Source organism: Cnephaeus nilssonii (genome assembly GCF_951640355.1).
Source record: "Cnephaeus nilssonii genome assembly, chromosome: 6".
NCBI classification, from domain to species: Eukaryota; Metazoa; Chordata; class Mammalia; order Chiroptera; family Vespertilionidae; genus Cnephaeus; species Cnephaeus nilssonii.
Window position 1 is genome coordinate 87,844,835 of NC_137077.1, and position 131,443 is coordinate 87,976,277.

Genomic DNA, 131,443 nt, shown 5'->3' on the forward strand with positions numbered 1-131,443 from the left:
AGTAATGGCCCCCAAATGCAGAGATGCAAAGAACATGGGGCAGGCTTGGAGGAAAAAGGGTGGCAGGCCTAAAAGCAGTGGCTGAGTCTCTGCTGCTCCTTTTGTTTCCCTTCTGGCGACTGTGGAGGGGGGACATCTTACTGTAGCATTAGTCCTGTGCTCAGGGAGAGGGTGATAGGAGCCAGGGGAAGATGACTTACTGAGGTGGTGAGCAGCTAGGACACCAAGAGAAAGACCCATTTCCCCTAGTTAACTGCAAAGTAAACCATTCTTTTGTCACAAATACCTTTTGTTCTAAAATATAGATATAATAATGGTTACTTGGTAGCTTAATGCCTATAGAGAAAGGGTAAATAATTGGTAGAAATGCTGTCCCTGGATCTCTTTTGGCCACTTTGTACCTTCTTCATTCAGAGCACAACTCTACAAATAAAGAACTCACTGCAAGTTGAAAAAATAACTCACATAAGCATATGGAGTCTAGTTAAAGTGGTAATATATGTAAAAGGAAGGTAGCATCTTAGAGGGCTCTCATGCCACTGGCATACACCTACTCTGTTGGCAGGCCACTGTGAAACTCCAGTCTCCTGGAAGTCCCTTTTAGCCCCTAAGACTAGAAAGAATCAAGGGAATTAATCTTTTGCACTCGGATGTCGAGTGTGACGGTTATTGAATGTATCAATAATTTGAAATATAAAAAAATCCAAATAAGTTTGTATGAAAAGAAACTCCCGTTTTTTATTCTACTGCCGCGCTTTGTAAAATATGGGGTATTTAAAAAATTAAATCCTGAGTAGAATAAAGGAATCGAGAAAAAAAGCAAGCAAGTGCAAAGGGTTAAGAATACACGAAATAGGGACAGAACAGGAATCAATGCAAATGCTATCACAGCTTCTGCAAACCATTCTATTAGTTCTTGCAGACACTATAATACATAGTGACAGAATCACAATTTTGAAGTTATTCAGAGAACTGAAGACATCACAGCAACACTGAGCATACAGTAATGTCAACAAATAAAAAGTTACTTGTCTATATATGAGAAGTTTAAAAATATGGCACATATGTATTATGGTATATGAGATAGTCATTTTTAAAATGAGGTAAATCTTTATGTCTGTCCATAATATATTGAGTAAAGACAGAAAAATATGGATAATATTCTATCTCTATATAATAAAAGGGTAATATGCAAATTGACTGTCACTCCAACACACAAGATGGCCGCCCCCATGTGGTCAAAGATGGCTGCCCCCATGTGGACACAAGATGGCCACCACAAGATGGCCAGCAGGGGAGGGCAGTTGGGAAGGACCAGGCCTGAAAGGGAGGGCAGTTGGGGGGCGATCAGGCTGGCAGGGGAGGGCAGTTAGGAGTGACTGGGCCGGCAGAGGAAGGCAGTTGCGGGCAACCAGGCCTGCAGAAGAGGGTAATTGAGGGTAACAAGGCCTGCAGGAGAGGGCAGTTGGAGGTGGGGGACCAGGTCTGCAGGGGAGGGAAGTTGGTGGGGGAACCAGGCCTGCAGGGGAGGGCAGTTGGCAGGGACCAGGCCTACAGGGGAGGGCAGTTGGGGGTGACCAGGCCTGAATGGGAGGGCAGTTAGGGGCGACCAGGCTGGCAAGGGAGGGAAGTTAGGGGTGACAGGGTCAGCAGGGGAGGACAGTTGGGATCGACCAGGCCTGCAGGGGAGGACAGTTAGGGGCAATCGGGCCGGCAGGGGAGAAATTAGGCGTCGATCAGGCTGGCTGGGGAGTGGTTAGGGGGTGATCAGGCAGGCAGGCAGGCAGGCAGGCGAGTGGTTGGAAGCCAGTAGTCCTGGATTGTGAGAGGGATGTCTGACTGCCTGTTTAGGCCCGATCCCGGTGGGACATCCCTCAAGGGGTCCCAGATTGAAGAGGGTACAGGCTGGACTGAGGGAAACACACCCCTGCCCCCATGCACAAATTTCATGCACCGGGCCTCTAGTGATTCCATATTTACTTAAGAAAAAACAAGATATTTGCATGTCTTTATCATGTATATTGAAGGATCTAGAAAAAAATAACTGTAAAACATTTAGTGAGGAGTGGGGTTGGGGGAGGTAAGTTGGAACATTAATTTTAACACACACACACAAACACACTAACAGAATTTTCAAGAGAACATGCAAAAGTCCTATGCAGAGACAAGCAAAAGTAATAGTTGATTCTCTGCAAATGATCATGGTTTTACCTCTCCCTCCCCTTCGTTCCTTTCTACAAACATTTGCTGAAACAATTCTCCTGGTACACCTGACATGGCCTCTGCCCTTAAGGAGAGCTCATTCTCCAGGAGGTAGACACCTGGAGACAGGCCGTTAGGGTGCTGGAGACCAATGCACTAACAGAGGTCTGGGCAAAGAGCTAACAACGCACTTCAGGGTGGTGACAACTCTGTTGGGAATGTTGAGTAAGTCTTCACACCTGACTGCATAGAGTAGAACTGTCCTTGAAGAATAAACAGGACAGGCACAAAGTCAAGGGCAGATGGATGAGACTGTGCAAAGCACAAAAGTATAAAAGAGCATTGCCTTTTCCAGAAACTTTGAGTCGCTGGACATTGCTGGTGGAGGGCCAGAGAAGGGATTAGATTGTAAAACATCGTATAGTCCATGTAGGGCATTGGGGCCTGTGTGGCTATTCTAAGGGTGACAATACCAGCTTTGTATTTTAGGTCCATCTCCCTGACAATCCCACGGAGCATGGTTGGGAGAGCTCAGGTAGAAAGCCACCTCGAGCGTCTAGGCAAGAGATGATGAGGGCCTCCAAGGGGCAATGGCAGTGAGGACAGAGTGGAGGAATGAACCTGGGAATAATTTTGGAGACAGAACTGGTAGAAGTTTGGCTATCAATTTAGGGTGGCATTTGTGAAATCCCAACACTGGGAAAGAATGAATACAATTTCTCCTGCCAGGGCTCTCTATCAGATGCTCCCTCCATCTACTTCCCAGGGAAGTAGTAGAAAATAAATGCCGACGTGTCTCTTTCCAAGCAAGTGGAGCTCTTTCTTCTGTTCAGTTTTGGGAGCTCCGAAGGTGAAGAAAACCTGAAACCCAAAGAAAATGTGAGGAATTGGAGTCTAGTCTCAGTGCTGCCCCAGATAGATTTTGAGCAAGTCACTTGTCTTTATATTGTGTCCCCATCGATAAAATGACGGAGCTAGACTAGATGACCTCTAATTTCCCTTCCAGTTCTAAGCTTCTTTGATTTTAACTCTATGAAATACTTCCAGATTGGAGGTGGAGGGGGATGAGTTCTGCTGTGACTTATTCCATGACTTCCCTCCTTTGGATAATTCTTTGGTTATCAAAGAATTCTGTACCTTTCTTAATACATTCAATCTAGCTTCCACTTAACCCATTACACTTAACCCACACTCAAAGCTTCACAAATGTCACTTTTATTCTCAAAATACATGCTGAGTTGTGCAGAAAAGGAATTAAAATATGTTTTATATCTTGTTTATGTGTTCTTTGAAAGATTAAAGATAACGAATAAATTCAGCTCAGAGCTAGAGTGAATATGACTTTGAGAACGGAAACTAAAATTTAAAAAGTCCTCCTATTGTTTTACACAAAGACCAGAGTTTCCCTACCAATCTGTACAGCCTATACCAATCTCCTCTCCAGATTTCAACACTTGCATTTGTCACTTGGTCAGCAGCTTTAGTGTTAATTATCTTACATGTATATATTTTCATCTCATGAGTGTCTTGGGAATAAGGAGGATGACCTTGTATTTTATTTTCATATTTTTCATAGAGTTGAGGACAATAGCTAATTTATTGAAAGCTCTTGGTACAAATTTGCTGAAGAGAGAGAAATCTAAAATAGTTTATATCAATTCATCAAAAAAAATTTCAGACCATCAAATACATGCCAGATACTGTGCTAAGCATGGGGGATTCAATGATAAATAAAACAGAATTATTGCTTTCAGTTCAAAGTCTGGTGAGAAAAACAGACCCATAAACAGTGGTGCCAGTATTACTACTAGTATGTGCACACTATTTTATACGTAATGAATTACCTTTGAATATCAAGTGCCAAAGCTCCGGAAGGAAATATCTTTTTTGAGATTTATCTGCTATGATTTCAGTATTTCTATTGCAGTTGTCAGTAGCTGATCTTTATGCTGGGGGTGGAGAGAGGGCTTCCTTTGGGTCAGAAATTGTGGCCACTTAGGACATGCAGGATTCCCTTTGCATTTTTATGAACAGGAGATAATGTACTAAATCTATTTATGTTACTCTCACTTGTGCCTAAGAGAACTCCTTGGCCCCTCTGCATTTCTCCTGGAAACTCTTCATGGTCCACGGACTCACTGACTTTATTTTATTTTTAAAAAAATATATTTTATTGATTTTTTTACAGAGAGGAAGGGAGAGAGATAGAGAGCTAGAAACATCGATGAGAGAGAAACATCGATCAGCTGCCTCCCGCACACCCGCCACTGGGGATGTGCCTGCAACCAAGGTACATGCCCTTGACCGGAATCGAACCCAGGACCCCTCAGTCCACAGGCCGACGCTCCATCCACTGAGCCAAACCGGTTTTGGCAACTCACTGACTTTAAAAGTTGGAAGAGGTTTTAGAGGCCATCTCGCTCATTATCCCACTCTGGGCAGGAATCCTCTTTAGATTAGAGTATCCATTTAGATTAGAGTATCCATGGCAATCAGTGGGTCTCCACTTAAATATTTCTGTGACAGATCTCACTGTTTTTCAGGCACCCCATTTGCACCCAGCTGTTAAGTGACACATGGCTGGTGCTCAGTAAATGTTGGTCGGAAGACATGATATGGAACAACACATCCTCCACTGACACTTGTTATCCTCTGCAGAACAACAAAAAAAAAACACTACCCACTCTTCTACTCAAGGGTAATTGAATACTCAAAACTGGCTTTTTGTCTCCCCATGCACCTACTCATCTCCAGGCATTCTGTGGTTTCATTTCAAACCTCTCCTCATGATTGCATATGCAAGCATAATAGAGAGAACCTGTATTGTGACTGTCCCTCTCTGTTTTCTAATTTTTTATGACCTCTCTAAAGTTTTCTAGTCTAGATTATGCTCTAATCACTGCTAAGTCAGGCAGTGAGCCTTTTACATCTCTTATCTGGTCACTGTTTCTACTAATGCACCTAGACCAATATTTGCTCTTTTGAGCTATCACAGCATATTCATGTTAGGTTGGTGCTCAGCCAATACCACTGACTCCCAGCACTGGGCCCCCCAGTTTGAGAAGCAGGTATTCTAGCCACGTTGCTGACAATATGGAGATGAGAGGGGAATGTTAGGGAAGATTGGCTGTCACATTGCTGGAAATTCCCTTCAAGTTGTCATTACCCTTTTGAAAAGGACTAAAACAAGGAAGGGGAATTACAGACTCAAGTCATTGTGAAGAATTCCTTGATTTTATGTATTTACCACATATAGATGATTAAATCCCACAAGCAAGACTGACTAGTCAAGAGTAAGAATGACAACAAATAAGTACCTATCAATAATAACCTTAATTGTAAATGGTTTAAATGCTCCAATCAAAATATATAGGGTAGCTGAATGGATAAGAAAATATGACCCATATATATGTTATCTATAAAGAACTTCACCTCAGAACAAAAGACTCACACAGAATGAAAGTGAAGGGATGAAAAAAATTTTCTAGGGTGGGTTGGGGGGTTAATGGAGGGATGAGGAAACATATGTAATACCTTAATCAATAAAGAAATTAATAAAACAAAATTTCCAGGCAAATAGAAATGAAAAAAAAAAAAAGCTGGGGTAGCAATACTCATATCTGACAAAATAGACTTCAAAGTGAAAACCATAATAAGAAACAATGAAGGCCACATCATAATACTAAAGGGATCGATACAACAAGAGGATATAACTCTGGTTAACATATATGCACCCAATGCAGGAGCATCCAAATATGTAAAACAAAAACAAAAACAAATAAACAAAAAACTTCTGGCCCTGGCCGGTTTGGCTCAGTGGATAGAGCGTTGGCCTGTGGACTCAGGGGTTCCAGGTTCGATTCCGGTCAGGGGCATGTGCCTTGGTTGCGGGCACATCCCCAGTGGGGGGTGTGCAGGAGGCAGCTGATTGATGTTTCTCTCTCATTGATGTTTCTAACTCTCTCTCCCTCTCCCTTCTTCTCTGTAAAAAAATCAATAAAATATATTTAAAAACAAAACAAAACAAAAAAAGCTTCTGGAGGACTTTAAGGGAGAGATGGACAGGAATATAATCATAGTGGGGGACTTTAATACCCCACTGACATCAATGGATTTTTCTAGACAAAAAATCAACAAGGAAGCAGTGATCCTAAACAACACACTAGATCAGATGGAATTAATTGACATTTACAGAACATTTCACCCCAAAGCTACATAATATACATTCTCCTCAAGTGCACATGGGACATTTTTAAAGACAGACCACATGTTAGGACACAAAACAAGTCTCTTACAAGTTCAAGAAGATTGAAATCATATCAAGCATCTTCTAGGATCACAATGGCATGAAATTAGAAATCAACTACAATTAAAACATTCAAACACATGGAGGCTAAATAGCATGTTATTAAACAATGAATAGGTTTCCAAAGAGATTAAGAAAGAAATAAAAAAGCTTCCTGGAAACAAATGAAAATGAACACACAACAACTCCAAATCTCTGGGACACAGTGAAAGCAGTCCTGAGAGGGAAGTTCATAGCACTACAGGCCTACCTAAAAAAAAAACAAAAAAGAAAGAAAAACTTCTAATACACTATCTAGCCCTACAACTTAAAGAATTAAGAAGAAAACAATAAGAAAATCCCAGAGCAAGTAGAAGGAAGGAAATAATAAAGATCAGAGCAGAAATAAATTACATAGAGACTAAAAAAAAAAAAATAAAAAAAATAGATCAATAAAACCAAGAGCTGATTCTGTGAAAAGATAAACAAGATCAATGAACCCTCAGCCAGACTCATCAAGAAACAAAGAGAGAGGACCCAAATAAACAAAATCAGAAACAAAAGGCAAAGTAATACTGACTCCACAGAAACACAAAGGGCCATAAAAAAATACTATGAACAACTATATTCCAACAAGCTGGGCAATCTGGATGAAATTGACATATCCCTAGAAAAATACAATCTTTCAAAACTCAATCAGGAAGATTCAGAAAACCTGAATAGGCCCATAACAACTGATGAAATGGAAACAGTGATCAAAAAACTCCCACCAAACAAAAGCCCTGGCCTGGAAGGATTCACAGGGGAGGTATATCAAACATTCAAAGAAGAACTAACACCGATACTCCTCAACTATTCCAAAATATCCAAGAGGAAGGAGCACTTGCAAGCTCTTTTTATAAGGCTACCATTAGCCTAATTCCAAAACCATATTAAGGCACTACAAAGAAAGATAATTACAGGCCAATATCCCTAATGAACATAGATGCTAAAATCCTCAACAAAATATTAGCAAATCGAATCCAGCAATACCTTAAAAAGATCATAGCCCTGGCTGGTTCGGCTCAGTGGATAGAGCATCGGCCTATGGACTGTAGGGTCCCAGGTTCAATTCCAGTCAAGGGCACATGCCCAGGTTGTGGGCTTGATCTCCAATGGGTGGCATGCAGGAGGCAGCCAATCAATGATTCTCTCTCATCATTGATGTTTCCATCGCCCTCTCCCTTCCTCTCTGAAATCAATAAAATATATATTAAAAATAAAAAAGATCATACACCATGACCAAGTGGAATTTATTCTGGAGATGCAAGGCTGGTACAGTATTCACAAATCAATAAATGTGATACATCATGTAAACAAATTGGAAGACAAAAATTACAAGAGCATATAAATTGATGCAGAAAAAGCATTCAATAAAATCGAACACACATTTTCTATAAAAACTCTCAGAAAAGTGGAAATAGAGGGATCATACCTCAACATAATAAAGGCCATATATGACAAACCTAGAGCCAACATCATACTCAATGGGCAAAAACTAAAACCATTTCCTCTAAGATCAGGAACAAGACAGGAATGTCCGCTTTCACTACCCTTATTCAACATAGTGCTGGAAGTCCTGGCCACAGTGATCAGACAAGAAGAAAAAATTAAAAAGCATCCAAAATGGAAAGGAGGAAGTAAAACTGTCATTATTTGCAGATGATTTGATATTGTACATAGAAAACCCTAAAGACTCCACCAAAAAACTACTAAATTTAATAAGTGAATTTGACAATGTAGCAGGATACAAAATCAACACCCCATAAATCTATGGCATTTTTATACACCAATAATGAACTTTCAGAAAGAGAAAATAAAAAAGCAATCCCATTTACCATTGAAACAAAAAATTAAGATACTTAGGAATAAACTAAACCAAGGAGGTAAAAGACCTGTACTTGGAAAACTATAGGATGTTGAAAAAAGAGATAGAGGAAGATATAAACAAGTGGCAGAATATATGGTATTCATGGATTGGTAGAATCAACATCATTAAAATATCCATACTACCCAAAACAATCTATGGATTCAATGCAATCCTCATTAAAATACCAATGGTATACTTCACAGATCTAGAACAAACACTCCAAAATTTATATGGAACCAAAATAACCCCAAATAACCACAGCAATCTTGAGAAAGAAGAACAAAGTTGGAGGAATCACAATACCAGATATAAAATTATACTACAAAGCCACTCTACTCAGAACAGCCTGCCACTGGCACAAGAACAAGGATATAGATCAATGGAACAGAACAGAAAACCCAGAAATTGACCCAAGCCATTATGCTCAATTAATATTTGACAAAGGAGGCAAAAGCATACAATGTAGTCAAGATAGTCTCTTCAATAAATGGTGTTTGGTAAATTGGACAGATACACGCATAAAATGAAACTAGACCACCAACTTACACCATATACAAGAATAAATGCAAGATGGATAAAAGACCTAAGTGTAAATCGTGAAACCATAAAAATCTTAGATGAATCCATAGGCAGCAAAATCTCAGACATCTCTTGTAGCAATATGGATACATCTCCTAAGGAAAATTAAACTAAGAAGAAAATAAAGGGGACCACATAAAATTAAAAGCTTCTGCACAGCAAAAGAAATCATCAACAAAGTAAAAAGAGCCCACTGCATGGGAGAACATATTTGCCAATGATATATCTGATAAGGGATTAATTTCCAAAATGTATAAGGAACTCATACAACTTAACAAAAGGAAGACAAACAATCCAATTTAAAAATGGGCAAAGGACCTAAATAGACACTTCTCCAAAGTTTACATACAGAAGGGCAAAAAAACAGAAAAAAATGGTCAAAGTCATTAATAGTCTGAGAGATGCAAGTTAAAATGACAATGAGGTATCACCTCACACCTGTCAGAATGGCTACCATCAACAAATCAACAAATGACAAGTGCTGGTGAAGAAGTGGAGAAAAGGGAACCCTTGTACACTGCTGATGGGAATGCAGACTGGTGCAGCCACTGTTGAAAACAATATGGAGTTTCATAAAAAAATTAAAATGGAACTCTCATTTGTTCCAGTGATCCCACTTCTAGGAATATATCCTAAGAAATCAGAAACACCAATCAGAAAGAAGATATGCACTCCTATGGTCATAGCAGTGCAATTTATAATAGCTAAGAGTTGGAAACAGCCTAAGTGTCCATCAGCAGATGAGTGGATAAAAAAAGCTATGGTTCATTTACACCATGGAAATTATTTGGCAGTAAAAAAGAAGGGACTCTTACCATTTACAACAGTATGAATGGACCTGGAGAGTATTATGCTAAGCGAAATAAGCCAGTCAGAGAAAGATAAGTATTACATGATCTCACGCATGTGGACTCTGATGAACAAAATAAATAAACTGATGAGCAAAATAGTTCCAGAGACATAAAACCTGGAACAGACTACCAAATTTCAGAGGAAAGGCAGGGGTCGGTGAGTGGGGGGAGAAATTAACCAGGAACTTATATGCATACTAGAGGCCTGGTGCACGGATTCATGCACTGGTGGGGTCACTTGGCCTGGCCTGCATCCTCTCGCAATCTAGGACCCCTCAAGAGATGTCGAAGAGCCAGTTTCACCCCAATTCCCACAGGCCAGGCCGAGGGACCCCATCAATACATGAATCCATGCACCGGGCCAGTTTCGGCCTGATCCCCATAGGCCAGGATGAGAGACCCCCAACAGTGAATGAATTGGTGCACTGGGCCTCTAGTATGCATATAAGATCTCTGGTTAATCTCTCTCCCCCCTCCCTCTGAGATTCATCAGTCTGTTCCATGTTTCCATGCCTGTGCGTTGAGCGTCTGCCCCCTGGTGGTCAGTGTGCATCATAGCTACTGGTCAAACAGTCAAGTGGTTGCTTAGGCTTTTATATATAGAGAGATATGTATAGCCCATGGACACAGACAATAATGTGGTGAAGGATTGGGAGGGTTGGGTGCGGGGTAGAGGAGTTAATGGGGTGGGGGGTGGGAACACCAAAGGGGACATCTGTAATACTTTCAACCATAAAGATAAATAATTAGAAAAGAGACTGACTAGTCACAAGGGACACTTACTAGTATATTTGTCATTTCTTAGTTTGAACTTTTCATTTAAATGGCCTCACACTTTTGCCAAGTTCCCCTTTAAACCTGAAGAGGGAAACGTGAATTAAGATTCTGGACTGTCAGTCATTTAAAAATTGTCCAAAGGGTCACAAGTTACTTAAGCCCTGAAATGGCTGATGGACATTTCAAACGTAGCAAATATCACACATTAACTACACTTAAAAAAGAAAAATCCCAAATTTTGCATCCCCTTTTTAAGGAAAAAAACACATACACACACAAAACAAAACACCTGTAATTAGTACAGGTAATTACCCCAGAGGAGTGGCAAGTAGCACCTGAAGGAATAAACCTTAAAGTGTTCTTGTGTCGAGGATTTGGCTCTGGTTGACCTGGGAGGTGCGGGACTGTGGGCTGGGTAGGAATAGGCTAGCAGCAGCCAGACCCTCATCCACAAATGGTCAGGGACTCACTTTGGACATACAGTGAACATAAAGAGAGGGGGTAGGAATTTTGTGTCCCGAGTTGTTGGGGTCAGGGTTGGAAAGTTTTAGGGTAGGTCTTGATTTCCCTAAAATCCATCTCTCCCCACCCACATTCAGCCGAAGTCAGCAACGCAATGTTCCATTAGCAGAAACATTGTCAGTGTTGGGTTGTGAGGTTGCAGCTACTCAGAGCAAGATTTAAAATTCTATTTGCCTTCTCTCTGCACTCAGAGCTGCCCCTCTCTCCTCCGACCCACATGCCCCCTTCTACTTTTTTGCATTCTGTAGGCCTTTCATTCTCCCCGCTTACCCAACCTCCTTCCCTCATTGCCTTGGGTGCTTCTTTCCTGGAAGGACTGATCAGACCTAGCAGATCGTGGTCTCTCTTGCCCTTTGTTCAGGTGGGGGTAAGAGGTGGGAGGAACGGCACCTTGCTGGCGCCTGGGAGTGCAGCTGGAGGACCACACCCTCCTCCCGTCACTATAGAAACTGTGTCAGCCCTTTTTGTGACTCCGGAGCTGAAAGGACTTAAGGCTCTGGTCCAGTCCTGAACCACCTTTTACATCAACCTGAAAAAGACATCTCTTTTCATCCTGCTCCAATTCTCTTGCCCCACTTCTTTAAAGTTTGGGATAATAACTGGAGGACTTCCCAAGGACAGATTATAGTTGACCAAAACAGAGCAGACTCAAAATTATTCCTACCCTCTTCCTCTTCAAAGTTTGTGGTTACCAGAATTCATAGAACAAGTTTTGAATACAGTATGTTCATCAGATGAACACTTTTAGAGCACTTGCTTCTGCACCAGGTTTTAAAAACAGGAAAAAAAACTAAGGAAAGTTATAGTTAAACTAGAGGCCCAGTGCACAAAATTCATACATGGGTAGGGTCCCTAGGCCTGGCCAACAATCAGAGCCAATCTGTGGGGCAACTGGCAAGGTGATAGGAGGGCCCCTGCTGGCACCCGCCTTGGCTGGCCTGTGGCCTGCAGGCTGGGGACATCTCCTGCATTGAATGTCTGCCCCCTGGTGGTCAGTGTGCATCATAGTGACCCTGTTCTGCTGTTTAGTCGATTTGCATCTTGTTTTTATTATATAGGATGATGGCAGGGTGGCCAGAGGGAATACAGTCTGGTCCACGGAGGAAACAGACATCCAAATAAATCTTTCTGAAAAGCTGAGTTGAATTTGAGTTTTCAAGACAAGCAGGAACTCACAATGTAAAGAAGGCAAATAAGAGCCAACCTGAAGGCCCAGAGTTCCGAGGGCACAATACCATGGGTGTCAGGCAGGGGCCAGACTAATTCAAAATATCTTGTGAGCTAAACAGGCTAAGGCGTATGTGTGTGGATTTTAAGCAGGGGTGTGTTCATGCTCAAACTTTATTTTAGAAACCTCCCTCTGGCAATAATGGTATGGAAGGTAGGCCAAAGTAGGTTAAGAATCAAGGTAAGGATGCCTGTAAAAGTAGTTAAGTGATGATGTTTGGAGCAAGGGACAAGTCAAAGGAGAGAAGTTTTGAGCAATTGAGGAAATTAAAGCTAGGTGATTGGATGTAAAGGGTGACAATGCCTTAGGCACCTGAGTTTGTGGTGATGCCATTTACTAATAAAATATAGGAGGGAAGATTTTGGGGGCAGGAGGAGATGTTATTGATGACTTAATACATCAAATTATCAATGGACAAGGCAACAGGTCTTGTGCAAAGTGAGATCTGGACTAAAGATCCTGACATGGCAGTCACTGTCACATAGGTGACCACTAGAGCTTGAAATCACCTAAGCTTTTGTTTTTTCTTTTTAAAGGGCAGAAAAGAATAAAATCACAGAATATGACACCATGAAGGGAAAAATGGGTGTGACAGATTAGAAAACTGAAAAATAATGAAGAGTAGGTAGGGAGGTGGGGTGAAATTATGAAAGAATAGTGTTACCCACACTCAGAGTATGATGAATAGGTTTCTACAAGATTAGGTGAGAAAAAGGTATACTGGATTTGGCAACATTAATGAGCTCATTAATGCTTTCTGCAAGGCCAGTTTAACAAATTTTAGGGTAATTTTCAATAGAAACTATGAATTACACAGAGAAAACAGGTTCATAGAGCTTGTGCCAGATGATTAAACAATGACATCAGTAACTAATACAGGGTGGGCTCTTAATAAATGTTTACTGTTGAACTGCAACATATAGGGTATCTCAATACTGTATAACTAGAAAATATAGTTTAAAAATGGGGTAGGGTTGGTGAGGTGGTATATGACAATGTAAAAATATACACTGGATAATAAAAATGGAAAATAGCAATAAGCAAATGCTTACTTTAATCATAATTCTAAATTACATATTTTTACATGGTTTCATAAACCAAAAAGAACTGAGCTACATATTACACATTTTTATTTATAGAGATGTTAAGGTCACTGAAGGAGAAATGCACGAGGCCAAAGTGGTGAGGGATTAAAAATTTACTAGAGGCTCGGTGCACAAAATTTGTGCACAGAGCGGGGAGTCCCCTCAGCCCAGCCTGCATCCTCTCCAATCCAGGACCCCTCAGGGGGTGTCCGACTGCCAGTTTAGGCCCAATCCGGGATGGGGCCTAAACCGGCAGTTGGACATCCCTCTCACAATCTGGGACTGCTGGCTCCTAACTGCTCACCTGCCTGCCTGCCTGATTGCTCCTAACTGCCCCCCCCCCCCCCGCTGCCTGCCTGATCACCCCTAACCGCTTCTGCTTGCTGGCCTGATCGCCCCTAACTATCCACCCTGCCGGCCTGGTCACCCCCAACTGCTCCCCCCGCTGGCCTGGTCACCCCCAACTGCCCCTCTCTGCCAGCTTGGTTTCCCCAACCGCCCCCTCCGCTGGCCTGATTGCCCCCAACTGCTTCCCCCGCCAACCTGGTCACCCCTAACTGACCCCTGCTGGCTTGGTGGCCCTCGACTGCCCCCCCTGCTGGCCTGGTCGCCCCGAATGCCCCCCCTTTCAGTCTGATCACCCCTAACCGCCTCTGCCTGCCAGCCTGATTACCCCTAACTGCCACCCCCACTGGCCTGGTCCCCCCCTACTGCCCCCCCTCCTAACAGCCTGGTCGCCCCCAATTGCCCCCTGCCAGCCTGGTCACCCGCAACTGCCCCCCTGCCAGCATGGTTGTCCTCAACTGCCCCTCCCCCCCACCGGCCTGGTTGCCCTCAACTGCCACCCCTGCCGGCCTGCTGTTCAGTCATTTGGTCATCCCTCACTAAGCCCCCTGCCAGCCTGGTCACCCCACACAGCCTGCTGTTCAGTTGTTTCGTCGTCCCTCACTAACTCCCTGCCAGCCTAATCGCCCCACACAGCTTGCTGTTTGGTCATTACTGTTACTGTGACGGCATCCCAGACAATTTGCATATTCCTCTATTATTAGTATAGATTAGGTCATCTGGATACCAGATAGGCTGAGCCCCTAAATGGCACCAGCCCCTAGGAACAGGGAGTCAGAGATTTTAAAGGACTCTAGACAGGCTTTTTCTGGGTGGAGAATTCTCTGGGTGAGTCCAGATCCTAGGAAGGCCTGTAGGGGAGAGATAATAATCTTAGCAAGTGGAATGTGGTCTAAGCAAGAGGGAATGTTCGTTGTGAAGTGGCCTAAAGGTCAGTCCCCAGGGGAGGAGGTATCAATTCAATTATTTGATCAGACCTAACAAGAGAGAAACATTGATGTGAAAGAAACACATTGATTAGTTGCCTCCTACACACACCTTGACCAGGGCCTGGGCCAGGGAGAAGCCTGCAGCCAAGGTACATGCCCTTGACAGGAATCAAAACTGGGACCCTTGGGTCAGCAGGCTGACAGTCTATCCACTGAGCCAAATCGGCTAGGGCCACATTACACATTTTAAAAATGGTTATTGTAATTTGGAGAATTTTTATTAAAAGTGACCAGGAGTTGGATGAAATTTTCACAATATAAAATATTTATTACTATTTTATTCACAAATTCAGATCTGTTTCCTGAAAAGCTAAATTAACTAATAGGAATAATTAGGTACTTAACAGCCACCCTCAAAAGTACTGACTTAACATAAAGTGATTACTTTAAACAGTCCCCTTTTATATTTACAACAAAAGGCTAATGTTTTTGGCCAAGCACTCATTTTATCATGAAACTAGAGGCCCAGTGCATGAAAATTCATGCACTGGATGGGGGGGAGGAGGTGTCCTTCAGCCCGGCCTGCCCCCTCACAGTCCGGGAGCTCTCAGGGGCAGGAGGCGACCCAGCAATCAGGGGAAGGCGATGCCCCCATCACACCGCTGCTGCTGCCACTGCCAGCAGCGCAAGCCTTGGCTGACCCTGGTTACCTGAGCCTCGGGCTGGCCCTGGGTGGCTGGGCAGCCACCATCAGAGGCTTGCCTGCACCTCGGGCTGGCCTTGGGCTGCTGGGGGGCTGAGGGGACTGGGTGCCTCCATCTTGTGGCTGTGGGTGCCACCATCTTTGTGAGGGTGTGATGGTCAATTAGCATATCACATCTTTATTAGCTAGGATGCAGACAGAGAAGAGACAGATGCAATGGAATCAAGAAAAAGATCATATCAAACTTTTTCATATTTATTACAGGTTTTGACAATGAGTACTTCACAAAATGTCATAAAATTCTATCTGCTATATAATAACCATCTATTGCTAAGTAGAAAACATATGTCACATTATAGCAACTGTTTTAATGTGGAAATTCATTCTGAATTCTTTCTATAAAAATATTTGACTAAAATAATAAGCATCTTGGCAATAAAACTGACAATGTAGCTTAAATAACACATTCCAGAAATATCTCCTGGAAAAAATTGGAATGTTTTCTTTTGCCAGATAAACTCTGAACAAAAATGCCATAAACTAGTCAAAGCTAGAAAGAATCCTCATGTTACTAGAAAATAAAATAGCAAATAATGTGGACTTCCTCCATGTCAAATAGACAAACACTAATGACAGTGATGCATTATACATAAGGATGTAGAATATTCTCTTCAGAAGGAAATTATATTACAAGATAATTCTTATAAACAAATCTCTTATTGAAGTCTTGAGTAGCTTTTCAGAGAACATAATCACAAAATGGGTAGAAATAATTTATGATGCTAAAGGATTCCTTTATATTACAATATAAACACACTTGTCAAACTGTGATTCTCTTAAAGAAACATTTCTTTACTACCACACTCAGCTACTAGCAGTGTTTGGATGCAAAGGTTTAACACGTGCTAATCTAGACAAGCCAAGGCGGAGACTCTGATTTGGAGACTTAACAAACTCCCCTGCCAGTGGGCTGCTGCTGGTGCTGCTCCTTCCGGATACCGCTGAAAGAAAACACATCACCTGATGCTGATGATGTTAGAAACCTCTTTAAAAAAATTAACTTATAAAACAAAAGCAAAAAATATAGTTAAGCACTATTCTGCTATACAGGTTCTATCAAGTTATAAACAAGATCACAATAACAAAAGTACTAAAGACCAGAAAAAAATATAGTATTGTCCATTTTCAAACATCCCCAGAAGGCAAGGTCATGATTCCAAAACTTTAAGGGTAAAAGCTGAAATACATAAGTTAAAAGTAAATAACATTGGTTGTAGATGCATAAAAAGATGAATGTAATAACTTCTAAAACAGAAAAAAATTTAATGCATTTTTTTAAATCCTGCAATTTTTACAAATACTCTTTTGAAAGAATCTATTTTTTCAATTACTAAATCACTTTAAACATGACAAATGCTATTTTAATTTATTTATACAGGCTTCATTTATGCTACCATTCTAATGTAGCAATTATTTCCAGCAAGTATTAAATTTCAAATTTTAACCACTTAAATGTCCATAATTGATCATGATTGTAGTCATAAGTACAACTGTGTGTACTTTTCTTCAAGTAAAGATTTATAAACATTTCCATGTTTCTAACTATCTGATTTATCATTCTTAAGTGCATGTATGTGTCATATATCAAATTCTTTTAACAAACTTTTTTTTAAAAAAATGTATTTTATTGATTTCTTACAGAGAGGAAGAGAGAGGGATAGAGAGTTGGAAACATCGACAAGAGAGAAACATCTATCAGCTGCCTCCTGCACACTCCCTACTGGGGATGTGCCCACAACCAAGGTACATGCCCTTGACCGGAATCGAACCTGGAACCTTTCAGTCCGCAGGCCGACGCTCTATCCACTGAGCCAAACCAGTCAGGGCTCTTTTAACAAATTTTTGAAGTGTTTACCATTTTCATATAAAGTTATAAAAATCTGGCCACTTATTACTTTTTCTACTTTTGAATTCTTTTTAAGGAATTGATTCCTAAGACTAGCTCCTAGGCCAAAGGACAGATTTATTTTTATGGCTCCTGTCAAGCTGTTCTACCAATAAAGGATTTATAGTAAACTAGAGGCCCGGTGCATGACATTCATGCACTGGGGTTGGGGCCCTCAGCCCAGCCTGCACTCTCTCACAGTCTGGGACACCTTGGGGGATGTCTGCCTGCTGGCTTAGGCCCGCTCCTTAATGCTGCCTCGGAGGCGGGAGAGGCTCCTGCAACCGCTGCTGCACTCAGCCAGAGGCAGCATTCCCCCTGTGGGAGCACACTGACCACCAGGGGGCAGCTCCTGTGTTGAGCGTCTGCCCCCTGGGGGTCAGTGCATATCATAGCGACCAGTCGTTCCGCCGTTTGGTCGATTTGCATATTAGGGTTTTATTATATAGGATAATTATACCTGCTACCCCATAACCCAGAGTGGCCTAGATTATAATGCTTTATTACTTTCTAGTTTGAGGTATAAAATAGTATTTTATTACTTTCATTTATATTTCCTTAATTACCAGTGAGATCGAAATTCTTTTCATATTTATTTCTAGTTGTATTTCTTGGGACTATTAATATGTTCATGTCTTTGGTTCATTTTCCCATTGGGATCTTGGTGGTCTTCTCATATTTGAATAAAATAGTAACTAACGGGCAACCTGAGGTCAAATCTAACTCTCAGATATATTGTTTGGTCCACATGGTGTTAAAAAAAAAAATCATTTTGAAAACTAGGATATTTCACATTAAAATCTAGATCTCTGGTTTCTCTTGAAAAAAAAAAAAAAAAAACAGGTCTGGAAATAATCCTGCATGTAAACAATTAGATGGAGTTGAATAACAGCTGCTTCTTACCAAAGGGGTGTGAGCTCTCAAGTCCAACAATCCCTTCTCACTCAAGTTTATGACTCAGGCCCAATTCTCTCACATTACTTGCCCTACCCTTTCACACAATGAATCTATGAGCACTTTGTGCTTTATGATATTAACTCTTTATCCATCCATGCCATAGCATTCCATTATTTCCTTTCTATCTTTTTTTATTATGCTACCTTTAAATTTCTTGTCATTATATCATTTTTTTAAAAATTCCTTTTGTTGGGGAATCACTAATTATTCTCAGGAGAAATACACTGAGGATTATCCTTCTAATGACACTGCATCATTAATTCTTCCTCCTTTCCTTCTCCAAAATTTTTTTGGAGTGACTAATCTTCCTCCTTTCCTTCTCCAAAAAAATTTTAAATCCTCATTAAAATCTTAGATGTTTAAACTGGAAAAGACATTAAAGATTATATAGTGCCTAATATTTCAGATGATAGAATGAAGACTCAGAAATTAAATAATCATGTCTCGGGCCTAAATCTGTCTATTAATACCTAGTTATGACTAGAGGAGTGACCACTGTGGGCCAACCAAGAATATCACTGAAAAGAAGTAAAATAAACCTGAGTAGACTTGGAATGACTCAGAGGACAGGGGACAAATGAGGAAAGACTTACTAGAAAGAGAAAATTGCATAATACAAACACTGTGTTTAAGGGGCAAAAAAATGTATCCATTTCACTGGAATAGAGGAGTCAACTGGTTGGACAAAGGCAAGTGGAGACAGAACTATTAGGAAGGCACTAATAGTTAGGATATAAAATGAACAAGGCTGAGTTAGGGTTTTAGTAATGTCAAAAGGGTGAAGGTCAAAGAAATTTTGAAGCATCAGTGAGACTTGGCTGTGGAACAAAGAAAACAAACCAAAAAAAAGGTCAAGTTTGTACGAGACGGAGGTTGAGTTTGCTAGGGCATTTGCTAAATGCTGGAATGCCCACATATGAGCCCTGATGCTTCTTCAGTCGGACTGTGGAGGTCAGCAAGTCTTGAGCAAACAGATTTGTTGCCAAAAACATGTATAGGAATCTTAACTGTTAATACTCTTTAACACTGTAATTTTTTTACTAGGAATTTATCCTAAGAAAATAATCAGGATTTGCCCACAGACTTATAAAATAAGGATGTTTGTGCTTATTGCAACCTTATTTATAACATTAAAAACTAGTAAATAATCTCAATGCTCAATATGAGGGAATGATAAAATGATGAATAAGTGCAAAACCTCGGTTTTGAAGAAAATGTAATAATACATATACCGTTTACAATGAGGAAAACAATCTACCAGTGGTAACTTTCCAAGCCCCTGCCCTTGATTGATAAATATACCATACCTGGTGGGACCCACTTAGGTCTCTTGCTTTCAGTTGAAGGACTGCGTATTTGTAATGGTTTCCTAGTTGCCTCTGAAGAAAGAGAAACCTTTTTTGATGAGGGCTGAGATTCTGATTTGACAGCAGCTGGAGCAGAGTCTACTGAAGTCATTTATTAGAAAAACACACATAAAATAGATTTTAAATCCAGCATGTATGTGTAAAAATTATAGTTATATAAATTTAAAAGGCAGTATCGTTTTGAAAAACTTATTAATCAATAAACATTTACTGAAAGCCTAAGAATAAGCATCTTTTATGAGCATTTATATGATAGGCAGTGTAGTAAGCACATCATAAACATTATATTTAACCCTTACAGCAACTCTGATACAGATATTACTATCCCCAATGACAGCAGCTAGGGGAACAGAGGTTGAGCAAACTGCCTATGGCTTGATCACTAGTAAACAAAACAATACGATTAGGAAGCAGGTGTGACTCCAAAGTTCATACTTCTAAACACTGCATAAAGTGTCTCATCAGTATGTGTCACTGAGTCAATATATTAGGATCTAGGGTCTCAAACAGTGAAACTCATCGGTCCTGCTCCCAAGGAATTTCTATGGTCTAGTCACTGGACTCTAGTAGAAAGGGCAGCAAAATAAAGAGATGTGTATGCTGCAGTGTGATAAAGAGATACGACAGACTCCAGAGATATGCACAGTAGCGTGGAACCTACAGTCTGTGTATATATCTGCATAGGTTTAAAAGTCCCAGGGAGGTATGTGAGGTTAATTTGAACCAAATCAAGGCTGAAAGGTAAAGATGAGTTAGAGGAAGTTTTCCAGGCAGAGGGAGTAAGAGCAAAGCTGGAGGATGCAGCAAGTTCCAGGGCAGCTACTGGTTCAGTATGGCTGGAGCCAGATGGCAAAGGTTGGAAAATTGAGAGAAATAGACAGGGTACAGATCACTGATTGAGAGCTTTGCATACCAGTGAAGGAGTCATGCATTAATTTCTCTCAGGAGTACTTGCACTCTGAAAACATCTTTCTGATGGTAGTGTATGGCAAGTAGACTACTGAGAAGGCTCTTATGGTAATCCGAACTAAGGGCCTGAACTAAGAGGGAGAATGGAGCGGGGAAACAGCAGATCAGATATCTTTTAGTAATCAAGTGGGGGAGGTGGTGATGGAGATGAAGTAATAATGACTTGCAAGTTCCTGTCATGGGCACACTGCTTGATGATGCCATTAACCCCGAGAATAAACACAAGAAAGAGAGTCAGTTTAGATTTTTTTTTTGGGGGGGGAGGGGAGGAAATGAAGGAAGGTGGAATATAAATTGACTTTCAGATAATGCTTGCTTTGAGATACTTAGAGGGGAATCTAAATGCATATAAATATGAAAATTCTTGCTCTATATCTTTTTAATATTAACATCTACATTCCCTCAATCAGCACTGTTCAACAGAAGCTTTTCTACAATGATGGAAATGTTTTATATTTTGTTCTGTGCAATTAATTGAGTAGCCACTAGCCACATATTATTGAGCACATGAAATGTGGCTAGCAAAATTAAAGAACTGACTTTTAAATGTATTTAATTTTAGCTCAGACAGAGTGGCTCAGTTGGTTGTATTGTCCTATGCAGGGACCTGGGTTGCTGGTTCCATCTCCAACCAGGGCCCTGGTCGGGGCATATACGGAAGGCAACCAATCTCTCTCCCCCCCCGCCCCCTTTCACCCTCCCTCCCTTCCTCTCCCTAAGCATGTTATCAGGTGAGGATTAAAAATGTGTTCTTTTTAAATTTAATTTTATTTAACTTAAATGTAATATAGCTACAAGTGGTTAGTGGCTACCACATTGGACAGTACAGATCTTAGAATTTGCTTCACCAAGAAAAAAATTATAACATATGCCAGATGAAAGACTTTCAAAGTGGAACTAAAAATATAATCCATCTTTTCTAATTCTTTTTTTGTTTGTTTTATTTTAATCCTCACCCAAGGACATGTTTCCATTGATTTGAGAGAAGAGGAAGAGAAAGAGGAAGAGAGAGAGAGAAACATTCATTGATTGGTTGCCTCCAGTGCACATTCCGACCAGGGATCAACCCCCCCAACCTGGGTATGTGCCCTGACCGGAAACTGAACCCAAAACCTTTTGGTGTACAGATGATGAGCCACCTGGCCAGGGCCATTTTTTCTAATTCGTAATCCCATTATTTAGGAGTTAAATTATATTTACTATATATTAAAATTCCTTGTGAAGCAACTTGCTCCAAGGCATAAAGAAGACTTTATATGGTAAAGTCCAATTTGGGAACTAAAATTATATTTTTAATTTTTAGTGCATCTCTTGGGAAGCAGCACAAACAAATAACTAAAGAAAATATAAACTATATTCATATTGTTATTGGCTTTTTCATATCAGTTTGTGGTAGGCAGAATAATGGCCTATCAAAAATGTCTATATCCTAATTCTTTACACAGCTAAGGGGCTTAGCATGTGCCATTAAGTGAAGAATCTTGAGGTGGGGAGATCTTTCAGAATTATCCAGATGGGCCCAATGTTCTCACAGGGTCCTTATAAGTGAAAGTGAGAAGCAGGGCAGTGAGAGTGGGAGCACTGTGATGTGAGATAATCCCTGCCGTTGCTGGCTCTGAAGATGGAAATGGGCATCTAGTCACAGAACACAGGCGGGCTCTACAAGCTGGAAAATGCAGAAATGGATTCTCCCCTAGAGCCTCCACAAAGGACACAGCCCTGCTGATAGCTAGACTTTAGCCCAGTGAGAGTCATTTTTAACTTGTGATCTGCAGACTTGTAATAAAATACATTGTGGTATTTTAAGCCACTAAGTTTGTGGTAATTTTTTACAGCACAAATTGAAAACTAATACACAGCTTTATCTCTAAAAACCCCTACATTTAAAATGTAATTTCTGGAAACCAGATCAATCTGTCAAAGAAAATAATTAAAACCTCATTAATTTAGTATACAGTAGAGAGAGGAATATGACTCAATCAGTATTTAATTCTATTTATTAGCAAGTACTCAACACCATGCTATTTAAGGCAAGAGCAACTCTTACCATTAATAAATGGAGTCTGAATAATGGAAATTTTAGTTTCAAAAAAGCATTTATATTAAGCAAATAAGACATAAAAATATATATCAACAAGTGAAACAAATCAGTTTAATTAAAGTTATCTATAATAATAAAAGCATAATATGCTAATTAGACCAGATGTCCTTCTGGTCGGAGCTGCAAGGGCCGAGGCAAGCTGCCGCAAGGGCCGAGGCAAGCTGCCGCGAGAGCCGACACCGTTGCATGAGTTTCGTGCATCGGGCCTCTAGTATTATAATAATCTACCATATATTATGAATTAAAAATATCCTAACTTCTTTTACAAAAGAAACAAGTATTTCATGTTGAAATTGTCACAAATTGCAAAAGTTTTATTGTAGAAATGATTTCTAATGGAATTAGTTTTGAAAAAAACAAAAAGGCCCTAAACATGTGGCAAAGGGTTCTCAAGTAAAAGATTAAACAAGCATGAAAGCAAGAAGTTAGAATCATGCAAAGTTGCCTGTTTAAATTGCCTGGAGAAAATGTGGTCCAGTGGATAGAGTTTACACCAAGAACGGACAAATCTGGGTGCAAATCCAAGCCTCTCACTTATTAGTTGTAAGAATTTCAACTAATTATTTAACCTCTTTGAGCCTCAATTTTCTCACTGCAAAATGCAGGTGATAACTGCTATCTCAGAGGGTGGCTGTGCTAAAGGGAGGTGACACACAGGAAGTGCCAGATAGGTAGTGGAGCTCAGTACTCTCGTCTGCTGTTCTCCCTTCCCCGCCCCACCCCGCTTTCCTCTATGTATTTTAACCAGAAATGAACACTGGCAAACTGTAAGGAGACCAAAGGCAAAGATAAGAGAAACTCATTAAATAAATTAAATACATTTTCTTTATAAATGTATTTTAAACTAAGCTTACCTAATGAATTACATTTGGATTTAGCTTTCTTCTCTTTCTTTACAACTGGAGATTTAACCTTCATTTTTTTCTTTTTAATTTCTTTACTTTTTCTCATAGTGAAGTCTTTATCATTATCTTCACTCTCACTAAAATCAGAATCATCTTCAGAATCTTCACCTAAAACAAAAGATTACATGCTTCAGTTTTGTTATAAAAAGTAAGGCTTCTATGGCCTTGACTTTACAGCCTTTGCACCAGATTCTTGTGTGAATTTGTGCTAAGCCATTTCCTGTGTGAAACACTGCAATTATGGAGAGCATGGTTCCCTGGGTTTGAATCCTGGCCCCTCCACCTACATGTTGTGTAACCTCAGACAGGTTGCTTGCTAACTGCACTGTGCCCCAATTTCCCATGTATAAGGTGGGGATAACCATAAAACCTACATTACAGGGTTGTTGTGTGGACTGAATGGGTTAATATAGGTAAAGCATGTACAATAACATCTAGCTTAAAGCAAGCAAATTAGAATTGTTTCCTATTACTATCTTCTATATACACTGAGTGGCCATATTATTATGATCTCTGAACGCATAATAATCTGGCCACTCAGTGTATTTGTATCTCAAATGGGTACCAAAAGTATTCTAGACTTTTGCTGGAGATCAACCACCTATTTGCCCTGAGTTTTCTATCAGCCAGTGCAAAGGGGAAAACTGATCAGGTGCACTACTTATAGTATCTTTGATATCAATAAATGAGGTACTTCAAGAGAAGTACACTGAGTGGCCAGATTATTATGCATTCAGAGATCATAATAATCTGTCCACTCAGTGTATATAAAAGCCAAGTGCCCGGAATGACTGGTCTCTATGACTGGCCCGATATGGGCCCCAATTGGCCTCCTGAACCTTCCTCCGCCCCTTTCCCCTGCCAGCCCACCCCTGATTGGCCCCCCCATCCCGACTGGGGGCAGGGCCAGCTAGCCAAAGGCCTGCGGCCCCTCACCCTGCCGGCCTAGCCCCGATCAGCCCTCAACAGGGTGGGATGGCCAGACCCCACCCGTGCACGAATTCATGCACTAGGCCTCTGGTTATCATTATAATTTCCCATTAGTAATCTTTACTTTTGATTTTACCAGTTTAGCTCAGTAACTTTTGAAAACAATGGTAGGATATAACATTGGCTACTCTTTCAAAATGATAACCTTGGTGGTATTAATAACAGTACACCTTCCCTTAATCACATAAACTTAGCATTCTAGAACAAAAACACATTGGGAATTGAGGAGACTAACCACACAACAACAAGCTTAATAGATCCTATATAATAAAAGCCTAATATGCAAATAGACTGAACGGCCGAAAGACTGGTTGGTCACTATGATGTGCAGTGACAACTAGGGGGCAGATGCTCAATGCAGGAGCTGCCCCCAGCCCATAGGCCCCAGGCCAGCCAAGCCGAGTGCCAGTGGGAGTCCCCCAACCCCTCCACCAGTCACTCCTCAGAGGGAGGTGACCGGTGGCTGTGGTGGGGGGTGGGGCTGGCAAGTGGGTGTCACCAGGCCAGCTAAGGTGGGTGCCAGCTGAGGAGCCCCCCCAGTCGCACCACCAGTCACCCCACAGATTGGCCCTGACGCTGGCTAGGCCTAGGGACCCTACCTGTGCATTAATTTCATGCACTGGGCCTCTAGTAATGCCATATGATTTCATTTGGGACATACCTTTAATTTCCCACAAAGTCTTATCTGGGATGATACAAACCAGTGATACAATGTTAAGTAAGAACAGCTGTTCTGGGAAAATGTATGGAGAATACTTAATAGTTAAGCACTACATGCTTACTGCAGAAGATATAGACCATATACAAAAAAGTATTAAAGAAAAATAAGGTCCACTCTCTAATCTCACCATTTAGAGATAACCACTATTATGCCTACCATATATAATCTCTACCTATCTATATGAAATATATTGCATATAAAAAACACATGAGAAATTTCAAACATATACAACAGTAGATAATAAACTGTTCAACAATCCTCAATATTTTGATGCATTTGTTTCATCTATCTACCTTTTCTTCTTCTTTTCTCATCCCTTTCCTCTTGGAGTTTATTAAATCTGAAGTATCATATCATTACACTCCTACATACTTCAAAATGCATCTCTAAAAAACATGGGCTTAAAAAAAACACAATGTCATTATCATATCTATCAATTTAATAATAGCTTCTTGGTATTACCTTCTATCCAGTTTATATTAATCACTTTTTATATACAGCACTATCTCCTCTCTTTTAGGACCCTCATATCTTTGACTTGTTGCAGTAACCAAGTCAGTTGTCCTAGAAAATACACATTCTGGATTTGTCTGTTTTTCCTTCCTCATGGTGTCATTTAATTTGTTCTTGCATTTTCTGTGAGCTGGAGTTTCCTCAGGACTGAATTAGAATCAGGCTCACCTTGTTATTTTTTGGTAAGAATACACTTCATAGGTGATGCTCTGTACTTCATGTTATATCATATCAGAAAGCACATAATGTGGTTGTCCCACTCTTTGTTGGTCCAGTTGACACCAGCCTGAATTCTCCACTGTAAAGATCCTCATCAACCTCCTGAAGATCTTTGCCTAAATTAACGATGGTCATTATGGCCTTCAAATTAGATTTCCCTATTCTAACATTCTTTCCACACAAGGAAAATATTTTAAAAGAGCAATCAACCCACATATTTACATGATGATTATTGTTATATGGAATTAACCATATAAGGCCAGCAGATGTCATAAAGGCTGTCATAAGTAGTATCTTGCAAAATCAAGTTTTTCCCAGAGTCCCAAAAAGATCTAGGTTCAGGGGGGCAGCAAGTAGTGTAAAGTTTCTCCAGAAGTTTAGAATATAAAATCTAGGAGGACAAAACTTCCTGTATATCCAACAGTTCTGGTATTGCATGTGTTCTTTTCTTGGCTGGAGAGAATAAATAGTAGGAACTGAGTTTCTCTATTGATCAAGCTTATTAAAAGACTAGTAGCCCTGCACACAAATCCGTACGCCAGTAGCTCTCTACGGGGCCTGGCCACTCAGCGCCCGCTGCCCAGAGGCCCTCCGCGGCTGGGGTGGAACACTTGCCTCATCGCCGCAGCGATGAAGCAAGCATTCCGCCAGGTCGCTCATGCTGCCCACTCTCAGTGGCCACCCCCCTGGGACTAGGGAACTCCGGCGGGGCTGAGAGGACTGGGCGTTGCCCTCTTGTGGCTACTGGTGCCGCCATCTTTGTGACAGAGTGATGGTTAATTTGCATATTGCCATTTTATTAGACAGGATGGCATCCCACTGATCTTCATCAGTCAACTGAGAAAGCAGTTAAATAATCTGGAGCTCCCAGAATCCAAAGTTATTAGCATACCGGATTAGAAAATCTGGAAGGCCCAAACACTGAGCTTATAGATTCTGGGGATCATTAGATTTTTCTTAAGAAAAGTCTTATGTTCCCTCTAATTTTCACTTTTCTTTTCCAACTGAAGTTCACAGATGACCCTTTCTCTTCTCATCTAGGGTAAGCCAACGCAGGGGGGAAGCTGACAGGTCACCTAAAGAAAAGAACCCTGCTAAACAAACCAAACAAACAAAAAGCCCCTACAAGGTTGTCGGAACTGAACTGATACCAGTTGTACATTCTAGTATAATAAAAATCAACTCTGAGGTGTTTGGAGAGTTGTTAATCATTCTGGGTTTAGGGTGAATGAAAATAAACTGACTGTATTGCAACTTAAAGTACAATAAGCAAGAAGAAATATGTTTGTATTTCAATTTAAGGTAAAGCAGGCTTGGCTGGAGTAGATTAGAAGGTTTACAAGACAGCGTAAAGCTTTTGCATTCTTGGGTTGGAGGACAGAAGAGGAGTCAAAAAATTAGAGAGGCAATGAAAAAATTTTGCTTGAAGCTTAGTTTGTATATCCACAGCACAGGTTAGAGGGCAGTTATCACTTCTCAACTAATGAGCTAGCTCCCTGTAAGGGTTGAAGGACTGCTTCTCAGGGCTGGACCACATGTCTTTTTATAGGGAGAATAGCCATACTTATAGTTTGGTGGAAGCAATAAAAATGAAACAGAGAGAACAAAACAAAACAAATTAGCTCTCAAAGATCTAAAGAAGCAGTCATTTTAGTCTATAAGTGATGCAAGAAGATCAAGAACTTTTGTATCTTGCAAAAAAGAACTTAAGAATTTTTAAAAAGATTTTTAAATTGATTTTTAGAGAGAGAGGAAGGAAAAGGGAGAAAAACATCAATATGAGGCAACATCAATCAGCTGCCTCCTGCACACCCCCTACTAGGGATTGAACCCAAAACCTGGACATGTGCCCTGACTGGGAAGCGAACTGGCAACCTTTCAGTGTATGGGATTATGCCTAACCAACTGAGTGGGCTACACCAGCCAGGAAACAGAACCCAAGAATTTTTAAGCGTCTATTACTGCATAAACTACTAGCATCATTTTCTCCCAATGTCTCAACCAGACTAACATCCAATAACTCAAACAATCCATTAATTGACAAATAATTTTTATCACAATGTTTTCCCATTGTAATTATTCTCCTATTACAGTTATAACAACCCTCATTATCAGAATTTCAGTAAAATTACCATTTGACAACCATGTTTTCCCCAAACAACTACAGGTCTTGAATCTGTCTAAGAAAAAATAATTTTCAGTTAGAAATATTTTTTTCCGTTCTCATATCCAGCATAACTTCGGAAGCACACATATTTCAACAAATGTTTTCTTTCCTGTTTTTCATGTTTTCTATATCCCAAATTACTGTTCAACTGTACAGAACTCAAAATAAAAATATATTCTCTCAAAACTATGACTCATACTTCATCTAAAAAATATTTGCTTATGCAAAATTGAGTAAGAAAAAAACCTAGAACCAAGCTATTCACTTTTTAAACTCATTATTTCCTTTAAAATGTTTTAAATTGTGGTAAAAAAAGAAAAAAAACCATAACATAAAATTTACTAACCTAAGCATTTTTAAGCATACAGATCAGTAGTGTTAAGTACATATATTCACATTTTTGTGCAACAATTCTCCAGAACTTTTACATCTTGCAAAACAGAGATTCAGTACCCATTAACTCCCCATTCCTTATCCCCCCTGTCTCTACTAATCACCATTCTACTTCTGTTTCTATGAATTTGACATTTTAGATTCTTCATGTAAGTGGAATCACAGTGATTGGCTTATTTTACTTAACATGTCCTCAAGGTTTATCCAAGGTATAGCATGTGACAGGATTTCTTTCCTTTTTAAGGTTGAATAAAATTCATTGTATGTATATACAACATTTTGTTTATGCATTTATCATCAATGGATATTTGGATTGCTTCCATTTCTGGGCTTTTGTTAATAATGCTGCTATGGGTGTGCAAATATCTGAGACCCTGCTTTCAATTCTTTTAGATATATACCCAGATGTGGAAATGCTAGATCATATGGTAATGCTGCTTTTTAAATCCTCACCTGAGGATATTTTTTCCATTGACTTTTTTAGAGAGAATGGAAGGGAGGGAGGAACCGGGGTAGGGGGTGGGGGAGTGGGGGCGGGGTAAGAGAGAGAGGGGTGGGAGAGAAGAGAGAAACATCAATGTGAGAGACACTTGGATTGGTTGCCTCCTACATGTGCCTCAATTGGAGCTGGTGATTGAACCTGCAACCCAGGTATGTGCCCTTGACTGGGAATCAAATCCAAGACCCATCGGCACAGGCCGTTTGCTCTAACCACTGAGAAACACCAGCTAGGGCAGGCAGTTCTATTTATTATTTTTTGAGTAACTGCTATACTGTTTTCCATAGTGGTTGCTTCATTTTACATTTCCACCAACAGTGCACAAGAATTCTAATTCCTCCACATCCTCACCAACACTTGTTATTTTCTGTTTTTAATATCCTAATAAGTTGTCATGTGAAATCTCATTGTGGTTTTGATTTGTTTATGTCTACAATATAGTGCACATAATACTCAAATATCGACACAGATTAGTAATGTTAAGCCTCTTTTCATATGCTTTTTGGCCATTTGTGTATAATCTTTACAGAAATGTCTATTCAAGTCCTTAACTATTTACTTTTAAGAATTTTATTAGGGTTTAGGGTGAATGAAAATAAACTGAGCAGTTTTATGTTTTAAATTTTTTATTTTGTTTTGTTAATACTAACCCAAGGATATTTTTCCATTGATTTTTAGAGATAGTGGAAGCGGGGGCGGGGGGGGGGGGGGGAAAGGGGAGGGGGGGGAAGAAAGAGAAAGAGAAACATCAATGTGAGAGAGATACATCGATTGGTTGCCTCCTGCACATGCTCCAACTGGGTCATGCTCCCAGGAACTTGCAACCCTGGTATGTGCCCTTGACCGGGAATCAAACCATTCGGTGCTCAGGCCAACACTCTAACCACTAAGCACACTGGCCAGGGCCAGGGGCAATTTTAAAGTCACTATTCAAATCAGGATTTCCATAAAAACTTATTACTATAAATGGTTCAAGAGAGATTATCTGAAGTTGGAATGAAAATAACACAATGGTAATCTTTTTAAATATCTATCACCCACTAGAAACATAACTCACAAATTCCAAAAACTCAACGAGCAAAGCAAATGATTTCACATCTAAAAACATAGCCAACGTTTTGGTACTTTATTAATTTTGTTAGTGTGCTAAGTAGTCTTGCAATTTATAACTTCAGAACTGTTTACTGCTTTTTCTGATAGGCATGCATCAAATAATGATAATAATATTCTGGGGTGTTACAATTATTATCCCTGGAAAAGACATTGAAATTGCCAAGGAGGTATTTTGATTATATTGGAGGTTTTTTATATTAAGTAACCTTAAGTTGGGAAGCATTTAGTCCATGCTCTACTATGCTCTGGTATTTTCTTTCACTGGCTCCTACTTTTTGGCAGTCCACTTATATTAGTGGTTCTCAAAGTAAGATCCATAGACCACCTGCTCCGGGATTACCTGTCATGTAGAAGGGCAGGAATTGGTTAAAAAGGCAGATTTCTTGGCTCTACCCTGCCTTTCTCTTCTTCATGGCTCTGCTATGGTGGCACTGGACACATTATGTACAGCAGGTCTCGAATCACATTGTTTTGTTCAACGTCGTTTTGTTATAATGTTGAGATGCTACAGAAACTTAACTCTTGTTTATATCAGTTAGCCTATGGTAAAATTGGTTTTATTTTACATCATTTCGCTTTAAGTAAGAACTTACCATATTTGATTATTGTCCATCCCCCTCACTCAAATTTAAGCTCCTAAAGGGATTTTTTTTTCACTGCTGTATCTCTGATGTCTACAATATAGTGCACATAATAGGCACTGAAATATTTGTGGAATAACTGTTGATTAGCAAATCTGTTATTGTTTGTCATTTATTATTTGCCAACAGCATGTTAAAATCTATCAAACCATAGCATCTGATTTAGAATAAATTGATGGAATTATTCATTTTAATCTTTAGTTAATGTCATGATGTACTATGAAGGTCACTCTGCCTTCCAATTTACCCTACTTTCTGAATGAGTCTGAAAACAACTGTCATAATAAAATATAGATTTCATATCACTTCTATCCAAAATATTTCATTAATTCCTATTACTTACAGAAAGGAGTCTACACTTCTTGGAATGGGTCTGAGATGTTCTGTAATTTAGTGCCTGCCTGCCTCTCGAGCCTCTTCTATGACATTCTCCCCTGCAGGCCTCACTGAACTCTGGTACGTGCACTTGTCTATCCTATTATTTATGCCTATCAGTCAGAAATGCTATTTTCCCTCTTTAGTCTGCCTAAATGCTACTCCATTTTTAAGGCATGGCTTACAGGTCATCTCCAGGTAAAGCTTTTCCCCCAAATACCAAAGCTGAATTCAGCTGTCCTGTGTGTTCCTCAAGTTTGTATTTAGCACAGCACTTTACATACATTAATGGTCTCTAAGAACATTTTACTGAATTTCCATGGAATTTGGAGGTAGGATGTAACTTACCAGTTGCAAAGTCTGGTTCGGAGTCATTCGCACTGTCGCCATCACTGCCTTCCAAAAGAATCTTCCTCTGCTGTACCACAGCTTTAGATGCTGCTTTTCTTCTCCCTTGAGCACCATGAACATCATCTTCCTCAGTAATCTTATCCAAATCTTCAGGCAGGCATAAAAATCAATGGAAAACTTTTTGTGACAGGCAATATTTACAGAAGCGAGAATAGACTCCAATTACATCTGCTGTTTTAATTTTCTCAGCTTCATCCTTTCCCTGCTTCTCGTAATATACCACAGAGCCCAAACTGAGCCAATCATAACACATCTGTCTCCTGACAACAGAGTATGGTTTAAGAATAAGTCAAGAACCCAAAATGAGAGAGTCTTTCCCCAAGAATTTCCAAACTGAAGCTGGGAAGATACAGCCTCTTTCTTCAGTGGTCAACTGCTGTTTATTAGAAGCTATGAGTAGGTACTCCTGACCCTTCACCAGGGAACAAACTGGATCTACAGTAAGAGAGAAGAAAACCAAAACAGAAAGAAACAAAGAGAGATGAAGAGAACCTTGACAAAATTAAAGACCTTGGTTCTAGCTATAGCTTCAGGCATTAAAATACAAGGTAGAAAAATAGCATTGTTGTAATAAACAAATATTATCACTGTAAAAAAAACTTACCTAAATAATCACTGGCTACACTGCAATTGGAGATATGGGGAGACTTATCCATTGTTTCTCTTTCACTATTGTCATGTTTTTCACTGCCTAAATATAAGGAATAGATAAGAAAAAAACAGATGTACCTTAATCAACCAATGTCTAGAAGTAGGAAGATTAGAGCTAAATGTAATAGCATCCAGATACATATAAGTGATCCAAACTCAGACTAGCACTTTACTTGGAGAGGCAGGCATAGTGTTAGGAGTTTGGCCTCTGAAATTAGAGTTAATCAGACTTAAGTTCAAAGTCAGGCTCTACCAATTAAACTGGCTATATGACCAGGGGAAAGTTACTTATCCTCTCTAAGACTTAATTTCCTCATCTATAATATGGAGATAAAAATAGTGTGGCAATTGCCCTGGCCAGTTTGGCTCAGTAGATAAAGCATCAGCCTGTGGTCCAAAGGGTCCCGGGTTTGTTTCCGATCAAGGGCATGTACCTCGGTTGCAGCGTTCTACCCAGCCCAGGCCCTGATCAGGGCCCGTGCAGGAGGCAACCAGTTGATGTGTTTCTCTCACATAGATGTTTTTCTGTCTTTCCTTCTCTCTTCCACTTTCTCTAAAAATCAATGGAGAAAGTGTCTTCAAGTGAGGATTAAAAAAATTTTTTTTAAATAGTGTGGGAATTAAATGAGGTTATTGTGTGGGATTAAGTGTCAATCACATATGAAAATTGCTTGTGTAATGCCCAGTACATAGGAAACAGTCAATAAATCCTAATCTATAAAAAGCCAGGGGCTGTCATGACCGAAACAACTGATGGACGGCCAAACACAGGCTGCGTGGGGTGACAAGGCTGGCAGAGGGGTTAGTGAGGGATGACCGAACGACTGAACAGCAGGCTGCGTGGGGCAACCAGGCCAGCAAGGGGGGCAGCTGGGGGTGACCACGCCAGTGGTGGGGGGGGGGCAGTTATGGGTGACCAGGATGGCAGGAGGGGGCAGTTAGGGGCGATCAGGCAGGCAGGCAGTTGAGCAATTATGGGCGACCAGGCCTGCAGAGAGGGGCAGTTAGGGATGATCAGTCTGGCAGTCAGAGGCAGTTAGAGATGATCAGGCTGGCAGGGGGGCAGTTAGGGGCGAGCAGGCAGGCAGGCAGGTGAGCAGTTAGGAGCCAGCAGTCCCGGATTGTGAGAGGGATATTCTACTGCAGGTAGACATCCCCTGAGGGGTCCCAGAATTGAGAGGGTTCAGGCTGGGCTGAGGCGACTTCCTTCCCCCTCCTCCCCCCCGTGCACGAATTTCGTGCACTGAGCCTCTAGTATTAACTATATTAACAATTATATCTGTGTAGGCATATCCATGTTTTCACTAGCATAAAGACTCTTCAATCATTATAATAACCTTAAATGATCTAAAGTATTTTAAGAGAACTTTAAGTCATGATAATTGGTACTGTTAAATTGCAGTGTTATAACGTATGTCATTCTATGAGAAGTGGTACTTCCAAGGAATACCTGCTATACATTCTACAATCTCTTATAGGAGATTAATTTCACTTTTTCAATTTCAGATATATGACAACGTTTTAAGTTTCTTTGACTCCTGATTACTAAAAGGCCCACTAGTCAACACTGTCTCATTTATTTTCAAATAGAAAGTGATAGTGATTAAAAATCTATACCCTTACATAAACTAATAGGCTAAAAAATATCCTCCAACATAAAGGAAGTTAAGCCAAAACAATGTAATCCAAAATCATTTTTAAAATAAATTTTTATTGATTTCAGAGAGGAAGGGAGAGGGAGAGAGAGATAGAAACATCAATGATGAGAGAGAATCATTGACTGGCTGCCTCCTGCACGCTCCCTACTGGGGATCAAGCCTGCAATCGGGGCATGTGCCCTTTACTGGATTGAATCCGGGACCCTTCGGTCTGCAGGCTGATGCTCTATCCACTGAGCCAAACCAAGTAGGGCAATCCAAAATTATTGTAGAAGTCTGAATGTCTCAAACAGTAATAATGATTTCTGATTCTCCAAAATATCAATATTGCCACCTGCTGCAGTTGCCAGAAAAATCAAAGGAGAAAACTCCAGAGAAATCCAGAAACCATAGATCCTTTAAGTCTACTGAGCTTGCTAAACAAATTAATACTGTTAACCTTTTTAAATAATAAAAATTACTATCATTAGGTCATGTTTAACTAATTTGAGTTTTGAGAGAAAGGAGGTAGATTGTTAGGATTGTATAGATCAATTCATTTGATCAAAAAATGAAATTTTCACTGTATGTCATTTGAACATCTGAGTGCATAGTCCATGTCATCAAGTTTATTTTGGGTGTTAAGCAGAGATGTATGTATGAATGAGATGTATGCAACAGAATAAACAATTGAACCCAATTATACCCTCTGCAAATTGCACTATTTATAGTCCAAAGTATTGAAATTTATTTTCTCTGTGAAGGCTCATCCAAAGAAATTATTACAAAAGCAATACGAACCTTATGGAAATAAATATATAGAAAATAAAGGTACTTTCACCTTGAGAACCCTCCACATCAATGGTGACTGTTGGAAGTTCCTTTGCTGATAATGCCAGTGCGACTTGTAAGTCTCTCTGGTAGAGTTTGTCATCTAAAGCCATCCTAGAGTAGACACACAAATAATATTGAGTTTTTAAAATTATTGATCTCAAACAGAAAAATTTGAGGTTTTCCTGAATGACTATTTAAGAGTGGCTAACCTTACAAAAATGTTTTTAAGCAATAATTATGACCATAATCGACCTTTAAGGATGACTTCTAAAATGTCCCAATGTCATTTTATATCTATCAGAAGAGATTTGAAATAGGAGCAGCATGTGCTGTGCACTTACTGTTTCCTTTTACTGTCTGTCCTTTCCACTAGTTCCACTCAGGTGGGAAGCACCTGCTCAACACAGAATAAAGACTTGGCTCAAACATAATTTCCACTTAAAAATCTTTGGTGACCTCACCCACACTTCCTTAGACAGCTTTTTTAGGTCTTATATTTAGTGTAAAAATATTTAATTTGTTCCTCCCAATCTAGACTTTAACAAATATTTCACCAAGTACTTACAAGTACTGTGTATGAGGCACTTCACTAGATAGGATACAAAAGTACAGTAACACCTCGATATAACAGACTAATTCGGGTGAGGGGGTATCCATTAAAACTGAAAGTCCATTATACAATAAAGTAGGTTTTCTGAATGGGTATGTTAAAAAATTGACTAATTTGTTTACCTGTTTTTACTTAGGTAGATGTGTTTGTGTAATTAAAATTAAGTATGTATGAAAAGTTTAATTTCACAGAAAAGTATTTTGTATGTTTACTGTAAGTTTAAATTTATACTGGATAGGTCTAGTAAATGTGTGCACTCACCAGTCACTGCGAGTAAACAAATGTACACGGCTGGGGTGTGGCTCAGCACATATGGGAACATCAGCCTGCACACATTAAAACTACTGCAGAAAGTCACACCCTGGGACAATAGAGCCAATCTCCTCGAGAAATACCATGTGATCACGGGCTAATCATTCCCTGAACACTGTTTACAAGTGGTGACTCTTAGATTTAAATATATAGACTAAAGATGTACATATGTAGTATTTATTTATGTCCGTGAAATTGCTACAGTTTTGTCTAACATATGGCCTATTCACTAAAATTTGTTAAAAATAACAGTGAATTAATAATAAAAATTAACCTGTTATTTTAATTATGAGCAAATCTTGGTTAAAAGCATTTTAAAACTAACAAAGTGTTCATTTGCACATATGACATACACAGATCAGAAATTTTGTCTGTTAAATCTGAAGTTTGTTAAATCGAGGTCTGAAAAATCAAGGGTTTGCTGTACCATCAAGGAGTCTGCAATTAATGAGGGTGAGGAAATAAGACATATTTATAAATTATTCCACATAAGCAGATTATTATGTTTCCTTTTCAAGATGGCGAAAAGTGCTATGATGTGCAAGAGGAAAAGAAATAAAAAACAGATAAGGAAAGATTGCATGAAGGAGGAAATACTGGAGTATATCTTGAAGAAATTTTTTTTAAATAGCAATTTTATTGAGATGTAATTCACATAGCATAAAATTCATCCTTTTACAGTGTACAATTCAGCAGTTTTTAGTGTATTTACAGTTGTGAAACCATCATAACTTTTTTATCACCTCAAAAAAGAAACCCTGTATACATTAGTATCTACTCCCCATTTACCTCTACCCAGCACCTGACAAACACTAATTTACTTTCTGTTCTTATGGACTTGTCTATTCTGCACACTTTGTGTTAATGGAATCATAAAATATGTGGCCTTTTGTATCTGGTTTATTTTCATCAGCATAATGTTGTCAAGGTTCATCCATGAATAGTATATATCACTACTTCATTTTTGTTGTTGTGAAATATAGTATTCCACTGTATGAATATATCACATTATCTTTTCATCAGTTGATAAACATTTGAATTGCTTCTGTTTTTTGGCTATTCTGAATAATGCTGCTACATTCACGTACAGGTTTTTGTGTAGTCATAGGTTTTTATTTCTCTTGGGTATATGCCTAGGCTGGGTCATGTAGTAACTTTGTGTTTAACATTTTGAGAAACTGTTACTCTCTCTTCCAGTGTAGGTGTACCATTTTATATTCTCAGCAACAATGTACGAGAGTTCTAATTTCTCTGCATTCTCCTTAACACTTGTTATTGTCTGTCTTTTTTATTATGGCCATTCTAGTGGGTGTGAAGTATTATCTCACTGTCATTTTGATTTGCATTTCTCTGATGACTAAGGATGTTGAGCATCTTTTCATGTGCTTATTGGTCATTTCTGTATCTTTTTTTGAAAAATGTCTACTCAATTCTTTTGCCCACTTTTTAAATTATATTATTAGTCTTTTTATTGTTGAGTTGTAAGAGCTCTTTAAATATTCTGGGTACAAGTCCCTCATCAATTATATGATTTTATCTCCCATATAAAATCATATACATTTCCACTATATTTAAAATGTAGTCCAAGAAGCTCAAAAATAGAAACAAAACAAAAATAAGAGAGAGAAAAAGGTAAAGAGAATGACATGGGCTACATTTCTCTTTGATAATTAACTTTTCTCATACTTGTAGCAATAAACCATCACATGCCTCATTTTCCATGTGTTAATATTCCTCTTCTGGCCTTCTACTCTCCATACAACAGGTTTTGAGCCCCTCAGGACTTCCCTCACTCTCTCTTGGTACTAACTAATGGAATTCCAGAAATAGTACAGAAACTGTAGGATTTTCTCACTGTTGAACAATTCTTAACAATGTAAAAAGAAAATACCTTTTATCTGCTGAAAACTGTTTTTAAATTTTATAAAACTGTCCTTACAAATATAATTTTAAACAAAGTAGTCTTGTAAGACTTGAGGGCTTCAGAGACAGGTACAAGGTCCTATAAAAGTAAGCTATAACCGAAAACAGAGGAAGAATCAAGATGGCGATCGGCAGGAAGGTAGGGAGGGAGAGAGTGTGAGAGAGTGAGGAACCCATAGAGGAGAGTGTAGACGTGTGTGGTGTGTGTGTGTATGAGCTAGGGACAGTTAAATTCTGCAGGTCCTCCAAGGGGCTGCCAAACTGGGCAGTCTTAGACAGTGGAGCCCCACGCACAAAGCAGACACTTTGGGGCAGCCGGTGCGGGCACGGAGATCATGCCATCTTGAGAAATAGCTGCTTGAGACTAGGATCCTGACCTCAGACACAAACCAGGACCCTGCAGCCACTGGGGACAGAGAACTGCGACCACAGCTTCAGACTAACAGACAACAAGAATCCAGACTTCCCTGCAGCAGATTTCTGTGAGTCAAAGAGCCTATCCCCCTCCCCACAGGCTCGCGGGTAGCGCCATAATAACTGATAGACCCGCCCCTCGCTCAAGCTACAATGCCCCTATGGGGAATTTGAACTTGAGAGCCCGCGCAGGACGCAGCTCTCCTTTGGGGAATTTGAGATTGAGAGAGCATGCCGTGGACCTCAGCGCTGCTACTGGAATTTGAGAGACTGGAATCTGCTCCCCGCAACACAATCGGGCGACCAAACCCGGAGCCAATGCAGGGCGGCAGTGCCATCTGACTTTGATTCTGGGCAAGCGCACACGGAAGTCAGGTTTCCGCAGTGCAGGCGGAGAAGCATCGGTCAGACTGCCAGACCTCAAGGGAAGCTAGGGGAGGGTGGGCCAAAGGAGGAGAGATCAACCAAAGGACTTGTATGCATGCATATAAGCCTAACCAATGGACATGAACACCAGGGGGGTGAGGACATTAGTGGGGGGGTTCGTTGGGGAGGTTAATGGATGGATGAGGACACATAAGTAATACTTTAAACAATAAAGAAATTTTAAAAAAAGTAAGCTATAACCACCAAACTTTGTAAGTATGATTATCTTAATATTTAAATGGATATTTGCTTACATACTTGTGAATTACTTTTTAAAAAGTTTTTTTGTTTTTTAAATCCTCACCTGAGGATATGCTTTATTGATTTTTAGAGAGAGAGAGAAACATTGATGTAAATGGGAAACATCAACTGGTTGCCTCCCTTATGTGCCCTGACCAGGGATGAAACCCACGAGCTAGGTATGTGCCCTGATGGGGAATTGGGAATTGAACCTGCAACCTTTTGGTGTATTGGATGACATTTCAACCAAAATGAGTCACCGAGCCAGGGCTATGAATTTCTTTTTTAAGTCAGAAAGCGAGTAACAGTACAACCCTGTTCTCCTACAGGCACTAAACAAAATCATACCTATGACTCTGTTCAAGCTCTCATTTAAACCAAGAGTTCAAATTTGTTTCTCTCTCTCTTTTTAATTTAAATTCTTTATTATGGTACTTAAAGTATTACATGAGTCTCCTTTTTCCCCCATTGACCTCTTCCAGGCCGCTCCCACCCTCCAGCACATGCCCTCACCCCCCTACTGTCTGGGTCCATTGGTTATGCTCATATGCACGCATACAAGTCTTTTGGTTGTTCTCTTACCTCCTCACCCCCGCCCCTCCTTCCCTCATAGGTTGGACAGTCTCTTTGATGCTTCTATGTCTGTGATTCTATTTTTGTTCATTATATTCCAAAAATGAGTAAGATCATGTGACATTTATCTTTCTCTGACTGGCTTATTTCATCTGTTTCTCTTTTAAATTAATGTCATATATTTACTGCATGTCTTACCTCTCACCTTTTTTTAGGAGTTTTCTCTTGTAATGGGATGTCTTCCTTCTGGAGATTCTTCAATTTGGGTTTTGGTTTTTCTAGTTTTAACTCGTTTGGTGTTCTGGATTTCTTATTTAAAGGTCCAGTTGCAGAAACAAAATCATCATCATCTACTATGTGTGAATTAAAAATAAAAGAATATATAAAATCGCTTTTTCTAAGTAAGAAATAAATAAAATTATTTTCTTAGCAGTTGAAATTCATTATCGTGTTTGTTCAAATTATAAGGTTAAGCAAATTATTTAATTTCCGCAATTTAAAAAATATTGTTGGCATATTATTTGTCTTTATTCTCACTCATGTTTAATTTTGTTTTAGTGAACTTTATTTATCAAAATGTCAATCTACCAAAAACCAATCCACTAAAAAGCTGGTCTATCTCTGTTGCACTCAACATAAAACTGCTGCTGTAGCTTTTAAACTTACACATGACACATGCATGCATACGTTCAGGGTACATGTAGTCTTAATAATATACCTTAGTATTTATTAATATACTAGAGGCCCGGTGCACAAAATTCGTGCATGGGTGTGTATGTTCCTCAGCACAGTCTGCACCCTCTCTAATCTGGGACCCCTCAAGGGATGTCCTACCGGGATCGGGCCTAAACGGGTAGTCGGACATCCCTCTCACAATCTAAGACTGCTGGCTCCCAACTGCTCACCTGCCTGCCTTCCTGATTGCCCCTAACTGCTTCTGCCTGACAGCCTGATCACCCCCTAACACTCCCCTGCCAGCCTGATTGATGCCTAACTGCTCCCCTGCCAGCCCTATTGCCCCTAACTGCCCTCCCCTGCTGGCCTGGTCACCCAACTGCCCTCCCCTGCAGGCCTGGTCACCCCTAACTGCCCTCCCCTGCCGGCCTGGTCCCTCCCAACTTCCCTCCCCTGCAGGCCTGGTTCCACCCAACTGCCCGCCCCTGCCGACCCAGTCACCCCTAACTGCCCTCCCCTGCCAGCCTCATCGCCCCTAACTGCTCTCCGCTGCTGCTCTGGTCCCCCCCAACTTCCCTCCCCTGCAGGCCTGGTCTCCCCCAACTTCCCTCCCCTGCAGGCCTGGTCCCCCCCAACTGCCCTCCCCTGCAGGCCTGGTTCCCCCCAACGGCTCTCCCGTGCAGACCTGGGTTTCCCCCAACTGCCCTTCCCTGCAGGCCTGGTCACCCCCAACTTCCCTCCTCTGCCGACCCCTAACTGCTCTCCCTGCAGGCTTGATCACCCCCAACTGCCCTCCCTTGCAGGCCTGGTCCCTCCCAACTGCCCTGCCCTGCTGGCCATCTTGTGGCGGCTATCTTGTGTCCACATGGGGGCAGCCATCTTTGACTACATGGGGGCAGCCATCTTGTGTGTTGGAGTGACAGTCAATTTGCATATTAGTCTTTTATTAGATAGGATGCTGTATATATTATGCTTCCTCAGGCAGGAATATAATACTTGTGACTTGTCCCCATACGTACCCTATAATGTCTGGAACACAAGCAGCAATTTATAAATATTTGGAGTGAGATAGATGAGAGTGATAAAAACCTACAAATTATCTATATACGAGGCGCAGTGCACGAATTTGTGCATGGGTGGGGTCCAGCTGGCCGGTCTGATGGGGGCCTATCGGGCAGGGATGGGCAGGGGGAGGGGCCACGGGCAGTTGGCTGGCCGGCCCCAACCCCGATTGGGGTGGGAAGTAATCGGGGGCAGGGCCAGCTGGGGGGAGGGGCCATGAGAGGTTGGGGGCTGATCAGGGCCCCCATCGAGCCGGTTGGCCACTGCAGTGTGAGTCATAGCGACTGGTTGTTCCGCCATTCCAGGTTGCTTGGATTTTATATATATACTAAAGGCCCGGTGCAAGAAAATTCATGCACTGGAGGGGGAGTCCCCCAGCCCAGCCTGCCCCCTCTCATAGTCCGGGAGCCCTCAGGGGCGGGAGGCGACCCGGCAATCAGGGGAAGGCAACGCCCCCATCACACCTCTGCTGCTGCCACTGCCTGCAGCACAAGCCTCGGCCAGCCTTGGTTACCTGAGCCTTGGGTGGTCCTGGCCAGCTGGGCAGTGCCATTGGTGGCTTGCCTGCACCTCAGGCCAGCCCTGGGCAGCTGGGGGGCTGAGGGGACTAGGGGACTCCGGAGGCACGCATGCGGAGTGGCCAGACATGCCTGGGGGCGGGCCCGGCCATGCCACGCACCTGCCGCCCTGGTGGGACTGAGGGGACTGGGCGCCACCATCTTGTGGCTGTGGGTGCCGCCATCTTTGAGGGCATGGCAGTCAATTAGCAAATTCCCTCCTTACTGTCTGTGGGAGCGCCATCTTTGTGAGGGCATGATGGTTAATTAGCATATCCCCTCTTTATTAGATAGGATCTTATCTAATAAAAGAGTAATATGCAAATTAACCATCACTTTGCGATAAAGATGGTGGCACCCACAGCCAATAAGGAGGGAATATGCAAATTGACATGACAAAGATGGTGGCACCGGCCAGAGCCATGGAGCTGGCCGCAGAGCCAGTGGGAAGGCTTGGCGTCCTGGGTCGCCCCAGCAATGGGAGCGGGATGGGGATGCTACATCCAATCTGGGCGCCGCAGTGGGGCGCTGTGTGCGGATGGAATGCCCAGCCCACGTAGGGGCGCAGGTGGTGGGGAATGGGGAGTCCCTATTTGGGGAACGGACGTGCAAAGAGGAGAAGCGCGGCCACACACAGCTCGCCTGCCTCCTCTGGAGGAATTCCATGGAGAGAGAGGCAGGGAATGGCAGGCTTCAGCTGCGCCTGCCACCTGTGGGCGAAGCCGCTTTCACTCACTCGTTCATGCGCCACAGGCTCACTCCTTCCAGGATGCAGATCATCGGCGCTGGTAGAGCGCGGCCGTCAGTTCCAGGTTAGAGGGCCGCTGCCTCCCACCCCAGGACAGGCAGGACGATTCGCATAGGGAACTAGGGTGACGCCCCCTTAAAGGGCCTGACTCCCTGAAAACCAGACTTGCCCAAAAAGGATAAGCTCTTTGCTATTGTACGGATCCGTCACCTTTAAGCATCATTCACACATTAGACACTTTATCCCTATCGTTAAAACGTTATAAAATAGATGTGTGCTTTTTTTAAACTTTATTTTCCAGATAAAGAGAGGTAGACTCAGGGTCTGAATCCACAATTGTCTGGGTGGAAAGCTTCTCTTCAGCTCTGAAAGCTGGGCGTGTGGTAGTGGACGACCATCCCCAAAATACTAGCTGGTGGAAGAAGGAGCTGGAAATGAGACAAAATGGTATGTGTGCATCTTCAAAGGAAAGTGGATGCCGCTCCAGTCTAGGCACTTTCTAGGAGACCTTGACAATTATCTGCAAGCTGCAAGCAAAGGTGAGGAAGGAGTACAGCTAATGCAGAATGGAAACTACAGTTTGGGCAGATCAAGGACTTCAACCTAGCAATGTAATGCCATCAAAGTTGGGACATTCTGGGATTCTCAGAGCTTTGCAATTGACTTCTATTGTTTGCTTCAAGAAATTTCAAGCAAATGCCCTGAGATTTTATCTACACTAATAAAAGATTAAGAAGCAAATCGACAGTACCTAGTGACACCCATCAGCCAATCAGGAGTGAGTATGCAAATTAACCCAACAAATATGGTGGGTTAATTTGCATACGCAGGTGCCGAGTGGCTGGGGGCGTTCCGCACTTCCCCAGCCTCTCCGGGCCTCTGGGCAGCGTGGGAAGGCGGAAAAGCAGCTCTGGGACAGAGCAAAGGCGGTGTTGGCAGCCAGGCTAAGGAAAGCCCATTCTTGCACGAATCTTCGTGCATTGGGCCTTCAGTATATCTATAATAATAAAAGAGTAATATGCTCATTAGACCAGACATCCTTCCGGACGAAGCCAGGGCTGCAAGGGGAGCCCCTCCTGGGTGCCAGAGGGAAGCCGGTGTTGGCAGCCGGGGGAAGAAAGGCCTACTCTTGCATGATAGGCCTTCCCTGCTGGCCTGATACATCTTTACATTTGAATGTGTATATTATCTACACTAATAAAAGCCTTAGGGGTGATCAGGCCAGCAGGGGAGGGCAGTTGGAGGCAATCAGACCAGCAAGGGAGCAGTTAGGTGTCAATCAGGCAGGCAGGCGAGTGGTTAGGAGTCAGCAGTCCTGGATTGTGAGAAGAATGTCCAACTGCTAGTTTAGGCCCGATCCCGCAGGAATCCACCGAGGGGTCCCAGATTGGAGAGGGTGAAGACCAGGCTGAGGGACACCCCCTGCCCATGCACGAATTTCATGCACTGGGCCTCTAGTATACATATAAAAGGCTAATATACAAAGAATCCCCTCGGGAGTTTGACCGGGAGACTGATCCCTCACTATGATGTGCACTGACCACCAGAGGGCGGTGCGGAACAAAGGAAGGCCCTGGTCAGCAGCCAGCAGCTGGGGAAGGGAGGCCCCAGCAGGCAGCTGGGGAAGAGAGGCCCCGGCCAGCAGCTGAAAGGCCCCAATCAGCCCTGATCGCCTGCCAGGCCTAAGGACCCTACCCGTGCATGAATTTTGTGCACCGGGGCTCCAGTATTCTATATTATTTTCTCCTAAGTCTTAGACCCAGTTAAGGTTATGCCCAAGACAAAAAAAAAAAAAAAATCCCAAAATAAAGATTCCTTCAAACCTCAGAGTTACTAAGTATTTGATTCACAAAAATCTCTTATGGTCTGAGAAGTATAAAACCTGCTTCAAAGTATAATGTAGTCTAACCCCATATTTATCAAACACTTTTTATTAATTAAATTTATTGGGATGACACTGGTTCGCAAAATCATACAGGTTTTAAATGTACAGCTCAATAAAACATAATCTGCACACTGCATCATGAGCCCATCGCCCCAAGCAGTCTCTTCCCATCCCCATTTCCCCCCACCTTACCCACTTCTACCTAGCCCCCACCTCTCTTCCCCTCTGCTTATCACCACACTGTTCACTGTGGTCTGTGTCTGTGTTTTGACTAAAATTCCCTTAACAGGAGAGATAAGTAAATAGGGCATAGCTTAAGCCTAACCTTTCTTCAAGGTCTTGTTTTATTATACAATTAATGGGAATTTCCCATCATATTCTGTAACACATTTGTGTCTAAAAAAAAAACAGTGTCTCAAAAAAAAACACCAACAAAAAACACACCAATCTATCCTCCAAAGTGAGGAGTCAAACCTCACTTTGAGAAACAGGGACTTGTAGTAGTTTTGACCTAAGGAACTACTTTACCTAGCCCTCTCATACCTAATTCTCATCAATGTATTATCAGCATAATTATCCCAAATGCTTAGAAAATTACATTTCCAGACCTACCTCATATGCAATTGGGTAATATACATATACTAGTATATACACACATATATATACATTTATACATTTCTGAGGAAATAAATTTCCAAAAACTTTAAACAAAATAAGAATCTCTACATACCATCGCTTTCGGAGTTCTCAAACTGTGAATAATTGACTGGCTTCTTATTCCTATAACCAACACAGAAATTTTTCATTTACACAAATGTGAAAAAAATAATTTCCTTCCTCTAGGCACTAAATGAAATGGTCTTCTGCCAAATTCCCAAGTGTGAATGACCTAGTATGTCAGTTGCTCTTTTAAGTAAAAACAGTTTTCTTTGAAAAAGAGACTAGTTCATCTCACAACTCAATCTTACAAACGGTTTTCCTTAAGACAATTGTAGAAGTGTTCTGTGCGTGCTTCTAATTTCCTTATACAGAATATTAAAATGAAGAGTATTCTTGTTACTCTCCTACTCTTTGGAATTAAAGAATTTGAGAGCTAAATATAGAAATTCTGAGATTGAATAATAGTAAAATAAAATCAACACTTAAAAAAAGTATGCTCAGCCTTACTGGTATGGCTCAGTGGTTGGGCTTAGACGTATGAACCAGGAGGTTGCAGTTAGATTCCCTGACAGGGCACATGCCCAGGCTGTGGGCTCGATCCCCTGTGTGGGGTGTGCAGGAGGCAGCCAATCAATGATTTTCTCTCATCATTGATGTTTCTATCTTTCTCCCTCTCCCTTCCTCTCTGAAATCAATAAAAAAATATTTTTAAAAAGTATGCTCAACGGTTGAACTACCTATATATATAAAAGCCTAAGCGACTGGTTGACCATTCGACCAGTTGCTATGATGTGCACTGACCACCAGGGGGCAGACGTTCAACACAGGAGCTGCCCCGGGGTGATCAGTGGGCTCCCACAGTGGAAGCACTGCTACACTGGTGAGTGCCACTGCGGTGGTGTGAGCCTCTCCCAATAGGGACTAACTGGGCACAAGCTAGCGGCAGGCGCAGCTGGGCCGGGATAAGCAAGAGTGGCGTGGCACCAGGCCCGGGCTCAGGATCCTCCCCAGCCACCTGCTGTGGCCTGATCCCCGCAGGCCACGCCGAGGAACCCCACCGTTGCACAAATACGTGCACCAGGCCCCTAGTAATAATATAATTCTTACTGATTCATCAAACACACTCTTAGTGAAACTGGCATTTTCTATTTTTTATTTATTTTTTACTCTGAATGTGTAGCAGTAAGGAATACAATGACTACTCCCACAGTTTGGTGCCATTGCCTTGATTTGTGCTAAGGCACTAGCCCTTTGACCACCATTGCAGTGCAAATGACAGAGCAATTAAAAATAGCAAGTGCCCTGACCGGGTTAGCTCAGTGGATGGAGCGGTGGCCTGCGGACTGAAGGGTCCCAGGTTCAATTCTGGTCAAGGACATGTACCTTGGTTGTGGGCACATACCCAGTGGGGAGTGTGCAGGAGGCAACTGATCAATGTTTCTCTCTCATCGATGTTTCTAACGCTCTATCCCTCTCCCTTCCTCTCTGTAAAAAATCAATAAAATATATTTAAAAAGATAAAATAAAAACAGCAAGTAATGGCTTAGTATTATTATGAAAATAATTTTAACCTCATAGACCTCCTGAGAACGTCTCAGGGATGTGGAGTCCACAAATCTTTGCTACTTGTATGTTAAACTTAACATGCTGAAAACAGTACTCTTTCTAAAAAATATATATTTCTATTGATTTCAGAGAGGAAGGGGGAGAGATAGAAACATCAATAATGAGAGAGAATCATTAATTGGATGTCTCCTGCACACACTAGGGATCCAACTCACAACCCGGGCATAAATGCCAACTGGGAATTGAACTGTGACCTCCTGGTTCATAGGTCAATGCTCAACCACTGAGCCACACTGGCCAGGCCAAAACAGAACTCCTGAGCCCCACACTTCCTGACCCTGTTCCTTTTCTTAGTCTTCCCCACCTCACTAGTACAAAGATATTCAGTAGTTCAGACCAAAAATATTGTAAAATCATCCATGATTCTTTTTCCCTTACCTCCACATCAACTTCCTCAGCAAGTTTTGGCAACAGTACCTCCAAAATACATCCCAAATTTATCTGTCCCATTCCATGTCCACAGATAATAACACCCTAATCCAAACCAGTATTCAATGCTATAATAGCTTCCTAACTGGTTTTCCTGCTCCCCTTCTGGTTACCTGGTCTCCCATTCATTCTCCACCAGTCAACTATATTATGGAGCCAAAATGAGATTCCTCTCCCCTATTTAAAACTACTGACTTCCCATTGCACTTAAAATAAAATCCAAACTCCTTTCTAAAGCCTACAAGGCCTACCTGCTCTGGTCCCTACCTATTTCTCTGACCTAATCCCCTACAATTCTCCCCCAGTGCTTGCTAATGCTACCACTTTAGTGGCCTTCTTTCTGTCCCTCACACACGGTCAAGCTCAGGGCCTTGGCTCTGTTCCCTGGTTTGCCCCAGATTTTCATTGGCTACAACCTCCTTGTAGTCCTTCCTCAGTTCTTGTAATATCTCCTCAGAGAGGCACAGCCTAATTACCCTATTGAAATCAAGGCTTTCCTCCTCACTCTTTCTCACATTTCCATGTTTATGTTTGGCCCCCTAACCTCACCCCTTGACTAGAATGTAACCTCCTGCACCTAGTACAGTCATGCATAGAAGTAAACATATTCCATAACTTTACTTAATGAATGGCTGACCCTAGCTCTCAACTGTTAAGTAGAGGAGTAGTTTCAAATACTAGAAGGGAAAGCACAGAGGATCTGGAGCCAGGTGGCAGAGGTGTGAGGGTAATCCTGCTTTGTGACTTGGGTTAATTGGCTTTTACGCCCAGTTCAAATCGGTAAAACAGGGTTACCAAAGAACTATAGTGATGAACAAATGAAATAACACACAAGTAGGAGCTCGGTGAGATGCAAAGCGCTGATCCAATGCTACCACAACAAGGTCTTATTTGAATGGGGTGGGTACAAGAAAGGGCGGCGGCTACGAAGGGAGGCAAGGAGACAGAAACTGAGAGGGTACTCTGAGGAATTGGGGGGGCGGGAGGGGAGCTCAGAGGAGGATGGGAGTTTTCCAGTAACTGTCAATCCCACCCACCGTCGCTACCTCCGTTCTACTGGGCCCTCGGGTCTACAGCACCTTCCTGCTCTTTCTCCCCATCCCCGCTGGACGTCCTGAACTCTCCTCACCTCACAGGCCGCACCATGGCTCCCTTCCAGGCTGGATATTTGCAGCTATCAAGTTCTTGTCGGCAGCACAGGCGGTTTCAATTCCCGCCCAAATCCGGACGCGAGCTCTCCGCCCCCCGCCACCAGTCCTCCAATGATCCCCGGCCATCCTTGCGCAAGCGCACGCGTCCAGAGCCCAGTGCTCCCTCCCTTCTCCAGCCGGAGCCCTTCCGCTTCCGGTCCACCGGAGCCGAGTTTGTACTTCGCCGCTACGCTTTCGCCACGAAGGTGGCTTTTCCGCGGACTCTGAAATACACCATAGCAGTAGAAATAACACCTTCTCACAGTTTTTGAATGACTACATTGGTACATGGTGGAACAAGGGGGCACTTAGACCGGGGAATTTTCTACGGGGTGCCAGGTAAGGAAGAGGCGGCGGGCGAATCGGCTGAAGCGGATTTGCTGGCGGATTTGCAGTCAGTAGGTCAGCTGATGTTCCCTGTGCCGCGGCTTCTTGACAGGTCCCCGAGTGCGGACCCTTCGGACTTCGGAACTTGGGGAGCTGAGTCCAGAGGTAAGAGCAGGGATGCCCCATTCAGAATGAACCCCCCCTAATAGAGCTACTATACCTCCTCGGTCGGCTGGAGCTGCGAGGCCCCGCAGTCTGCCCGCAGAATCTCCGCTGTTGATGGAATGAGTTCGATCCTGTCCTCCCCGTCCATCCCATTTTTTGCACGGGAATCCTTTTCTTATTTCTCCCCGACGTTATTAAAAAAAAAAAAAAAGTGGGGAGAGGGAACAAGTCTAAATGTTGAACCGATTGAAATTAAAGCTAGTGGTTATTATTTACCAAAAATATTTAGCCAAGGAAAGAAGAGCAAAACGAGTGTTCTAGGTAAAGGTAAAGCATTCAGCAAATTTGTGTCTTTGGGAAGAGGGGTGCAGGTGCAGGTGCTGGTGAGGAAAAAGCCTGGAGATGTAAGCAGAGGCATTGTAAACTGGGTTGACACCCCCTCTCCCCCAGGCACGAATTTCATGCACTTGGGCCAATAGAATGTTATACAAGTGTTTTAAGCAGGTAAATAACAAGGTATCTACTTGGAAAGAGTACTGTGATTTGTGTCGTATTCTGTTTTGTCCCAGAGTAGTGTAAGAACTGATTTGATGCGGAAAAGCCTAGAGACTATAAGTCTAGGAAGGAGGCTGACAAACCTTTACAGGATGTTGATTCTTACTCTGTGTTACTAGATTTTCTTCTTTTTGAACAGCATCCGGTTTGCCTTGTGGGATATTTTATATTTTCTGTGTATCTTCTTCCCACATGAAAATCTTTCCAACACCCATCTCCCTTCCCTCTACCCCCAATCTGATCTCATACAACATCTAAGAATTCCAAGATCACTTCTTTGTCCCTGATCTGTTTCTTTGATTTTTTAAAAATATATTTTTATTGATTTCGGAGAGGAAGGGAGAGGGAGATATAAAAACATCTATGATGAGAGAGAATCATTGATTGGTTGCCTCCTGCAAGCCCCACACTGACGATGGGGCCCGCAACCTGGGCATGTGCCTTGACCAGGAATCTAACTGTGACCTCCTGGTTCATAGGTCGATGCTCCACCACTGAACCAAGCCAGCTGTGCTGTTTCTTTGATTTTGTATTCACCAACTGTTTCATAAATGCTATTATCCTTCTGTTATCCCATCTATGCATCTCTTCCTCAGACTCCTCTCTGCTCTTTTCTCCCTGTTCTTGTTTTGTTCTTGAGAATCCTGCCTAGAAATGCAAAGTTCTCTATGGGCATAATTTTCCTTAAATAAAGCTTAAAAGAAACTGTCCTCATTTTTAAAAGATGCACTTTATTTTCACCACAAGGATAAAAGGAAAAACTAGAATAATTGGCTTCGAGTCACACAAAATCTCTGAGTAGTGGAATATTTTCTTGGAAGTCGTAGAACAATAATGTGGTATATCATGTTTTTATGGACTTATAATGTGCTTTTTTGTTAGTTCTATAGATATCCTGCCAAAGAAGATGAAGAAAAACAGAGAAAGATTCTGCAACCAAGAGAGGGAATTTGTGTATAAATTCAAAATAGGAAGTCAGTGCTTAGAACTGAGGGTGCCCCTCCAATTTCCTGTTCAAGAGGATGCCAGTTACTTACATGGACGCCTGATGCTACTGCACAGCTTGCCATGCTTTATAGAAAAAGGTGAGGACTGATTTTTTAATACTACTTTATTGCTTATCTAGAGTCTCTGACATTAAAAGTTTCATATTAGAAAGCATAAAACTAAGAAGCATTGGAAAGAGCCATAAAATATAAAGTGTTTAACTGCTTTTAAGAATAAAAAGATTCCCCAGACCTTTGTTTTATTTAGTGATTTTTCCTATAACTCTTGTAGTTGTTGATAAGGCAGGTTAGTATAAAAATTAAATCATACAATGAAAAACTAGTTACAAAGTCTGGAATAGAACTTTTAACCTCTTAACTTAGTTGGATGGATTCATAAGGCATTTCAGCTGTCAGTTATTATATTATAAAATTATATTGCTAAATGCATTGCCCCTTTAATGATCTGGTTATCAGTTCCTGAAATGTCATGGAAGAGAAGGACTATAAATCGTTGAATAATTTTTGCTTACCTAAATTAATTCCATAAAGTCATTTATATTAAACCATTTAAAAAGCCTATGTCCTACCTCACAGATGAAGAAAAAAATTTAATTGAGAATGTGTTGGATCATAGAAAGTTAGAGTTAGAGAACCTAGAAACTTTCATTGTACAGGTAAAGGAAATCTGCAAATAAAAAGGTTAAAATATTTGCCTAAGGCAGTGGCTCTCAAAAGTTGTTTCCTGATCAGGAGCAGTAGCATCACCTGGAAACTTGTTAGAATTGCACATTCTTGAGCCCCACCCCATTCTTGCTGAATCAGAAACTCTGGGTAGCATGCAGCAAGCTACTTCAGTAAGCCCTCCAGGGGATTCTAATGCATGCCACTGGTTTAAAGTAACGTGGTGGACAGAGCCCACACCAGAACACAAGAATACTGACTTCTATCCCAGTGCTCTTTCCATTATATTAGTTTTTAAGTATTGTCTCTAAAATTGGATTTATATAGCATCTGAATTACATCAGTATTAATACACTAATTATTCAATTTCTTCAAATTCAAAGAATGTAACAATACATATATAGGAAACTTTTTCATTTAAATACAGTAACCTTGCTAAAACCGGGTTGGCTCAGTGGATAGAGCGTCAGCCTGCGGACTCAAGGGTCCCAGGTTCGATTCCGGTCAGGGGCATGTACCTTGGTTGCGGGCACATCCCCAGTAGGGGGTGTGCAAGAGGCAGCTGATCGATGTTTCTCTCTCATCGATGTTTCTAACTCTCTATCCCTCTCTCTTCCTCTCTGTAAAAAATCAATAAAATATATTTTTTTTTAAAATAAAAATAAAATAAACACAGTAACCTTCAAACCCTTGAAATCTGTAGAAGTTTTCCTGTATGTGATTTTACCAACTCAGTTTCAAACTGAAACAATAAGCTTAAGAAATTACCATTTCAAACTAGTATCAAGGCTATACATAAGTCAAGAATTTTGACCATTGTCCATGCAGTAACCTGTAATAGTAAAGAAAAATGGTTGTGCAAAGACCTTATATGTATATATGCATAACCCAGGGACACCAGCAGTAGGGTGGTGAGGGCCTGAGGGGGGAGGGTTGGAGGGGATCGATAGAGGAAAAAAGAGGACATATGTAATACTTTCAACAATAAATATTTTTTTAAAAAAGAAAAATGGTTGTGAAGTAGATAAATGATCCCCTAAGCTTATTTTATTTTATTTAGACACTAGAGGCCCGGTGCACAAAATTTGTGCATGGAGTGGGGGGTTCCCCTCAGCCTGACGTGCACCCTCTCCAATCTGGGATCCCTCTCACAATCCAGAATCACTGGCTCCTAAGCACTCACCTGCCGGCCTGATGGCCCTAACTGCTCTCCCCTCTTAGCCTGATTCCCCTAACTGCCTAACTGCTGTCCCCTGTTGGCCTAATCCCGGTAACTGCCTATCTGCTCTCCCCTCCTGGCCTAAACCCCCTAACTGCCTATGTGCTCTCCCTCTGCACCCTGACGCAGGATTGCTGAGAGCTCTCTGCCGAGGCCCGCCCCCATCCTGACGCCCCACTCCAGGCCGGGAGGCACCAAGGGCCTGCGCGCGCTTCTGCCTGGGGTGGGGGCTGCCACCTGCAGCAGCCTCATGTCCCAGTGGTTCAAGTCCCCGCCCCCATCCCCGCCCACCAGCTCCTGTGCACACGCAGCCTGGTCGTGACTGTGACACCATTAGGACCAATTAGCATATCACCTCTTTATTATATAGATTGTACTTGATAAAATAAATTTGACATTGGAATGCTTAGGTAAAATGTTTTCTGTTTTTGTCTGGATTTTGCTGATGATAGCATTTCTTGACCCTGTTATAGACTTAAAAGAAGCTCTGATCCGGTTTATAGAAGGAGAATCCCTCAGAGATTATGATAGAGAGGCTGAAGCATCGCTGGAAGCTGTGAAATCAGGTGAAGTAGATTTACATCATCTGGCAAGTACATGGGCCAAAGCTTATGCTGAGGTAAGAATATAGATCAGATTGTAAATTTCAAGGATATTCTGGACTTTGATGAGGATTTTTAAATTGCTAAGATAATATTGAAACAGGTGTAGAATCCTTTTTTCTCTAATTACAAAAATTTATTCCATAACATGTAATATCTATATATTTAAAAGGCTAATATGCTAAGTGTCTGACCATCTGACCAGTCGCTATGATGCACACTGACCACCAGGGGGAAGATGCTCAGTGCAGGAGCTGTCATGAGAAACGGCTCTGCGGACCTGGCACCCACAAAGCAAAACTTGGTTTCCCCCCAGTGGGACACGGGCCCTGCCACCACCCTGGAGCAACAGCCCACCAAATAGCAGCCAATGCTGCCAAGACCCCATGGCACAAAATGCGGCCCACAGCCCAGCCCAGAAACGGTCGTTATGGTGCGCTGGGTAATGACGTCTCATAGCAACGCCCGGCTTCCTCTCCCTAGTGACAACTAGCCTCCTTGCAGTTTCTTCAGCCCAAGAACACCACTTGCTTTATAGCCAGGTGCAAATATTTCACACTCTAACCAAATGTCTGTGAAGCGTTTTCCAGTGCCTCATCTCATTTGATCCTCACAGAAGTCCTGGGGTAGATAGATAGGAGACTCTTTTTTTTTTTAATTTAATAAATCTTTATTGTTCAGATTATTACAATTGTTTCTCCTTTTTCCCCCCCATATCTCCCCTCCACCCGGTTCCCCCCCTTCTAACCTTGCCTCCCCCCCCGCTGTCCTTATCGATAGGTGTATGATTTTTGTCCAGTCTCTTCCCGTACCCCCATACAGACACCCCTTTCCCCCTGAGAATTATCAATCCACTCTGATTCTATGCCCCTGATTCCATTATGTTCACCAGTTTATTCTGTTCCTCAGATTTTTAATTCACTTGACTTTTAGATTCACTTGTTGATAGATATGTATTTGTTGTTCATAATTTTTATCTTTACTTTTTTCTTCTTTTTCCTCTTTTTAAAGAATACCTTTCAGCATTTCATATAATACTGGTTTGGTGGTGATGAACTCCTTTAGCTTTTTCTTATCTGTGAAGCTCTTTATCTGCCCTTCAATTCTGAATGATAACTTTGCTGGGTAGAGTAGTCTTGGTTGTAGGTTCTTGCTATTCATCACTTTGAATATTTCTTGCCACTCACGTCTGGCCTGCATAGTTTCTGTTGAGAAATCAGCTGATAATCATATGGGTGCTCCCTTGTAGGTAACTAACTATTTTTCTCTTGCTGCTTGTAAGATTCTCTCTTTGTCTTTTGCCCTTGGCATTTTAATTATGATGTGTCTTGGTGTGGTCCTCTTTGGATTCCTTTTGTTTGAGGTTCTGTGCGCTTCCTGGACTTGTAAGTCTATTTCTTTCACCAGGTGGGGGAAGTTTTCGGTCATTATTTCTTCAAATAGGTTTTCAGCGTCTTGCTCTCTCTCTTCTTCTGGGACCCCCATAATTCTGATGTTGGTATGCTTGAAGTTGTCCCAGAGGCTTCTTACACTATCTTCAACTTTCTGAATTCTCTTCTCTTCTTGCTTCTCTGGAGGAGTGTCCTTTGCCTCTTTGTATTCCAAATCTTTGACTTTATTCTTGCATTCCTCTAGTCTGCTGTTGGGTCTCTGTATAATATTTTTTATTTCAGTCAGTGTATGGTTAATTTCTAGTTGGTCCTTTTTCATATCCTCAAGGGTCTCATTAAATTTATCGGCCTTTTCCATGAAATTCTTGAAAAACCTTATAACTGTGGTTTTGAACTCTATGTCCATTTGTTTGTTCTCCTCCATTTCTTTCGTTTGTGATTTGTTTCCTTGCCTCCTCATTTTCGCTGCTTCCTTGAGTTGGTAGGGTAGCTTTGTGTACCAGGTGTGCTATTGGTTCAATGGGTCAGCCTCCCAGTTACCTGAGGTGGACACTCTTGGTGCACCCCTTTGTGGACTGTGTGTACAGCCTTGTTGTAGTTAAGTCTTGATTGTTGTTGGTGTTACTGGGAGGAATTGACCTCCAGGCCAGTTGGCTGTGAGGACCCGCTGTGTATATAACGGAAGGATTGCTGTGCTGGAGACACATTTATGGGGCAGGATTTGTTCCAGTAGGGCTTTGGTGCTCACTGATTCTGCCTTTTGAATGTGTCCCTTATGAGAGTGGTTGAAATCTAGTGTCGTCTCACACAGACCACTAGATACACTACTGTCTGGATCTCCAGTGGGGTGCAGGTCAGCTACTGTCTGAGGCCACCCAGCAGGAGCTACAGCAAGAACTACAGTTTTCTCCTATTTGCTTGGACTTTGGTGGTTTTGGAGCAGTCTGACTGGAGTTGCAGTTTATTTGGTTAAGCTTCCACAGAACAGGCCATTTATATGCAAAAGCCACTGTGTGGAGCCTGGGCAGGTTTGTAGAATGTGTGGGGCGGGCTCTCAGGGCATCACTAGGCTAGGGCGTGGCAAACGGCAATGGCTGCCGTCAGCAGTCTCTGCCTTTCCACGTTTCCAAGTCCCCACGTCCTGCGCTCCAGCGCAGTAAACAATGATTGCTGGGCGCACCTCTGCAAAAAAGTCACTCTCACTTTCCAACCTGATGGCCGAGAGTCCAGCTTCTCCCCGTAGGCGTCTGGGTCCCCCGCGTGTCCCCAGAAACTGGATTTCAGAGTGATCGGGAGCTTGTCTCCCTTCGGGTTGAAAAAAAGCCGCGTGCCCAGTCGCCCGCCACCAGCCCAATTCGCACACCTCCGTACCTCAGCTTTTCAGCATTTGTGCTCCTTTCTCTTTCCTTCTTAATTGTAAATCTTCCACTCAGCCAGCTTTCCCGTGGTTCTGGGTGATAGACGTTTTGTCTTTTAGTTGTAGTTTTGAAATTGTTGTGCGAGGCGGCAGTTTAGTTGTTTACCTTTGCCGCCATCCTGGTTCCTCCTCTAGATAGGAGACTCTTAGGAATCCTATTTTCTTTTCATTAGCCGGAAAACAGAGATTTAGAATGTTTAGAAACTTGACCCGACGGAAAAGAAGTAAGAAATGGTGGACCTTGAAAATGTCTTCAGGTTTTCTCACTGCATAGAATATAGTCAAATACTGCTGTGGTTAAATATTTTACCCTTTGTTCTCCCTGTGTAATCTACAATAATAATCTGCTTTATGTTGATATTTACTGCTGTGTTGCTGACAATTACCTGAAAGAGAAGTTGGGGTGCTTCACTGGGCTTGAAAAAGTTTAGCTAAATCAGAAAGCAGGTCTACAGTAATTAAGCAAATTTATTCTATATCTATAAAAGGCTAAGTTGACTCGTGCATGCGCGATATATATAAAGCTCTTGCTGGTGCCAATTGCACGTGTGTGTTTCGATCTGTCATTATTGATCATGATTTGGTTGACACTTCTATTATAGAGAAAGGGTGAATAGCTATCCTATCTAATAAAAGAGTAATATGCAAATTGACCGTCACTCCAACACACAAGATGGCCGCCCCCATGTGTTCAAAGATGGCTGTCCCCATGTAGATACAACATGGCCGCCACAAGATGGCCAGCAGGGGAGGGCAGTTGTGGGCGATCAGGCCAGCAGAGGAGGGCAGTTGGGGGGGACCAGGCCTGCAGGGGAGGGCAGTTGGGGGCAACTAGGCCGGCAGGGGCGTGCAGTTGCGGGGGGGTACCAGGCCTGCAGGGGAGTGCATTTGGGGGGGACCAGGCCTGCAGGGGAGAGCAGTTGTGGGCGATCAGGCCAGCAGAGGAGGGCAGTTGGGGGGGGACCAGAACTGCAGAGGAGGGCAGTTGGGGGCAACCAGGCCGGCAGGGGAGGGCAGTTGGGGGGGACCAAGCCTGTAGGGGAGGGCAGTTGGGGGAACCAGGCCTTTAGGGGAGGGCAATTGGGGGGGATCAGGCCTGCAGAGGTGGGCAGTTGGGGGAGACCAAGGCAGTAGGGGAGGGCAGTTGGGTGGGACCAAGGCAGTAGGGGAGGAAAGTTGGGGGAAACCCAGGCCTGCAGAGGAGGGCAATTGGGGGCGACCAGGCTGGCAAGGGAGGGCTGTTACCAGGCCAGCAGGGGAGGGCTGTTGGGGGCAACCAGGCTGGCAGGGGAGCACAGGTAGAGGCAATCAGGCCGGCAGGGGAGTGGTTAGGCATTGATCAGGCTGGCAGGGGAGTGGTTAGGGGGTGTTCAGGCTGGCAATCAGAAGTGGTTAGGAGCAATCAGGCAGGCAGGTAGGCGAGCAGTTGGGAGCCAGCAGTCCTAGATTGTGAGAGGGATGTCCGTCTGCCTGTTTTGGTGGGATCGGACCTAAACAGGCAGTCGGACATCCCTCAAGGAGTCCCATATTGGATAGGGTGCAGGGTGGGATGAGGGACACACACCCTTGCCATGCACGAATTTTGTGCACCAGGCCTCTAGTATTAAAATATTTCTTCTAATTAATTTCCTTTCAATGTGCACGAATCTGGGCCACTAGTTTGTTAATACTTGACCGTTTCCTTTCTGTATGAAGATAGGTACCTTATGTAATGCATTTATAAAATGAAAAACTACTTTTTATCTTTAACCAGTGTAGTATTGCCAGAATTAGTAATTAATAATACAGGACACTAGTTAAAATAGAATTTCAGGTAAGCAGTTAATAATACTGTCTAATAAAGAAGGACTATGCAAATTGACCATCACCCAGTAACAAGATTACTGCGCCCACAGTGGAGTCAGGGATTCCGTAACACAAGATGGCTGCGCCTATAGCAGAGGCGAGTATCCCATAACACAAGATGGCTGCACCCACAGCAGAGGCCGAGCTCCCCCTTAACAATCAGTCAGCAGGGACCTGAGGCTGCGTGGCACTGGGCTGGCGCAGCGGACCTGACGCTGTGCCCCCCGCCTGGTGGGGCTTGACGGGGAACCTCAACCCGTGCCCCCTGCCCCGGTGCCAGGCTGGGGGACCTCAGGCTGCACCCCCCACCGAGCGGAGCTTGACTGGGGACCTCAGTCTATGCCCCTCACCATGCAGAGCTTGAAGGAGCATCTCAGGCTGTGTCCCCCGCCCCAGCGCCAGGCTGGGGGACCTCAGGCTGTGCCACCTGCCTGGCAGGGCTTGATGGGGGACCTCAGGCCGAGTCCCCCGCCCACAGGGCTTCACGGACTACCTCAAGGCACACCCCCCACCCCGGCCTGGGTCAGGGGACCTCAGGCCGTGCACCCCGCCCCGATGCCGGGCCCAGGAACCTGAAGCTGCGCCCCCTGCCTGGCAGGGCTTGATGTGGGACCTCAGGCCACACCCCCTGGCCCGGGCCAGGGGACCTCAAGGCACGCCCCCTGGCCCGGCATCAGGCCAGGCGACCTGAGGCCACGCCCCCCACTCGGGGGGGCTTGATGGAGGTGGGGCCAGTCGGGTCTGGATCTAGTCCAATGGGGGTGGGGCTGCCCGGGTCTGGGTCTCACGCGATTTCAAGGCACACGTGGGTGGGTGGAGACTTGCCACTGGTTCCTGTGGCACGCCCCAGACTCTGACAGGAGGAAGATTTTCATATACATTTTACTAATTTTCTTTAATCTCTGATACTTCTATTACAGAGAAAGGGCAAATAGCAGTATTAAAATATTTCCTCTAATTAATTCCCTTTTAATGTGCAAAAATTCCATGCACCAGGCCACTAGTTTTAGTATAAGTATATCCCATATATTCTATGGAACATAATTATATTAAAAAATTATTTGATGTTTATCTGAAATTCTAATTTAACCGGATGACCTGTATTTTAACTGGCAACCTTAAACTAGCAATAGTAGCTTATTTTCATCTGGTTTACTTTTGTTCTCTTACTTACCTTCTAACTGTTTTTAGATAGTTATATAACGTCATCATTTTTCCATTTAAATAATATATCTTATTTCATAAAGTCTAAAATGCCTTTGATCATAATACATACCATTATTTTGTTTACTACTAAGAACACTTCTATTTTTAAACTATGATAGAATGCCAAGATGCCATCAAATGTAACATATATACTGATTTTTGAGAGTTGAATAATAAAAAAATATATATCTTAGAATTGATGAAATACAGTATATTCAGAATCTCTTATATGCCAGGTATAAACTAGTGAGCAAGACAGACAAAAAGTGAAATTTACATTTTAGTTAGAGAGCCAGATACAGTAATATGTAAACAAACAAATTTAATAATTGCAAGCTATTACATTCCGCTTTTACTCAATCTATGAGAATTTGAAAGAAATCAATTTTATGGGGTCATATTTGTTATTCTAAGCAGTTTGCTCTGTGCCCAGTAAGGTTTCCTAGTTTACATAAAAGATGACACTATGCTCATATATGATTTTAAATACTAAAAACATAATTATTTTGTTAAAAAACATATCTGTGACAATTACAATTTAAAGAATCACAATCTTTCTGCTGATAAAAAGAAATAAAGCTATAAGATATATTAAAAGAATAATTTCACTTAATTTATTCAACCAATATTTTTATACCATTTAAAATGGGTTAGCTGTAGAGCTGAGGATAAGTCTTTGCCCTAAGGAAGCATGCAGTCTAGTAGGAAGATACAAAGAAATCCACAGACTGTTGCAACCCTGTGCAGTCAGTGGGATCAGTGTGGGATCATGTGGAAAAGTTGGGGAAGAAGGAGTGGTCAAGAAAGAATTACTGAAGAAAGCAGTTTCTCCTCTAGGAGTAGTATTCTTATTTTGATATAAAATCTGGAAGCAGAACCTCTCCTTTCCCTGATTTTATGTAACCAAAGAGAGAACTTCCTGAATACTAGGTCAATAAATGCTTATTTGTTTATCTTTTTAAAAAATATATATATATATTTTATTGATTCAGAGAGCAAGGGAGAGGGAGAGGGAGAGAGAGATAGAAACATCAGTAATGAGAGAGAATCATTGACCAGCTGCCTCCTGAGCCCGCAGCCCAGGCATGTGCCCTTGATTGGAATCGAACCTGGGACCCTTCAGTCCGCAGGCTGATGCTCCATCCACTGAGCCACACCAGCTAGGACTGTTTATCTTATTATAAAAAACTAGAGGCCTGATGTACAAAATTCATTTAAGAGTCGGCCTTCCTTCCCCTGGCTGCCGGCACTGGCTTCCCTCTGGTACGCGGGACCCGGGCTTCCCTCTGGCACCCAGGACCCAGGCTTCCCTTGCAGAGGGAGGCCCTGCCCATCCACCACAGCCTGCCAATCTATTGCAGCCGCAGCGGCTTGCCTCGGCCTCGCAGCCCCAGCTTTGTCTGGAAGGTCATCTGGAAGAACATCTGGTCAAATTAGCATATTATACTTTTATTATTATAGATAATTGCCATGTTTACAAAATTTATAGTTTTGCTTATTTTTTTGTGCTTTAGCCATTCTAAAAATAGGAATTTGACTATCTTTCAGATTAATGATCCTAATAATAGTAACAATAATAGTAACACCAATGTACAAAATAATAACACTTTATACTTATTAACTTATTTAATTACAAGATACAGATTAACAATGAATTAAAATCATCAGTATCAATTGAAGCAAGTACTCTGTTCTACCCTATGTAAAATTAGTAGGTACATAGCACTTTTTGTTTTGTGGAGTTCAGATTTCTAGCAATGCCAGGATTCTAGAACTATAGTAGCTTGTTCATCTTTAAAGAATTAAGGAAAGAAAAAGTAAAGATGCTATTTCTAACAGTGAAAAAGGAAATATTGACAGTCAGGAAAATAACTGAGAAGACCCAAATATTGCTATAGACATATTGCAATAGACATACCCACTGGCTATATCTGGCCTCTCACTGGCAGTGAAAATTATAAAAGCCAAGCAGCTCAATACAAGCTCAAGAAAGATGGGAATCAGTGACCAAAAGGAAGGAATTAAAAAAGAAAAGGAAATTCTGTAATAGATTACAAAAGGGCTGGCAGAGATTAGAAGATGCAGCATTGTGGAGATTAGAAGAATGATAGTATGACTAACAGCAGACTCTGATGGTGCAGGCAGGACAGAGCAGTAGAAGAGACAGAGGAGTGCTAAAGCATCTCTGCAACATATGAGTAAACAGTCTTTCAGTAACCCTGAGACAAATCATGGAGCATTAATAAAGAAGTGAATTAACAGAATGTTTATAGGAATACCAGTCACCTAGGGTTATGAGGGAATGAGCTCCATTGTCTACAAATGGATTTACTAGATATTTCAGATGTAGCGTACTTAAATCATGAAACTTTTACCTTAACCACCTTTTGATGAAAATCTTTTTTAAATGTAGTACACATTTCCCTGCTTTCTTAAGCATGGTATATCAGATTCAGTTCTAACTTCTTGTTAACCCCAGGTAATTATTATAAATGTAAGTGATTATATCTTTATATGATACAGGGAGGCACTGTTACAGAGGGTGGCCTGTTTGTCCCGTCACTGCAGAGATGTGCTGAATATACTGCTATTATATAAGGAATTTTCATTGCAGAGGGTCCCTGTCTTTGATATACAGAGCTGGGCTTTAATGGATGTACTTTATGGTATAAGGAGGTTCTGATGGTTTACTAGAGTGTGTGTGACTGTTCATTCCTCCTTTGTAGACTAAGTCTGTTTTCTTCTGCATTTCCTTTTTTTGTCTACTGCCAGAAGATTTATTACTTGCCTTCTTTTTCTGCTTCTAGTTCCTAAAAATGTAATTATACTGTTTCTTCTAATAACTACTTTTGCTATTATATTAGATTTCTTTTTTAAATAATGAGAAGTAAACTTGGATAGGTAAAGAAAGGCAAACAGAGGAACCATTGACAAAATTGTGAAGTTGTCTATTTTTTTTTTTTTTGGTAATGCCCTATCTTCTACTTCAGTACTGTTCTCTTCTTAGTTCTCTTTGTATTCATTCATTCAGCAAATGGGTATTAAGCATCTGTTATATATCAGATAATTGTGTTAGGCACTTGGGATGTAACAACAAAATAAACATAGTTCCCACCTTCACAGAGTTTACAGTCTAACAGGGAGACAGATCATTAAATTCACTGGAGTGTGGTAAGTGCTATGACAGGGGGACTAAGGGGTACTATGAGAGTTCAAAGCAGGTATACCTATTCTAGTCTAGACAACTTTGGGAAAGCTTGGCAGAGGAAAGTGAAATTTAGTTGAGACCCGAAAATTGAGTCGGAAACAGGTAGTTGAAAGGAAAGTTGCATGGTGGGGGAGTGGAGAGAGAATATCCTAGGCAGAGGGCATAACACATATAAAGGCCTGAAGGTGAGAGAGCCCATGGCACATTAGAAGAATTGAAAGAAGTTCGTAATGGCTAGGAAAGAGTCTAGCAAGCCATCTTGAATTTTGTCTTTATTCTGAAGGTATTGGGCAGCTTTGAAGGAGTTTAACAGAGGAGTGAGATCATATTTACATTTCAGAAAGATCAGTGTATTAGTGTGAAGAATGTCTTGGAGGAAATTTGGAGTAAGTTAGAAGACTTACAGTTATAGGGAAGAAATGATGAAATCTTAGTCTAGAAGTGGTAGTGGAGATAAAAAGAAGATAACAAATGATTTTTTTTCATATACTTATTTATTCAACTAATATGTATGTGGGACCTGTCCTATGCCTCAGATATATCAACAAAACAGATTTGGTCTTTATTTTCATGTACTGGTAATGAAGAAGAAAGTAAACTAACAAGCACATGACTAATTTATATTTGTAAACATATTATAAGGAAACTAAAGGCCCGGTGCATGAATTCATGCATGGGTAGGGTCCAGCTGGCCTGCCCTGATCAGGCCGGGTCAGCCGTGGGGAGGGGATGCGGAAGGTTGGCGGGCCAGCCCTGGCCCCTGTTTGAACTCCAGTTGAATTCCCGGTCGAGGGGACAATTTGCATATTACCCTTTTATTATGCTATATAATAAAAGGGTAATATGCAAATTGACCCTAATGGCGGAACGACTGGGAACGACCGGTCGCTATGACATGCGCTGACCACCAGGGGGCAGACACTCAATGCAGGAGCTGCCCCCTGGTGGTCAGTGCACTTCCACAGGGGCAGCGCTGCTCAGCCAGAAGCCAGCTCAGGGCTGGCCAGCAGAGCGGTGGTGGCAGGAGCTTCTCCTGCCTCCATGACAGTGCTAAGCATGTCCAACTAACAGCTTAGGCCCACTCCCTTAGTCGGAAATCCCCTGACGGCTCCCGGGATGCCAGAGGGATGTCTGACTGCCAGCATAGGCCCACTTGGGCCTAAGCCATCAGTCCGACATCCCCTGAGGGGTCCCAGACTGCGAGAGGACACAGGCTAGGCTGAGGGACCCCCCCAAATGCACAAATTTTCGTGCACCGGGCCTCTAGTATAGGATAAATAGGGTGCCAACATAGAGAACTATGAAGGGGGAGAGGTGGGAAGTGAGAATCTAATTGATATGGGTTAGAGCAGTGGTCACCAACCTTTTGGGCCTCACGGACCACCAGTGGTCCGCGGACTACCGGTTGGCGACGGCTGCTCCAAAGGTTTCCTTGAACCAGTGGTCGCCAACCTGTCAGACCTCACGGACCCCCAGTTGGTAACCGCTGGGTTAGAGAACTCTTCTCTAAGGAGGTACCATTTAAGCTGAGATTTAAAAGATAAAAGATCACTTGGCCCAGATTTCTGGTTTGGACTACTGGATAAATGGTATAATGGTGGTTCCATTCATTTGAGGAGAGGCAAGTGTTGGCATAAAAGTATGGCTTCAGTTTTTTACAAAATATTTTATTGTGTTTTTGTTTGTTTGTTTGTTTTTAGAGAGAGAGGAAGGAAGAAGGATAGAGCAATAGAAACATCAGTGAGAGAGAAACATCATTCATCGGCTGCCTCCTGCAAGTCCTCTGCTGGGCATCGAGCCTGCAACCTAGGCCTGTGCCCTGACCAAGAATCAAACCAGTGACATTTTGGTTCAAGGGTTGACACTCAACCACTGAGCCACACCAGCTGGGTGATGGCTTCAGTTTTACACATATTAAATGTGAAGTAATGCCTATAAGACATCCAAATGAAGATGTCTCATAAGCACCTAGCAATATAGACCTGGCACTTAGGAAAGATGATGAACGGAAGACTTAGGTGTGGAAGTCATTCATTTGTAGATGAATTTTAGAATGAATGAAATTGTGCAGGGTGATTATGTAAAATGAAAAGATTAGATGTCTGAATAGAATCCTGACAAAACCCTATATTATAATTGTGTGTTGACTTATATCTCTTACTTGTGGATATCCACCTGGAAATGTCTACTTTATTCTCTATTATAGCTCTGATATCTAGCACAATGCCTGCAATTAATAGGGCTTTGGTATGTGTTGGATAGATGAGATAGATGGATGGCAAAATTATGGATGAGTGAATATACAAATAAATGAAGAGACTCTTTTCTAGCCATTTTGAACTTCTTTTGATTCTAGAGTAAGAAGAACTTTTCAAAGGAAAGAGGAACTGGCCAAAGATGTTGAAAGAAGGTAAAAGATTATGGTTTCACAAAAGTTAAGGAAAAAGAGCCACCAAGAAAGAGAGAATAGTCAACAGTGTCAAATACTGTAGAGAAGGTCAAGTAAGGAAAAGACTCAATCATATCCATGGGGTTTACCAAGTAACCTTATCTGTGGCAACATCAGTTCCAATGGATTGGTGGGGGCAGAAATTAAGATTTCAGTGACTTCAAGAATATGTGGGAGTATGGAAGTAGAGAAATAGATAACTCAAGAGGTTTGGCTATATAGAGAAGAAGGATGAGGCACTTTCAAAATGGGAACTCAGGGTCAGAGGTTTATTTGTTTTAAGATGGTAGAGATGAAGACTAGAAGGGATAGAATTCAGAACTCAAGTACAGAATTAGTCTTTCCTGGAGGAGGGATGTTTCTTTCATTATAGCAGAAAGAAAGAAAAGAAAGAAAGAAAGAAAGAAAGAAAGAAAGAAAGAAAGAAAGAAAGAAAGAAAGAAAGAAAGAAAGAAAGAAAGAAAGAAAGAAAGAAAGAAAGAAAGAAGAAAAGGGTGGATATATATTAAGAAAGCTTAACTACTTTGGTAGTAGGAGTTGAAGATTTTTTTTTTTTAACTGCTTCTACTTTATCAGGAACTAATAGAGACAGGTCACGTTTTTGGATGAGGTTGGGGATTGATGAAATATTTGGATGTTTGAGGAGAAGATTGACCAGAGAAAAAGAGGATTGCCAGGCATTGTTGAAAGGAAATGTTAGAGTCAGTCTGCCACCATAAACTTTAAAGTTTTTGTAATTTTTCTGCTGAACAAGCATGTCAAACTTGCAGCCCGTGGGCTGCATGCCTCTACAACCTGATGGTAAGATTTAAAGTTTTGTTAGATGGGCAAGAGATAGAATATCAGTCAAGGGAGTTGAGGATTTTGGCAAGACAGTGGTTGAATGCTGGACCATGTAATGTAAACTACATAGGGAAGAAAGGGAAGCTAGGTGTGAGCTAATGGCTGATATGAAGAACCAATTGCATGGGCGTAGTTGAATGAGAACTCTTGGTCAGAGGTTATAGTCAGAGACTGAATGTTTGACTTGGAGAGGTTGAGTTGTTCCTAGTGATGATACAGAATGGGTGTCTAGGTGGAAGTAAGAAGGCAAGGCATGGGATGGGTTATCCACACAGACATCCAAGTGATCAGGTTTGATGACAGGATGTGGGGCAGAGAGGAAGTGTGTGAACTCAGTGCCAAAGCTTTAAATGAATGAGGGTTAGTGTCAGGTAGGTTGTTAGATAACCATGGCTGTTAAAGATTAGGGATGCCAAATGGTTTGAACTTCAAAGAAGCTGAGCTTTATGGAGGAATATGGAGGTGGAGAAGTATCCTGAACATTGAGTACTTTTCTCTCAGCAGGCCTTTACTTAGTGCCCCTTTCAGCTGTCACAATCCCCTTTCTAATATCATCTCTCCTGAGGAATGGGGGGGAGTTAGGTCAAGGGGAGACTCTATTTAAATAGTGCTTCTCATGTAGGTAGCTTCTACCTATTCATAAAGCTTGCTCTATGCTGATTTTTCAGTTGATGCTGCAAATTATTGTAGGTAGCTGATATGGCTAGTGGGGTTACCACGTCTGGTGTTATGGACAGCTAAGCAGATCCCTATGATCTTGCACTGGCTCCTTCCTAGGGAATTTCAGCTGAGCCTGAAATCAATTTAGCTGAGCCTTAAATTGAGTTTAAGTCATATGGGCTGGTTATAATTCCTGGAGCATTGCCAGGTCTAAATATATGGAGCAGCTATCAGAATGTGGCCTCAGGTTTTCAGAGGCATAGAGTAGGTGAAATCTATGTTCTAGATTCAGCTAGTCATCTTAAACCCTTCCCTCCTGAGCTGGCAATTGATTGAAGTATAAGTGAAAGAAAACATGCAGTTTACCTATTGATTAACCAAGTTTAAAATACCTGTTTCTGTGACTTATCCATTTGCTTTATTTTTAAAGTAAATTATTACTCTCAGTTTTGTTACATAGAATATAGTTTTTAGTATTTTCATTGGTAAGAAAAGGGAATAATTCAAATTGCTCTTTTTTTTACAGTTGTCTGTATACAAAGATAAGTAATGGAAAACACATTGTAATCTTTGTGTTATTTACACTTTTGCCATGAAATTGTGTGATCCTTGACAAGGGATTTCTCAGCATGTCAGTTCCCAGGGTAGATTTGTGTGTGTGTGCTGATGGTATCCCTAGTTAGTCTCTCTCCATGTTTCTGTTTTTATTGTTTGTCAGTGTTTACTCAGTCCTTTATCACTTGGTAGCTGCTGTTTTCACGTACCTAAAAGCATGCTTACATTTTAAGAAGAAAGCAGAATCGCCATACTTTGTACATCACCACACTTGGGATCATATGGGTAGCCTCATTTTCTAAATATATAGTTAAAAAACATTTTTTAGCAATGTATTTGTTAATAATGAAAAGTTTTCCTGATTATGTAATTAATACATGCAAATTATTATATTATCCTATATAATAAAAGGGTAATATGCAAATCGATTGAATGGCGGAATGACCGGTCACTATGATGCGCACTGACCACCAGGGGGCAGATGCTCAATGCAGGAGCTGCCTCCTGGTCAGTCTGCTCCCACAGTGGGAGCACCGCTGGGCTGACGGCTGGCTGGCAAGCACAGCGGTGGTGGTGGGAGCCTCTCCCAATTCTGTGGCAGTGCTAAGGATGTCTGACTGACGGCTTAGGCCCGCTCGGGGACATCCCTCGAGGGCTCCCAGATTGCTCAAGGGGACTCCCTAATCCCCCTGAGAGCACGAATGTTGTGCACCAGGTCTCTAGCACATTATAATATAAAAAAGCAAAGGTCATCACCAATCCCACTGCCCTGAAATAGCCATCATTAGCATTTTGTTAATCACATCCTTGTGTGTGTATATGCTATTTTACAGAAATTGGGTTATAGCATAGTGTTTTGTTTTGTTTTTATTGTGTACACTTCCCTTCTCTTCCTCCACATTACCCCCTCCCCATCCCTGCCTTCAGGTAACCCATGTTAACAACTTAGTTTATATCTTTTAATTTTTGTGTGTGGACTCAGATAACCAATATATACACGTATATAAAAAGACAACGTCTTTCTGTCCTTGTCTGATGTACAAAAATAGAATCATAATATAATTGTACATGCTTTTCTAGTAGTGTGTTAAATAAAAATCCTACATCGTGATTTAAGAATGTCTGTGTATCATTTGTAGACCACATTAGAGCATGCAAGGCCTGAAGAGCCCAGCTGGGATGAAGATTTTGCAGATGTGTACCATGACCTAATTCATTCTCCTGCCTCTGAAACGCTCCTAAATTTGGAACATAATTATTTTGTTAGTGTCTCAGAACTGATTGGTGAAAGAGACGTGGAGCTGAAAAAATTACGAGAGAGGTATTTAAAATTTCTTGCATTATCATAATTAAATGTTACATCATCAATTGTGTCCTGCAGAACTTGTTTTTATTTTGTTACAAAATTTAAGAATAAAATAGAAAAAATTCTTTAATATTTGAAATTAATTTTCTTGTGTGTTTAAATATGTAATTTCAACTGGGAAATCCTCATAAGTTTATAAAACTTCTCAAGTGATTTACCGAAATAAATAATGGTGACTTTATATATTCTATTTCTCATAAGAAGAATAGCTTACTTGTGATCAAAGTGTTTTGGATGCTGTCTTAGTCAGTTCAGGCTGCTATAGAAAAATACCATAGACTGGGTTGTGTAAACAACAGAAATTGTTTCTCACTCCTGGTTTATAGATAGTACCTTCTTGATGTGTGCTCACATGGCCTTTCCTCACTGTGTCTTTTCTCACTGTGTCTTTTCTCACTGTGTCTTTCCTCCTACTGTGTCTTTTCTAGAGTGAGAGCTCTAGCATCTCTTCCTCTAATTCCATTATGAGGACTTCAACTTCATGGCCTTTTCTAAACCTAATTACCTCCCCAAAAGCCCTACCTTCAAATACCATCACATTGCAGGGGGCAGGGTTAGGGTTTCAACATAGGAATTTGGAGGGGATACAAACATGCAGTTCATAACAGATGCCCTATCTCATTTATCCTTACCACAACCCTAATGTTACACCCATTATGCAGATGAGGAAACTGAGGCTTCAGTAACTTGTCTAAGGAAAAGCTAGAATTTGAAACCAGGAAGTCTGACTCTAAAGCTATTAAGCACTATGCCATACTGCCTCCCTATTCAGGACCTATTTAAAACCTTGCTGTGACTAAGTCCATAGTCTCAGTTCATTTTGTAAGCTTATTTACATCCGGGGCTGGGGGGGGGGGGGGGGGGGGAGAAACAAAAACACTAGTAATATTCCAAGAAATGTTGATTAGATTTAAATTCATTTTGTATGAATTACTTAATACAGTATGCAAACAGTGTTTTTATGATCCATTTTTTTTCTTCAGAGTAAGTAAAAAATTGCTAGCATTATTTTAAAGCATGACTTTCTAGACTACTTCCTAGTAATTCTATAACTAGTAATTCAGGACACACTTCTTCCAGATAACCCATTTTGATCTAGCTGACTCTAATTACATTATGTTAAAAACATTTATTTAAGACTTTAGGTATATGTGGCATTAAGATAATTTTTTAGTGTTGCTGATGTAAAATGTCTTTAATTGTGAAAGTATATTAGGAAAAATTACATATTATGAAATTAGTCCCAAAGAAATAAATTTAAAATGATGTACTGGTTTGCTTCTGGCCTTCATTAGCTTCTCATTAGAAACTTTGGGACTAGCAAGATGAGAATAATGTGTTATTTTGAGAGTTGTCATCGTTTTAAAAAAACTTAAAACACAGAAATCATAGCAAATAGATATAATCATTTTTCCTGTGGCTACTGTCTTTTGTGTACCAGATCAGCATTCCTATATTGCATAGATTTGTACGTTTTCATAATAATTCAACTCCTCTGGACCTTTTATTCTCATATCCAATAAGATATTAGAACTGTTTCTGAGTCAAAAAGAACATGATTTTTTGAGACATTTGTCACTCTTTATGTGTTTGGGTTTGCTGATTAGCTGTTTTAAAGCAGTTTATTTTTTTCTAGATGGGATACCTGTAGTATGGGTAGTTACCACTGGGTAAATAGTTGAAGCTGTGTGCCTGGGGGAGAGAAACATTCTTTTTTCTAGTTCTTTATAAGGTAGCCAATAAAATTGTGAATATATTTTTAAGACAAGAACAAAATAAAAATTAGATTTTTAAATATCCTCCTATATAATAAAAAGCTAATATGTAAATTGTCCCCTCTGAAGTTTGACCACTCACTATGACGTGTGCTGACCACCAGGGGGTGGCGCAGAACGAAGGAAGGCCCCAATCAGCCCTGATCACCGACCAGGCCTAGGGACCCTACCTGTATATGAATTTTTGTGCACCTAGCCGTGTACGAATTTTCCTACCAGGGCTTCAAGTAATATAACTCATTCTGAATTTGTTCTTGGATCTCAGGTTTTCTGGGACTATAGTCATTCTGCTTATTAAGGTATATGAAAAAATTCCCAACTTGGCCATCTATAGTTTATATCAGTAGCTTTTACTGTCCTTTTATTCATCTGGGGAGCTACTCTAAATTGTGGCCCACTTTGTTGCCTAGTCACTACACCTCCCAGAAAACTTCAATTGTGGCCATCCGTATTCTCTGACTTTCACCTTTTGGGAAGCTGAATTAACTTACTAATTTTCTGCATTTATTGGAACTTTATACTTTTTTTTTCTCTATCCTGAAATAGTTTTTAGTAAAGTTTTGTTATGCTGTTATTTTAAAATATATTTTTATTTATTTTAGAGAGAGGAAAGGAGAACGATAGAGAGATAGAAGCATTGATGGGCCACCTCCTGCATGTCGCCCACTGGGGATTCAGCCCACAACCGGGGCATGTGCCCTGACCTGGAATCAAACCGTGACCTCCTGGTCCATAGGTTGGCGCTAACCACTGGCCAGGCTGTTACGTTATTTTTTGAAATATCCTTTGGCCAAACTTCTTGATAGGGCTTTGCTTTTTTTCTTTCTAAAATATAATCATCATTTGAATACATTTCTTTTTAAAATATATTTTTATTGATTTTAGAAAGGAAGGGAGAAGGGAGAGAGAGATAGAAACATCAATGATGAGAAGAATCATTGATTAGCTGCATCCTGCACATCCCCCACTAGGGATCGAGTCTGCAACCCGGGCATGTGCCTTGATAGGGAATCGAACCATGACTTCCTGGTTCATAATGGACGCTCAACCACTGAGCCATGTCAGCTGGGCAATACATTTCTTTTTAAAACAGTTTTATAGTTTATCTTTCACATATCTAATCTGTTAGCTTAAAAAGGAAATATAAGCTATGTTGCTCTTAAGGGCCATAATATATATCACAAAGGTGAACAGTATACTTAAGGTAAGTTGGAATTCACTAGTATTTGTGGAATTTCACCCAAAATTTTGCTTAATTCATTTATCCAATGTGTGAGCAGAATGACACATTTTCCTATATATCCTTTTATTTTAATTCCATTTTATATCTTTAAAAGACAGTTTATAAGCACAGCATCAGTGTAGTTATTATGATCTTTTTTTTCCAGAGTGTGTTCAAGATTATATACAAGTTGTCAGAATTGTCATGCCTGACATACATAGTATGTCTGAAATACAATAACATTCCCTTTGATCTTAATCATAGAAAATATATACTGTATTATTAATACAGGGTGGGGCAAAATTAGGTTTATAGCTGTGAGTACATGAAACAGAGTTTATTGTATTATCATTTATTAATTATGGTATTTTTTATAGAAACAACCGTAGACCTACTTTTGCTGCATCTTGTATATCATTAGCTACTTGTGTTTCTGACACATTTGAGGTAAAAAAAATATTCGTGACATTTTATTTGTTGAGTTCTTATTTATTTGTCTTTCTTTTTCCTCACTGGAAATTTGCTTCTTTTGGCATACTAGACTCAAGATATTTTTTAAAAATGTAAAAATGGCAGTGATATTTTTTATCCACTAGAGGGAACATGTGTAATGTAAAATATTAATACATTCATATGGAAGTTGGTATTTATAAATATTTAGCAGTTATTTCTGTTTTAAATAAAAATCTTACTTGCTAGCATAATCTTCCTCTGACCTCTAGTAGTTATTAAAAAGTTAAGGGGGTCACCTACATTAGAATTAAGGGGGACTAAGTGGTGTTGAATATTTAATATTAGAAGGTATATATATAGAAATGTGTAAATGTATGATGTGTGAATAAATTTCATTTATCATATACATAAGTATCTTAATCAGTTGTTATAAAGAAGTATGAACTTGCTTCTAATAGCATTTATTTAAATTAACTAGAATGATGTAAAATTCTTTTAGTTGATGTCTGTTTCATTCTTTCTAAGTTTGTTTAAAATATGTTTTAGAACAAACTTTTTAACACATTTGTATTAAAAGATAATTTTTAATTTAAAAATTTGAATGAAATTACTTATTAAAATATAACATTACAGAAAGGCAATAAACTGGAGGTGTAAGCTCACTAAACTTTTACCAAGTAAGTACACCCATGTAATCATCACCCAGCTCAAGAAATAGAGTATTTCCAGCACTGCCAAAGGCTTCCTGGTGTCCATCTAGTCACTACCCATATCCCCCATAAGTAACCATTATATGAACTCATAATACCATTGATTAGTTTTTCCTGTAGGGAAAACCATTTTTAATGTCTGCACATTATTTATTTGGAGAGATGGATAAGGTAAGACTAAAGCATATTTTTAGTAGTATTTTATATTTCTCTGAAAGGGAACTTGTGACTTAATAACAATTTGATTCTTAGAGCCTAATTGGCAGCTTCTAATTATAAACTAACTTTCAAAGATTAGAGTTACTTTAACTCATGTACAAATAAATAAAAAATGTGTTTAAGCTGGAATTGCAGAGTATTTTTGAGGAAATCTGCAGATGAAATGGGGTTTGGACTTTTTAAACATTAGCCATGGAAATTGAAAGATGACCTAGATTTTGACTGCTTTCATTTTGCATTAAAGTTAGATTAAAATTTAGCTTCACAAGGCCCTTGTTGGGTAGCTCAGTTGGGTAGAGCATCATCCCGATACACCAAAGTTGTGGGTTCGATCTCCAGTCAGGACACATACAAGAAGCAACTACCAGGTGTACCAGTTAATAATGCGGATTTTGTAATAAAAGAAAACACAATGATTTCAAGAGAAACATCAAAAGTGCTTTATTCAAAGTAATGTCCATCGCTAGCTACACATTTCCCCCATCTTTCAGGTAATTTGTGGATACCAACCCAATAGAACTTTACTTGTTTTGAGGCAAACGATTCAGAGGCCCAGTTTTCCACTAATTTGTACATTTTGAAGTGTTGCTCAGAAAGTGTATGTGCCATCGATCGGAACAAGTGGTAATCTGAAGGAGCAAGGTCTGGTGAATATGGCGGGTTGGTTAATACTTCCCAGGCAAGATCTTTTAATGTGTCTTTAACTAGTTTTGAAGTGTGTGATGAAGCAAAATTACTTTGCGGTGTCTTCTGGCACATTCTGGTTGTTTCACTATCAAAGCGTGGTTCAAATTGATTATTTGTTGTCTGATAGCGATCAGTATTAATTGTTTCACCTGGTTTTAGAAGCTCATAATACACCACACCTTCCTGATCCCACCAAACGCAGAGCATTGTCTTCTTCCCAAAGCGATTTGGCCTTGCAGTCAATATTGTTGGTTGACCTGGATCAACCTATGATTTTGTGCATTTAGGATTCTCAAAATAAATCCACTTTTCATCACCAGTCAATTCGATGCAAAAAAGACTTTTGTGCCATTGAAGCAACATTTTACTGATGACTTTTCGGTTTTCCATTTGTCTTTCGTTCAGTTGATGTGGTACCCATTTTGCTTCCTTTAAAATCTTTCCCATTGCTTGTAAACTATCGGAAATTGTTTGCTGAGCAACATTTAATCTTTCTGCAAGTTGTTTTTGAGTTTGACGCACATCTTCATCCAATAATGCTTGTAATTGTTGGTCTTCAAACTTTTTCAGTTGACCTGGACGTTCTTTGTCTTTCATATCGAAATCATCACCCTAAGCTACCTGAAGTATACAATAACTTTCAGCAGCACTTTTTTTCAAAATAAAGTAATGAATTGAAACTTCCCGCAAATGCTCCTTTTTTGGCATGAAATTCGACATTTTTAAGTGTAAAAATATCTATGATGTTAACACCTTCAGAAAATTTGACATATGAAGTTTTGAAGCTTGTTGTCAATACAACAAAATAGCATACATATCAAGTTGCATATATATCAACATATGTGTAACTCCATCTATTGAAAAAAATCCACATTATTAAGTGGTACACCTGTAATAAATGCATAAATAAGTGGAACAACAAATATATATTTTCTCTTTCTCTTCCTCCCTCCCTCTTTCTAAAATCAACTAATAAATAAAAATTTAGCTGCACAAATGATGCTATTAATATATGAAATTATCATTATTATTTCCACATCTCCACTTAAAAGGCTTCATAATGTTCTCCAGGTATTATAGTTGCCATTCTTGGACATATTTCTATAAAATAAAAATTTTATTTTTACTTTCTAGCGAGTGTTCAGTGAATCTGGAGTGGTCGTATTACCTTAAAATTCTAACGAATATATCTGATCTTATTTATGTTTTAGACAAGGTATTGAAATGGAAAAAGTGATGCAGGAGTTGGGAAAATCACTGACAGATCAAGATGTAAATTCACTGGCTGCTCAGCATTTTGAATCCCAGCAAGTAAGTAAAGTACAATGGATTTTAGATATGCAGTTACTTTTTTTTTTTTTTTGCTTATTTTCATAAAATAATTAACTAGTTGGTATATTGTCTATGTTTAGGACTTAGAAAATAAATGGTCAAATGAATTAAAACAATCGACTGCCATCCAAAAACAAGAGTATCAGGAATGGGTGATCAAACTTCATCAGGACCTAAAAAACCCCAACAACAGTTCCCTCAGGTACTAATCATGTATTATTCTTACTAGATGAAAGTTCACTGTTATTAATAATTTGTGTTTATTGTAAAATTGAACCTTTTTAGTTGTAGATATTTTTAAGTTACCAAAGAAAATTCAAGATAATTTTATGCTGTTTTAAAAAAATCTTTATTGTTGAGAGTATTACAGATGTCCTCCTTTTTTCCCCCCATTGCCCCCCTCCACCAGGTTCCTATCCCACCCCAGGCCTTCACCACTCTATTGTCTGTGTTCATAGTAATACATATCTATAATAATAAAAGCGTAATATGCTAATTAGACCGGACGTCCTTCTAGGAGGGAAGCCCGGGTGCCTTCCAGTGGCTGCAGGGAAGCCTGGGTCCCGGATGCTTGCCGGTGGCTGCAGGGAAGCCTGGGTCCCGGGTGCCTGCCTGCGGCTGGAGGGTGGGAAGCCTGGGTCCCGGGTGCCAGAGGGAAGCCAGTGCCAGCAGCTGGGGGAAGGAAGGCCTACTCTTGCACAAATTTCGTGCATTAGGCCTCTAGTATTCATGTAAGATCTTTGGTTAATTTCTTCTCATCCCCCCTCTTCCCTTCCCTGTGAGATTTGTCAGTCTGTTCCATGTCTCTGGTTCTATTTTATTCATCAGTTTGCTTTGTTCATTAGATTCCTTGTTTGTCTATTTTGATCTTTAGATTCATTTGTTGATAGATATGTATTTATTGCCATTTTATTTTTCATATTTTTTATCTTTTTTCTTCTTCTCCTTCCTCTTCTTAAAGAATAAATACCCTTCAGCATTTCATATAATAATACTGGTTTGGAAGTGATGAACTCCGTTAGCTTTTCTTGTCTGTGAAACTCTTTATCTGACCTTCAATTCTAAATGATAACTTTGCTGGGTAGAGTAATCTTAGTTGTAGGTTCTTACTCTTCATCACTTTGAATACTTCTTGCCACTCTCTACTGGCCTGCAAAGTTTCTGTTGAGAAATCAGCTGATAGTCATATGGGTGCTCCCTTGTAGGTAACTAACTGCTTTTGTCTTTATGCTTTTAAGATTCTCTCTTTGTCTTTAACCCTTGGCATTTTATTTATGACTAGAGGCCTGATGCACGAAATTCGTGCAAGAATAGGCCTTCCTTCCCCTGGCTGCCGGCACCGACTTTCCTCTGACATCTGGGACCCGGGCTTCCCTCCCAGCCCTGGCTTGGTCCAGAAGGTTGTCCGGAAGGACATCGGTCTAATTAGCATATTATGTTTTTATTATTATAGATGTGTTTTGGTGTGGGTCTCTTTGTGTTTCTCTTGTTTGGGACTCCCTGTGCTTCCTGGACTTGTAAGTCTATTTCTTTCACCAGATAGGAGAAGTTTTCTGTCATTATTTCTTCAAATAGGTTTTCAGTGTCTTGCTCTCTCTCTTCTCCTTCTGGTATCCCCATGATGCAAATGTTGGTATGCTTGAAGTTGTCCCAGAGGCTCTTTACACTATCTTCATATTTTTGGATTCTTTCTTCTTTTTGCTCTTATGATTGGGTGTTTTTTGCTTCCTCGTATTCCAAATCATTAATTTGATTCTCAGAATCCTCTACTGTACTGTTGAATCCCAGTAAATTATTCTTTTTATATATATATATATATATATACATTTTATTGCTTTTTTACAGAGAGGAATGGAGAGGGATAGAGAGTTAGAAACATCGATGAGAGAGAAACATCAATCAGCTGCCTCCTGCACACCTCCCACTGGGGATGTGCCCGCAACCAAGGTATATGCCCTTGACCGGAATCGAACCTGGGAACTTTCAGTCCAGAGGCCAACGCTCTATCCACTGAGCCAAATCGGTTAGGGCCAGTAAATTATTCTTTATTTCAGTTAGTGTATGCTTAATTTCTAACTGGTCCTTTTTCATGTCTTTGAAATTCTCACTAAGGTTCTTGAAAGTCTCACTACGTTCCTTGAAGCTTTCATTAAGATCCTTGAGCAACCTTATGACCATTATGTTGAACTCTATATGTAGTTGTTTGCTTGCTTTCATTTTATTTAGTTCTTTTTCTTGGGATTTTTTCTGTTCTTTCATTTGTGACATGTTTCTTTTTCTCCACATCTGCTTCCCTGAGTTTGTTTCTATGTATTAAGTAGAGCTGCTATGTCTCCTGGAATTGGTAGAGTGGCCTTGTGTGGTAGGTGTCCTGTAGGGTCCAGTGGTTCAGACTCCACAGTCACCTGAGTGGGGTACTCTAGCATTGCCCCTGAGTGGGCTGTGTGCACAGTCTTGTTGTAGTTGAGCCTTGATTGCTGTTGGGGTCACTGGTAGGAATTGACCTCTGGGCCAATTGGCTGTGAGGACCAGCTGTGACTACATTGGAAGAGCTGCTATGCAGGAGACATTCCTATGGAGCAGGTCTTGCTTCATTGGGCTTTGGTGCTCACTGAGTCTGCCCCTTTAGTGTGTTGCGGTGGATGTGTAGGGTTGTAATCTGGTATGGTCTGAAGCTGTCCACTGGGTGCACTGGTTCTGGGGCCTCCTGGGAGGAGCTTCAGAGCAATCTGCAGATGGCTGCTACTTATATTGGGCTTGGAAGTGCTCAGGTGAGACCAATCTGTGAATAAAGGTAGGTTGGTGATAATGCTGAGGTTTGGGCACTTATTGATAGCTGTGGGGGCATGCTGATGCTAGCTGCTGCTTGTTTGAAAGATTTTAGGAAAGTCTGAAGCCTGAACCAGGACAAGACATTCATATGGAAAAGCTGCTGCAAACAGCTTTGGTGGGTTTGCAAATTGGATGGGTTTTTTAAAAAGCCTTTTGTTTTATAGATTTTATGTGGGTTATTTGGGAAGAGGATTGATTGGTTGGTTTAAAATAGTGGTTTCTCCCCTAGAACTTAGCCTTGTAAATCTCTTAGGTGTATATAACTAAATACCCCAAGTACTATTTCTTGTTTCCTTCAGTGCAGTAAACATTAGTTGAATGCATTTTAAATGCTAAGTATTCTCAAAGCAAAAAAAACAAACAAACAAAAACATTACCTGCCCATGTGAAGCTTATATTCTAGAGAGACTGGAGACCTGTAAATAAAATAAAACTATATAGAGCGATATGTGCAGTAATAGCATGTACAAAGTACAAAAATAGTATAGAGGACTTTTTATGATTTATAACTTGCATGGTTTCTTATGGCCTAATTACATTATATTTCATAGATACCCTAGAGCTTGACAGTGCATTATTTCCTGTCTATCCTATCTAATAAAAGAGTAATATGCAAATTGACTGTCACTCCAACACACAAGATGGCCACTCCCCATGTGGACACAAGATGGCTTCCACAAGATGGCCGGCAGGGGAGGACAGTTGTGGACGATCAGGCCAGCAGGGGAGGGCAGTTAGGGAACACCAGACCTGCAGGGGAGGGCAGTTGGGGGGGGACCAGGCCTGCAGGGGAGGGCAGTTGGGGGGGACCAGGCCTTCAGGGGAGGGCAGTTGGGAGGGACCAGGCCTGCAGGGGAGGGCAGTTGGGGATACCAGGCTTGCAGGGGAGGGCAGTTGGGGGGGACCAGGCCTGCAGGGGAGGGCAGTTGGGAGGGACCAGGCCTGCAGGGGAGAGCAGTTGGGGGCGACCAGGCCTGCAGGGGAGGACAGTTGTGGGGGACCAGGCCTGCAGGGGAGGGCAGTTGTGGGGGACTAGTCCTGCAGGGGAGGGCAGTTGTGGGCGACCAGGCCTTCAGGGGAGGGCAGTTGGGGACCAGGCCTGCAGGGGAGCTGTTAGGTGTCAATCAGGTTGGCAGGGGAGTTGTTAGGTGGTGATCAGGCTGGCAGGCAGAAGCGGTTAGGGGCAATCAGGAAGGCAGGAGAGTGGTTGGGAGCCAGCAGTCCTGGATTGTGAGAGGGATGTCCGACTGTCCGTTTAGACCCACTCCCGGGATCTGGTCTAAACGGGCAGTTGGATCCCTTGAGGGGTCCCAGATTGGAGAGGGTGCAGGCTGGGCTGAGGGACGAATTTCATGCACTGGGCCTCTAGTATACTCATATTTGAGAATAACAAATTTTGTGCACAGGGCCTCTAGTATATTCATATTTGAGAATAACTTTATTCTTTCAAATCCTAAAGTATATTCAATTGGAAATATACTTAGCATAGTATAATGATCCTATTTCTAGCACCAACAGTATCTTACCTGATAATAGACAAACATGCTAATTGACTGTACCTTCGCGACGCCCACAGCCAACCAGGAGTGAGTAACCAATAAAGATGGCGGTTAATTTGCATACTCGGCTGCTCTGGGCCTCTGAGGAGCGTAGGAAGGTAGAATGGCAGCCCCGGACCAGAGCAAAAGTGGTGCTGGCAGCTAGGGAAAGAAAGGCCTATTCTGGCATAAATCTTCGTGCATCAGGCTTCTAGTATACTATAAACATTTAGAAGTAGCATTTTATTTGTGTAATGGCAGTCTCCCCCATTAGTCTTCCCTTGAAGACAAAGAGTACATCTCTTTTTTCTACTGTATACCCAAATCCTTGACAAATGTCTGGCTCTTGATACTGGCACATAAGACATACTCAGTAAATATTTATGGACTGGGAACAAACAGGCAGATGGATGCATTATTATTAAACTGTTTGCCTGATATCTATATATCCTCTTATCTAAGTATCATAATCTTTCATTTGCCTTATTGTTTTCCCTAAGATAAAATCTTAGAAATATTTAAACAATTTTTGTAATTAGAAATAGCATAACATTCTTGACACTAACATATTTGACTATACTCCTCATTTCAAATGAAAATAGTGATGAATATAATAAAAAGGAGGAAGGTCGGGGGAAAGCTGGACTAGGAACATCTGCAAGATACAAAGATGTTTCTCAAACTGCTGGTTGCAGTCTGCTGGGGACCATTCTAGATCTTTTACTTTCAGACTTTTAAAATAACAATAAAATGGAATGGAACGGAGTATAGTAGAATAGAGGAAAAAATATCAGAGCACATGTATGAAACTGTAAATGAATATGTATATTGAGCCAAAATGTAAAACATATACTGTATTTTGTGGTAAAATAAAAATTTTGCTACAAAAATTATCTCTCACTTTGCCGCTATAGTTACAGAAATTCAATCTATAAGATTAATTCCATATGTAAATATTGACCTCTGGGTGCTGCTCATTTCAAAAAACAAATATTCCCAGTCATATTTTTATTATGAGTATGTTAGTTTGCTTTCCTATTTTGATAGAGGTTTTCTTGGGCAGGAGAAATCTGTTTTCAACACAACTATGAACGTATAGAATTCCTATGGAAATTAATAAAATGTGTAATTTATTTTTATTTATTTTTGCTTTTTTTTTAAAATAAAATCTATTGGAGGAGAAATTGCATAAAGTAAAATGCACCTATTTTAGGTTTACATTTTGATGAGTTTTGACACACTTAAATTAGTCATGAAGCCATCACAGCAATCAAGATACAGCATTTCCCTTTTACACCTTTCTTTTTCTTTTCGCACCTGTATACTTAATCTTCTTTTCCCTTGCCCAGGGAAATCTGATCTGATTTCTGTCCCTGTAGTTTTGATTTTTAGGAATGTCATATAAATGGAATCAATCTATATGTAGTAGCAGTTTGTGTGTTGCTTCATTCACTTAGCATAATGCTTTTGAGACCCATTTACCATTTATGAGTGGTTCTTTCCTTTTTATTGCTCAGTAGTATTCTGTTATTCTTTGTTTATTCATTTACTCAGTAATGGACAGTGAAGTAGTTCTAGATTCTGGCAGTTATAAATAAAGCTGCTGTAAACATTCATATATAGGTCTTTGTATATACATATGTTTTTATTTTTCTTATATATTAGTAGGGTTGCTGGATCAAATGGTAATGTATGTTTAACTTTATAAGAAACTGCCAGACTGTTTTGTTACTATTTTACTCTGGTGTTTTACTTTTTGGTTGTATCAAACTTGTGTATTAAATATAGTCATATTCTGGGTGTGTGTTTTTTTAAAGAAACTGCCAGCCTATTTTCTTATTTTGCTATCCCCACCACCAATGTATGAAGGTTGCACATGCTCCACATCCTTGTCAACACTTGCTATTGATATTTAGCCATTCTAGTGGGTTTTGATGTGGTGTCTTGTTGTGATTTTACTTTGCATTTCCCAGATAGCTAATAATGTTGAACTTTTTTTCATATGCTGACCTTTTATTCATATCTCTTCTTTTTTTCTTATTATTGAGTTGTGAGAGTTTTTTGTATATTCTGGATACAAGTTCATCATCACATAAGTGTTTTACAAATATTTTATCTCACCCTGTAGCTTATCTTTTTATTTTCTTAACTAGAGGCCCGGTGCATGAAATTTGTGCACGGGTAGGATTCCTAGGCCTGGCCAGCAATCAGGGCCGATCAGGTTCCCCACCTCGCCACCTCCTCTTTCCCTCACTGCCTGAGCACTGCCACCACATAGTTCCCCCCACCATCCTGCCTCTTCCTGCCCTCGTTCCCTCAGTGCCCTGCCAACACCACCACTGGTCACCTTGAATGTTCTGTGCCGCCCCCTGGTGGTCAGTGCATGTCATAGCGAGTGATCAAACTCCTGGTCTCCCGCCCGGTCAAACTTCCAAGGGGACACTTTGTATATTAGTCTTATATATATATAAACTAGAGGCCTGGTGTACGAAATTCGTGCACTGGGGATGGGGGGCGTCCTTCAGCCCAACCTGCACCCTCTCCAATCTGGAACCCCTTGGGGGATGTCCGACTGCCAGCAGTTGCACATCCCTCTCACAATCCGGCACTGATGGCTTCATACCGCTCGCCTGCCTGTCTGATTGCCCCTAACTGCTCTGCCTGCCAGCCTGATCACCCCCTAACAACTCCCCGGCCAGCCTGATTGACGCCTAACTGCTCTGCTGCTGGCCCAGTTGCCCCCAACTGCCCTCCCCTGCCAGCCTGGTTGCCCCCAACTGCCCTCCCCTGCCAGCCCGGTCGCCCCCAATTGCCCTCCCCTGCCAACCTGGTGGCCCCTAACTTCCCTCCCCTGCCGGCCATCTTGTGACCACATGGAGCGGCCATCTTGTACGAGGGTGTGACAGTCAATTTGCATATTGCCTCTTTATTATATAGGATAGTATCTTTTGAGGAGCAAAGCTTTGTGTTTTTAATTAAATGCAGTTTATCAATTATTAAGTGGTTTGTATCTTAGCTAAGATATATTTGCCTAATCCAAGATTACAAACATTTTCTCCTATGTTTTCTTCTAGAAGTTTTATAGATAAGCTTAGTCATATAAGTCATGATGTATATCATACTCTATATAATTATAAGTAAATTATCCACTATAAAATAAGTAAATATACCTACTATATTACATGTTGGTCTCTAGTTTTGTTTTGTTTTCATAATACCTTCATTTGGTTCTGATATCAGGGTAATGGTGGCATCATAATATGAGTTGTTGATCTACTTATGAGCATGTCAAAGGAATTGATATCTGTTACCATTGATCTGATATCATGTATTATTTTATAGTTCTTCCATTTGTTTTCTCTCTTTGCTAAAATTCTTCATCTGCCATTGTGTATTGTTTTACACTAGATGTTTTAATATTTTATTTATACTTAATTTGAAAATCCCTTTCTTTTAGACCAAAAGTCTGGGTCATCTCTAAGTCTGTTTTTGCTGATTGCTTTATCTATTTACAATGGGGTTGTTTTTTTATTTGCTTGTTTGTCTGCATTTTGAGTTTCCTTCCCACCCCCCCCCTCTCTCACTCTCTCTCTCTCTGAATGTTGGATATTATATGTATTAGAAAAGAGGCTTAGGTAAATGATATTTACATATTTTTGTCCAGAAATAAACAGGCCATTAATGTAAAGGTAAGGCAAATCTTGTCAGTAGTTGAGCTGAGTTTGGTTTTTGTTCCTTCGGTATATCACAAGTTTCATTTTCTATAGTTTTAAGCTGCCACCACTTTGTGTTTAGAGTAGGCTTTGGGTTCTAGAGGGTTTTTCTCTGTCATTCTGCTCCATCCTCAGATTTTGGTAGTCTTTGCAGGCCTTGCCACAGCATAAGGTCTCTCTCTCTGCTGTTGCTTGAGTCCCCCAGCAATAGACGGTTGTTGTTTGTTACTTGGTGCTAGGCTAATAATTGGGGGTGGGAAACAGGTCTCTGATGTCTTTGTTCAGCTTTAGTCTTTGGCAAGTCTGTATATCTGGGCTTGGGCTTAGGGCACCCTCAGCATTTCTACATATGCCACTGAGCGGGTGCACTTGTCTCCTGCCCTGCCTCTAGTGTTTTCTAGGAAGCACCTAGTGGAGGCCAGTGGAAGAGTTTGAAAATGCATACAAACTCCCCTTGTGCTTGAGGCACATAATTATTCTAAATTTACATGCTAGCTTATATTTGACTTTTAAGAATTTGTTACAGCCCTTGCTGGTTTGGCTCAGTGGATAGAGCATCGGCCTGCGAACTGAAAGGTCCCAGGTTCGATTCAGATCAAGGGCACATGCCCAGGTTGTGGGGCTCGATCCCCAGTGGGGGACTTGCAGGAGGCAGCCGATCCATGATTCTCTCTCATCATGGATGTTTCTCTCTCTCTCTCTCTCCCTCCCTCCCTCCCTCCCTCCCTCCCTCTTCCTTCCTCTCTGAAATCAATAAAAATATATTAAAAAAAGAATTTGTTACAATTTTAGCTGATTTCTTCTTACTCACCTACATTATAGCAATGCATTTCTACCATCTCTGCCAAAAATGAAAATTGTGTCCTGTCTCTCCTTGGAGGGTTTGTCACACTTTAGAATTTAGTTTATTTGGTTGTAGTGTTATCTCAAATCTCTGATGGACTCCAGAAAACTTATGATTTTATATATTACTAGAGGCTCGCATGAAATTTGTGCAAGGGGCTCGGCCCCTGCCACTACTGCGACTGCCTTGGCCCCCGCCACCACGGCTTCATCTGGAAGGTCATCCAGAAAGATGTCCGGAAGGATGTCCAGTCTAATTAGCCTGTTATGCTTTTATTTATTATTTTTTAAAATATATTTTATTGATTGTTTACACAGAGGAAGGGAGAGGAATAGAGAGTTAGAAACATTGATGAGAGAAACATTGATTAGCTGCCTCCTGCACACCCTCTATTGGGGATGTGCCCACAACCAAGGTACATGCCCTTGACCAGAATCGAACCTGGGAACCTTCCGTCTACAGGCCAATGCTCTATATACTGAGCCAAACCGGTCAGGGCCACTTTTATTATTATAGATTTGACTTATTAGAGTGGGGCAACATTCTCTTGTGACTTTTTGTATCCTAAGATGAGACATTTTATTAATATAAATTTATCTTTAGGTTTATATTTGCCATATACTAATGAAGTCATTGAGACTAATAAGACTGCTTGGATTAACCCCAAAAATGTAGTTAGGGGAATGCATGACTGTTACAGGCTTATCTCATCTTCAGCGTACTGAAACTAGACAACCAATGGGTCCGAGCTGCCTCTCACTACTTGAGCCAATTAAGCAGAGACAGGGTTGAGTCATATATGAGCATTTATTTCAATAATGCCAGCAGTATGGTAGAGCAGCAGGTCATCCATGAAAATTTGCTCTACCCTTCTCCACAAGCCAGCTGCTTATATTGGGTAAAAGGACAAAGATTACATGGAAAAGTAGGAATTGCAGGCATGGGGAAGTAGGCAACATATAATGTTAAAGATTACAGGCAATGTGGGCTGGTGGGGAGGGGGTCGCAAAGGGCGAGTGCCTCAGGACCAGATTGTTTTAGCAACAAGGTTGTTAATCTTTCCTTGATGATAGGCAGTTCTCAGAAAAGGAGAATGGACTGTATTCCAGTATTAACTCCCAGGTCCCAGGGCATACAACTCTCAGCCAGATTAAAATGTGCTTTCTCTAATCAGAACAGAACCATCATGGTTAACAGAGCATGATTAATATTTCTTATAATTATAACTAGAGGTCCAGTGCACTAATTCGTGCACTGGTGGGGTCTGGCTGGCCCAGCACCAATCGGCATATCAAGGCTGGGCCTGTCAGAAGGAGGAGATGACGGGAGGTTGGCCAGCTGGCCCACCCTGATCGGGACCTAGTCAGGGCCAGGCCGACTGGGGGGAGGGCCCCAGGCTATGGGCTGGCCAGCCCCGCCCCCGAATGGGACCAGGGAGGAGCTGTAGGAGGTTGGCCAACCAACCCCACCCCTGATTGGTGTGGGGGGGGCTGATCAGGGGTGGAGCTGGCTGGGGGAGGGACCGAGGGCCAATTGGGGTGGTGAGGGCTGATCAGGGGTGGGGTCAGCTGTGGGGAAGGGCTGTGGGTGGTGGGCTGAAAGAACAAGTGGGAATTTTAGAACCTCTTGGTACTTAAGATCTTATTTGTCATCATGGATTAAGGATAAGTTTAAGAATAAATTAAGCGCTACTCTCAGCTGTTAGTTTGTCATTTCGTTAGAAAGCTTTCTTTTCTTTAAAAGAAAAGTTTAAAAGTTCTTGATAAACATCCCCCCAAATCAATAATTTTATTAATTTCAGTGAAGAAATTAAAGTTCAACCAAGTCAGTTCAGAGAATCAGTAGAACCAAATGGAAGGATTTATGAGGAACAGAGAAAGTTAGAAGAAAGTTTTACCATTCACTTAGGTAAGTATATTAATTTTTTCCAATCATAATTTATTGTAAGTTGTGAAGCTTTTTGTATGCTATAAGAAAAATTCCTAGCATATGAGTAAAACATACCTATGTTAGTTTTAATTATGAAGTATATCCTGCTCCAAAAAAGCCTACAGATTTTTGGCTATAAGTTTTAGTTTATATGTTATTTTTTGCAAATAGAAAGATTCAATATTACTAGTTATTAAAATGGGAAAATGCAAGGCCTATTTTCAGTAATTTGCAGCACAGATTTATCTGGATGCTTGTCTTAGGAATTCGCAGCTAAGTATCTTTCTGGGATTGTTGCCTGTATCCCCTAGGAGCTCAGTTGAAGACGATGCATAATTTGAGATTGCTGAGAGCAGACATGCTGGATTTCTGTAAGCACAAAAGAAATCATCGAAGTGGTGTGAAACTCCATCGACTCCAGACAGCTCTGTCACTTTATTCCACATCTCTCTGTGGCCTGGTTTTACTAGTAGATAATAGAATTAATTCATATAGTGGTATTAAAAGAGGTAAGTTAACATTATACATATTTATTTCATTAATTTTTTTTAAATACCATTCTCACAAAGAAAGAAATTAAATTATGGAAAAGTTGAAAAAATTTTTTAGTCATCCCAGTGTTCAAGTAGACCAAATAATAACCTACCGGGCCACAGCTATTTTAGATTTGTTTCAAGCTTTAACATGGGCATGGTGCTTTAGAATATTTAATTTTTCTTAAAATTGTATTATATTGTAAACAATGCTCTTACTGGTTCCTTGTTTCAAGGTACAACAAAAAGAATAATCAAGATATAAATGTAGCCCTAGCTGGTTTGGCTCAGTGGCTAGAGCGTCCTGGGTTCAATTCCGGTCAAGGACACATGCCCTGGTTGCAAGCTCGATCCCCAGTGGGGGGTGTGCAGAAGGCACCCAATCAGTGATTCTCTTCCATTATTGATGTTTCTATCTCTCTGTCCCAAGCTTCCTCTCTGAAATCAATCAAAAGATATTAAAAAATAAAGAACAGCAATAGCTTTTAAAAAAAAGATATAAATGTAGTTTCAATTTAGAAACAGATCCTGGCTTTAGTGAATTTTAACTTATCCATTTGTACCTTTCTGTTTTTTTAAATAACCTATTTCTTAAATGTGCTAGGTAAAATGTATACCTTCCCTCAGAATACAACTCATTTTTTATGATTACTTAAAAAATTTCAATATATAAACTGTTTTAAAATACATAACTTTTTAAAAGAAACTTGAATAGAGTCTATTTGTGACTGGATTATGGTCAAAGTATCTATTGTTTAAAGAAGGCTTGGAATTACCTTAAAATTTCCTTGTCTATTGTTTACTCTTTTGAGTGATTGAGAGATTATTTCTGATAAAAAAATTGCTGTACTTTAACTTCATAAGACATAATTGTTGAAAAGACATGTATAAGAAATCATACTTGTGAATTTTATATTTTATTTCACCAGATCTCCTTGTCTGTAAGTAAATACTAAATATTTGATAGTTCACCTTTAAAGTTTGTACATGTTTTGGGTTCCTTAGATTTTGCCACAGTTTGCCAAGAGTGCACTGACTTTCATTTTCCTCGAATTGAAGAGCAACTGGAAGTTGTCCAGCAGGTGGTACTTTATGCTAGAACCCAGCGCAGGAGTAAGTTGAAAGAATCGCATGGTCAGTGAAACTCAAATTTTTAAAAATTTCACTCTCATAATGTTCTGTCCCTACACACTTTAATAGCATATGGGCCATCATTGAAATACAGAAAGAGGTGGAAGAAAGAAATTAAGAACAAAATTCAAGATCTTTAGGAGCTTAGATTCTGTTCTTAATTCCCCTTTTAGCATGATTTTGTACAAGATCCTTAGCTCGTGCATTGGGCCTCTTGTAAGTATTAATCCTAATATATAAAAAGCCAGGGGCTGTCACAGCCAAAACAACCAGACGGATGAGCAAACACAGGCTGCATGGGGCAACCAGGCTGGCGGGGGGGGGGGGGGGGGGGGGGAGTTAGTGAGGGAAGACCAAACAACTGAACAGCAGGCTGCATGGGGCGACCATGCCAGCGGGGGGACAGTTGGGGGTGACCAGGCCAGTAGGGGGGGCAGTTGGGGGTGACCAGGCCAGCAGGGGGGCAGTTAGAGGTGACCATGCTGGCAGGGGGGCCAGTGAGGGGCAACCAGGTCGGTGGAGGGGGGCAGTTAGGGGTGACCAGGCCGGCTGGGGGGGCAGTTAGTGGCAACCAGGCTGGCAGGCAGAGGCAGTTAAGGGTGATCAGGCTGGCAGGCAGATAAGCAGTTAGGAGCTAGCGGTCCCAGATTGTGAGAGGGATGTCCGATTGCCGATTTAACCGGCAGTCGACATCCCCTGAGGGGTTCCAGATTGAAGAGGGTGCAGGCTGGGCTGAGGGAACCCCCCCCCATGCACGAATTTCGTGCACCAGGCCTCTAGTGCATAAATAACCTTGCACATACATCATTGTGTGTGTATGGCCATATCTATAGAATAGATTTCTAAGGAGAAATTCCTGGATTGTAGGACACTTACATTTATAATTAATGTAAGTGTCCTTTAATTCACTGTCCATAGAAGCTCTACCAGTTTCTATTCTCACTATAGGTAACTGTGGCTTTACTATGGCAGTATGTGTATGACAGAGCCAGGCTGAGTACCAGGAAATTGGTATGGAAGCATATCCTAACCGGGACCATTTGGAAAATTTCAGTGTGCCCTCTTATTCATCTACCATCTTCCTCCATCTCTTCCAAAACTAGCAATGATGTGATCACTAACATTTTAATATTATTCTTAGTAGTAACTAAAACATGAAAATTGAGATCATGACAGGTGTGGCAGAAGGAGGATTCTAAGTATATTTGTGAGAGATAGCAAGTGTGCAGTAAATGACAGGAAGTTTTTAAACCACATACGCTTAAGGCAATGTGTGTACATCATAGTACTATTTTGTTTTTGTTCAAGCAACTATTTTGTGGTTTAAGTGAGTCAGTGAAACAAGTAGGTTTGTAAAAGACAACTTTCTTAAAGGAACTAGCAGGTTGTTACAGAAGAGGTTTTTTTTAAATATTTTCTCTGTCTTTTCCTTTTCTGTGCATGCCCACATTGTTCTACACATTTATATCCTGATACACAAGTACCTTTTTATTCTAAGACATTCCATTGTTTTCTTTACTGTGTTTATTATATTATCATCTTTATATTCCCACAAAAACATTGTTTTTTGTACATATTTTATATGCATTTTTAAAAAATAAAAAATAGCCATTTTCTTAGTAAACATGGAAAGGGAGCCTTGGCCGGTGTGGCTTAGTTGGTTGGAGCGTTTACCTATACACCAAACACCAAAAGGTCATGGCTTCAATTCCCGGTCAGGGCACATACCTACGTTGCAAGTTCAGCCCCAATTAGGACATGTATGAGAGGCAACCAGTGAATGTTTCTCTCTCACATCGTTCTCTCTCTCTCTCTCTCTCTCTCTCTCTCTCTCTCCCTCTCTCTCCCTCTCTCTCCCTCTCTCTCCCTCTCTCTCTCTCTCTCTCCCTCTCTCTCCCCCTCTCTTTAAGAAAAAAAAAGCATGGAAAGAAAAATGGACTATGAACTGTTCTCTCTTGTTTACTGAATAGGAATTCTGTTTGTTCATACCTTATGTGAACAAAGTTAGAGTCCTTAATTATTGTGTGTTTTTTTGTTTTGTTTTGTTTTCTGTGCTATGATCAGATATGTATTCAGAGCCTATCAATTACATGGCTCTGTATGAGAAACTGACTATTACATTAAATATGGATTCTGGCAACACAGAGCCTTCCTTCTCTTTGTGCCTCTCTCTCCCTCTGTCCATTCATAAAATATATGTGTTTACAAGGTATGATGTTATAAATCAATTCATTAAAGTAGTTCCTAGGTAAAATATTTAGTTGTTTTTATTCAGAACTTTCTTGAAACCATGATATTCCCTTGGTATGTGCAGTTTACTCATTTGAAGTTCTGACTCTTTTCAAGTGATTTTCTGATGCTGAAGGCCATTCCAAATAGTTTTGTATTTAATTGGAATCAATATACGGCTTCTTAAAAAGAGCTACTTTGAATGCTAATATTTGTTCTGCATTTTCTTGACTTCTGATAGTTCTTATAAAATTCATATGTATCTTCTATTAAAAATATGTGTATATGTAAAATAATTTGTATATAACCATAATAATGTGTGGTCAATTGTGATGTCTCTCATTTTACTAACATGAATCCTTTTAAGTAATATCATGCCTTCTACAAAGAATAGCTATTGACTACCTGAAAAAAAATGCTCCATTTGAAACAGAATCTTACATATCTGTTTGAAATAAATTGTATATAATGTCAAATTATAAGTAACAAAGTGATTCCTGGTGCTACTAACCATTTGTTTATAGTTCTGAACAAGTTATATAAAAAAACAGTGACTCAGATTCTAAAAATAAAGATGGCCACATGACAACTATCTAATGAAGTTACGTTATGTGTTGTTAACTTAGTGCCTTGAACCTCTCAGATGAAAAATAGGGTATTGACAAATCTAATGTGGTTAAGATCAGAGGATTTGGGATCTGTATATGTAGGTTCAATCCTGGTTCCACCACTTACCTGCGCATTCTTGGTTAAGTTAATTAACCTATGAAGCCTCTGTTTCCTCAAATATAAATGAAGTACTATAAGTACTTAACTCATAACGTTGTGGTTATTGGCATTTTGTAAAAATTAAATGAGACCATCCATGTAAAGCAGGGGTGGGAACCTTCTTTCTGCCAAGGGCCATTTGGGTATTTATAACGTCATTCATGGACCATACAAAATTATCAACTTAAAAATTAGCCTGCTATATTTGGTTAAACATTTAATTAACTCACCCCTAATGCCTTGGCAAGGTCAGACCAAATGATTTTGTGGGCTTTATGCGGCCTGTGGGCTAGAGGTTCCCCATTCCTGATGTAAAGCATGCTTCAGAATGCCTGGCACCTAGAGATTCCTAATAAATGTTTGCTGTCATGATTGCTTGAGGAATAGTAGTAGTAATGTGTTTTTATATTTTGTGATATTCTTTCATGTTCCATTATCTTATTAATAGATTCTGGAAACCGAAATGGAGGAAGTGAAGATAAGTCTAAAAATGCTGATAGAAACTATTTAAATATTTTACCTGGTAAGTATTATTTCAAATAGCAATTTTCTTATCATACTAGTGACCCAGTGCACAAAATTCATGCACATTAAAAGGGAATTAATTAGAGGAAATATTTTAATATTGCTATTTGCCCTTTCTCTGTAATAGAAGTGTTAGAGATGAAAGAAAATTAGTAAAATGTATATGAAAATCTTCCTCCTGTCAGAGTCTGGGGCATGCCATAGGAACCAGAGTCAAGTCCCCGCCCACCCACATGCGCCTCAAAATCACACGAGACCCTGACCCGGCTGGCCCCACTGCCATTGGGCTAGATCCAGACCCGGCCGGCCCCACCCCCGTCAAGCCTCGCCGGGTGGGGGGCACAGCCTCAGGTTGCCTGGCCCAGCGCTGGAGCGGGGGGCATGGCCTGAGGTCCCTGTCAAGCCCCACCAGGCAGGTGGCACAGCAGCCTCAGGTCCCTGCTGATTGCTCGTTAAGGCTCATAACGGGAACTCAGCCTCCTCTGTGGACGCAGCCATCTTGTGTTACAGAATCCCTGCCTCCGCTGTGGGTGCAGCCATCTTGTTACGGTGTGATGGTCAATTTGCATATCACCTCTTTATTAGATAGGAAACATTGAAATCAGTTTTGAAACATTAGTTCTTATAGCATACTTCATAAAAAGTTTGTTAGTGTATCACTTTAAAACAGCATCATATCTATATAGTGTACTTTCACAGATGTTCTGCAACTTAAATCTTATAACTAGTACTGAGTTTTCTAGATCCGTATAAGAAAATTTGCTCAAGCAGTTGCATAAGCCTTATTGTTATTTGCTATTTTAGATTTCTTCTTTCATACATTGGTTTCTTAGTTTCTTTAATGAACCAAAAAATAATTTTACTCTGAAACATAAACAATGGTACATAGAAATGTAAACAGTTGAACTTGTAGAGAGAACATGTGTCATCTGATTTAAAATCTTTCTATTTTCCCATCAACTTTTGTACTTTGCATTTCTTTCATTTCCTTATTATCTTGGGTATATCTATAATAATAAAAGCATAATATGCTAATTAAATCGGATGTCCTTCCGGACGATCTTCTGGATGAAGCTGGGACTGCAAGGGAAGCCTGGGTCCTGGGTGCTAGAGGGAAGCCGGTCCTGGCAGCTGGGGGAAGGAAGGCCTACTCTTGCATGAATTTCATGCATCAGGCCTCTAGTAGTATATAAACTGGAAATTCAGTCTCTTGGTCCTATCCCAGATTGAATTCACTCTGATGATCCTTAATAGTGTTTGTATGACAGGGCATAACAAGGAAGGCCTATCTGTTTACTTTATAAGTGTAAACTCTTTTAAACTAAATGGTATATTTTGCAGTTTCATAAATAGCCAAGGTTGTTTCTTCTTATTTCCTTCCCAGATTTTCTACATGTAGTTCACATTCCACTTAATCTAGGAAAATAGCATAACCATTTCTGGTATTATCTTGTCAGTCCCAGTCAGTTAACTTGTGGTCATCAGCTTCTGAATTTCCTTCCACCTTCAGATATCCTACCTTAGTGGATAATGTTAGAGGCCGGATTGCATCACTACTTTGTGGAACAGGAAACTGTCCTCCTCTCTATCTAAAAATACCTCCATTGAGACAGGAATCATTATATTTCTCTTCATAGATCCATAATTTAAATTATCCATGTTTTGTGGTTTTCTTAAAATGTACCAATCTTAATATCTCCGGAAGTACCATTGTCTGTTTTTGTGTTGTTGTTTTTTTAATTTAACTGTTTTTTGTTTTTTTTTGTTAATCCTCACCGGAGGATATTTTTTCCATTGATTTTTAGAGAGAGTGGGAGGGAAGAGGGAGAGAGGGAGGGAAAGAGACAGAGAGAGAGAGAAACATCAATGTGAGTGAGACACACCGATTGGCTGCCTCCTGCACACGTCCCAACCGGAGCTGGGAATGAAACCCACAACTGAGGTATGTACCCTTGACTGAGAATCAAACCTGCAAACCTTCTGTCTGTGGGCCAGTACTCTAACCACTGAGAAAACCCAGCCAGGGCAAAAACTTAACTCTTTATTGCTATGTTTATTTACTTCCTTGTTCCTTTTTGGAAAAAGCCTATAGATTAGTATCTTGTTATCACCACCAAATCAGGAAACTATGCCATTAAGTCTGCATTAAAAAAGGAATATTAAGCTCTTCAACTAGATATGCAGGTAGCATCTGAATTTCTATTTAGTTAAAGGATGCCTACACAGCTAGGAAGTAAACAGAGAAAAAAGATCCAAATCACAAAAGCTTTACATTTTTTAAGTTGCAAAGAAAAAATATTTTATTCATATAATTTTTAACTAATAGTTTTTCTTTATCATTTGCTTTAAAATAATCTAAGTATTTATAGTCTATATCATCTAATTCTCACAACTACTTTGCAAGAAAAGCAGTCCAGCATTATTTTTTCCATTTTATACATGATGTATGAAGGATCTATAAGTTGAATTGATTTACCCCAAGATCACTCAGCCAATAAGTGCTAGAGGCAGATCTTCATAATGCCCAACTAGTCCTTTTTCTACAATATTATATTGCTGTGATTACTCCTGCCAGCTCCACAACCCCCATTTTACTAATGGGTAAAATGAAGCCCAGTGACAGGGGTTCTAAGGTCACCCGAAGCAATGTGGGGGTTAGGAGAGACTGCTCACTAAGTCATCTGCCTCACTGCTGGACCATAGCCATATTTTCTGCTAAGACCTCCATCACCTAATGATCAGAGGAGTTTAGGAGGCAGTGCATTTCATTGGGCCCAGAAGTATATGGTCTCAGAGAGAGTCGTCCAGGTTTCTAATAAGCTACCTGTGCCTTTTATTGCCTTCCAGAAAATTGTGACAAAACTATTTTTCATCAGATAATTTTTTAAACTTTTTATTTGACTAGTTTATTTTCATGTTTATGTCTCTGCTTTTTTTCTTTAATTCCTTTTTCTGCTTATCTAATTCTTTTATCTTAAGTTAAAAAGAAAAATACCTCCTGGGGCCTGTCAGTGGCATTCATTGATATAATTCATGTACACTGGTAACTAGAAATGGTTAAACATTGTGCTGAAGTACATTAAGTACCTTTAACTATATTATTTGTTAATAAGTACGTATAAGTAAAATCCTGAGATAATGACTTTGAAGCCAAGGTAAGAAGACTGTGTGGGGGCAGGGGCTAGTGATAGGAGAATACTTCTTAGAAGAGCACAACTTTCCTAGAAGGACATAGCAGAATTTACAGACAACAATGTGTATTTTTTAAAACATATTCTTTATGTTTTATATTTTATTTCTTTATATGACAGAAACTGTAGAATACAAAAGCTGATGAGATTTTATATTCTGTAGCTAATATGGCTACATAGAAAATGGAATGATTGTAGGAAGCATGGATTTTAAGTTTCGATGAGCACTGCTCTAAAATTCAGTCTAAGACATTTGTTCATCCATTCATTCAACAAATATTTATTAACTACCTTCTATGTACCAGGTACTCTTCTGTGTGCTAGAGATAGAACATTAAACAAGATAGACAAAATTCCTAGTTATGGAGTGTAAACAAATGGTCTCTTTAAAATAATCTCATAAACAATGAAGAATTTCATTGCCTGGAATAGAATAAAACGTAACAACATGAAAGAGAAGTGAGAGGTGAGGAAGTCCTCCAGCCCCTGGAACAGTCAAGGAAGGCCTCTCTAAGGAGGTGGCTTTTGATCTGAGACATGATTAATGAAAAGTCAGCCGTACAAAAATCTGGGGGAAACCTTTCACAAAGCAGCTGGAATTGGGAACAAGCTATACATGTTTGCAGAACTGAACAAAAGCTAGTGTGGCTGGACAGGAAGAGAGAGGTTGAGACAAGAGGATGTCAGACAGATAGGCAGTGTCCAAATCATATAGGCCTTGCAGATCACAGTAAAGCATTTGGACTTTTTTCTGAATGTGGTGTGAGCCTCTGTTTACGTAGGGGGTTGATATAGTGTGATTTACATATAAATCATTTGCTTGCACTATGGGCAACAATGGAAACAGAGAGATTCATTAAGAGGCTATTACAAAAACCTAGGTGAGAGGTGATGGTAGCATGAACTAGGGTGATAGCAGTGAAAATGGAGTGCTCATATTTGAGGTATTTTTTGGAGATGTTACTGAAAATAGTTGATGGTAAATTGGGCAGACACATTGAGAGGAAAAAAAGTAATGAAAGGCAACTTCTGTGTTTCTGTCCTGAGCACATAACTGGACAGAAATTAGACCCATAAATTGAAATGGAAAAGAGCAGATTTAGGGTGTGGGGATGACAGGTAGTCAAGTAACCTGTTTTTACATGTTAAGTTTGAGTTAAGTGGGACACTTTGAGCATTGATATCAACATAGAGATGATGAATACTCATTTGATTTACTTACTACTTGGTGGTTACTTCATAACCAATTTATGAACCTAATGCAAGAGTGGCTATTGCTTCTTTTTTCATCACTTTCTCGCCAAGAATTTATATGCAGTAATCATAATTGCTTCCGGAACCCAACATAGGTTCCTGATTCACCTCTACTAGTTTGGTACATTGATTGCCCGTTCCAGCTCTCTGTGCTCTCCATTGATGGCGGTGATTTAGCCATTTGAAAATCATGATTGTATTTGTTGTTCACAGGAGAATTTTACATTACACGGCATTCTAATCTCTCAGAAATCCACGTTGCTTTTCATCTTTGTGTGGATGACAATGTGAAATCTGGAAACATCACTGCTCGCGATCCTGCCATTATGGGGCTCCGAAACATACTCAAGGTTTGCTGCACCCATGACATCACAACAATAAGTATTCCTCTCTTGCTCGTGCATGATATGTCAGAGGTGAGCATATAGGAAAATGCTGTAATGTATGAATATATAACCCTCCATATTGTGTACTAATAATAATCACTTTACATTTTAAAAGCACTTTTTTTTTTTTTACTAATGGACATTTTTATCTCCTATCTGGTTAATAGAATTGAGTAGCATAAAATATAAAACAGTGAATAATTCTTAACCATTTATGTTCAGAGAATTATAGCATTATTCTATAGAAGGTAACTAGAAAATCAAAATAATCCTTAGATTTGGATAAGGCATATGCTCCTACTCCCCTTTTCTCCCTCCTCCCCCTTTTTCTCCTCCGTTTTTGTCTTAAAAATTATTTAGCATTAGATTTGCCTCCACATTTATATTTGGCTTAGGCTAACACTAAACTTAGTTTGCCTTCTCTGAGTCTGCACTAATAGGCAAGGGACAGAGATGCTAGATGACAGGAAGAAGCCAGCTTCATTTTAACATTTTGTCAAGGATGATCTTTGGATAATACAAGTAGTGACTTCTATAACTAAAACATGGTATAGTCATGAACTTATTTTATTAAATACTGTACTTTATATTTTACATTTTTAAAAATCTCTTTCCATGACTGTTTGCTTTCTCTCCTGCTCTCTTGCCTCACCCACATAAAAAATGACTAGAGGGGCTAAGTTGTAGAAATAATGCAAGGACTAAAAATTAAATTTCAAATAGTCTGGAGGAACAAAGCAGCCTCAAAACAAATGGATGCAGGCCGGTCCTTCTGGGAGAGCCAGGTGCCAACCTGGTGATAAAGGGCCCATGTCAGCAACCTGGTGCCTGCCTGTCTTTAGATGGCATTTTTTTAAAAAAAGTAAAATGGCTAATTGGTAAGTGCAGATTGTGAATGTCAGGAAGGAAGTTTGATCGTTGATTATTAGAAGTTATTTTCCAAAATAAAAGGTGTGTGTTAATGCCATATGGTAAAGTGTGTAAAAGATTATATGTTTTGCTTTTTAGAGTGACTGAGCCTCCACTTAGACTGATTATAAGAGACCTCATTTTTAAATGCAATACCCTATGTAAACACACACACACACAAATCATTGCCATATAAGGCAAGATGATTGTCCACTTATAGTCCATTTGTATTTTTACCAGACACATTATCATTTTGATTAAGAGAATTCTGGCTCCATACTGAAAGTTGCCTCATACTTCCTAACCTCTCATTCCATTCACTTCTGTAGCCTGTTATACCTAATATGGTATCAGGGGAGATTGACATCAACACGTTTTTTCCCCCACTGTAGCTTTATAAAGTCTTAGTTCCATCAGGAATTTTTTAGCCATTGTTAGGTTATCATCACTAATTAGTCCATATATAAAAGAGCTCTTGGGGAATAACAAAGAAAGTTCGTAATGAATTCCAGCCACAAGAAAACATTCAAACATCCCTGCAGCTGGGCTCCTGGTTAACCAGTTTATAAAAAGGGTCATATGTAGGTGGGAAACAACCTCAAAGCAGTGTTCCAAAGTCACTAAGTTCGGATTTACCTCAGACATCTGATCCTACCAGCATTCCCTCTCCCATGAGGTTACAAAAGTTACATGTTTTAAATCGGGACAGCCAGCTGCAGAACATTAAGTTTGTTTCCAAAGTGTCCATTTTAATTCACAAAAGTATATTGGGCCATGATCTTACCATTTGTTGTATTTAAACATCCATTCAGGTCAAGAAGTTTATTCTATAAATTCAGACAACACTACACAGGATATAGCGGTAATATTTGTCTTAGGTTTCCTGCATTTTCAGGTGTGGTTTTCTTCCTCTAACAGAATTGCTAGACACTCAGTTACCACGTTTTAGTGTGTGTGTGATGATACTGTCTAGAACAGACTATAGACTATAGTAAGTAAAAAGAGCTGTAGAAATTAATTGTAGTGTGTTGTGTGTGTTTTTAAGAAAGGAAACAACAGTCTGTCGGTAAGAAGAAAAATATACTAATATTACTAGTTTTATATGTGTAGATCTTTGTGATCTGAAGATACTGTCATCCTGGAGTCAATCTAACCTGATAGATGTGGAATGAACCTGCAAGTCAAGAATCCTACATTCCTGACTTTTTTTTTTTTTAATTGATTTCAGAAGGGAGAGATAGAAACATCAGTGATGAGAGAAAATCAATTATCAGCCGCCTCCTGCACTCCCCCTACTGGGGATCGAGCCCACAACCTGGGCATGTGCCCTTGACCAGAATCAAACCTGGAACACTGGATAGGCCGATGCTCTATCCAGTGAGCAAACAGGCTAGGGCCCTGACTTTCTTTTATTTTTACTATTAACTTGTTGAATAATCTGGGACTTAGGGATTTTAGTTGTAATTATTGTGGTTGGTGAAGAGGTTGTTTGTTTTTAACTTTTTGTTAGAGTATAATGCACATACAGAAAAATACATATGTCAAAAATATATAGCTCAAATTTTCACAAACTGAACACCAATGTAACAAATACCCAGATCATTGAACAGAGCATTACCAGCACTCAGAAGCCACCCTCATGCTCTCTTCCAATCATGTAAACCACAATCCCCCCCAAAAGGGTAAACACAGTTTTCACTTTGAAAAGCAGAAATTAGTTAGGTGTGTTTTTGTAGTTCATATAAGCAGAATGAATCATATAGCACACTAGAGGCCCAGTGCATGATTGAATCATGCACGTGTAGGGTCCCCTACACGCTTTCGCTTTTGATCACGGGGGAGCTGGGTGCCTGTCTGCTGGTGCACCAGGCCTTTCAGAAGCCTCCGGCTCGGCAGAGGCTTCTGAAAGGCCTGGTGCCAGAGCAGACAGGCACCCAGCTCCACCACTTTTTTTTTTTTTTTTAGGTTTTATAAAATTACATTAAGTGTCTTTTAATGTAAAAATATTTACATTGAACACCCGCCCCCATCCTTGCCCCTTCTCTACAGATCACATCCATTTTTAAATTTTTTCCTTTTTTAAAAAAAATTTTTTTGTTAATCCTCACCCAAGGTTATTTTTCCATTGATTTTTGTTTTAGGGAGAGTGGAAGGGAAAGGGAGAGACAGAGAGCAACATCGAGGTGAGAGAGACACATCGATTGGTTGCCTTCTGCTCGAGTCCTGACCAGGGCCCGGGCCGGGGAGGAGCCTGCAATCATGGTACATGCCCTTGACCAGAATTGAATCCGGGACCGTTGGTCTGCAGGCTGACGCTCTATCCACTGAGCCACACTGGCCAGGGCCAGATCACATCCTTGATGGGCAGCCGAGGAAGCAAGAGCTCAGCTTCACTTGGGCCACTCCTCCAGGCGGCTAGGCCCTGGGCAGCGGGGACCGTGGCAATTCTGTCCCTGAAGGTTCAGAGGCAACATGGCCAGCTAAGCACCACAGCTGGAATGGGACAGCGGCACCACAGTTCAGGACACAGTCAGAGGTGGAAGACATCTTGGGTAAGAGGAATAGAGGAGGTATGAATGAATCTGTGAATCTCAGGCCTCCCCTGCGGCTGCCTGGACCCCAGGCTCCTTTGAATCCAGTTTTTGATGCTGTAGACACAGGCTGCCCAGCTTCTGCAGATCCTCTGAAGGACCGTTCCTAAGATCCTCATCGTTTCTTAGAAATTCTCTCACCGCTTCCAGCAGAGTTAGGATCTCTTCTGGCAACACCTCTTGTTCTTTCGCTTGAAGATAAATCTCTTGAAGTTTTTCCTTTAGAAATTCCATTTCGATTTCATGGACGTGGCTCTCACGCAGGTAAATGCCTGTTTCATAGTCACACCCATCTCGATGATCTTCCTCGGGGATGAGGACGGCCCAGTCCGATGTCAACAGCTCTTCTATTCTGGAGTACGCCTCCACAATCTCTGGGATATTACGGAATTCATTCAGAAAATGTTGCATCTTTATCTGGAAATCTCGAAGCCACATAGAAGATACCTTCCTCTCTGAAGAGTGCATGATACCGTTACGACCCTTAATCACCTCTGTGACTTTCTTTCGATCAACCAGGAAGTGATTGCAGGCGTTGATGAGGTTTAAAAGAGCCACTGCATCACATTCCTCGGGTCCTGCTTTGTCTGCCAGTCCGCGGGGCATGAAGGCCTTGGCCACCTCCCAGGCGTCCGCGGGCCAGCGGCCCGGCCGGCAGTTGCCCCAGTGGACGTCTCCGTTTCCGTTGGTGCGATGTTTCAGGATCCCCCGTTTCCACTCCGCGCACACCTGGCACTGAGGCTGGAACTAGCGGCTGCGCGGGCTGCACCTGGAGCCGCCGCAGCAGGTGGCGCCCAGGCCCAGGCCGGGGGCGCAGGCGAGCAGGCCGCGGTGGAAGGCCAGCATCTCCCGGCCCACGAAGCCCTGCAGGCAGCTGCCGCCTTCACGCAGTTCTTGTACTTGGCGCAGTTGAGGCGAACCACCAACTCCGACAACACCATCTCCCACTCCTGCCGCGGAGGCCACGGGGGCGGGGCGGGCGGCCCCAGCTCCACCACTTTTGATGGTCCGCGGCCTCTAAGGGGGGCTACCCTGCTGTTGAGAGGCGCAGGGGGCGGGGCTCCCACCCCCTGTGCCTCTCAACGGCCAGATCCGCGGCCGCTGAAGGGGCCTGCCTCGGACACCCAGCTGCGCCTCTCAACAGCAGGGTAACCCCCCTCAGTGGCAGCGGATCCCATGCCTCTCAATGGCCGGGATAGGCCACCCAGAGTCCCGCCCCCCAGCCTCCCGCCGCCCAATCATGGGCGTAGCGGAGTGATGGTAATTTACATGTTACGCTATTATTAGATAGGATACTCCTTATCTGGTTTCTATCACCCAATCTTATGTTCATGAAATTTATTTATATTACCGCTTGTGGTTGTCGACTTCATTCTCATTGTTATATGTCATTCCATTGTGAATTGTAAGCACAGAGCTTACAATTTCACTATTACTGTTTTACTATTTTGGGACATTTGGGTAGTTTCCAGGTTTTGATTATTATGACACATATGTTGCTATGAAAATTCTGTACATACATGTTGGCATTTCTGTTGGGCATATACTTAGGGATGGAATTGTTAGGTTTCAGGGTGCGCATATGTTCCACTTTGTTAGATACAATCAAATACACCCTCAGAGTGGTTGTAATCCACCATTGTTTTTGAATATGAAAAGTGAGAAAGCCAGAGTAGTTCTCACCTTCTGATAATGATTGTGAAACAGATTAATACAAGTATTTCAGGTACCTCGGTGGCACATACTTGGGAGTAAAGAATAGTTTTGCAATTTCCTTCCTGTTCAAAAACTCATAAAATAATTCTGATATCTAACTTCCAAGACATACAGTGAAGACATGTATACCATCTAAATTGTAGTCACCTCTGCAGTTAGTCTTACCCTAATCAGAAGATTCAAGTTGAGTCAAGGTATGGCCATTAACTTTAGACAGTACTGTCTGCAGTTTAATTAGAATTGATATTTTAATTTCACAAGTTTAGGATTTATTCTGTGTGTTCAGTCCCCACTTATCATCTCAAGTATAGCCACAGGGCCCAATTTTCTGCCTCAGTTCCAAAGTCTGAAGTGTTTCACATGATCCATTCAGCTTTTTCAATGTGTTTGTTTTTTTCTTTAAATATAGTTTTTACTAGAGGCCCAGTGCATGACATTCGTGCATGGGGCGGGGGAGGTGTCCTTCAGCTTGGCCTGCACCCTCTCTGATCTGGGACTCCTCGGGGAATTTCCGACTGCTGGTTTAGGCCCGATCCTGCAGGGGTTGGGCAGTCGGACATCCCTCTCACAATCTGGGACTGTTGGCTCCTAACCGCTCGCCTACCTGCCTGCCTGATTGCCCCTAACTGCTTCTGCCTGCCAGCCTGATAGCCCCCTAACTGCTCCCCTGCCAGCCTGATTGATGGCTAACTGCTCCCCTGCCGGCTCAATGGCCCACAACTGCCTTCCCCTGCTGGCCCAATCACCCCTAACTGCCCTCCCCTGCTGGCCGATGGCCCACAACTTCCCTCTCCTGCTAGCCCGATTGCCCCCAACTGCCCTCCCCTACTGTCTGGATCGCTCCCAACTACCCTCCCCTGCTGCCCCGATCATCCACAACTGCCCTCCCCTGCTGGCCAGATCGCCCACAACTGCCCTCCCCTGCTGTGACCCGCCTCCTCCACTGGGACTGGCCTCCTCTGCACTGCGTGGTGCTGCGGTACCCCCAGGCCTCAACGCGCAGAGCGGCCACTGGGCCCTGCCTCCACTGTGCATGTGGCCATCTTGTGGTGGCGATCTTGTAGCGACCATCTTGTGACAATGTCGCACGCGAGGGCCACCTAGGCTTTTATTAGTATAGATTGACTTCAGAGAGGAAGAGAGGGAGAGAGAGAGAGAAACATCAATGATGAGAGAGAATTATTGATCAGCTGCCTCCTGCATGCCCTCTACTGGGGATTGAGCCCAAAACCCGAGCATGTGCCCTTTACTAGAATCGAACCGGGGACCCTTCATACGCAGGCCGACACTCTATCCACTGAGCCAAACCGGCTAGGGCATCAATGTATTTCTTTCACAGTGCGTTCTCACAGGTGTGACAGTAAGGTTGTCACTTTGCCATGATAAAAACTTTATATACTCTTACCTAGCCCACTATGTTGTATATCCCATCCTACCTAATAAAATGGTAATATGCAAAGTAACCATCACTCCATCACAAATATGGTGGTGCCCATAGCCACAAGATGGTGGCGCCCAGTCCTCTCGGCCCCGCCAAAGTCCCCCAGTCCCAGGGGGGCAGCCGCTGAGAGCGGGCAGCATGAGCGGCTTGGCGGAATGCTTGCTTCGTCACCGTGGCAACACGGCAAGCATTCTACCCCAGCCACAGAGGGACTCTGGCCAGGCCGGGGCGTGGATGGGCCTCTGGGCCACAGAGAGCCTCTGGGCAGCGGGCGTGGAGCGGCCAGGCCCCAAGAGAGCTACTGGTGCACGGATTCGTGCACAGGGCTACTAGTCTACTATATAATATATACTAAGATTTGTTTCCGGAAGAATGCTCCTTATGTAACTGTCTTCATGGGTTGGAAGGCCACATCTCATGAGGACATCAAATAAGTCACATTTTTTCATGACCTTAACAACTTTTAAAGCTTACCGTTTACATTTTTCAAGTATGAAAAGCCATACTTTTTAGGTGCTGGTTTTAATCAGAGAAAAAATGACAAACATGCCTGGGATGGAGTCTCTGTGTAGACAAACAGGAGATTTAAAAACAACTAGGATTATATATGTGTGGATGCATACTGTCTAGCATTTCCTTTCCGATTCATATGCTGCTAAGCAGAATTAAGTTAAAGTAAATGGAATATGAGAATGGATCAAAGACCTAAATTATAAGACCCAAAACAACAAGTTACATAGAGAAAAACATAGGAACCAAACTTATGGACCTTGGTCTTACAGAACATTTTATGAACTTGACTCCAAAGATAAGGGAAGTAATGGCAAAAATAAATGAATGGGACAATATCAAACTAAAAAGCTTCTACACAGCAAAAGAAACTGGCAACAAAACAAAGAGGCAGCCAACCAAAGGGGCGATAATATTTGCAAACAATAGTTCTGAAGCTCTGTGCTTACAATTCACATTAGTTATACTTGTAAGTGAGTGATGGTTAGTCTTAACCTGGGCCTGAAATAATTCAGAGGCTAATCATAAGTATCCGTAAGTTATCTATAATAATAAAAGCATAATAATGCTAATTAGACCGGATGTCCTTCCGGACAAAGCCACGGCAGGAGGGGGCTGAGGCAGGGGTAGCAGAGGCCCCCCCAGCCGCGGCGGTGGCGGGCGGGGGCTGGGGCCAAGGCCCTTGCACGAATTTCGTGCATCGGGCTTCTAGTAGATTATAAGACAAGTAACTGTCAGATAATGCTTTGTTATATATAAAAACAAGTACATTACTTATAATAGTATAAATAGTAATAATTCCTTGATTCTGGTTATTTTCATGGTATTTTAAAAAGTGGTGTATTTTAGAGTAACATTTTAAGGTGATGCAAATACGTATTTGTTCCTATATATTATCCTTCAATAAAATGTTTGACATAAGTGAAAGATAAGTAGGCCCTTAAGGAAATAAAATATCATGATTGATTGAAAACCAGCAGAAACAACCAAACATAGAAACAGATACACAAAGATTTGAGGCACCAGAATGGACACAAACCATAAAATAGTTAATAACTGTCTTTTAAAAAGTTGAAACAAGCTTAAAATGTCTTCAGATAAAAAGATGCTGTGAAAAATGACCTAGCAACTATAGAATTGAGCTTTTAGTTGCCTAAAGAAATTTTAAAAGATCTAAATAAATGGAGAGATATTCTGTGTTCATGGGTTGGAAGGCTCAATACTTTTATCAGTTCTCCTCAAAGTGATCTATATAGACTTGAATGTTCATCAAAATCCATATAAGTACTTTCAATAATAAAGAATTTTAAAACAAGGCAATTTGGAAGATATTAACAAGGTAATTCTAAAATTTACATGAATGCATAGAACCTAAAATTTTGAAAAAGAACAAAGTTGAGGGTCTTACACTAATTGATTTTAAAACTTACTATAAATGTATAGTAACCAATACAATGTGACATTGGCAGAAGAATAGACTATGGATCAAAGGAATAGAATAGAGAATCCAGAAATAAATCCATGCATATATGATAAGTTGATTTCCAGCAAAGTTGTCAAGGCAATTTAATTGGAGAAAGGCTAGTGTTTTCTCTCTCTCTCTTTTTTATTATATTTTTACTAGAGGCCCGGTGCACAAAATTTGTGCATGGGGATGGGGAGGTGTCCCTCAGTCCAGCCTGCACCCTCTCCAATCTGAAACCCCTTGGGGGATGTCTGACTGCAGGTTTAAGGGCATTAATTCCAGTCATTAGGAAAATCACACAGAATGTCCTTGATATACAAACAGTGTGGTTTTATGAGTTGTTCTAATAATAATGGTCATTCCTTTAAATATACAATTCCTTTAAATATACAATGGTCATTCCTGTATTATATACAATACAGCTGGTATTATGTGAATTCAGAATGTTGATATCACAAAATCATAGAAGGTTGTAGTGGAAATAACCTTGAATTGTCTAGTCCAAACTTTTATAAATATTGGAATTCCCTTTTCAAAGATTTTGAATGCTTTTTGTCCTAAGAAGCTTAACCAACTTTTGAGACAACGCATTTGCTATGAAAGGACTGGGGGACTCCGGCAGCAGGCAAGCGGTGTGGCTGGACCCGCCTAGGCTTGATTTCAGAGAGGAAGGGATAAGGTGAGAGAGAGAAACATCAATGATGAGAGAGAGTCATTGATCTGCCTCCTGTACACCCCCTACTGAGGATTGAGCCTGCAACCCTGCATGTGCCCCAACCGGGAATTGAACTGTGTGACCTCCTGGTTCATAGGTGCTCAACCACTGAGCCACACCAGGAGGGCAAGGGTAGTGTTTTCAACCACTAGTATTGGAAGAATTGGATATTCATATGGGAAAGATAAGCTTGAATTTTACCTCACATCATACATACAAATTAACTTCAAAGGGATCCTAGACCTAAACCAAAAAAGCTAATACTATAAAACTTCTAGAGGAAAGCATAAAAGAAAACCTTGATGACATCAGGTTAAGCAAAGATTTGTTAGGACACACACACACAAAAGCCATAAAAGGAAAACTTAATAAATCATAATTAAAATATAAAACCTTTTTCATCAGAAGATACTATTAAGAAAATGAAAATGCACGTCTCAGACTGTCCCATGGCCTTGGATGATTCACTGTACCTTTCTCGGTGTCTTTTTTTTTAAATAAAGGTTTCTTGTGAAATATAAATTATATACATTGTAAAATTCCATGAAAACATAAGACTTATTATTGTAGTTTTAAGAACTACCAGTATTTCCTCTTAGCTGTAGGTAGATATTTCTTAGTCACCTTGCTCTCTCTGTACATTATTTTTTTTAACTGGGGAGGAACAAGTCAAAATACAAAAACTTGTCACTGTGCATGTGTGTACTCCGATAAGGCACCATTCCTTTTTGTGAACTTTGAATTGGAGAAGTATTGTAAATATAATGTAAATATCAGAAAATTTCACTAGTCATTTTCATAAGCTTCCAGAACTTTGGAAAAGAGGATTCTGTATGTTTTAGCCCTCTCAATAACTAGACCCCTTTTTACTTACCATTTTTAAAGTATCTTGGACACAAAAATAGTTTCCTATCAAAGTCTTTCTGTAAAGAAAATTGCTTTCTTTTTAGATTTCCATAAATGAAACAGTGATTCGCTCAACCTAAGTTTCTGAGCATCTATTTGTTCAGTATTATAGAAGTATTGTAAAGGTAACAAAGATGACTAAAAAATGGTTCACATAACTTAAGAAAACATAAATCCCACCTCCCTACCTATTTCTCCTCCACACACACCCCTCCAAAAAAGACAGAGTAAAATGTGATTGTTGAGATAAAAGAAAAATCCGACACCATTCATAGCTGGGGAAATACTTTATGAAGGAGGAGGAAGTTAAGCTGGACATTGGAGAATGAAGATCAGATTTCAACAGATGGAAATAACAGGAAGGGCATTCTAGGTGGAAGAAGTGCTTGCAGCAGAGTGTGAGGAGGTGGGCGACAGCATTACAGATTATATTCAGGCAAAGGTGGGCAGATGTGCATGAGTGAACCCGTTTTTAAATTTAAAAGTCTAGAAGCTGCGGTAGTTTTGGTCCTAATGTAAATAGCCTTGAATACTAAAATAAAGTCTTAGATACTATTCATGAGACAATAGGAGGCAATTATAAGTTATTAAACAGGAATATAATATGATCACAAATGTACTTAAATTAGCCAAATCAGTGTTTTGAAGGGGGGTTGGAGTCCAGGAAACCAGGTAGGGAGTCATAGCAGTAAGTAGGCATGAGGTCCAAAGACCTTGAGAGTTTGGTCAAGAACTAGGATAATTGAGGGACACATCAGCCCCCAAGAGGGGTTGGCAAGTTTCATGAAAAAAGCAAGTGGCCATTAATGGGAATTATGCCAGAAAGGTCAATCAGAATAAGACTGAGAAAAGTTTTGGTAATAATAATTGAATTACAACTCAACATCTAAAGTAAAGATCCATGAGTCCATACTGAGTAAACATGATTGGTTAAAAAAAAAGGGGGGAGGGGGGAAGGGAAAAAGGAAAGGGGTGGGAGGAAGGAAGGAGAGGGTAAAGGAGGGAAGGGGAGAAGAGTAAATAAATCTCCCATGCAGAAGTCCAAATAATTTATGTACATACTCCATCCTTAAGGAGGGGCACAAAAATATCTTCACCTTTTAAGTGTGTGCTGCACACAGTGGATGACTTCTTTCCAAAGAGTCCAGTGTGGAAAGTTCGGGGGAAGGGATAAATTTACTATGGAGAAACATAAAAAACACTACTTGCACCAGGTGATCCAGGTCAATATCAACAGTCATAAATCATGTTGACAGTATGTACCCTTGTTATGCGATGAAAATGACTACTTTAGCACTTCTTACCAAAAGCCATAGCTCAAATCTAATAATCACAAAACTACCAGACAAATTCCAAGATAAGGCATCCTACAAAATCTTTGACCAGTTTTCCTCAAAGCTCATCAAAAACAAGGAAAGTGAGAAACTCACAGGCAGGGGAAGCCTAAGGTGACATAATGACCCAATATAGTATCCTGGATGTGATCCTGGAACAGAAAAAGTCATTAGGTAAAAAGGCAGGAAATCTGCATAAACTGTGGATTTTAGTTAATAGTAATGTATAATATAGTAATGTAGCGATAGTGTGTTGTTTTTTTTTTGGGGGGGGGGGTGTTATAGAATGATTTCTTTATTGTACCACTGCATTTACAAAGAAAACAGACAATGCACTCAGAATAAAAATGTATTTGGGGTTTTGTTTTTATTGGCAATGACTAGAAACCCTTTAGTGAGATCATGACAATATGACAATATGATTATATTCAGTAAAGAAACATGGGGCAATTGCAAGATCAAATTCTACAGCTGCTTCTTTCTATGGCTTTCAATTCATCTGGCTCCTGAAATGATGGGGAAACAGACTTTATTTGTTGGAAAACATTTCCTAAATGAAGTTATAGGTTCTTTTTTTTCTTTTTTTCATGTCAGTTGCTAAAATGAGGGCTTCTATTTGTGTGTGTATATGTTGATTATTTCACTTTAATATCATGACCAGAATTTCTGTAATTTCATAAACTACTAGAGGCCTGGTGCATGAAATTCGTGCACTGGCGGGGGGGGGGGGGTGTCCCTCAGCCCAGCCTGCCCCCTCTCACAGACTGGGAGCCCTCAGGGGATGTCCTACTGACGGCTTAGGCCTGTTCCCCATGAGGAACGGGCCTAAGCCACAGTCTGGCCTCCCTCTGCTGGAGGCTGATCAGGAGAAGGCACCAGCCCCATCACCCTGCTGCTGCCACTGTCACAGCTGCCAAGGTGTTTTCATCAACATGGACTCCAGTCCCTTCACCATGAAAAAATGACAACTTTCTTTAGGCATTTTCAAGATGTGTCTTTCATAGGATATGACATTTCTTTCTTTCTTTCTTTCTTTTTCTTTTTTTTCCTCTCACCTGAGGATATGTTTCCATTGATTTTTAGAGAGCTTGGAAGAGAGAGGGAAAGACAGAGAGAAACATCAATGTGATAAGGACACTTCGATTGGTTGCCTCCTGCATAAGCCCTGACCTGGGCCCGGGCCAGGGCGGAGCCTGCAACCTAGGTACATGACCTTGATCAGAATTAAACCCAGACCCTGCAGTCGGCAGGCCGAGGCTCTATCCACTGAGCCAAACCGGCTAGGGCAGGATATGACATTTCTTAGCCCCTCCAGCAGCGGACCTTAGTTTTTTCCTCCAGGAGTGAGGTGGAAAAACCCTAGATCACCTTCTTGGATTCTTATTACTCAGGTTACCAAGAACACTGAGTGGCAGCTTACAGGGAGCTTAGCCAATGAGCAGTCTTATTACCCAAGTTACCAAGAACACTGAGTGGCAGCTTACAGGGAGCTTAGCCCATGCACAGAGGACCCCCTGCATTGACTGCTGGGATGGGAGTGTACCCCAAGCCCCACGGAGCCCAGCGGCCCTTTGTTCTGTCTGTTGGGCTTCTGTCCGCTGGACCATTGGCATGCCCCGAGCCATGTGGCAGGAGCTGCCTAGAGAACACCCCAGCCCAGCAGCCCTGCATTCTATCTGCTGGGCTTCTGTCCACTGGGCTTATGTCTGGTGGGCTGGAGGCATACCCTGAGCCGCATGGCGGTGGCCACTGGGTGCATGCCCCCAGCCCAGCGGCCCGGCGTTCTGTCCGCTGGGCTGGGGGTGTGCCCTGAGCTGCGTGGCAGCCGCTGGCAGCCCCATGTTGTGTCCGCTGGGCCGGGGGCATGCCCCGGGCCATCGCCCTGGCCCAGCAGCCCCACATGTGTCTACAGCCCTCCGCGGCCTCGGTGCTATGGGCGCTGCCATCTTTGTCATGGAGTGATGGTTAATTTGCATATTACCCTTTTATTAGATAGGATTATTTCACAGTGTAGAAAAGAATTCAGTTGTAGTAACCCATGTATATGTATCTATAGTGTCCCAAAAATATATACACATATTTTGAATAATTATAAAGGCAGCATTTATTAAAATACATTTCGTTTTCAAAATTGAGCTTTCAGCTGTTAAAGTGTGTATACATTTTTTGGGACATCTTGTCCCATAAACCCAAAGTGAATTATAATTGCTAAAGAATTTTTCCTGCAGTTTTTTGGTATAATCTGTTCTCTTTATTCTTGATAGGTAGCTAAACGGCCTCACTCTTAGTAATATATTAGTTAATAGTAATGAGTGTGGGAGTTAATAGTAGGGGAAACTGGGTGTGAGAGTATAGGGAAATTCTCTGTACCATTTTTATAATTTTTTTGTAAACCTAAAACTTTCAAAAAATAAAGTCTCATTTTAAAAAACTATCAGGGTAATGCCATTTTGGATCTATTAAATTAGTAATAATATCAAATAATATTTTAAGTAATATTTAAATATCCAGGTGCTAGTGAACATATGGTGAAATTGGATGGTGCATACATTGCTAATAGCTAATGTAAATTAATATAACTTTTAGGGGAAGGACCTAAATTTTATAAGTATACCAAGAATTTATTAAAAAACAAGATATAGAGCCCTAGCCAGACAGCTCAGTTGATTAGAACATAGTCCCAATACACTAAGGTTTTGGGTTTGATCCCTGGTCAGGGCACATACAAGAATCAAATAATGAATCTATACTAATAAAAGAGTAATATGCTCATTAGACCAGGAGACCTTCCAGACATCCTTCCGGACAAAGCCATGGTGGCGGGGCCAAGGCTGAGGCCATTAGGGGTGACCAGGCCAGCAAGGGGGGGCAGTTGGGGGCGAGCAGGCTGTCAGGCAGAGTGGTTAGGGATGATCAGGCAGGCAGGCAGGTGAGCTGTTAGGAGCTAGTGGTTCCGGATTGCGAGAGGGATGTCCAACTGCCGGTTTAGGCAGTCGGCCATCCACTGAGGGGTCCCAGATTGGAGAGGTTGCAGGCCAAGCTGAGGGACAATCCCCCCCACATTCACAAATTTTGTGCACCAGGCCACTAGTCCTATATAATCCTATATAATAAAAGCCTAATATGCTAAGTATCTGGTCGTCTGGTTGGCCATTCAACCAATCAAAATGTAATATGCTAATGATATGCTAAGGCCGCTCAACCGCTCACTATGATGTGCACTGACCACCAGGGGGCAGAGAGTTGACCAGTTGCTATATGACATGCACTGACCACCAGAGGGAAGATGCTCCGACCAGTAGGTTTGCTTGTTGCTGGGGTTGGGCTGATCAGGATGGGCCGAACACACCCTGGAGCCCTCCCGTGGTCCCTCCCCAGCTGCCAACCTCCTGTGTCCCTCCCCAGCCCCAGTCATGCACCGGTGGGGTCCCTCAGCCTGGCCTGAGACCTCTAGCAGTCCGGGACCCCTTAGGGGACGTCAGAGAGCCGGTTTCAGCCCGATCCCGCAGGCCAGGCTGAGGGACCCCACTGGTGCATGAATTCGTGCATTGGGTCTCTAGTATATGAATAAGTGGAACAATAAGTCTCTCTGTCTCCCCCTTTCTCTCTCTTCTCAAGTCAATCAATAAATTTTTAAAAAATACAGATAGATAAATAGATATAATTATATATACTCACACATATGCATAAATACATTGACTGCAATGTTACTTAAAAATGTAAATCTAGCTATAAGGGGCTGTTTAAATAAATTATGATACATTAGTTCAATAAAACAACAGTTTTTAAATTGTGTTCTGAAGATTTCTCCAGAATCCTAGCCCTTTCTGTTTGGGGCGGGGGGGGGGGGGGGGCGGCGGTCAGCAAGATATTTATTAGTTTTAGTTCCTAATGCAATAAATACATATAGTACGTATAGTATGTACGTATAGTACAGCGAATGGAAGAAGTCATGTGCCTAAAACACACACACACACAGAAGTCCAGCTGAAATTAACTAATAGTTACCTGAATTTGTTCACAAACTGGATGAGCAACATTATAGATAAATTAATATCTGAGTATGTATTTTTTAGAGCTCTTTAGAAACAAGATTTGTTTCTGTTTCTAGGAAATGACTATACCATGGTGCTTAAGGAGAGCAGAACTTGTGTTTAAGTGTGTCAAAGGTAAGCATAACTTTGTATTTAACAACTACCTATATTTCTTTCTCCCAAATACTCAAAATAGGGTAACCCAGGAGAAAAAATGTAAATGTTACTCATCATCAGGTGCCTCAGTTAAATGGTTTATCAAGCAAATATTTCATAGCAGACATTTTTTACTTATCCTTTCCTAGACACAAAGATTCAGCCCTCTTCAAATACAAGATATTTTGATATTATTTATATTTTGCTCTGATTATAGCTTGTTCTTTATTGTCTTTTATTCTTTGAAAAAATAGAGCCATATGTTTAGCCTTCGCTAACCTGTTTTACCTTTATTGTATGGAGACTGAATAGTACTTGAGAAATCATAAGTAAGTGTGTTGACAAAGCGACGTTAAACATGTCTGGCATGGCGAATTCAGGTTGCAGATGTTTATCTGCCCTGTAGGCTGAGCCTCTCTTACAGTAAATGATTACCTAAAAAGTCAAGACATGAAGCCCCACAATGAAAATTCAGTTTATTTCCATAAAGGGCTGGGTAGGCTTGAAGCCGAACTCATAATTCAGCAAAGTCTATTGTTCTGTTTTAGGTTTCATGATGGAAATGGCTTCATGGGATGGAGGAATTTCTAGGACAGTGCAATTTCTGGTTCCACAGGTGTGTTATCTTACTATATCTCACCCCAATTTAATCTCTGTTACAGTATTTTTCCCAGATATAGTGAGCATACTGCCCTAACTCAATATAACATAACAAAATGCTAACAGCTTCCTCTTTTTTAAGTGTTTGGATGCCATAAAGGCAGTTAGTTTATTGTCAATGATGTTAGCATCTACCACTCAGGGGATCTTTTTATTTAACCCCAAAACTAAACTTAACTCACTTACCCTTTTCCCCCACATATATGTTATATAGATTTTGAAGAGCTCATAGATAAGGGCAACAGCAGAGAGTGGCTCTGTATTCTGTATGGCCCTTAGCGAATCAGTGGCACTTTTATAGTTGATTACACTAGTGTTATCTAGGGTCTTCCTGGTGATCAGACCTTATTTGATAGGAACAACATACATTCTCAGAGGATGGAGCGAGGAAAACACCCCAGTCCTTAGCTGCGCAGTTAAATCAGTCATGAAAGATAATTTTTACATATTGCACTCCATGTCTAGAACTAGTTCCATAATTTAAAATATTTTAAATGTTTAAAAAATCAGTTATGATTTAACAAATACAAACTTTTTTTAACCTCTTACAGAGTATTTCTGAAGAAATGTTTTACCAACTTAGTAACATGCTTCCCCAGATCTTCCGAGTATCATCAACACTTACTCTGACATCCAAGCACTAAACCCTTATATCACCTTGCTGGCAGAAGAGGATTGTTAAACTCTCCAGGAACTTGAGCTCTGCTGGGATTCTGTCAAGCAAAGATGCCCAGAAAGAGAACTTGCGACCCAAGCCACAAATCAAATCATGATAGATGTCTGTTAAACATTCCAAAGACTCATCTACCGTACAGGCTGATGATCAGCCCCTGATGTATACATTTATTGTTAAAGTCTCTATGAAAAAAAATGTCTTTCCCTATTGTCATATCCTATCTGTGAATATTAGTAGTTTTAAACTTCCTACAGGGTTATATCTCATGCAAGGACACTTGATGTAGGAGAGTGTTCACTGCATTTTCATAAAGACATTTGTCTTTTCCCAAAGGTATGAATCATATCAGGTACAAGACTTAATTAAGCATGCAAATAAAATCTTTCCTCTATCTTATTTGCCAAGTGAAAATTAAAAAGCACTGAAATATACATTGCACGTTTGGATGTCTTGTGAAAATCTTTTTTTGTAGAAACACAATATCTGAGACATATACTTTTTAAAATTCTTCTATTTCAAAAACTTGTTTTTAATGTACTCTTACTAAGGTTTTATAAGTTCATAGTCAGAAAAATATATTGGATTCTTTTCCTCTGTCTCATCTTCCTTATGTGACTTGCCCTTGTCTGTTAATAACATTTCGTGGGCTGGGAAAATAGTGTGCTTATTTGCAAGCCCAGTGGAAAGTTAGTCTAAACCAGCACCTGGCAGTATTGTAGTGCCCATCAGTACTGTGACAGTCAGACAATGAGGATCATTTTTATTTCTCCATCCTGTTGTCTGCATTCTCAGCTTCTTTAATCATTCTTCTACTTGCAGTTTTTTGCTGATAACAATGTCCCCATTTCTGTCTCTGCTCTGTTTCCTCTCCTTTTCCATTGTTTTTCTTTGTAGAAATACTTTTTCAAGTGCTGCATATCGCTCATGTATCCCATCTGTAACATTTGCAATGAGTACTGATCACATTGACTAAAGGCATTTACAAAAGCAATAGTTTTGTCAAATTCAAACTGTATGGATGTTGTAACTGGCCAATGGAATGATATGGAGGAGCTTTGACATGGTATATTTTTATTCCAAGAGACAAAAAGCACACGATTAGTATGCCTAAATATAATAACTTGGAGAAAATCTTGGCATGCAAAATGCTTCCCCACACCATGGAATGTGTCTTGATTTTCTACTCAAGGAAATGACTGTCCAAGTAACCACACTAAGGAGTTTATCCACTCCAGACTGTGTCCATTACAAACTAACACTTTCCAAATCCTTTTTCAAGGAACCTGGTGATCCCACCAAGAAAAGGGTAGGTAGGTATTCTACCCTTAGAGCAAGAAACTGTCTTCCAGACACTCCTGTTACCATTAAGACAGATTCTAATGCAAAGCACAGTAGACAGAGGTAGAAATTAGGGGTGTGCTCAAGCAGTGTCAGAGACTGTATGAGTTCATAATGTGACAGGTCAGGTTGGAGGTGGGTATAGGAGGGCCAGTCAATAAAAGGCATTCAAAAAGAGGCATTGAGACTGCATAGAATTTCTGTAAGTGTGTAGACAACATCTTAAAGGGTGCATCCAGGGTCAGGGTGTGGGAGTGAGGGTTCATCCGCAGAAACTTGGTGAATGCAGCTGCCCAACCCTTCCTTTGTCTCATCAGGGCTGTTTTATTAAATTATAAAGTGGTAGCTTTCACTCCAGGGCAATTTAAAGTTTCTATTTGGCCTATGAAATGAAGATGAATTTAAGTATTCATTATTCACATGGCAAGATTAGAATAATACTTACGATGTTAAATCACTGATATGAAGACACACCAAACACTAAATTAGCAACATTATATAATGTAAGTTTCTATTCGCATTTAAATAGTGGGGGTTTTAGAGGAAGTCTGGAGTTCTGTATTTGGTCTGGGAAAGATGAGATTATGGCCTTCTGAGTTCTAGAGGGCTGCTTAGAAGGGAGTGGTTCCGGAACTTCATGACTGATGTGAAGAAGGAGCTTTAGTAGGCGGAAACTAGAAGGGCCATTCTAGGTATGAGGAGTAGAAATAGAATGAAGGGAGGCAGTGATAAATGGTCTGATGTTGAGAGAAGCTGACCACAGGAGCCTTTAGGGGGTGGGGTGGAGGGCCTGGGCCTTAGCACTAATAATGGTGAAGTCTCTTAGCGAGCATGAATTTTTCTATTTGTATAAACAATTAAATATTCCCAAAACAATGACAATCGGGTCCTCAAGGCCTTTAAAATATGTTCGGGGAGTCAAGTGGGAGCATTGATCCTGAGGTCTCATTCTGCTGCTCTTTTCCCCCCTCCCCCCATTTCTGTTCTCAAAGCACAAAACCAAGCAAGGCTGTAACCTTGCCATTGATCAAGAAGTGTGGTACCAGCTGTGCTCAGCATGGCACTATGACTGGAATGGAAGAAATGCATGAAAAAGAATTTCCGCAGAAACAACTTGTCTGGGAGTTGGCAGATCTCTGCTATTTTTTGTGTCGCTTCAGTTGGGTCCTGGCTAATTCTCAGAGGAAGAAAAAGATGTTCCACAAAGGAAAGATGAATTTACAGAAACATGCCTGTGCTAGAGGCCCTCAGAATCAGCAGAGCTGTGTTGGAAGAATGGACAAAGATAAAGAGTGAATCCTCAGGGCAATTTTTAGTTTCTAGATGAAAACGATTGCTTTTCTCTTATTTAGTTTTCCCTTTTAAATGAGATTGGACTGCTTTGCTCAAAGGAAATTGTGGCACTGTAAAAATCATTATAATAAAAAATAATTACAACTATTTAAATGAAATACCATGTATTTAGAATCACTTAGATAAATGTTTTTCTATCCTTTAACCATCAAAGAACATTTCCATTATCTACCTCATATTTTCCTGAAATATTTTGAAAAGTTATTAAACAACTGAAACAATTGAACAATCATTTAAGCAATGGTCTGTTTTTTTGTTAAAGACATGTCTGTGGATCTGAGTGATAGATGGTATTAGCAGCAGTACATAGTATCACAGAATTATCATTGTAGGATTCTGGGCAAATTTATAAAAAGAAAACCTTGCCATTTTGTTTAACCTGTGAGGTCTCATCCTAATGAAATGTATTTCTGGAAAGACTTTTAAAACAGCTCAATGACATACTTCAGACACCTTTTAAGGACCATTAGGAACCTCAAGCTGGGGACCACAACTTTAGAAATATTTATGTGAGAGCACATTACGAAGGAAGGGCCAAGATAAGGACAATATAAGTAGCAGGTTGACCCTGAGGGATCCCATTCAATAAATAGCAAGTGTTTGCCAAGTTTCTTCCAAGATTCGGACTCTGGAAACCTATACAAAGGTGATGCTACTTTAGGAACTATTTGATTAAAGAAAGAATACTTGACAAGCTTCTTCTTCGTGATCTGTGTGATGCTGACAATCTCTAATGGCCAGGACAAAATCCCGACAAAAGCAGGGGAATGGATGAATAGCCTTCTGAGGTGCCCTGCAGGACTAAGAGGTACTTGTGATGTCCTCTTTGATATACAAAATTAAAATTATTATAATACACTCCACATCTCTCTTGCTGGTTTTCCCCCCTGTGGGAAAACAGGGTTCCTGATATGTTAAAATCTAAAATATATCAGGCTTTCTGATAGATCCATATCTAAGGCTTGCCAAACTTTACTCTCTATACTAGAGGTCCGGTGCACGAAATTCATGCACAGGTGGGGTCCCTCCACCTGGCCGGCAATCAGGGCAGATCAAGGCCATCTCACCCAGTCCCAATCCCAACCCTGGGAGCTTCCTGATGGCTCTCATCTCACACCTCACTTTCCAGTCCATTCACCAGTGCCTGCAGCAAGCTAACCTATCAGTTGGAGCGTCTGCCCCCTGGTGGTCAGTTCGCATCATAGCAACTGGTTGAGCAGTGAAACTCCCAGTGGAACTCCAGTTGAATGGGGCAATTTGCATATTAGGCTTTTATTATATAGGATAGTCAATCCTCATTAATCATGGACTCTGTACATGCAAATTCCCCTACTTGCTAAAATTTATTTGCAACTACAAAATTACTCAATTAAGTCATTTACAAAAGCACATAGTCATCTACAAAAGCAATAGTTTCATCAAATCCTAGTTGTGTGGATATTGTAACTGGTCCACAGAATGAATTGGAAAACCTTTGACAGCACTTTTGGCATGTGCAGAGGAGTGAAAAAACTGAGTCGCTCAACACACATTCCCAGCTGAGAGGACATAAATAGGTGTCCTCACAGTCTATTTACTGCCACATATTTCACATTATTGTGCTTTTTGGTGATTTTATTTTATTGATTTATTTTTTAAATATATTTTATTGATTTTTTACAGAGAGGAAGGGAGAGGGAGAGGGAGTTAGAAACATCGATGAGAGAGAAACATCAGTCAGCTGCCTCCTGCACACCTCCTACTGGGGATGTGCCCACAACCAAGGTACATGCCCTTGACCAGAATCGAACTTGGGGCCTTTCAGTCTGCAGGCCGATGCTCTATCCACTGAGCCAAACCGGTTAGGGCTGATTTTGTTATTTTAAATGGCCCCCAAGCATAGTGCTGAAGTGCTGTCCAGTGCCCTAAGTGCAAGGAAGGCTGTGAGGTGCCTCATGGCGAAGACATGTGTTAGATCAGCTTGTCCAGGCATGAGTTGTGGTGCTACTCACCAATCTATTAAATAAGGTGTCTTTAAACAGAAACACACATAAAAAAGATTTGAGACAGATTGGCAGGTGAAATGTGATGAGAGGCTTGCAGGAACCTAGCCCTATATTTCTCCTGGGAGTAATGGTTCAGGATTTGCTAATTCAGTGTTCTCAGCACAAAAATCAACTGTGTGTGTGTCTTCTCTCACAGGTGAGAGCACATATATAGCTATCTGGACACATTTGGCACATGGAGAATGAAACCTGGAACACATGACCAGAGAAGCAAACAGGTCCTTCCTGGAGATGGTTAAGAATTAAGCAGAAACTGTGCTGACACAGGTTAGGTCTGACATCTGCAGGGGGAGAATGTATTGGTGGGTCTCTCCCTCCCTCTTTTATTCTCCTACTTTCTATCCTTCCCTCCTTTTTCTTTATAATGAATTCTGGTTTCTTGTTATCAGAAAATCTATGCTCAAAACTCTACTCAGAGCAACAGTATAGCATCAGAGCACAGTCCCTAAAGTTAAACAAACCTGGTTCGAGTGTGGACACCCTGATTTACTCACTGTGGCCTGTCACATTGGGCGTATTACCTAACCCTCATAAGCATGTTTCCTCCTCTGTAAGCTAGGAAAATTAGTAATAGTATCTACCTCACTGAGTAGTTGGAAGGATTAAATAAGAAAGTGCACACTACCTGGCATATAGTCATTCTATAAATATTTGCCACTATCCATTCTCCTTCCTTTCCCTCATTGCTTCCTGTCTCCCCTTCCTTCCTTCCTGTCTGACCTTTCTCTTTCTTTCCTTCCTTCCTTTCACTAGATAGTAAGGACACTACGTTGCTTCAAACACCATGTCCTCAAGGAGTTTACAGCCTGCCTGAGATGGGAAAAGAACACATTGTATAACTCACAGTACCAGCCAGTGTATATGGTAAAGGTGTACAGTCAGTGCATAATAAGGTGTGCATGGATGTGGCAGAAGTCAAAGTGGAAACATGAGCAGGCAGTGGGCCAGGAGGGATGTGAGCCCCTTGAGAGCAGACTGCCGAGCCCTGCCTTTCTCTGGCATTGAGTGGGTACCCTCTGGGAGCCCTTGTCACTCTCAATAGGTCAGGCACTGATCCTCCTGGCAGGCAGGCAGAACGTCACCTGTGCCAGTGGCAGCAACCAATTCAGATACAAAGGACAGGTCAGGTTAGAATGTCAAGAGGAAGTCACAAGGTAGGTGACTAACCCTGTATTTGAGTGAAGCAGGAATAACTATCACATTTTTATAGGTGAATCTAGGTTTTAGCTGTAACAGTAGTATGAAGTAGTTACGAAATTTACAGTCTCCTCCCCTACGTGGCAGCTATGTAGAACTTACCCCTATAATGCTTCATGTCTTGTAACTATCTTGTCAGTGAACTGATCAGGTGTTTGCTGTATTACAAATGACTAACGGAGGCCAGAGAATGAAATGCTGGCAAAAAGGATGAAATGCTAGGAAGGTACAGAGAAGATGTCCTGAGGATGAGAGAAGAGGATTAGAACCCAGAAATCACTAGTCTATTTAGTGTACTGTGTGTGTGTTGGGGGTGGGGCGGGGGAGGGAGAGGAGCAAGCAATAGGAAAAGTACATCTTTTTCTTTTTTATCATCATCTTGGCTATCTTGTGTAGTATATTGTATTGGTGTATTTACTCTTCTAAATTTTCTTTTACTGTGCAATACTTCAAACATATGGAAAAGTTGGGAGGCTTATATAACAAACTAGAAGTCTGGTGCACGAATTCATGCACGGATGGGGTCTAGCCAGCCTGCCCCAATCAGGGCTGATTGGGCCATGCTGGCCAGGGGAGGGGCCATGGGCAGTTGGCCAGCTGGCCCCACCCCCTGGTCAAACTCCTTGTCAAACTCCTGGTTGAGGGGACAATTTGCATATTAGCCTTTTATTATATAGGGTACTCATGTATCTACAACTACCTATATTTGTTACATTTTAAGATTTTGCTACATTTACTTCAGGTCTCCTTTTTTAAGACAAAACGTCAAAGGTACAGTTGAACCCTTCTCTCTTTTTCCCCTCCCAATTTTATTCTGTCCTTATATGAGCTACTTCTGAGTAACAAACTATTCTAAAACAGTGGCTGAAAGAGTAAGAATTTATTTTTCTTCTGTGACTCTATGGGTCACCTCAGCAGTGCTTCTACTCTTACCTGGGCTCATTGTGAGTCTTCAGAACGACTTCCGTAGGTCAAGTAGGCAGCTCTGGTAATGTTGGCTAGTCTCTCTCACGTGGTTGGAGGTTGGCTGGCTATAGACTGGAATAGGATGACCTCAGCTGGAACACCTGGACTTTCCTTCAGTGGGTCTCATCCTCCAGGAAACTAGCCAGGACTCATTCACATGGCGGCAGCAGAGCTGTAAAGAGAGTGGAATCACGCAATGACTCTTGAAGCCTTGATTCAGAACTGACACTCTTATCAGTTCCACCACATTCTACTGGTTAAAGCAAATCACAAAGCCATCCCATATTCAAGCAGTGTGGATAGACTCTAAATTTTGATGAGAAGTACTACAAAAGTTATGATGCAAAAAGCATGGACACAGTATAAGGAGAAAAATTGGGAATATTTTTGTGATCATTGTATCATACTCTATCCCCTCAGCAGTAACCATTATCTTAATTTTGTTGTTTATCATTCTCATGGATTTATTTATAGTTTCAATGCATATCTATATAGTATATATCCATATCCTTTTAGTATAACCATAAAATGTGTCATACTAAAATGTGCCAAAAGTGTCGTATTGAAAGCATTATTTTCTGCATGTCATTCAACAACTTGTTCATTAAAATTTCCATATCATGCTTTTTAAGATTTAGCCATGTTGATATAGGTAGAACTAGTTCAATAATTTTAACTTCTGTATATTATTTTTGGATATGCTGAATTATATGCTTATAGCTCACTTTATTTATTCTAATGAACAATGAAGTTACTTTCATTTTGTGCCATTTTATACTGTGCTGCAACAATATCCTATGTATATGTGTTAGAGTTTCTCTAGGGTATATACCTATGTGTGGAATTTGATAATTCCAAACTTAACTGCAAAGTAGTTGTATCAAATTCCCCTTCTACTGGCAGTAAGTGAAGAGCTTTTTCTCTATATCCTCATATAAACTAGGCAAGAACTTTCAGAAATTTTAATTGTTGCCATTCTGATAAGTATGAAATAGTATCTCACTGCTGTCTTGTTTTGCATTTCTGTTGTTGCTGAAGATGTTGAGAAGCACAGAATATGTTTGTTGGCCATTTTGACTGCAATTTTCATGAATTGTCTGAATCCTTTGTCCATTTTTACAGTTGGGTCATTTGTCTTTTTATATCAATTTGTAGACATCATTTAAATAATCTGAACATTAGACCTTTATAAGTTATTCTTGCACATCTCTTTTCCAAAAATTTTTCACTTTTTAGTGTTGTTTTTTTCCTCACAGAAGTATTAAATTTTAATACTCTGATATCTGAGAAGAAAAGCAAAAATAAATCTGCATTAAGACACTTTATAGTAAAACTGCAGGACACCCCAAACAAAGATAAAAATCTGAAAAGTCTTTAGAAAATTTTTAGTCCAGAAAAGAGAGATTTGAATGACAATTTCAAAGACAGTAGAATTATCAACAGCAACAATAGGTGACAAAAAATTATCAAAGTGCTAAGAGAAAATAACTGCCAACTTAAATTTATACCCAACTAAAATATCATTCAAGTCATCCATACTTAAGTTTAAAGGAGGAGCTTTCTTTTTCTTTTCTTTTTTTTTCTTTTTTAATCCTCATCTGAGGATATTTTTTTCATTGATTCTTAGAAAGAGTGGAAGGAAGAAGGAGAGACAGAGAAACATTGAGGTGCATGCCTTTGAGTGGAATCAAACCTGGGACCCTTCAGTCCGTGGGCTGAAGCTCTATCCATTGAACCAAACTGGCTAGGGCAAAGAAGGAGTTTTCAACTAAGGAGTTCACTGAAAGATCTACCCAAAGATTTACTTTACTGCAAGAAGAACACCTAACCTCAAAGGAAGAGAGGATCTCATGCAAGGTAATATGTGATTTATTCATGTAAAACAGCAAAAGGCCAAAAGAGAGTTGATGAGGACATCAACAAAAATACTTAGTTGTCTATGGATTTTCTGAATAACTGAAGAATTTAGCCATAGAGCACACATGGCAGGCTGTCTCCATGTAATATCTGCTAGTGTCCTTCTGTTGGCACATCCATATTAGTTAAATCAAGAGTGTATCATTTCTCTCTCAGAATTTCTGTCTGTAAACCTTTATTTCATACTAGAGGCCTAGTGCATGAATTCATGCACCAGTGGGGGTCCCTCGACCTGACCTGTGGGATTAAGTTGAAACCAGCTCTCCAACATCCCCCAAGGGGTCCCGGATTGCGAGAGGGCACAGGCCAGGCCAAGGGACCCCACCGGTGCACGATTGGGGCTGGGGAGGTTGGCCAGCAGGGGAGGGACCACAGGAGGGCTCCAGGGCATGTCCAGTCGGTCTTGCTCAGTCCCAATCAACTGGACCCCCACAGCAAGATAACCTACTAGTCATAGCATCTTCCCCCTGGTGGTCAATGCACGTCATAGTGAGCAGTTGAATGGCCTTAGCATATAATTAGCATATTACACTTTGATTGGTTGAATGAATGACCAGACACTTAGCATATTAGGCTTTTAGTATATAGGATATTCCATCTGTACATTCTATCTTTTCTCTATCTTCAGTTCACTGTTTCTCTTAACTTGTGTCTAATTTGCTATTTAATTATGCCAATTCCATTTAACTTCAATGTCAAGGACTGTAATATTTTTTTCTCTAGAAATTTTGTTACAGAAATTCTATGTTATTTTCACTTTATATTTTTTTATTTTTTGATGGTAACATTTAAGTTCTACTCTCTCAGCAAATTTCAATTACATAGTACAGTGTTATAAACGATAGTCACCATGTTTTACATTATACCTTTAGACCTTATTTATTTTATAGCTGAAAGTTTGTACCCTTTTACCAACTTTTCCCTATTTACCCTGACCCCCAACCCTTGGCAACCACTTTTCTACTTTCTGTTTCTATGAGTTTTACTTTTATTTTAAGATTCCATATATAAGTGATACCATGCAGTATTTGTGTTTCTCTGTCTGGTCTATTTTATTTAGCATAATGCCTTCAAGATCCATCCATGTTGCCACAAATAGCAGGATTTCCTTCTTTCTCATAGCTGAAATACGTATATGTCATTATGTGTATGTATATATTATATATGTGTACATATTATATATGTATATATTGTATATACATACACCATACACACATAATGAAATAGAGATAGAGATAGATAGATAGATAGATAGATAGATAGATAGATAGATAGAATCTCACATTTTATTTATTCACTTATCCATTAATGGACACTTAGCCTTCCATTACCTTAGCTATTGTGAATAGTGCAGCAATTGGCATGGGAATGTAGATATCTCTTCAATATTCTGTTTTCATTTCCTTTGTATATATACCCAAAAGTAGGATTTCTGAATTATATGGTAGTTCTATTTTTTGTTTTTTGAGGAACATCCATGCTGTTTCCTATAGTGGCTGCACCAATTTACATTCCCGCTAACTGCACAGGCTTTCCTTTTCTCACATTCTCACCAACACTTAATATCTCTTGTATTTTTTTATGACAGTCATTCTAAAGATATAAGATGTATCTCATTGTGGTTTTTATTTGCATTTTCCTAATGATTAATGATGTTGAGAACCTTTTAATGTACCTGTTGGCCACCTGTATGTCTTCTTTGGAAAAATGTCTATTCAGGTCCTCTACTCATTTTTTTAAATCAGATTGTTTTGTTGTTGTCATTGTTAATGAGTTGTATGAGTTCTTTAGGCATTTTGGATATTAACCCCTTATGAGATATATGATTTAAAAATATTTTCTCCAACTTAGTAGGTAGCCTTTTCATTTTGTTGATGGCTTCCTTTACTCTGAAGAAGCTAAGTTTGATTTAGTCTCACATATTGATTTTTGTTTTTGTTCACTTTGCTTCTGGTGTCAAAACCAGAAACTTGTTGCCAAAACCAATGTCAAGGAGCTTATACCCTATACTAGTAGCCCATTTGCAGGAAAATCCTGCAAGCGGCTGTTGCGGCCGCGTGCGCTGCCGCTGCCGCCTTTACAGCCACCACACCTGCACTCGCTCGCCACTGCCGCCTGCCCCGCTCCACCCCGCTCCAACCCCACCCGGGCTTTCCCTCTGGCAGCCACCTTGCTTTCCGCTTTTCCTCCCTCTTCCTTCTAAGTTGTCTTCAGTCTTCACTCCTCCCTCTCTCAGCATATGCAAATTAACTGCCATCTTTGTTGGGTAATTTGCATACTCGCCCTGATTGGCTGGTGGGTGTGGCTTTGGCGGATGGGCACAGCGAAGGTGCGGTCAATTTGCATATTACTATTTTATTAGGTAGGATTTTCTTCTAGGAGAGTTACATTCCAGTCTTTAATTTATTTTGGGGTTTATTTTTCTGATTGTTGTAAGACAAGGTTCCATTTTCATTCTTTTGCATGTGGCTGTTCAGTTTCCCCAACACCATTTATTGAAGAGACTATGTTTTCCTCATTGTATATTCTTGGTACCGTGGTCATAAATTAATTAACCATTTATGCACGGATCTATTCTGGGTTCTCTATTCTGTTCCATTGGTCTATGTGGCTGTTTTTATGCCAATGCCATAGTGTTCTGATTACTATTACTTTGTAATATAGTTTGAAATTAGGACATGTGATGCCCCCAGCTTTGTTCTTCTTTCCCTAGATTGCTTTTGTTATTTGGAGACACTTGTAGCTTCACACAAGTTTTAGATTATTTTTTCTATTTCTGTGAAAAATGCTATTGGAATTTTTTTATTATGATGTATAACATACAATTTTCCATCTTTTTTTTCAATTATAGTTCACACTCAATATTATTCTGTATTAGTTTCAGGTGTACAACATAGTGGTTAGACAATCATATACTTTTCAGAGTGGTCCCCTGGTATTTCAAGTACACCTCCCCATCCCCAGCCCATACATAGCTATTAAAATATTTTTCCCCATTGACCTCTCCTGGCCACTCCCACCCCCCAGCACATACCCTCACCCCACTAGTGTCTGTGTCCATTGGTAATGCTTATATGCATGCATACAAGTAATTTGGTTGATTTTTTACCCCTCCCCCCTCCCCTGCCTTCACTCTGAAGTTTGACAGTCAGTTCGATGCTTCTCTGTCTCTGGATCTGTTTTTATTCATCAGTTTATGTTGTTCATTATATTCCACAAATGAGTGAGATCATGTGGTATTTATCTTTCTCCAACTGACTTATTTCGCTTAGCATAATGCTCTCCAGTTCCATCCATGCTGTTGCAAATGGTAAGAGTTCCTTTTTTTTTTTTTTTTTTTACAGCAGTGTAATATTACATTGTGTAGATGTACCACAGTTTTCTAATCCACTCATTTGCTAACGGGCACTTAGGCTGTTTCCAAATCTTAGCTATTGTAAATTGTGCTGCTATGAACATAGGGGTGCACATATCCTTTCTGATTGGAGTTTCTGATTTCTTGGAATATATTCCTATAAGTGGGATTACTGGGTCAAATGAGAGTTCCATTTTTAATTTTTTGAGGAAACTCCATACTGTTTTCCACAGTGGCTGCACCAGTCTGCATTCCCACCAGCAGTGTACTAGGGTTCCTTTTTCTCCCCATCCTCACCAGCACTTGTTTGTTGATTTGTTGATGATAGCCATTTTGACAGGTGTGAGATGGTACCTCATTATCATTTTTTTTAATTTCTTTATTGATTAAGGTGTTACATATGTGTCCTTATTCCCCCATTACCCCCCATCCCCCCACTCATGCCCTCACCCCCCTTTTGTCTGTGTCCATTGGTTCAGCTTATATGCATGCATACAAGTCCTTTGGTTGATTTCTCCCCCTTACCCCCACACTCCCCTACCTTCCCTCTGAGGTTTGACGGTCTGATGGATGTCTCTCTGTCTCTGGATCTGTTTTTTTCATCAGTTTATGTTGTTCATTATATACCATAAATGAATGAGGTCATGTGATATTTATCTTTCTCTGACTGGCTTATTTCACATACAGAAGACCAAGAGACATATGAAAGCATGCTCAAAGTCACTAATCATCTGAGAAATGCAAATCAAAATGACAATGAGGCTTATTTCACTTAAGCCTCATTGTTGTTTTGATTTGCATCTCTCATATGATTAGTGACTATGGTAGCTTTTATGGGGGAATATAATTGATATAAACATAAGGGAAGGCTTTTAGGAGTAAATGACATTTGAGGTAAGACATGAAAAATTAATTTTAATTAACTTGACAAAGAGTTGAGGAAGATGTTCTTTCAGGCTGAGGAAATAAAACAAATCAAATAAACAAAATGTTTAAAAACCAGGAAGTACACAACCCAGTAGAAAAACTAAAGCCCTAGATTTCTGCCTAGAAGACCAAAAATTTATTAAAATGAATAAAAACAATTCTTAACAAAGGACTATATACAAAGAAGAACCACATGGAAATTTTACAGATAAAAAATACAATCATCAAAATTTTTAAAAATTACTAGACAGGATTAGAAACAGAATGGAAATGACAAAGAGAAGAATCAGTGAATGTAGATACATCAATAGAAATTCTCCATGCTAAACAACAGAGAGAAAAAAGATTGAAAAAATATTTAACTGAGCCTTGGGGGCCTGTGGGAAAATACCAAAAGATCTGACATTCATGTCATTGGAGTCCCAACAGGAGAAAGAATGTGGTGCTAAAACAAATCTATCTATATAAAACCCTAATATGCAAATCAACTGAACGGCAGAAGGACCGGTGGAATGACCGGTCACTATGATGCACACTGACCACCAGGGGGCAGACACTCTGCAGGAGCTGCCCCCAGCCCACAGGCCCTGACCGGCAGTGGCAGCAGGTGGTGTCCGGCCAAGGCGGGTGCAAGCAGGGGCCCCGATCACTCCGCTGGTCACCCCACAGATTAGCCCTGATCGCTGGCTAGGCGTAAGGACCCTACCTGTGCACAAATTTCATGCACCAGGCCTCTAGTATAGTCAGTAATATAAAATAATAAATTCAAGTTCAATAAGTCCCAAAGAGGATGAATTCAATGAAACCTACATCCAGACACATATTATAATTAAACTGCTGAAAACTAAAGACTAAGAAAAAAAATCTTGAAAGCAGCTAGAGAAAACCAATGCATTACCTATAGGAGAACACCAATTTGAATGATGGCAAATTTCTCATCAGAAAGTATGGAAGTCAAAAGAAAGTGGAACAACTTGTTTGAAGTGCTGAAAGACTATCAATCCAGAATTCTATATTGAATATAATGAAAATATATTCAGGAATGAAGATGAAATAAAGACATTCTCTGATTAAGGAAGATTAAGAGAATTCATTACCAGCAGCCATCCTTTAAAATTATTGCTAAAGGAACTTATTCAGACACTAGAAAATTGTCTTTCAGGAGAAAACTTGGGATATCAGAAATGAAGAAAGAGCAACACAAATGGAAAATATCTCAATAAATATAATAGACTATTTTTCTCTTGAGTTCTTTAAAGCATATTTGACAATTGAAAGCAAGAATTGTAACATAGTTTAGTGAGGTTTTCAATGTATGTAGATGGAATGCACAAAACAACTACAACATAAAGGAAGGAGGGGAAAGGGATTTGTATGGTGATAGGTTTCTACATTCCAGTGAAGTGGTAATACTGAGTCTGTGATATTGTGCAAACAAACCAACAAACAAAAATACTGAGACAAGAAATTTGTCTTATGCATTCAACTAAATAAGAAGTCAAATTGTACCACAGGACTATCAGATCATGACTGCTTCTTCCCTTAGAAAAATTCCAAATGGAAACTTTGCCTCATGGCCCATCCCTCTCACACACTTCTATATCTAAAAAATTACCAATTCCTCTCAGTTTATTTCAAGTCTGTTCATTTCTTCATCCCACTTGTGCCTTCATTGAACAGGGCATCATTTTTTTTTAATCTACATACTATCCCCCAACTTGTCTCCCTAACTCTAGTTTTGCCTCTTCTACTTTCTTCATCCCACTCCAATTATCTAAAATTCAAATATTATCATGTTGTGTTCCTGCTTAAAACATCAGTTGCTCCCTTATAGCTTTTAAAATAGTGGACATTTTTTAGCCTGGTTACCAGACCTTTCATAGTCTGCCTCCTGATCACTTCTCTAGCCTCATTTGCTGCCACTCTCCAATCCCTCCCACTGAACTATATTCTTCATACCATCACAATAAATATTTTAGACTTTGAGAACTATATGTCCTCTGTTGCAACTATTCAACACTGTAGTTGTAGCACAAAGCAACCATAGACGATATGTAAATAAATGGTTAGGACTATTTGCAAATAAAATTTTAATTACAAAAGTAAGTGGATGGCTGGATATGTGGTGATCCCTTTAGACAGGTATACTACCTACAAATCTGTGGACATGGCATTTTCTCACATCTCTTGAGTATTGCACAATCTACTGTCTGTTTGGAATGTCTCTCTCCTTTGTGTTGCTGCCTTCAATTCAGCACCGGATCTCTCTCAATCTGGATGCAACTACTTCAGAGACTTTTTCCCTGGACTCCCTATTCCTACCTCTATTGTTGCACTTCTCACACTAATGTATTTATCTACTAATGCATTTACCTGCTTACTTGTCTGTCTTCTCCCACTTGTCTATAAGCTTCTGGAGGGCAGAAAGTATTTCATGCCCACACTTTAATCCCTAGTGCCTAGCAGAGTGCTCGACACATATTAGCACTCAATAAAGCTTTCATTGTTTCCATTGAGTGAATGGAAGGCCCAGTCCTAGTCTTGAAACTTTAGGACTGGGAAAACGGTGCCTGACTAGGAGGTTGAATCTCCGTGGAAGCTGTATCTCCATGGAAGCTGTGACCTGTTTGGGGTGAGCCATCTCTCTCCTTTGGCCTGGCTTCTTCTTCCAGGGAAGTAGAGTTCCAAAATTAAGGACCAACCACTGTATCTTCTCTCAGGAAGCTCAGAGCTGTCTGACCCCACTTCCGATAAGCATTCTGAGTTGCTGATTTTAAAAATAAGCCCTGAGGGGGAAATTGCTACATCTCTGTCCAAAGGCTGTTGTAGATGCCAAAGGCGGTGGACAATGAACCATTTGTGGTTAAGGGTGGAGCAACCACCATTCAACCAGGCATCCTGGGGACTCTCCTTGCCTATTCAGCGTCCTCCCTTTCCAGCCCATCACCAATAAAGTGGGAAAAGGGCAACTTTCTCTGACAAGCCATCCGATAATGAAGTAGCTGACGTGTCAACCATGTGACCTGTTCTGAACTAGTGCTAAGTCTCAGGTAAAGACCTTGGCCCTTTCTGCAAGACCTTCTGATCTAGTTGAAAATACGCACACATATGAACCATTTAGAGATTAGCAACATGCATTTATTTATTCACTCATTCACTTTTTAAAGTGCCTACTCAATGCCAGACGCAGTATGGGATGTTGAGCCACAAAGATGGAAACTTCACTCAAGGAGCTGTCACCCTACTAAAATTTACACCCAAGTAAGAATTATAATACAAAGGGGACTTCGAGTTGAAGATATCAATAAAAGCTAAAGTTGTCAGAGAAACTTACATCAAGAGCAAAATTTGAACTGGTCTTGAGAAAAGTATGGGATAGAGATTAATGAATGGAAAGAGAAATGGATTTCAGTTAGAGAAAGTGGCATGACCAGAGGTATGGAGAACTGAGTTTGGAGAGTGGAGAAGAAAAGTGAGTAGTGGGAAATAAGGCTGAATAGAAAGTGGAGGATCATACTATGGAAGATCTTGAAGATCAAGCATTTAATTGCAAAAGGAGATGAAAATAATCGTTCTCTTTTTTTAACTGAACTTTATAATTCACATGCCATAAAACCCACCATTTAAAAAATCAAAACTTAATGGGTTTTAGCCTATTCACAAACTTATGCAACCATCACTGTGATCTAACTTCAAAACAGACAACATGGCTTTGAATATTTCTGAACAGAGATTTCATGGATAAACTGGTATTTCAAGCAGATTATCCCTACTACAAAAGCAGGAGTGCTTGTGTGGGAAGAAACTGGACACAGAGGCAAGCTACGAGGATCACGCTTGGAGACCTGAACAGGAGTAAGGTATCGTCCATGATTTGGGGCAGGATGATTTGTTGAGATAATAATCTATATCTTTGTCTCGTTGTATTTTTCCTCCCTCATTCCAAGAAGGTGGCAGACATTTGTGTTACCTAGCATAAGCCGTTTAGGGAACTAGGCTAAAAGCAAGTTGCCTGTGGACAACCGCCCTTCCTGAGTTTTACTTTAGGAATTCTGAGCTCCATGTTGGATAATGTTGTGGGAGGGGAGAAAAGAGACTGGGGCCAGAGATGAAGTTGAGAGAACAGAACAGGGGGAAGCTTCCCTAAAACTTTGAAGAACCAGTAATTTCTGGTTCTAAGAGTAGTTGAGACCTGAAATGAGGTAGCAGCATTCTACCTCTTGGAAGCTTGATCCCAGGCTGCAGAGGGTCCCCAGCCCCCAAAGGACTCCTGCACCCAAGTGTGGCACAGTGAGCATATCAACTCTAAATGGATCAAGGCCCAGAAGAGCCTCTCACCTAAGCATTCTATTCTGCATAGTACTCCTGGGATCTGGCCCTGTCCTAGGGGCTGGGGAAGTCCTGGGGGGGTGGGGGGGGGCTCAGTAATGATAGAGACTGCATTAACCACCAGCTTGGCAACCTCAGAGTCACATTTAAATAAGCTGAAGTACTGTGGGCTTTCTTGAGTGGTAGTATTACATAGTGGTTAAGAGCACAAATTCTAGAGATCAATTGTCTTAGATTGAGCCTTGCCTCTGCTATTAACTGTAGGACCCTGGGTCTGTTACTTCACTTCTTTGTACCTCGGTTTCCTTAAAATGGGGATAATAAGAATCAACTATCTCAATGTTGTTGGGAGGATTGAATGAATGAACATCTATAAAACAGTTATACTGTTTGGCACATAAGAGATGCTTACATAACTGTTTACTTATTATTAATTAATGAGAGGAAAACAAATATTTGGGGGAGGAAGAAGTGTTGCCCTATAAAGGAAGACAACTATTGGGTAGAAATCAGGGTAGGAAAAAGAGTAGAGGTTTAAGAAGAAGAGGAAGAATGAAAGATTTAAGGTAAATAACCATTTAGACATGAAAGAGAAAGGACAGTAAAATAAAAGCATATACATGAAGATATAAAAGGATAGAAAAATAGATAATTTGATTGACAATAGATAGGAAGATAAAAAGAGATTGAGAAATAGATTCCATAATGAAAACACCATAGAGGTAAAAAAAAAAAAAAAAAGATAGAAAATGGTAACTGATAAAACTGGTATGTGACCATGGGTTATGCATATCCTATATAATAAAAGCCTAATATGCTAAGTGTCCAGTCCACCAATCGGCCATTCAACCAATCAAAGCGTAATATGCTAATGATATGCTAAGGCTGCTCAACTGCTTGCTATGACATGCACTGACCACCAGGGGGCAGATGCTCCAACTGGTAGGTTAGCTTGCTGCTGGGGTCCAGCCAATCAGGACTGAGTGAGACAGGCCGGACATGCCCTGGAGCCCTCCTACGGTCCCTCTCCGGCTGGCCAACCTCCCATGTCTCTCTCTGGCCCCAATCATGCACCGGTGGGGTCCCTTGGCCTGGCCTGCACCCTCTCGCAATCTGGGACCCCTCGGGGGATGTTGGAGAGCCGGTTTTGGCCCGATCCCGCATGCCAGGCCGAGGGACCCCACTGGTGCACGAATTTGTATGCATGTAAGTTTTTTGGTTGATCTTTTCTCCCCCTACCCCTTTCCCTCTGAAGATCCTCAATCTGTTCCATGCTTCCATGACTCTAGATCTATTTTGTTTGTCAGTTTATTTTGTTCATTAGATTCCACATATAAGTGAGATCAAGGAGGTGGGGATCAATGGGGGGAAAGGGGGACATCTGTAATACTTTAAACGGTAAAGATAAATTTTTAAAAATGGTATGTGAGAAAGATCAACGGATGCAGACAGATAGCAAACTCAGAATGAAATATAGAAAATAGTGGCAAGTGCTAAATGGGGAAAAAAAAGCACAAAGGACCTGGCCGGCATGGCTCAGTGATTGAGCGTTGACCTCAATCCCTATCAGGGCAAATGCCCGGGTTGCAGGATCCATCCCCAGTGTGGGCATGCAGGAGGCACCTATCAATGATTCTCTCTCATCATTGATGTTTCTATCTCTCTCTTCCTCTCCCTTCCTCTCTGAAATATATCTATCTATATCTATATATCTATATCTATATCTATATCTATATCTATATCTATATCTATATCTATATCTATATCTATATCTATATCTATATACTGTAAAGCACAAAGGGAAGCTGAAAGGAAGGCTGGTGGTGAGAACTAGGTCAGGATGGACTGAATGACTTCTAGTCTGTGGGATGGAGGACACCGCTATCCACCTGCCCAGCCTGCCCCCTCTTTTCTGCTCACCCCACTCCTACACAACTTAGCTCCATCTTCCCTGACTTTCACACCATGTTCTTCCACTTGGGAACCCTCTGTTCTCTGTAC

The 131,443-nt window shown here is 40.8% G+C and overlaps 3 protein-coding genes and 1 pseudogene across 14 annotated transcripts in view; 1 reads left to right on the forward strand and 3 right to left on the reverse strand.

The window, feature by feature from the left end:
* The window catches only part of DYRK4 (dual specificity tyrosine phosphorylation regulated kinase 4), a 46,306-nt gene extending 45,592 nt beyond the window's left edge, over nt 1-714 (reverse strand). For all 5 annotated transcript variants that reach the window (XM_079775392.1, XM_079775393.1, XM_079775395.1 and 2 more), the window contains exon 1: nt 1-714. This exon is cut by the window's left edge. The gene's annotated coding sequence lies outside the window, so the exon portion shown is untranslated.
* Nucleotides 715-14,597: 13,883 nt separating this feature from the next.
* On the reverse strand, nt 14,598-48,197 carry RAD51AP1 (RAD51 associated protein 1). 5 transcript variants are annotated; one of them, XM_079774245.1, is made up of 9 exons: nt 48,093-48,197; nt 44,979-45,028; nt 39,527-39,671; nt 34,831-34,934; nt 32,306-32,392; nt 31,639-31,788; nt 23,609-23,767; nt 19,625-19,765; nt 14,598-16,416 (listed from the first exon to the last, which is right to left on the reverse strand). In XM_079774245.1, the coding sequence occupies exons 1-9, from the start codon at nt 48,107-48,109 to the stop codon at nt 16,280-16,282; spliced, it is 990 nt and encodes a 329-aa protein (XP_079630371.1). In that variant the 5' UTR covers nt 48,110-48,197; the 3' UTR covers nt 14,598-16,279. The 5 variants fall into 5 exon arrangements, with proteins under 5 accessions (XP_079630371.1, XP_079630372.1, XP_079630370.1 ...); XM_079774246.1 differs by having other exon boundaries at nt 19,625-19,696; nt 39,527-39,674; XM_079774244.1 differs by having other exon boundaries at nt 19,625-19,762; nt 39,527-39,674.
* Nucleotides 48,198-48,322: 125 nt separating this feature from the next.
* FERRY3 (FERRY endosomal RAB5 effector complex subunit 3) lies at nt 48,323-114,873 on the forward strand. 3 transcript variants are annotated; one of them, XM_079775931.1, is made up of 15 exons: nt 48,323-48,492; nt 48,593-48,645; nt 50,083-50,285; nt 52,563-52,708; nt 67,405-67,586; nt 73,909-74,008; nt 74,110-74,231; nt 84,758-84,864; nt 85,197-85,394; nt 86,424-86,552; nt 89,995-90,069; nt 94,730-94,932; nt 110,601-110,658; nt 111,228-111,295; nt 111,891-114,873. In XM_079775931.1, the coding sequence occupies exons 3-15, from the start codon at nt 50,108-50,110 to the stop codon at nt 111,981-111,983; spliced, it is 1,659 nt and encodes a 552-aa protein (XP_079632057.1). In that variant the 5' UTR covers nt 48,323-48,492; nt 48,593-48,645; nt 50,083-50,107; the 3' UTR covers nt 111,984-114,873. The 3 variants fall into 3 exon arrangements, with proteins under 3 accessions (XP_079632057.1, XP_079632058.1, XP_079632059.1); XM_079775932.1 differs by lacking the exons at nt 110,601-110,658; nt 111,228-111,295; nt 111,891-114,873 and adding an exon at nt 97,953-98,089 and having other exon boundaries at nt 48,323-48,645; XM_079775933.1 differs by lacking the exons at nt 48,323-48,492; nt 48,593-48,645; nt 50,083-50,285 and having other exon boundaries at nt 52,563-52,655.
* LOC307102375 (uncharacterized protein CXorf38-like) lies at nt 98,403-99,358 on the reverse strand (annotated as a pseudogene). Its single transcript has one exon. The product of its transcript is annotated as an uncharacterized protein CXorf38-like (transcript).
* Nucleotides 114,874-131,443: the final 16,570 nt, after the last annotated feature.

Excerpts from the sequence above, each read along its gene's own strand:
- RAD51AP1 (XM_079774243.1), bottom strand. Across the intron at positions 32,393-34,830 it reads TGATGTGGAGGGTTCTCAAG|GCAGTGAAAAACATGACAAT; the intron begins GTGAAAGTACCT and ends CCTTATATTTAG. Across the intron at positions 16,417-19,624 it reads ACCTAAGTGGGTCCCACCAG|CGGTATCCGGAAGGAGCAGC; the intron begins GTATGGTATATT and ends GTTTTCTTTCAG.
- FERRY3 (XM_079775931.1), top strand. The coding sequence starts at position 50,108 with ATGAAGAAAAACAGAGAAAGATTCTGCAACCAAGAGAGGGAATTTGTG. Across the intron at positions 67,587-73,908 it reads CTGAAAAAATTACGAGAGAG|ACAAGGTATTGAAATGGAAA; the intron begins GTATTTAAAATT and ends TTTATGTTTTAG. Across the intron at positions 111,296-111,890 it reads TGCAATTTCTGGTTCCACAG|AGTATTTCTGAAGAAATGTT; the intron begins GTGTGTTATCTT and ends AACCTCTTACAG.